Raw genomic sequence first — 144,179 nt, forward strand, 5'->3', positions numbered from 1 at the left:
CGCCCCACGCTGAACGCCTAGCGCCTATCGTTCTTCACTTGTTACTCTGTTACGCTGCCAACTTCGTACGCAAACGTCAAGTGCAATGTTTCAGCGGCCCGGGTATAATCAACCAGCTTATCACGGGCTTCGATTTGTCTCTCTTCAATGGTGGTTACCCTACCCACTTGAGTGCCACTCGTGACACCTTCTCTGCTATCGATCTCAGGCTCTCCTCCCCTGTCCTCGGGGCTTCCCTACATTGCTCATCCCATGATGGCCTTTGTGACAGTGACCACTTTCCAGTGACTCTATGTCGTGGTCCACCTGCCTTTTTATTTCTTTGTTTGTTGATTGTCGTCCTCGGTGTCGATGTACAGCGTTGCTACACTGGCTGAAAAATGGGTTGTGTGTTGTGACACTGACTACTGTAAATTATTTATCCAATAGGTGCACGTGTGTTACACAGTACTTTTATTTCACTGTTCACAACCCCCTAATAATACACAATTATAGGTGTATGGCCAGTGCACTATTGTTTAAACTTTCCATAAGCCTCATTAATAGTTTTGCCAGCGAAACTCCACATACTGCTACGATAGTTTACTGTTGAACAGCTATGAGCAGTAAGACCTAAGCACAAAGTTCAGTTATTGAAGAATAGTCAGGTATGTATGGAGCAGACACTGTCACTTTTTTTACACATGGCCTAATTGTTTAACACTTGTTCCACAGTTAATTTGAAGCATTGTTGTTCTAACCAGCACAGGTTACTCAAATGAAACTCGGATGTGGACTGACTGTCTTGTGACCAAAAATCGGGCTCTTATATATCATCGCAATAATTTGTACTGAAACCACACATTGTTTGAAGTAAAAGTAAAACTTAATTCATTAAATTAACTGAATACATCGGAAAATTGGTTCTTTTTAACAGTTTCTTCTGCTATGAGGTTTAGGCCGAATTATTTGTTTAAATCGTGAAATTAACAAATACAGCTATGTGAACAATACTTTTGCAAAACTGTTAATTACTTTGGAATTAATGAAGGGCTGATTTTGTTAACATGTTCCTGAACAGAGCCAAATAGATACTTTGCGATTACTAACATTTCGTCTTCCAAATGTTCACAATTATTACAGAATTTATATTTGTTTATATGTCAACAATAGAATTTAAGTTATGAAACAATTACTGATTTCGCCCTGTACTGAAAGATACTTATTACCAATAGTCAAAATAAATTAGGAAATCAATTACATACCTAAAACTAAACACAAAATTAGATCTGGTGTTGTATTCTTTAAAATTGAGGGTCAACCTTTTTCTTTAATGAAAATGCAGATTATATTCACATATGTTAATGATAATTAGTTAAAAGTAACAAAACGAATTTAAGGAGGCACATGACAAAACAAGAGGGGAATTAAAAATATCCGAACTTGTTTTGTTACAACTATCATTCCCCTGCTGCCGCCAGGCAGACAGGCCCTCACGTTGGCCATTCTGCAGGGCCAATTGGCCTTTAGACATGTCTGCTGTCCACTTTGACAGCTCCCTCTCGAATTCCATTGATGTAGTCGTGCAAGGCATCTCTGCTGCTCTTCTTCATGCTGCTGGCACTGCTGTCCCCCTATCCACAGGGCTCCCTCATCATCGGCTGGTACCATGGTGGACCAAGGACGTCACAGTCGCTGTTCAGGACCGCCAACGGGCACTAAAGTAATTTAAGTGACACCCCTCCAGACCAACCTCCTCACTTTTAAGCGTCTCTGAGCTAAGGCTCCTTAGCTTATTAAGCGGTGTAAAAAGAAATGTTGGGAGCAGTATGTTTCCTCCCTGAGGGGTGTATGCCTCTTTATCACAGGTTTGGTCAGAGCTCCGTAGCATTCTGGGCCACCAGCAAGTCAACTGTCCAGGGCCTGAACCTCCAAGGAACTCTGTGCACTGATCCATTGGTCCCCGCAGAACACCTTGCGATACACTTTGTGACAGCGTTGTTGTCCACTCCCTACCGTCCTACCTTTCTCCAGCAGAAACGCAGAGTTGAACAGACCCTCCTCTGTTTCATCCCACACCACATTGAGCCCTATAATGCACCTTTTGCTGAATGGGAATTGGAGCAGGCTCTTAGCTCTTCAAGAGACACAGCCACAGTGCCAGATTCCATTCACAATCAGATGTTTCAACACTTGGACGTTCTCCAGAGGCAACAGCTCCTCAGGGTCTTCAATCACATCTGGCTCATGGGTGCTTTCCTGTCACAGTGGCGAGACAGTATAGTTATCCACATCCTTAAGCTCGGAAAAAAACCAACGTCTCTAGATAGCTACCACTCCATTAGCCTTACGAATGTGCTTTGTAAACTGCTCGAAGGGGTGGTCAACTCCAGATTATGTTGGGTACTCGAATCTCGGGGCCCTTTGTCACCGTATCAGTGTGGCTTCTGGGTAGGGCGCTTTTCAACTGACCATCTACTCCTATTGGAATCAGCCATCTCACAGACTTTTACTCACTGCCGGCACCTTGTTGCAGTTTTCTTTGACCTAAATAAGGTGTATGATGTGGCTTGGTGCCATCAAATTTTAGTTACACTCCCTGACTGGGGCTTCTGTGGTCCCCTTTGGATTTTTATCCATGTTTTTATCTTATCAACTCTTCCAGGTTTGAATTGGCACTTCACTCAGCACCTCTTAGATTCAGGAGGATGGTATCCCATAGGGTTCTGTGCTAAGTGTCACACTCTTCTTCATTGCCATAAATAGGCTTGTGACCTCTGTTGGGCCTCTGGTTTCCCCGGCATCGTACGTTGACGATTTTTGCATATGATGTATCACTCACTCAGTGGCGTTTGCTGAGTGCCAGCTCCGAGACGCCATCTGACGGGCACTGCCCATGGCTTCCAGTTTACCACTCCTAAATGTGTGTTATGCATTTTTGTCGTCGACTCACAGTACACCCTGATCCAGAACTTTATTTAGACAAGCAGCTCCTTGATGTTGTAGCACAGTCTCATTTCTTGGGCCTTATTTTTTATAACAAGCTGACATGGCTGCCCCACATTTGCCACCTAAAGACTACATGCATGTGGAAGCTTAATGCTATCTGCCTCTCGGCCCACACATCTTGGGGTGCAGACCATTCCACTCTTCTCCATCTTTACTGTGCTCTGGTCTTGTCCAGACTTGATTATGATAGTTGGGTTTATGGCACAGCAGCTCTTTCCCCTTTGAAAATCCTTGACCCTGTCTATCGTTGTGGGGTGCGTCTGGCTATTGGTGCTAGTGGCACTAGTCCTGTTAATAGTCTCCTCACAGAAGCAGGGATTCCCAATATACACATCCGACAGAGCCAACTCCTTGTTTCTTATGCAGTCGCCATTTGCCAGTTCCCTGACTATCCTGTGTACCCTGTGCTCTTCGCCAGTTAGGGATCTCTCCCTTCCAACACCTGCCCGTGGGTGGGATTGCCGGTTGGCATGCGTCTCACTACCCTGTGTCGGGATCTCCACCTGCACTCATTAGACTGCACCCTGTGTCTTTCCTCCCATACCCTCCATTGGACGGTGTCTAGACCATGGATTAGGACTGATCTCTTCCAGGGTCCTAAGGTCTGTTACTTCTATGGTTTACCGGCGTCTTGTATGTGCCATCCTTGCAGAGTTCCAAGGTGCCACCATCTTTTGCACTGATGGTTCTAAGACTACTGATAAGGTGGGATATGCTTTCACATCTCCTACCAGCTTCAAGCACCATTTGTTGCCAGGTTCCTGTAGTGTATTTACAGAAGAGCTTCTAGCCTTCCTTTTTGTTTCTCATGCCTCCGTCCATAGTGTTCTAATTATTCCGACTCCATGAGCAGGCTATCGATCGATGCTACTCTCGTCACCCATTGGTCTCTCCCATCCATGACGTTTTCTCTGCCCTTGAGCGTGCCGCCTGTTCAGTCCTCTTTCTCTAGGTCCCAAGTCATGTGGGAATCCCAGGGAATGAATTGCTGACCATTTGGCTAGAGAAGCAGGTACCCACATTTCCTTTCACAATGCCAGCTGTGGATATGGGGATCTACATCAAATCTCCCTGTGCCCAACGGTGAAACGCCATCTGGAGCCCTACTGCTCATAGTAATTAACTCCGCACAATCATTGACAGCCACTAGAAAAAGGGTCACCTTCAATATAGAGCCTTGCAGGACCCCATTCTGTTGTATAAGGAGAGAGTAGGAAGCACCAACTTGAACCTGGAAAGTAGGGTCAGACAAAAAGCCTGAGACAAAAATTGAGAGTTGGCCACACACACTCCAATCATTGAGGGCAGCAAGGTTGTGGTGATGCCCCTTGCAGTCATAAGCCCCTTGTAAGTCAAAGAAGACAGCTGCAAAATTTTGACATCAGTCAAAAGCTGACCGAATAGCTGACTCCAAATTGTTAGCAGCAGAGCGGCCTTGGCAAAAACAACCCTGGGACGAAGCCAAAAGACCCCGAGGCTCAAGGTACCAGCATAGCTGTTGGCTCACCACATGTTCGAGCAACTTCAAGAGAACATTCGTGAGGGTAATTGGGCAACAATCAATGTTCATCTCAAGGGGGTGTTAACCCGATTTGCATTTGATTTAGCTAGCAGCCACAATCCCTACAGATGGGGATGGCGTTGCAACACGAAGACATGTGCCCATACCACATGCATTTGTAGCAGCATAGAAGGAGTATACAGCTTGATATTACAGTTGGCTACCAGAATGCCGACTTTGGATGTGGCAGTAGTTTCACTGGACCTTCTGTTGACTCTACACCAACAGATGTTGGAGGCCTGAAATGCGGACTGGTGCGTCCTGGTTTCTGTGAATAAGTTGCAAACGATGAAGGAGACTACAGCCACGTAGCAGTCTTCCCTTTGTGCTTCTTGCGGAGAATCTGCTGTCCTCAGTTCGCTTCGCATTGGCCACATTTGGATGACCCACAGCCACATCTTCCAATGTGAGGATCTGCCTCAGTATCAGTGTGCTGCCCTTCTCTAGGGGGCCCACATCCTACTGGATTGCCCTAATGTGGCTACCTCACGGCGATACCTTAAACTTTCTGTCTCCCTACTACTGGCACTAGCAGACGACACTAAAGTGGCTAATTTGATTTTGAATTTAACTCATGAAAGTGGGTTTTACTCCTCGCTGTAATGTAGGGCACATTAGCCTCATCAGCCTCCTGAGGGATTGGAGAGGTACCCCATCACCTGCTCTGTGGTCTGGTGTGGCTACTACCCTTCCCACATTTTTAATCTTCTCAGTCTTTTACATTTGTTATTTCTTGCCAGACTCATTGTCATTGTTCTCTGTGCTGAGATTTTATCTGTTTTCTGTAGCTAGTCTCCATGTGGTAACAGAGGGTGTGGAAGCACCGGTCAGGTGCAGAGGGTGTGTCTCTGGTTGCATATGTCCCGGGGACCTCCAGTTGCTTTGTGGGTGAGGCAACTCTCCCACCTTCACCCTTTTACACCTCTCTCACTTCGGGGCTTCTGTCTCATGACTTTCTTGATTCTCTTATACAGTGGAGTCCATTGGGATTTGTTCTGTGTCCCTCCTCTCTGGGGCTGTTCCTGGCTTGACACACACACAGAATCTTGTAGTTTGGCCCCTTTAACCCAACCATCCACCCATCCATCTCTTTTGCAAATTATTTGTTAGAAATGTGTCCAACAATGCCATTTGTGAGTTACTGGAAAATATTAATGATACAGATTATTTTAGTGAAAGTAGCAGCAGTTCAGAAAGTGACAGTGATGTTCTTGCTGGTATATTGATTGAAAATGAAGACAGGATGAAAAATACACACTACACTGAAGTGATTGCACTTGAAGCACTACAGCTGCTACCACATCCTTCTCATTACGTGCATGGACCAAAGCATATGCCACCAGTGGACTCTACTGCAGTCGAATATTTCAAATTATGTTTCACTGCTGTGTTACTTCAGCTATTTGTCACCAAGACAAATCACTCGGCTAAGTAATTTGTATTCTGTAAATATGCCCCTACTTTGTCTAGCCCATAAAAAAAATGGAAGGATGTCACAATAGCTGGTGTAAGAGGAGTTACAGCTTGCTTACTGAATATGAGATTTAACAATAGGTCTAACTTCATTTTCGTGCTGGAGACCAAACCTTGGAAATGGCATAGACGGTTTTCCATCTAAGGCATTTCCAAGGTTTGGTAAAATGTATTCTGCTCCAAAACATAATTGGTAGGTGAAACACAAGTGCAGAGTGTAACTTAGTGTGCAGGTATTATAATCATTATCTCTGTAAATTACAGTAAAATTTCAATATTTTTATGTCATTTAACTCAGAAATGTGTGTAGATTTTATGGATGTTAGTGTGCTTTCTTCAAATCAAGTGTAATTTTAATTATATGGAAACAAAATCAAATTTATACTACTTTTTAAAATATTTTATTTCACCACTTATAAACAATTCAAAGTGAAGAAATTTTACAGTCTGGGTACACCATAGTAAACCACATACTTTTGTGGGTAAGTGGTATTTTTTCTTATTTTTAAATTGAATGCACCACGATATATATGGCAGCTTAAATAAGTATAATAAAGTATGACATTGACTGCAAAAAGGTTAGTGGTTCTTAATCCGGTTGTAAATCGTTCCAGTTGTGATGAATCCTCTTTCAGTACTGTAGGTTATTTTCATTCCATTTGTTTAGAACTAGTGACTTTCATACCTGTTCCACATTCTTATCATCATAAATCATATGCAGATCACTGCTCAGCACATTTGCTCACATTTTAGCTTTACATTTCCAAGATTGTTGTTTTTTGTTTTTATGCATGGAAAATAAAATGGAATCTCTCTCTCTCTCTCTCTCTCTCTCTCTCTCTCTCTCTCTCTCTCTCTCTCTCTCTCTCTCTGTGTGTGTGTGTGTGTGTGTGTGTGTGTGTGTGTGTGTGTGTGTGTTCTCTTTCACACAGGGAGAAATTATCTTCAGTAGTGGTTGTCATATTTGTCAAATACCAACAAAAAATTCAGTTAATGTTAAGGATAGTGTAGATTTTAATTAGAAGATTTAATTTCTGCCCAGCTGTCATTATAATTTTTGAATTGTTCATAATGTTTTAGGAATATGAAGAGCAAAAGACACCAGAAGCAAAGTTTGTAAAAGAGTTAGATAGGTTTGACATGGTTCTCCAAGCTTTTGAATACGAAAAATCTGAAAAACGACCACATGGCCTACAAGACTTTTTTGATTCAACAGAAGACAAATTTAGTCATCCAAAGATGCTAACATTAGTAGATGAACTCAAAAAACAGAGATCCGTCTTTGAAACATTATATCAACAAACGGATAAATAGTGTTATTTTAGGCATTACCAAATTGTACGTACATGTATCATTTGTGAAGAATACACTAAAATAAATACATTTTAAAGCAGATGTGTAAATTTTTTTCATCTCCAAGTCTTCTCCTGTTTTGTAAAACAGTGATACTCTGCAAATTACACAATTTATTGTGGCTTTAAGATTCACAACTTTGTAATGAACTGAGTGTTATGATTGCTAGAAAAGTTTGAAATTGTTTTAATTAATGTAAAGTGCTAGGACTGCAAAAACTGTAACACATGAGAGAGGAAAAATGAATGTTTCAGTACCTAGAGGAATAATGCCAATATCAATCAGACCTAAAATGTTTCTCATCTAAAGAAGGTATGAGGTATTGTTCCATATGTAATTGTTAAAGCAAATTGTAATTCAGATATCTGTTCCAAATCCTTTCTTTTTGGAGACAAGTTTTGAGTCATCAGTTTTCTGACTGGTTTGTTGCGACTTCTCACAAATTCCTCTCCTCTGCCAAACTCTTCATCTCAGAATAATAATTGCAACCTACATTCTCAATTATTTGCTGGATGTAATCCAGTCGACATTTTCTTTTTCAGTTTTTACACTCTACGGCTCTCTCTAATACCGTAGAAGTTATTCCCTGTTCTACCACCCTGTCCCTTCTTCTTGTGAGTTTTTTCCAGATATTACATTCCTCACCGATTGTCCAGAGGACCACCTCATTCTTTACCTAATTTACAACGTTATTCTGTAGTACCATATCTCAAATGCTTTGATTCTCTTCTGTTCTCGTTTTTCCACAGTTCACATATCACTGCCGTACAATGCTCTGGTCCAAACATACTTTCTGAGAAATTTCTTCCTCAAATTAAGGGCTATGTTTGATATTAATAATCTTCTCTTGGATTTGAATGCCCGCTTTGACAGTGTTAGTCTGCTTTTTATGTCATCCTTGCTCTCTCCATCGTGAGTTATTTTGCTGCCTAGGTAGCAGAAGTCCTTAACTTTGAGTACTTTGTGATCACCAGTCCTGATATTAAGTTTCTCACTGTTCTCATTTTTGCTACTTCTAATTACTTTCGTCTTTCTTCGATTTATTCTCAATCCATATTCTGTAATCATTAGATTGTTCCTTCCATTCAGCAGATCATGGAATTCTTCTTCACTGTCAGAGGATTGCAGTGTCATCAGTGAATATTTATCATCGATATCTTTTCACCTTGAATTTAATTCCACTCTTGAATCTTTTCTTTTCATTTCCATCATCGCTTCTATTACCTGTACGGCCCTAAAGCTTACCCCTGTTTGTCTCAGAATTCCAAACTTTTTGCACCATTTGACACTGCCGAATACTTTTTTCAGGCGACGAATCCTATGATGTGTCTTTATGTTTCTGTAGCCTTTCCTCCATCATCCACAATCTCAAAACTTCCTCTCTGGTGCCTTCACCTTTCCGAAAGTCAAACTGATCGTCAAGCTAATACATCCTCATTTTTCTTTTTCATCCTGCTGTATATTATTCTTGTCAGCAGCTTGGGTGCATCAGCTGTTAAGCTGGTTGTGCAATAATTCTCACAGTTGTTGACTCTTTCAATCTGCAGAATTGTGTGAATGACGTTTTTCCGGAAGTCAAATGGTATATCACCAAACTCGTGCATTCTACACACCAGTGTGAATAGTTGTTACGTTGCAACTTCCTACATCTACATACATACTCCGCAATCCACCATACAGTGTGTGGCGGAGGGTACCCCGTACCACAACTAGCATCTTCTCTCCCTGTTACACTCCAAACAGAATGAGGGAAAAATGACTGCCTATATGCCTCTGTAAGAGCCGTAATCTCTCTTAGCTTATCTTTGTGGTCTTTCCACGAAATGTAAGTTGGCGGCAGTAAAATTGTACTGCACTCTGCCTCAAATGCTGGTTCTCTAAATTTCCTCAGTAGCGATTCACAAAAAGAATGCCTCCTTTCCCCTAGAGACTCCCACCCGAGTTTCTGAAGCATTTCCGTAACACTCGCGTGATGATCAAACCTACCAGTAACAAATCTAGGAGCCCACCACTGAATTGCTTCTAAGTCCTCCCCCAATCTGACCTGATAGGGATCCCAAACATTCGAACAGTACTCAAGAATAGGTTGTATTAGTGTTTTATAAGCAGTCTTCTTTACAGATGAACCACATCTTCCCAAAATTCTACCAATGAACCGAAGATGACTATCCGCCTTCCTCACAACTGCCATTACATGCTTGTCCCACTTCATATCGCTCTGCAGTGTTACGCCCAAATATTTAATTGATGTGACTGTGTCAAACGCTACACTACTAATGGAGTATTCAAAAATTACAGGATTCTTTTTCCTATTCATCTGCATCAATGTACATTTATCTATATTTAGAGTTACCTGCCAATCTTTACACCAGTCACAAATCCTGTCCAAGTCGTCTTGTATCCTCCTACAGTCACTCAACGACTGCACCTTCACGTACACCACAGCATCATCAGCAAACAGCCGCACATTGCTCTTCTCCCTATCCAAGGGATCGTTTATGTAGACAGAAAACAACAGCGGACCTACTACACTTCCCTGGGGCACTCCAGGTGATATCCTCACCTCTGATGAACACTCACCATCGAGGACAACATACTGGGTGCTATTACTTAAGAAGTCTTCGAGCCACCCGCATATTTGGGAACCAATCCCATATGCTCGTACCTTAGTTAGGAGTCTGCAGTGGGGCGCCGAGTCAAACACTTTCTGGAAGTCAAGGAATATGGCATCTGTCTGATACCCTTCATCCATGGCTCGCAAGATATGTGAAAAAAGGGCGAGTTGCGTTTCGCAGGAGCGATGCTTTCTAAAGCCGTGCTGATGCAGGGGCAGCAACTTCTCTGTCTCAAGGAAATTCATTATATTCAAACTGAGAATATGTTCGAGAAACCTGGAAAAAAAAAAAAAAACGATGTTATGGATATTGATCTGTAATTTTGAGGATCCGTCCTTCTACCCTTCTTATATACAGGCGTCACCTGTGCTTTTTTCCAGTCGCTTGGGCTTTACGTTGGGCAAGAGATTCACGATAAATGCAAGCTAAGTAAGGAGCCGGTACAGTAGAGTACTCTCTGTAAAACTGAATAGGAATCCCACCAGGACCTGGCGATTTATTTATTTTCAACCCATTCAGCTGCTTCACAAGCCCAGGGATGTCTATCACTATGTCCTCCATACGGGAATCTGTACGAGACTCAAATGGCGGTATGTTTGTACAATCCTCCTGCGTGAAAGATTTTTTTCAAATGCTAAATTTAAAATTTCAGCTTTCGTTTTGCTGTCTTTCGTTGCCAGGCCAGACTGATCCGTTAGTGACTGGATGGAAGCCTTTGACTCGCTTACCAATTTTACAGAAGAGCAGAATTTCCTTGGGTTTTCAGTAGGATCTTTTGCTAAGGTATGACGGTGATAGTTGTTGAATGCTTCGCACATCACTCTTTTTACAGCAGCACGAATCTCTACCAACTTTTGCCTGTCCTCATTCTCCCGATCTTTCTTGTACCGCGAGTGCAATTGCCTTTGCTTCACCAGATGATTTTATAAATTCTGACAGAATGCTCCTACCCTTCTGTCATAATTATCTTCAAAGTTCTTTTAAACTCTGATTCTAATACTGGATTCCCTATCTCCTCTGTATCAACTTCTACTACTACTACTTCTTCTATCAGGTCATCATACTCTTTTCACCTATCCGTTCTCTGCTCTACATTTCTCTGTGGAATACCCATTGTGCTCTTAATGTCACCATTTTTTTCACTTTCTTCTTCTTTTTCTTCCTTTCTCACCAAAGGTTATTGAGACACCCGCTAAACCCACTGGGCAGAACAGGTAATAGGATTGTGGAAACGGCCAAGGGTTGAAGTCAGTTTCTGCTTCTAAATGTCATTTATTGTAATTTAGAAACACTTTCATGGCTGAAGGCTAGCAATAAAATAATTCAAAAAACAACATGCAAAGTGCGATACAAAAGGCTGAGGGCCACAATTAATTTCCAAAATTTTAGAATATTTTACCATAGGCCTTTAAAGGCAGAAGGCCAACAAGAAATCTTAAAAAAATAAAAAATTGAATTAAGATAGCAATAAAATAATTTAAGACCCAAAAGGCAACTTATACAAGGTGCAACACAAATGGCAGAGGGCCACAATCAAACTTAAAAATATCAAAATATATTAGCATAATATTTAAAGACAGAAGGCCGCAATGTTTAAGCCTAAAAGATATATTTAAAAATTAATTTTGCAAAATTTTAAGAAACAAACAATAACAACAAGCTAAAAATTTAAAATAGCTGACAACAGGTAATTAAACAATGGTGGCACTCGGAAGGCCTTCATGGAGGTTGGTCTACCTTTGTTCACTTAGGTGAGACAGGTGGTGAGCCCAACTATACTTGATCCATCGGAACCCAACCAGGGAGCAGCCATGGACCGACCGACACAACTTGCTTCCCGTCAATCAGTACATGAGAACCCAAACCGGCAATGTTGCAAACGTGATAATCCACAGTGAAGTATGTATTAGCTGTCAAAAGTACACACCATGTTGGACAGCGACAATAGGTGAGGAAAGGACGCTGCCTGAAGTTACATTAGTGGCCAGGGCAGGTAACCGGAACACTAACGGCCACTAGGTAGAAAATTCCACTGGTGCACACCAAATCGTAGTTGACCCAAATAGTTAATTGCACTGCATGGCGGCTAAATCTCAGCAGTAGAACCACTCGGTGTTGCTCACCAGAAAACCTCCCCAACAGCGAACCACCACAACATGAATAGATGTGGCTTGGGTAATTGAAATCAATACTCAACTTTGACGTCCTGGGTCGGTGAACCACGAAGCTCGTAGTGATTGGACAGCTCCACACACGCTCCGACACTGCACAGAGGCTGCCAGCGGCCCCAGCCAACTGCACCACACAGAATAACTTCCCTTGTCTGCAACAACTGACCGACTGGCTGCCAGTACGCCGACAACATTTAAAACAAGTTATCAATGGAAATGACACCAACTACACATACAGTTTGACAAACACTCGCACGAAGACTTGAACAATACTCAGCAGTAATTAATCCCACACAAGGACAAATCAGGAATCGATGCGCGCACACACAGCGAGCCAAAACGCGTCGTCGACTGACCATTGATCCACCAAGACTGCGGCCCGGCTCAAGTGATGCGTGGCGGCAGTGGTTGGGCGAGCCATGTCGGGACTGCGCTCCAGACACATTTCAACTGACTGGCTGACCCGAACCCGTGGTCGAACTGCTTATCTGAACTGTCCCTCCGACAGACACCGACCGGGAAGTAATAGCAGTCGAGCACAGATACTACGAGAGTGGATGTATCGATACGCACTGCTAGTGCCGGTCACAGTGACAGTAATAATTTAAATTAACGTAATGACGTGGAAGCACGTTAGACACAGGGTGTAAAATAGCTGATGGCGGGAACACGAGCTACGCACGGCTCAGTTATCTTGACTATATATGTGGAATCAGGACTTCCAACAATAGTTTCTTTTTCAATTTATTCACATTTTTATGCAGTCACTTCACCTTGGCTTCCCTGCACTTTGCATTTATCTCATTCGTAAGTGACTTGTATTCCTGAATTTCTCTGAATATTTTTGTACTTCCTTCTTTCATCAATCAACTGCAGTTTCTCTTTATTTACCATGATTTCTTCGCAGTTACCTTCATTGTACCTATGTTCTTTCTGACTTCTGTGATTGCCCTTTATAGAGATATCCATTCCTCTTCCACTTTACCACCTACTGAGCTATTCCATATCGTAGTATCTGTAGCCTAAGAGATCTTAGTGTATCTCTTCATTCTTTAGTATGTCCCACTTCTTTGCACATTGATTCTTCCTGACTAGTGTCTTAAACTTCAGCTTATTCTTCATCACTACCAAATTGTTATCTGCTCCTGCGTACACCTTAGAAACCAGTAACCGATTTTAGAATCTATACCTGACCTTCATGTAATCTAACTGAAATCTGGACCTGTCTCCTGGCCATTTCCAAGTGTACCTCATCCTCTTGATCCTTGAACAGATTATTTGCTATTACTAGCTGAAATTTAGTGTAGAACTCAATTAGTCTCTCTCCTTCCTCGTTCTTAGTACCAAGCCCATAATCTCCTGTAACTGTTTCTTCTACTCCCCCTACAACCACATTCCAATCCCACCATGACTATTAGATTTTCATCTCCCTTTGTATACTGAATTAGGTATTCAATATCCTCATTTACTTTCTCTCTCTCTTCATCTTCGACTTGCAACGTCTTCATGGATATAACGACAAATAATATCAAGATTTAGATATATTCTTGGAATTAAAAAACATCCTACAGGAGTATGCTCAAAGGACTTAGTATATTAATAGCCACTTTTTAGTATATTCATTCTTGTATGAGATTAGTCCTCAGCAATAACTGACAACTTAGTTCAAGGGATCAATTTTAGAACTAAGAACAATCTACAAAATGAAACTTCATGGCAGATTAAAACTGTGTGCCGGACTGAGACTAGAACTGGTCCCGAGTTCGAGTCTCGGTCTGGCACACAGTTTTAATCAGCCAGGAAGTTTCATATCAGTGCACACTCGGCTGCAGAGTGAAAATCTCATTCTGTAAAATGTACAAAATCCTAGTTGTTAACCTCCAAAACATTCATATCCAGAAAGCAATGCAGCTCTCGTAATTCTAAGCATGTGAAGCTAGTTAAAACCTGAAGTTGAAAGGAGTGAGATTTTTGGGTAAATTTGAGTTTATATGAAAGGATAGGCTGGTGGGAAATTGAGGTGGTGTATTTGTTGCAGATGCCCACCGAGATAGAAATTGACACTCTATATGAGCCTATCTGTGTAATACTTACTGTCAGGGGTGGGCATAAAATTGTAATTGGATCCTCTCAGTTCACTTGTGTGTAAGGTCCTCAATCATACTGTAATCATTGGAGGTGACTATTGGATGATTAAAATCAATTAAAATAATTATAGTTTTGTAAATAGTATGAGTGATGAAATAATGGTTTCTCCAAAAATTTGTGGAACAAAAACACAAATTGGACAAAATATGCAACCACCACAAGAAAAGCATACTTGAGCATAAATCCAGACGCTAGCCAAATCTGCAGGTTGTGCTGTTGTATTTGACCACAAATGGCACCTGTGCATTGTCTCAACATGTTGCAAGTATCAGCTGTGTTCAGAACAGTGTTCTGTGTAGTTGCATTATGTAGGAGCTAAGTGAATTCCAATGCGATCAGATTGTTGATGATTGTATGGGGAGTGCTTCTGTAACCAAGGTAGCCAGAGTGTTTGCTATTTCAACAGGCACCATATCAAAGATACACACTGCATACAGGAAAAACAGAAAAACATTGCCCAGTAAATCAAAGTGTGGATGAAAGTATGTCTTGAGTGGTTTTGGCAAGACAGTCATTGAAGAAGATTGTGAGAGAAAATAAGGGGACGACAGCTGCAAACGTCGTTGCAGAACTGAATGTTGCACTCATGAACCATCAGCACCAATATAACACAAACTGAGTTCTAAAAGCTGCGAAGTGCAAGGCGGAATGGAATTCAAAAATTACTCACCATTAATGCAAATGGTTCAAATGGCTCTGAGCACTATGGGACTTAACAACTGAGGTCATCAGTCCCGTAGAACTTCGAACTATTTAAACCTAAGTAACCTAAGGACATCACACACATCCACGCCCGAGGCAGGATTTGAACCTGCAGTCATAGCAGTCGCGTGGTTCCGGACTGAAGCGCCTAGAACCGCTCGGTCACAGCGGCCGGCTTGATTCAAATGCCTGTAACAGGAAAAAGTGATGCTAAAGATGTAAATCATAGACTGTGAAGCAATGGAAGGTTGTAAAGTTGTCATTTGGTTGGATGAGTCTTGTATCACACTTTTTCCAGTTTCTGGCTGAATTTACATCCCAATAGTGAAACGTAGCAGGGGTTCAGTGATGATTTGGGTAGCCATATTGTGGTGTTTCCTGGGCACTCTTAAGATCATTTTACTGTCGAGGTTTATGTGACCATTTTGGTTGATCCCGGTCCATCCCATAGTACAGTGTTTGAGCCCCGATGTTGATGATGTGTTCCAAGACGACAGAGCTCCTGCTCACATAGCTCACATCATTCAGGACTGGTTTTGTGACTTGAGGGTGGATTGTCGCCCCTCCCCTGGCCACCATGGGCACCATATCTCAGTATCATTGAGCCTTTGTGATCTGCTTTGGAGAGAATGGTGTGCGGCTGCTATCCACCTCCCTCCTCCATCATCCTTAGCTAAACTTGCCAGTATTTAGCAGGATTAAGTTTAAGATTTCCATAAAAATCATACAGGATGTGATTTTATTCATCCTGAGATGATTGGAGGCTGTTTTCAGTGTCAAGGTGTTTCTTACATTGCATTAGTCATTGTAATGTGTTATGGTTTTGTGTCTCCATATTTTTGTCCACCTGCAGTTTGGAAATCCAATCATGACAAAAAAGATTTTGACCTGATGGTAACAAATAGATGTGATTTCCTTAAGGATGTCCACATTAAAACTGCTATCAATGACCACAGTAAATTTGTAGCAATATGATTACTGAAGTACATAGCACAGCTAAAACAAGTAGGATGATTTGTACTTTCAGTAAACTAGAGAAAGTGGCAGTCATGTCATATCCCAAACAAGCTCTCAAAAAAAAAAAAACATTTACATCTGGAGACAAGCAGTTAGAGGAACAGTGTCTCAAGTTAAAAAAAATAGTTTACCATGTACCTAGTTGAACAGTTTGTGATTAGAGGCCCCTCCATGTTGTAATCACTACAACGAAACTTCGAAAGAGACATTGACTGCTGCATAACAGGTGTAAAACAAAGCATAGGTCTACAGATAGTGATATACTGAATGAAACAGAACTGGTTGTGCAGAGGCCAATGCGCTGAAGCCTTTAATGATTACGGTAACAGAATATCATGAATGATCTCCCACAAAACCCAAAGAAATTCTGACCTGGTGTAAAAGCTGTCAGTGGCAGTGAGTTAGTGCCCAAACTGAAATTGAATATGGCAAAGCAAAAGCAGAAATGCTTAACTTTGTTTTCAAATTTTACTTTACAGGGTAATGCCCAGGAGTATATCGTAGTCCCAATTTAACTCTCATACCACTGCAAAAATTAGTGAAAGTCACATTAGTGCCAGTGGCATTGAAAAAACAGACAAAAATAATTAAAATTGAACAAAGCTGTAGGGCCCAAAGGAATCCGCATTGAGATCCTATACTGAATTTGAAGCTGATTTTGCCCCTCTTTTAACCATAAAATACCAAAGATCTTGTGAACAAAAAATTTTGCCCAGAGGTTGATAAAAAGCACAGATCACACATATCTACAGGAAGGGCAGCAGAAGTGATCCACAAAATCGTCCAGTACCTTTGACAACTATTTGTTGTAGAATCTGTAAACATATTCTGAGCTCAAACACTCTGACCAGTGTGAAAAACACTACATATAATAAATGATGTGTAATTATCTATTTAATCAAGGTGTTGCACTTTTTTAAATGGGGTATCTTATTGGTGTGTTATTGGTGCTGCTTTGCAAGTGAACAATTAAGCATCTCTTGTTTATTGCACTAGCCTTAACCGGTGTTTTTCCCTTTTTTTATTTTGTTCCCCATGCAACAAGCAAAACACGTCACGGGATGTTAAGCAATAATGTTGTCCTTCTCTTGCAGGTCTTATTTTTTGCACTTTGTATTTTCTACTTTCAGTCACGCCTTCCTGTAGCATCTTTCTGTAATTATTTTATCAACTTTCTGGAATAAACATTCCGTTAAACCCTGAGGTTGCAAAAATAAGCTGTTGCTCTGCTGGAAAGTGGTTGCAGCTTGCTTTATGTTGGAGAAGTGTTTTGAACACCACCTCCCATGGCTTCCAGAACCATAAAAAATGTACAGGAAAACTTGGGCTGTTCAAGGAAATGAGAACCAGGCCCAGGAAGAGCAATTTTAGCGAGAGGTAATCACTTCTTACAAATTCAAGTTCTCTGCAACCATCAGACCACTGCCTTTGAAGCATGAAAATCAGCTCCACCAAGTCTGAGGTGTGGATAGTAGTGAGATAACTTCCAAAGAAGACTGGAAGAAGCCAATCTTCAGTCAAGAAGACGAGTCCCAGAACTCACCAGAGAGCATCACACAGCTCAACTATATTTTGCAGATGTCGAGTACAACATGGGAGCAACTGGTGTTCACAGATGACTAACTATTTAGCCCATGATCTGATGGAAGAAAGAGGGTATGGAGACGGCCTGGGAAAGGGTATTCCCCTTGCACATTCTCATCCAGGACACCTCTTCAGAGTGTTTCTCTGGTGGTGTTGGGAGGAATCTGTATGATTGCAAGGACGGATTTGGTCTCTTACAGCACTTCTGTATGTGGAAGCATGTTGTGTCTTGTCTCCATTTATCAGTGATGTTTTTATACTAATGCATGCCCACATGCCATGAGAATTGTGCAACATATATTCGATGAAGTGAGATTCATGCTCTGGCTTGGCCTGCTCAGAGCTCTTGATTTGAATTCTGTTGATCAAGTATGGGATGAGGTGGGCAGAAGGACCTGCCAGCATTACTTGGAGACCCTACAGGAAGCCCTCGTGAAAGTATGGGAGCTGATGCATCAAGAGTATGTTACAGCATTAAGCAGGAGTATTCCTGCATGGTTTGATGTCATGACTGGTGCAAGAGGAGGTAGAACAAGCTATTGAATGTGTGAAGATAGATCTTAAGAAAACCAAAGCAAAGATGCACATACCTTCATGAGCTTCCTCAAAATGTGCTTGAAGTGTGAATCTGTTCATGTTATTTCCACATTGCTAGCATTATTTGTTTATAAAAGTCTTTTTTTTCTATTAATAGACATGTGGGACCAAATCAGAATAAATCATGAAATTGTATATTTGTACCTAATGAGGTATTTAGAACTGAATGGCCTCTTCCATGCCAACCAGCGAGGATTACGAAAACATACATCCCATGAAACCCAAGTACCACTTTTTTCACATGACATTCTGAAACCCATGGATCAAGATAGTCAGGTAGATCCATGGTTTCTTGACTTCCAAAAGGTGTTTGACTCAATACTACACGTACATTTATTATTATTGAAGGTACAATCATGGGTTAACAAGCTAGATTTGTGAACGGATCAACGATTTCTTAGTGTAGAGGACACAGCAAGTTATCTTGGATGGAGAGCCATTGACAGATGTAGAAGTAACTTCAGGAAAGTGTATTGGGGTCTTTACTGTTCATGTTGTATATTAATGCCCTTGCAGAAAGTATTAACAGTAACTTCAGGTGATGCAGTTGTCTATAATGAAACATTGACAACGTCTGCACAAATGTTCAGTTGGATCTTGATAAAATTTCAAAGTGGTACTAAGATTGACAACTTGCTTTAAATGTTCAGAAATGTAATATTGTGCATTTCACAAAACAAAACAAAAAATGTAAAATTCTATGATTACAGTATCAATGAGTCACAGTTGGAACCAGTCAGTTCATACAAATACTTGGTCAAACACTTTGTAGGGATATGAAATAGAACAATCACATAGGTTCAGTCATAGTTAAAGTCTCTTTCTTCCTCACTATGTCCAGAAAGTTTCCCCATATTTGGGGTTCTGTGTGAATTTTCTATAACTTACTACTTCCTTTTCATTTCCCATTTGGCGCCAAGAGCTCAAACATACCCATATCTTTGATGTGTGTTTTCTCTTGCCACCATTTGGTGGGTATATCTTTTTAACTGCAGATATTATATTTCCAAACATTGACTATTTTCATTTCTGAATTTTATTTGTAATGTATGAGTACTTGAAAACCTGACAGACTTCAGGGCACTAAGTCCACTCACATGGATACACACTTTCACAAAAATTTTAATTACCATCACAAGTAGGAGCGAAGAATGATTAAAACATTGGTGAACTGGAATAAAGAATCTGCGAGCCACAATACTTGAATGAACAGTCCAATAAATTAAGAGATACTTTCAGAAGAAATGGCTACTTTGATAAAGAGAGAAATAAGGTACCATACTCTAAAATATTCATAGCTTCTTGTGAAAAAGAACCATCTAAAGGGAAAGCTTTCTTCCTTATCAAAAACAAAGATTCCATCACCAGAATTGCAAGAACTGTGTTTTGTACTGACATATTGTTTAAACCAACAGTACACGTACCTTGGTATTTGAACACTGCAAAAGTGTTGGACCACAGCATAGTGCCTATATAACGAAAAGTCACCAAGGATTTAGCGTGTAGTTTTTGTTTCCCTGACATGTTCCATTTGAACATGTCACTTGGAACAGCAGATGTGTAGAAAGTTCCTTGCACATGTGGTAAAGTCCAACACGAACTACAAAAAGGAAGATTAACACAAGGCTTGAAGAATACAAGAGTAACCATCATGTGGACTACATGGTTAAATCAGCTGCAGCAGGTCATGCACTGTGAACAGAAAATAACCAAATTTGTTTCTCCAATACTTTAGGTTTATCAAGGTCCAATCATTACAAACTGGGACACACATAGTGGCCATAGAAATTCAAAAATACAAAACACAACTAAAAAATAAAAAGGAGAAGAATTGTAATTAGAAACAACAAACTCCATAGCACATTTATGCAACTTCGCAACCTTAGGACATGGTCTTGCGGTTGGTCATGTCATGAACCTGCTGTTGCATAGATTGTATAAACAGTATGGCTTGCTGAGCTTTTTTTTTAAGTCATTGACAACAAACTGAGTCTTTATAGCTACTGGTGATGTCTTCAGCATTAGGAGATGAAACATTAGGCATAAAAATGTGCCATGGACCATGTCCTGATGCCCCTACAACAAAATGCCACCAAGAATTTAGTGTGTATTTTTGTTTTTCTGACATGCTATTTAAGTTGCTCTTCAACACTTCAACTTTTTGTAATTGTCATTGATTAAGTAGGTTTTTGTGCCTTCTTAACTCAGTCTGTCATTTCAGTTTGGTATAGATTTAGCATATATGAATATGAAGTATCAATACAAATACAAAGGCTTCGTAAAGGTGCTCACTTTTAAGTACAAGCTTTACCTGATTTCCAATGATTTAGTCTTCTTGCAAAAGGCTGTCTTTATTCTACTTCACAATTATAGGATATACTGAACATCCAGTGAACCTTGAGCAAGATTACCAAAGTTTTCTCACCAACGTTGGCATATACTGAGATTGGTCTAAATCAGGCGTTTCCAACCTTTTAGCTTGTCTGGGCCACAATGGAAAAAGACATATATTTTTGGGCTGCACATAACTTAGCAATAGCAATAATCATTGAGAAAAAAAGAACAGGATGGTCCAATGTAGTTTAGTAGGAGTATCAAATTGAAAATATTCAGTTTGTTATAACTTTACATAAACTTTTTTTCTGATAGTGTGATAAATGCTCACTCCTTTGGCTGCACTGATACTTTGCTTTGGGTGGCCTGTGGGCTGTAGGTTGGACACCCATGGCCTAAATCATGTTGACTTGAGTTTATTCAAGTTCATTCATTGAGGCTCTTCCCAAATTATTTACAATGTGTTTATAAGAGATAATTGGGAGTTGCTTGTCGTGAACTCTTCAGTAATTTTACTATAGTAACACCAATCAATAAAAAGTAGCAAAGTTCCTCAAACATTGTATTGACAGTTATTAGTATTTGAAAAGCATTTTGTGATCTCTGTGGACTGATAATGAATATTTATTTGGAAGACTGAGGAGGGTAATGTTTATTACATCCATGCCACTTAAAGGACTGCATGTGCCTCAGGAGTCATGCTAAATGGTTAGCATCTCAGGTAGCTCAGTCTTTGGTGTCTGGGTATGGCTTCAGTGAAATGGGGGTGCTTGAGCTTGGGAATAATGAGTGCCAACAGTGCTCTGTAACCTTAAACTCTGAGCATCCTTCAGTCACCACCAGTGCATAAGTGGAAGGTTATGTGTCACAGGTAGTAGGGGTCTTGGCTTAACTGCTAGTATAATAAGCCTTGAACAGACTTCTAAAAAATACTCAATCTCAAGATTTGCCACACACTGATAAAATGGATGGTTGTTGAGGCATAACAGTTACTAGTGTGCAACCTGTAGGGAACCCTTTGGATTTGAATACTATAAGGCTTACCTATTGGAACGAGGTGGTGACAAAAAATTATGACTTCAGCAGGCACACAGCTAGAGGTGGAGTGGCCATGTGAATAACTTACATCAAGCAGTTGCTATAGAGGTACACATTCAATATAATATTACATTATATGACACTTATTTGCACCCAATGAAGCACTGAATGGAGAGACGTCCTCTGACCTAATTTTGCAACTCTCCCAATCATTCTTATTTGTGCAAGATTTTAATGCACAATGTGATCTACATTGGCTTGCTCCAGTGGTTGACTTGTTGAAAGCTTCATCATGTCAAAAGAGCTTTGTCTTCTAAACACTGGTAGTAGCATGCAATTTAGCACTGCAATATGGTCATTCTATACCATAGATCCCATTTTTTGCTTTCTTCCCCTTGCAGATGCACTTAGCGGAAAGCAGTAGATGACGTGCACCCTAGTGATCAAAGCCCCATCTGAATCTACATTTCAGACAGAGCAGTGGGTGAAAAGAAGTTTCTACATTCGATTCTCTCCAGAGAAAACTTGGTGCTGTACATTCAATTCACCAACTGAACTGAGTGTTGCATATTATGAACGTGATCTACCATGCAACTGATCAACTAACCCAAAGTCCTCAGCGTAACTTCAGAGGCCACAGGTCCCATGGTAGAACAATAAGTGTCACCCTGCAATCAGGACCAGGTTCATGGATTTGTGACAGTTCAAAACTTAACCATCTGCTGTGAACCTGTCAGCCTTTCAGGTCATGAGGGCAAAAGCACAAAGGACAACCAAAGAGGGCAGGAAACTTGATAAATTGTTCCACTATCTCTTCAAAAGTATGGCAAGTTGTGAGTAGAATATCTGGCAAACATGCCAGGTCACTAAAAACAACTATACTAAAGAAGGGATGTTTCCAGTTTTCACCTGGAGCCATCCATCAGACTTGCAGTGGCTGAGTACTTCAGTTTGATAACTGGCACTGAATACCAACATAGAAGTTTACACCACATCGAGCAGAGAAACAACTGTATTTTCCATTCGACAAATACTAGTAATAAAACTGTCCATTTTCCATGTGGGAGCTGGATTGTACATTGTCTGAGGCCAATGATCAAATATGGTACTGCACATTACCAAATATAAAAAATAATGCAGTGGAAAGTGTCCCACCTCTTTTCAGTAAAAATTGGATGACTGAAGACTTCCTCACCCTGTGAAGAGAAGCAATTTTGGCATGCCTTCTCAATTCAGGAAAAGATCACACCTCTTCCAGCAGATACCATAGTGTGATTCTCACTAGCTGCATAGGAAAGACATTGAAATTTATGGTCAGCTGGCATTGATCTGGGTCTTAGACCACTTAGTTGCTTTCAGTATGGGTTCAGGAGGTATTGTTCAACCCTTAACAACCTCACCCTGTTAGAGCTAGATGTGCAACAATCTTTCTTATATAGACATTGCCTCACATATATATTCCTTGACTTTGAAGGGGTCTATGACACTACTTGGATGCATAATGTCATTTGAAAGCAGGAGACGAGGCAATGGCAGAAGCAGAGCTGTGAGGATGGGTCATGAGACATGCTTGTGTAGTTCAGTCAGTGGAACACTTGCCCGCGAAAGGCTGAAGTCCCATGTTCTAGTCCTGGTCCAGAACACAGTTTTAATCTACTTAGAAGTTTCATGTCAGTGAACTCCACTGCATAGTTAAAGTTTCATTATGGTATCATTGGGTAGTTCCACAAATCGTGATTTTTATCCTTTGTTTCATTATGTGCTTTTAGATACCACATTGGTGGTGCTACATCAGAGCAATGTGAGTGGGACAATAGTGTTCATCACAGATATGTTTGGGCATGACTCTGCTGTAGCAATCAACAGCATTACATCCAAAGTCAAATCTGCCATCCAATGTTCATTGTTTGTGGATGACTGCTGTTGTCTGCTCATTCTCTAACCTCGCATAAATTACTTGTCAGTTGAAACTTCCTGGCAGATTAAAACTGTGTGCCCGACCGAGACTCGAACTCGGGACCTATGCCTTTCGCGGGCAAGTGCTCTACCATCTGAGCTACCGAAGCACGACTCACGGCCGGTACTCACAGCTTTACTTCTGCCAGTATCCGTCTCCTACCTTCCAAACTTTACAGAAGCTCTCCTGCGAAACTTGCAGAACTAGCACTCCGCAATATCCTTTCTTTCAGGAGTGCTAGTTCTGCAAGTTTCGCAGGAGAGCTTCTGTAAAGTTTGGAACGTAGGAGACGGATACTGGCAGAAGTAAAGCTGTGAGTACCGGCCGTGAGTCGTGCTTCGGTAGCTCAGATGGTAGAGCACTTGCCCGCGAAAGGCAAAGGTCCCGAGTTCGAGTCTCGGTCGGGCACACAGTTTTAATCTGCCAGGAAGTTTCATGTCAGCGCACACTCCGCTGCAGAGTGAAAATCTCATTCTGGATACTTGTCAGTTGCAAATTGATGGAGAGAGTTGGAGGAGTGGGCTAATAGTATGGGTTTAAAATTCTCTCAGGCAAATATGTGGGAGTTAACTATAATTGTTCCTGACCTTGATAGATAATTAGGTAGATGATGTTAGTCTGTTTTCATAGCACTGGTTCATCCCATTTTTCACACTGATTAGCTAGTCGTGGTACCCTGTTACAATATTTGGCTATAGTTCAGGAATAGTACTTGTATTTTGACACAGGATTTTACAAATTAACTGTCGACTGAGCCTAATGTATTTTATGCTTCTGTGTGAAAGTCTGATTGTAAAATAGTGATAAAGGGGCTGAGCGAACCAGATTCTCAGTCAATATTTTTATTTTAAAATGTAATTAAAATTTGCTGAATAACATTCATCTCAGATTATTTTAGTGGGATTGAACAACACCAATGATTCCTATTCTGTATCATTACTGGTGATGAGAAATGGTATCTTTATATTAAAATAAGGAAAGGAAAGGAATGGTTGAGCCCAAACAAAGCAGCAACTTCCCAAAAAAAGACTTGTGCATGTCCACAGAAGGTAACATTATGCACTTGGTGAAACAGCGATGGTGTGGTGTACTACGAATAGCTGTTGATCTTGTGCCCTTAGATTTCCACCTTTTTTGCTCTCTATCAAACAGTCATCATGGAACTTGAAAGACAACTCTACAGTCTCATATTGTGGTTTATAGTTGAGTTTGCCGTAGTCTTGGAGCAGTTCATGCACTGATCAGCCAGAACATTATGACCACCTATCTACAAGGGCAGTCTGAAAAGTTCTCGGGACAGAATACAAAAATAAGTACTTACATCACTGAAACTTTTTTTATTTTTCAATGTAGTCTCCTTGTAGATTGATGCACTTGGTCCAACAGTGTTCCAGAGCCTTGATCCCATCTTCAAAATGAGTTTCCTCCGGGCCTGCATAATAGTTGTCAACTCCAGCTATCAGTTCTTCATTTGAAGTGTATCTTCATCCATGAAGAAAAATTTTCAGTTTTGGGAAGAGATAGAAGACTGATGGAGCCACATCAGGTGAAGCAAGGTGGGTGTGGTAACAATTCATACCTTAGTTTATGTAATTTTGCCATGTCCATTCTCATGCATAAAGAATCGGGGCATCCATCTTGCAGATAATTTTTTCATTTCTAATTCTTCACGTAAAATGTGATATTTCCTTTCAGATGACATCCGGCATGCATGAGCAATTTCATGCACTTTCAATCAGTGATCCTCCATTACCATTTTGTGCACTTTTGCAATGATTTCAGGTCCTGCCACTGTGTGAATCATCATCTAAGATCTCCCGACACATTTAAATTTATTTGTCCATTTGGCAACAGTTGAATATGAAGGATCAGTGTCCCTCAGTGTATTCTGGAAATTGGCATGAATGTCCTTTGCTTTCATACGTTTCTTTATAAAGTACTTAATCACTGCTCGAATCTCAATTTTTTCCATCTTTGCAAATCACTACGTGGGAACAAGAAGAGAGCCATATCAGCACCACAGTTCCCTTCCAAGACCACTGATGTGGCACGTGTTTACAGGCAACAGTCCAATGAATATCACATAAACAGCTCGTTGCACTAGTGCTGACCTCTTGTGGTGATTCTGAGAACTATGCAAACCACCCTTGTAATAGCTGGTATGTCCACCTTTGGCATGGAAGCAGTGAGGCCCTGATAGGTCACTAGAGGGAGTTGGTACCACATCTGTACACACAAGTCACCTAGTTTCTGTAAATTCTGGGGAGCAGGGGGATGTGCTCTGATGCCACATTCAATCACATCCCATATCATCAACTGAAACTCACCACTGTGTTCCACAGATCACTCCATCACACTCCTGGCTTTGTGAAATTATGTATTTTCTTGTTGAAAAGTGCCACTGCTGCAGGTAACATGATCGTCATTAAGGGTTGTACGTGGTCTGCAAGCAATGTACGCTATTCCTTGGTCATCGTGGTGCCTCACACGAGCTCCACTGGGCCCATGGATGTTCACTTGAATGTTCCCCAGAGCTTACTGGAGCTGCTGTCAGCTTGTCTCCATCCCACTGTACAGGTGTCAAGGAGCTGTTTCCCTGGAAGTCAGCCGGCTGCTGTGGCTGAGCGGTTCTAGGCACTTCAGTCTGGAACCGTGCGACTGCTATGGCCACAGATTTGAATCCTGCCTTGGGCATGGATGTGTGTGATGTCCTTAGGTTAGTTAGGTTTAAGTATTTCTAAGCTCTAGGGGACAGATGACCTCAGATGTTAAGTCCCAGAGTGCTGTAAGCCATTTGAACCATTTTGAACCTGGAAGACAACGGATTTGCACCCTCCCATCAGCATGAAGAAGAAGGTATTAGGATTCATCAGACCTTGCAACACTCAGCCAATATGCCATCACCCAGCGCCAATGATCATATGCCCAAGTCGTAGATGCTGATGTCGTGGTGTTAACATTGGCACATGAATGGGTCTTCATCTGCAGAGGCCCATCATTATGAGTGTTCAGTGCACTGTGTGTTCAGACACACTTGTACTCTGCCCCATATTAAAATCTGATGTAACTTCCACTACGGTTCACTGCCTGCCCTTTTTTACTAGTCTGGCCAACCCGTAACATCTGACACCTGTACTGAAAGATGACCACCCAACCCCACGACATCTGGATGTGGTTTCACCATGTGTTGAAGACACTCACCACAGCACTCCTCACTCAGCAAGTTGTGCAGTTTCTGAAAGGCTCATGCTGAATGTCTGGGCCATCAAAATGTGCCCTCGCTCAAACTCAGGTAGATTGTGGGCCTTCCCCATTCTACACATGGGCAGCACACTCACAGACACTACATGCAATGTGCATGTGTCTGACTAGCAGCCATTCCTCACCAGGTGACGCTGCTATTGCCTGGATGGGTTTATATTGATAGTAGGTTGGTAGACATAATGTTCTGGCTGATCAGTGTTTGTAAAGCTGTTGAACAGATATCAAGGTTTTTTTTTGATAAAACTTATTGTTGGGTTTCACATTGAAATAAATAATGCATTATTGATAGACCTTGGGCTGCTGTAGTGGAACAGCATAAAAAAGGTGGAGAGACAAATGACTTCCTCACTTTATGGAGATCGACAAGCTTCTCAGAGCTGCATCAAGGAAGAATCCAGTGGCAATGATGCCTAACCAACCACAGAATTGCTGTTATATAATATAAATGTAATGGTACCATTGTGTTAGGATTATGCAGATAGAAGAAATTATTGGAGAAGTAGCCACAAGTGAAATACGAGTAACTTGGAAGAAGTTATCAATGTTTCGGATTGTGTATCAAAATTGTGCTGAATAGAACTGGAAAAAAATTACAGTAAAAGAAAATGTAACATGGTATATTTGGGTCAGACAAGAATCACATAATCTGGCACAATCCAGATAAAGGGCAAACATTAAAACCCAACTTTGGAGTAAATACACTCAGCAGATTGTAATTCACACAATTCAGAAAATAAGGAGGCAGAACTATCACACATTCAGTTTGACAACTCATCCAAGTTGCTGACCAGAATAATATATAAAAAATTGGAAATTAAAATTGTGGGTACGTTAGTCATCTAAAAGGAAAGGTGAAATTCTGCTTTATAGTGGAAGTAAGACTTTAAGAAAAAGCAAGATATTTTCATAGGGTTTTTCAAGCTAAATATATTATTCAACATTGTAAAATGGCACAAGGTGTTTGAAATCATCACAAAACTAGCTATATGCTACATGGAAAGACAGGTAAAGTACAATGTGTACAAGAACCAAGATATAAGAATAAGAGACCAAGAAAGGAGTTCTTGGATTAGAATCGGTGTAAAGCAGGCAAGCAGTCTCTCTCTCTCTTCTACTGTTCAACCTGTATATCTCAGGAAAAAAAATACAGTTCTTTGAGAAAGAAATTTCTAAGAATTATAGTGCTACCTCACAGCTTACTATAAAAGTGGACCAGAGTGCAGCAGTCAGTCATATGAAATCACAATGATGCCATCAAGGAAAGTTGACCATATTTCAGTTCATGCCGGAACATGGCACATAAACAGTCTGATATTCCTCAACTAAGGAAACAGTTGTTGGACTCCATCCATTGAAATTGCTCTGGCTTGAGGAATTGAGATGATAGGATGACTGTAGCCATGCCACCGCATCATTCACATAGAGCTGCCTGCAAGAGCTGTGTGGGAGGTCACTTCCTGACACTTATACATCATCAATAAATGTATTGGATGAGTGGGTCTGGAGTTGGATTTTTGGAGTCCATCTAATGCTGCCGCATCCTAAGCTCCTGCTCTGCACTCTAATGCACAGCTGCTGCTAACATTTGGTCCCCAACCATCACTTGCATGGTTGATAATCTTAATTATACCTACAGCCACATGGGATATTATAATCTGGTGTCAGAGGTGGCAAGAAGCATCAGGTCTGGAGCTCCTGTGGAGATCAGCAGCAGCAGTATTTGCAGCACTGTCACAGTGCAATGGATGTACTTGTGTATTGCACTTCCCTTGGTTTTTTGGCACACTCTAAATTGATTATAGAAATTAAGAAAGAATGCAGGCACTGCAGCAGAGCGGGCAGTTATGTAGTCATAATTTAACTTTTACTTAATGAGTTAGCAAGTCAGAAAGAAAGTGAGAAAGTAGAAGTTCCAGTTAGTACTGCTCCGAAAGCCTTACAGCTGGAGTGTTAATCTAGTTATCCTGTTCTCTATAATGCCTCAGGAAAATGCAATGTTTTTTGAGAATCTGCAAGTGACAACTACTTTGTGAAAATGGAATGAAGGTTGTTCATTTATCAGGTGCCATGAAAAACTGAGGGAAGCAGGCACGTTTGACAATTATGGGTAGGTTATTGGAGTGCTATCAATTCGAGAACATGAGTTGGTAGTACAGTTCTACCAAGAATAGCATTCATCTACATCTACATCTACACTCCGCAAGCCACCCAATGGTGTATAGCGGAGGCCACTTTACGCTCCACTGCCATTACCTCCCTTTTCTGTTCCAGTCACATTTACGGAAAGAACGACTGTCTGAAAGCCTCAATGCGTGCTCGAATCTCTCTAATTTTACATTTGTGATCTCCTCGGGAGGACCAGAAACGCACCCTCTTGAAACCTGGCGAGCAAGCTACACCGCGATGCAGAGCGCCTCTCTTGCAGAGTCTGCCACTTGAGTTTGCTAGACATCTCCGTAACGCTATCACGGTTACCAAATAACCCTGTGACGAAACGCGCCGCTCTTGTTTGGATCTTCTCTATCTCCTCAGTCAACCTGATCTGGTACGGATCCCACACTGATGAGCAATACTCAAGTATAGGTCGAACGAGTGTTTTGTAAGCCACCTCCTTTGTTGATGGACTACATTTTCTAAGGACTCTCCCAGTGAATCTCAGTCTGGTACCCGTCTTACCAACAATTAATTTTATATGATCATTCCATTTCAAATTGTTCTGCACGCATACTCCCAGATATTTTACAGAAGTAAGTGCTACCAGCATTTGTTCCGCTATCGTATAATCATACAATAAAGGATCCTTCTTTCTATGTATTCGCAATACATTACATTTGTCTATGTTAAGGGTCAGTTGCCACTCCCTGCACCAAGTGCCTATCCGTTGCAGATCTTCCTGCATTTTGTTACAATTTTCTAATGCTGCAACTTCTCTGTATACTACAGCATCATCCGCGAAACACCGCATGGAACTTCCGACACTAACTACTAGGTCATGTATAGATATTGTGAAAAGCAATGGTTCCAATGGTCCCATAACACTCCCCTGTGGCACGCCAGAGGTTACTTTAACTTCTATAGACGTCTCTCCATTGATAACAACATGCCATGCTGTGTTCTGTTTGCTAAAAACTCTTCAATCCAGCCACACAGCTGGTCTGATATTCCGTAGGCTCTTACTTTGTTTACCAGGTGACAGTGCGGAACTGTATTGAACGCCTTCCGGAAGTCAAGGAAAATAGCATCTACCTGGGAGCCTGTATCTAATATTTTCTGGGTCTCATGAACAAATAAAGCGAGTTGGGTCTCACACGATCGCTGTTTCCGGAATCCATGTTGATTTCTACAGAGTAGATTCTGGGTTTCCAAAAACGACATGATACGCGAGCAAAAAACATGTTCTAAAATTCTACAACAGATCAACGTCAGAGATATAGGTCTATAGTTTTGCGCATCTGCTCAACGACCCTTCTTGAAGACTGGGACTACCTGTGCTCTTTTCCAATCATTTGGAACCTTCTGTTCCTCTAGAGACTTGCGGTACACGGCTGTTAGAAGGAGGGCAAGTTCTTTCGCGTACTCTGTGTAGAATCAAATTGGTATCCCGTCAGGTCCAGTGGACTTTCCTCTGTTGAGTGATTCCAGTTGCTTTTCTATTCCTTGGACACTTATTTCGATGTCAGCCATTTTTTCGTTTGTGCGAGGATTTAGATAAGGAACTGCAGTGCGGTCTTCCTCTGTGAAACAGCTTTGGAGAAAGGTGTTTAGTATTTCAGCTTTACGCGTGTCATCCTCTGTTTCAATGCCATCATCATCCCGGAGTGTCTGGATATGCTGTTTTGAGCCACTTACTGATTTAATGTAAGACCAGAACTTCCTAGGATTTTTTGTCAAGTCGGTACATAGAATTTTACTTTTGAATTCACTGAACGCATCACGCATAGCCCTCCTTACGCTAACTTTCACATCGTTTAGCTTCTGTTTGTCTGAGAGGTTTTGGCTGCGTTTACACTTGTAGTGTCTTGAGGCAATCATGGATTACATATGGGGAGTAAATGCTAAGTTCTGTGAACTCGCAAATACGGAAGTGAGAATGACACTACTAGCCATGAAGCAGAGCAGCAAGCATTTGATGGCTTTCTGATTTGATTGCCAGCAGAGTACTGCTCTAAGTAAGGCCAGAATCCCTACAGACTTCATCATTTGCAAAGACTGAGTCTTGCTCAAAGCCTAGGAAAAGGAGGAATGTTTTTCATGTAAAGGCAAAATACTACAGTTACAGATGAATGGGACACACTCCCCACTGCAATTGCTGTAGGAGACATGGCACGCCAAACAACAGTATGGGGGACATTTCCAGAGGCAGTGTGAAATGGATGTGAATGTGAAATAGATGTGAATGGCCCACGGATTGAGGTTGTTAAGATGGAATGGTGTGTCTGGCCACTGGATAGCACTCGCAATAAATTTGACTACTACAGTGCTTGGTGGCAGTGGCAGAGTTTTGTGTGGTGGGTGAAGGGTGGGGAATCAACTGTTTCTTAGATATATATTCACATATATCAATAATTACTACTCATTTGTTGTTTGGATCTGGCAATATGGGCCTACTCAAGTACAAGACATGTGGAGTGGGTAGAAGTAAAATAAGCACTGGGCTGCACATACGCAGATCTTTAGATTACCAGGAATAGCTTCCAGGCATGGACAGAAGTACTTCCCTGTGTGAGGAGTGGTTATGACACCATTCTCAAAGTATATTTCATAGTACTATATTAGGACAGCTCATCATCTTAAGTTTCACTCTATCGACAGCAGTTACATCTAGGCACTTGGGGACCCAGCTAAACTATGAGCTTGGTTCCTTTAGCTCCCCACAAAAGATCTCAAAAAAATGGGAAGATATTCTGCATTGTTGTTGGCACCAAACTGCTAGCAAATGAATTATTTGTTGCAGACATCCTGGCAGAAAATGAGGAACTGAACACAAGGAAATGTTTTGTGCAATGAAGTACACTTTATGTGATTCCGGTTTTATGGGGCCTGGGGAGTTGACAATTCTGGTAAGGAGGAAGTAAAGCTATTCATGGCCTCATTAACAGTTGGATGTAGTAGAAGTGGACTCACATTCAACAATGGAACTGCAGCTGCTCGTTTGTTAAAATTCTAAGAGATCAGACACATTCAGGGGCAAGTGCTAAAGCAAATATACAATTCGATGAAGACCTTTGATTCCTATCAGCTGAGGAATAGGGCAAAGCCTGACACTGCACTTAAAACGAAGTGGGGGAAGGAATCAGATGGCGCAGGCTATGAAACACTCACTGACGTGGAGAATGTTGTGTTGGGCAGTGTGCTCAGCAACTGGGTGGTCCAGCTGTCTATTGTCCATAGTTTGTCAATGGCCATTCATGTAGACAGACAGCTTGTTGGTTGTCATGCCCACGTAGAATGCAGCACAGTGGCAGAATACCACTGTGGAAGGGCTGGAAAGGATAGTGGGAAGGATAGACATCCTCCCACCACTGCCTACTCCTGCCTGGCCACAAACATCACCTATCCCTTCAAGGCAGGACTATCTGCAAAAACAATCATGTGATCTACAAACTAAGTTGCAACCACTGTGCTGTGTTCTATGTGGGCATGCCAACCAACAAGCTGTCGGCGTGAATGGCCACTGACACACTATGGGCAACAGACAGCTGGACCACCCAAGTGCTGAGCACGCTATGCAACACAACGTTCTTCACTTCCAATGACTGCTTCACAGCCTTTGCCATCTGGATTCTTTCTACCAACACCAGCTTTCCTGAACTGTGCAGATGGGAACACTCCACAATATACCACTACATTCCTGTAACCTGACTGGCCTCTACCTTTGTTAATCGCTGTATTTCACCCCCCTATCCCCTTATCTGCTCCCACTCTAGCACTACACTGCCTTCTATTCTAACAATACACCCACAGAGCTTTTACTTCTCTCCCCTCCCCCCTGGCATCTAACCTCCAGACTGCACATACCTGCCCTAACCATATGCCATTACACTGCTGTCCCTCCCTGTCCCCACTCCAACCTCCTCCTTACCTCCATCGCCCAGATTGCTGCTCCTGTTATGCACAGCTTCTTGTAGTCCAGTGTGAGTTGTGTGTGTATGTGCTTTCTACTTCAGAAGAAGGCCTTTTGACCAAAAGCTCACTCTGTTTAGCAACCTTTCTGTCGTGCCTGTCTGCAACTCAACATCTCCACTATATGGTGAGTAGCAATCTATCCTTTCATAATATTGTTATTATTGCGTCACAGATTTTTCATTGTTTAAAAAAATGTAGTTTATTTCATTACCAAATTATACATTCAAAAATGTACTGATTACATGTCATTAGACATTAAGGAGCAGTTAATAGAAAGTATATACATGTCACATATTTATTCACTGTAATTGGATGAATACATGAAGATATGCTCATGTCATACACACTATACAAGAAGTGGTCTTTGGAACATTGATGATGACTGACAGCCATTCAAAATTAGACTGAAATAAATTTGCTGAATGCGAAGAACTTGGTGTCTGCTATATTAGGTACAGATGTTCTACATGTTGGTGGCATATGAAAATTCATGTCGAACTGGGACCTGGGCCCAGATTTGTCGATGTCATGAGCAGTAAGCAGGAAATCCAATTTCGAGTCCCACTACATCACAAAGTTTCATGTCATCAACAGGTAGAACATCTGTACCCAATACAGCTGACACAAAGTTATTAGCAGTCAGCAAATTTATTTCGATCTGGTTTTATTATTGTTCATGTAACTGAATGGCCAATATGTTTCTGTATTGGCATAGAAGCAACAAGGCCATAGTTGGCAAGTGTACACACACACACACACACACACACACACTCACACACTCACTCACACACTGTTGATGTGACATCGACTTTATAAAGGTAGAAGCTTCAGTAGCTAGAGAACATAAAAATTTAGATAAACATTACATAAGTGGTACTTCATATTGTCACTTCTGATTTAAATTGAAAACTATTTCAACAATTTAATAATTACATCAATACAAAGTCTGTTGGCCATCAAAGTCCAAGAACTAAAACATTTCTTTTTGCTGAGAAGCAATTTAGCTATTTCCTCCAATGTGACTTCTAAATCTTGGTTAAGTTTCACATATATTTTTATATTTAAACATGACACCTTTGTCTCCAAAGAGAAGTTAAGAGTATTTGAAGTGGGACATAGAAATGAAGCTATGATAAGGTAAATATAACCCCAGGAATGACACACCTGAAACAGAAACTATGATTCATTTACACTCTCCTGAATTCACTTTCATCTACAAAACTAGCAATCTTAAGAACACATGTTACTAGGCATCATGCAATGAATTTGTACCGTTTATGACAAAATATTCAGTACACTGAGTCAGAAAATATTGTTATTAGAGATCTGCTTTATGTTGACATGATGGAAATGCAAGATCTGATATCTGCAGCACATGAGAGTTTGGCAACATTATCTAAGATAGAGCTGTAAAACATAGGTTTGAGGAGCAAAATAATGTGAATTGTTGGATTTTTTAATATGGGAACTGTCACTCTTTAGCAAAGAAACAACTGAAAGCTATGACACCACTTGTGTGAAAATGCATTTTTTGGCCTGGTTTATGTGAAAAGTAAATAAAGGACAAGATTAAAAATGATGGACATAATTTCAGGTTACACTTGTAAGGAATTCAAACTGACCGCAATAAGCTTGTTAATGAGATACAAGATAAATTTTTTCAATTTTTTTACCTGTAATACATGAAATCACCACCAATAACTTAACAATTTATTATACTTTATATTAGATGCAATGCTGTGTTGGATCAATAATTACCACTTCTGTTTTATTAAGGTGTAAAAACGGAACAATTGTATCCAAGGGTGATAGTTCTGGTTGTCTAGAATAACTAATCTTTTTTGTTGGTAGGACAAGGACATTATACATTCACAGCAGCCATCTTTTTCCTGTCTGCAAGCCAGCTAGAGTGAATTATATCCCACGTTGAATTAATAAATTTAAAAAACATTTGGAGCATTTACGAAGAACATTATCTGCATTATTTTTTTAGCAGGATGTTTTTTCCCCCGTGACTGAGTAAACCCAATAACAACCTTTTTGAATATTAAGATACATGTGTGGCATTTTGTACATTCGTTTGCCAGTTTTTAGTCATTTAATGTGTAGTTAGGTAAATGCAAAACAAAGACGACATTAACAAATAAGTGTTTATTTCATTTGTTTTCCAAAATTAATTACAAAAATATAAATACACAGATAGTCATAAATATAAATTTCATCACAGTGTAAACAGCTTTATGTACATATTCAATGACAACAACAAAATTATTTTAAAATCTTTGTACATAATTACCACCATATTACACTCTGTCTCTTATATTTATCTGAGTGATAAAAATTTATCTCAGTGTTACATTTTTGTACCAAGAGACATAGTAGCCCTGCATGAGACACACAGAGTTTAGTTATTACATTACATTTCCACACAAGAACACCAGTGAATACACCAATACACATAAGAACCAGCAGTATTACATTTTCTCCTGTGTAAGGAAAGTAAACAGGTTTTGTTCTCTCATTCCTAAGGAGAATAAAATGTTCTCATTTTTTAAATAATGTTTGCCAATGATCATATGCTAGAAAAGTCTAGATCCAGATAAATTACAACAATATATACAGTGTACAACACTTAGATATACCTAAATCACTCATCCTCAAAATGTACATTGTGTTACAGGTCATATTAGGCTTCTGATTCCTTTGAAATAGGAACAAAATCACTGTGCTACTCGAACAAATAAAGTGTGACACATTGTATAATGAATTCTGTGGACTGTTCCACACTTAGAAGACTCCATTTGAATCTTAAAGTGAATGGTACTGGGAGAGAGGAGGGGGAGAGTGAGTGCAAAATGTGTGTAAAATAATGTATTACACAGTTAACATACCATATAAATGGAAATAATTTTTGCATAACTCTATCCTCCTTCAATAAAATTATTTTTAATCCACTTTGTAAATCTCACAAACAAAAATGCAAACTGACAAAATTCACATATTTTTTATGCAAACAAAAGCTTTGTATTAAATGGTTCTGTGTCACTGTTGTTCTGCATGAACAGACTATAATTAGTGAACTACTTTGCTGCATTTTATTTTTAATGGAGTAAAAAGATGATGCACAATGGAACCTTCTTCACACTTTAACTGTGTCTATTTGGTCTAGTCTCTGTGTACAAGTAGTGACTATGTTACAGACCTCCAAAATAATATAAAAATTGTGGGTCACTGCACGTTAGAGGGAAAATACTGTAATTCTACTTGGTAATACTGTGATCCACTCATGTGTAGTGCATCATTCATAAAATGAATACATATTTTGCTTCTAAATGATATCTTATCACTCAAGGCTAAATCAAGTGCCACATAATTACTGATTATCACATTCATTATAACTTCAATTCTTTTCATCATTCTCAACAATTTGTGGCTTGCTTATTGCTGTCCTTGTGCCACTTCAATAGTCTCCAAGCTTTTGTAGTTTTGAACCCTTACTCCAAGTGACAAAACAATATGATTCAGCATCCACAGTTGGGTCTGTAAAAGAAATAACAATAAAAAATACAAAATCACCATTTATTAAAAATAAAATGAATGGTACAGGATTAAAACCTACAACCAGCACAATATTTTGACAAGTGGTATGTAAAGCCATGCCTCAATATACATTTAACTTGAAGAGCAATCACAGCCCGACTTTGAGAAATCAGCAGCGTGCATTGAAAGTTACTTCAGTTTTGTGTCTGATAAATTAAGAAACATTAACCTGATGGCACCACATAATCATATATATATAACTACAGCATCACTACTTCTAAATGTTATGCTACTAAGACAAGTGCTCTCTCATTATCCTCACACTCTTCCGTATTAGAACAATATGGTTCATGTTAGTTTACCATTGTTAATGGTTACTAAGCTCCATGTATATGAATTGAATTACTTAAAGAAATACAGAAACAAGGCACTTTTTAAATAGCTCATCATGCCAAGCCATGTTTTGGGCTTTCACCTATCTTCATCGGAGAAATAAATTTATACATTCATCAATACAACTTTTTACCAACTGCATTCTGAATTCTGCAGCTGCCTTTAATTCTGTAATTTGTGACTCCTTTCACTGACTTTATATGCACAATGCAAACACTTTTAGGCTCAGGGAATTAGTGATCTTAATGGTAGATACTGCTCACAGGGGGGAAAAAGCCATGTATATTAATGCACATCCCTTATATTACACACACTTACTTACCATGTACCAGTGCTATGAAAATGAACAAATATATATTTAAATAATTATGAAACTTCCTGGCAGATTAAAACTGTGTGCCGGGCCGAGACTCGAAACCGGGACCTTTGCCTTTCGCGGGCAAGTGCTCTACCAACTGAGCTACCCAAGCACGACTCGTGGCCCATCCTCAGAGCTTTACTTCTGACACTGAGCTGTGAGGACAGGCCGTGAGTCGTGCTTGCGTAGCTCAGTTGCCAGAGCACTTGCCCGCGAAAGGCAAAGGTCCCGAGTTCGAGTCTCGGCCCAGCACACAGTTTTAATCTGCCAGGAAGTTTCATATCAGTGCACACTCCGCTGCAGAGTGAAAATCTCATTCTTAAATAATTTTGTTTCACTGAATGTTGGGTGAAACCACAGATGTGAAGCTAATGATATAAACTAAGGTGTAAAAATTCAAGTTCCAACACAAAAAGTGATAGATATGAAAGCTAGTTCTGTCATGTGTGACTGTGTAAGAGCTCCCAACAAAGAGAGGTGTACTGAACATTGGAGTGTACTGGGTTTGAGTTGTTTATTTGAACCACAGTAACATTCTCTGTTTAAAGAAACTATGTGGTGACGGGAACAACCAGTTCTGTATGCTCTGAAATGTGAAAAACATCATAGAGGAACTGGCACTACCACGTAATTCACTTGATTAACATGTTTTGCTATAGTATGAACAGTGCAGACCAATTTAAGTGATTAATAAGATTACAACAATTACTTTATTAAATTCCATGAAGTCATATTTGAGAAAGAGTGTTCTAACCCACTGTGAACTACTAAAAGGAATGGTCCAACTCACTGCAAAATCGGAGGATGTGTAGAACAGTGGAACCATAATATGTGATTAAGATTGCACACAGATATGTGCATGTAGGACCAGCAGCTCAGTCTTTTGTGTGACTGTACAGGTCAGTGCTATGCCCCACATAAACAGTGAAGAGCTGTCAAACCACGTGGAAATATGTGAGCAAGTGTCGGAATTACTAGTCAATGTCAAAGTGCACAATATCAACAGGAGAGTGAGTTTGAACAGGGCAGAATGATTGTCTCCAGGAAACAGGTTTTTCATTAATGGGACACTGCAGCTCCTATAGGGCATACTACTGGAACTGGAAGACAGTCCTACACATCGATGTGTGCACACAAAGTGACCACAATGTAGAATAAAAACAAAGAGTACAGTCTCATTAACAGTGTTGACTTCATAGTGGATCACTGCAAAGTGTGTGGTCATGTCTGCATTGACAGTATACACCATATGCTGACGAGTTGACTTGTGGAATTCATGCCATTATGTTGGCTCCTACTGAAAAGATAGCAACAACACCTAAGACTGCAATGAGCTTGTGAACAACAGCTCAATGCTGGTGGATGGAAAAAAAGTGTTTTCTGATGAGTCCCACTTCAACTTGTCCAACAGCGATGGCTGTGTACGTGTTACAACACTAATGTGGTGAGTGCAACTGGGCAGACTGCATTTTGAGCGGTGTAGGAGACTAATACCTAATGTGATGGTTTGGAATCCCGCTGCCTATAACGAGTGACCTTGTCTCTTACTTTGTGAAGGCAGCTGGAACAGCATCCACCAGATCAGTAGATTTTATAGCCTGATGCACTACCCCACACGCAGACAGCTTTACATGCCATATTTCAGCAGGACAAGCTCCAGCAATGTGTGGCATGTTCTTTGAAGAACAGGTACCATTGCTTTCCTGAGCTGCATGTTCACCCGACAAGTCACCCTTCGAATAAGTCTGGGTTGATCGGCAACTTGTTCCTGCCGCCACTGGTGTTGCTTTTGAACACGCCTACCAACCATGTAGCAGTGTACACTCTGGCAACTATTCCAAGCCCTCTTTGATTCCATGCCATGATATCTGGAGGCTAAGATTGTAGTACGTAATGGCTTCACACTGTACTGCAGTCTAAAGTTCACAATGCATGTATAATTCTGCAATCCTAATCATCTGTGTATTGTCATGTCCCTCTATGGAATAAATTTCATTGTAACTGCATGTCGTCTTCTTGGTGTTCCAATTTTCATACACAGTAGTGTACTTTACAGCACCTGTTTTTGAGTATGTAGTGCAGTGAAACAGTGGGAGACAACTAGGAGCAACTGTCAAGTGCTGCAGGTAGGTTTTTCCATTAGGCACCTCTCAGAACTACAACAGTAATATCTGAATGTAGTGTTGTGTCTAATGGTGAACGTAAGAACCTTCACAGTGTCCACTAGCTGGGTCTACTACAGAAAAGAAAAGTTACTGAAATAGAAACCCCATCCCCCTCCACCCCCCACCTAACCAATCACATGCAACAGAGCCAACTGAATAAAGTCAGATGAAACGAAACAAAGGTATCTGTTGCAGTATGCGTAAAAAGAGTTACACATTTCCACTTACCGTAACACCTAATGTCAGTGGCTGTCCATGAACTGTACTTCAGATAATAGCAATAAAGTCTTAGGAAGTGGCCTCGGCTGGGGGCTCAGCACTGTCAAACTTTGCCTTTCCATGTCAACATTTGTTCTGGAACACACACAGAAGATATTTCAATCACGACTGAAATATATGCATTCAAGTACATGAGATTAGAATTTAATGAAATTGGAGCATACAGCACAACAAGATACTGTCTTTTACAACACATGTAATGGTGTGCAAAACTTAAGGACAAAAATAACTTTTGCATGATACGTCATTGCCAAGAAAGATAGCTTGACCATATCTAAAAAGAATCGTTACAGTATGGTGCAAAAGACGACTGAAAGAAATATGCAATTTGACAAGCAGAAACGACATTTTTATTCAATGACAATAATTATACTGAGGCCAACACGATTCACAATAGTTCCCTGGACATTACAAATGTTGTGACAGGGAGGTGTGTGATCACCATGGATTGCAATGTATGCTCTGCAAAGTGCTCCCATGCTGGTCACAGGGTTAGTAAGGAGTTCTTGTGGTAGAGTGTTCCATTCCTCCAAAAGCATGGGTGATGACTGCTGGATGGCCATTAACGCATGTTGACACGCTGCAATCTGTTTTTCCAATACGCTCCACATGTGCACAAAGGGACTTAAATCAAGCGGAATGGGCAGGCCAGTCCATTTTCAGAATATCTTCTCATTCTAATAGCTTCTCCACTTAAGGTGTTTAATGTGGTCACACACTGTCACACATAAAAATGAAGCTTGGGCACACAAGATACACATGCAGGAACAATACAGTGTCACAATAACACCGACTGGTGACCTAATGGGTTCAAAGATATGGAAATCATTATGCTCATCCAACATTATGCCTACCCAAATTATATAGCACCTGGACCAACAAAACTATCATGCTCAACAAAGTTCCTGGGTGCGTTACTTGTTACCACATATAGTCAATATATCCAGGGTATATTGAGAATTTAATTTTTATGGATGACAATGCATGACCGCATTGACCAGCACAGGTGGAGGAGCTCTTTGAACAAAAGGATATTTGGCATAGGGACTGGCTAGCCCATTCTTTCGAACTAAATAACATCAAACACGCGTGTTATACATTGGGGAGATGTACTGCAGCACATCCACATACACCAACAACCATTCAGCGGTTGTCAAGAGTGGTGGTGGGGGAATGGAGAACCCTATCACAAGAACTATCTACCAACCTTGTAGCCAGCATGGGAGCATGTTTCAGAGCATGCTTTACTGTTTGTAATTATCACATGCCCTATTAAGAATCATGTACCACAGTTTGTAATGCCCAGAGGTCCATCATGCACTGTGGTGACTTAAGGATAATTACTGTCTTTTAATAAATGTGTCATTACTGTTTGTCTCATTGCCTAGTTCTTTCAGTTACCTTCTTTATTATACCGAAGCGTTGTCTCTATGTAGGGTCTATGTGAAAGGCATGCTCAAGAGTTCTCTGGGAATGTTTCTTTCTTTAAACAATGGAAACGCATGTTGGTAATACAGATACGTAATAACAATGGACATAAATTTCTGTGCTTTTAGTTTGTTATCTGAATTCGCATAAATGTCAACCAATGTGATGATTTAAATGCAGTATCCTCTCTCCTTTAAGTACCACATGAAGCCATTTTAGGTTATAAATTGTACCGTGGCAGAACACTAACAAATTTGTAACACATTATTTAAATCATCAACTTACAATATTACTTTTTTAATTTTACCCCTAAAATTAGTTGCAAGAACTTCATTAAATTCACTTGTGTCCAAAACTGACAAACTGGAACAAGGAAAACCAGTTTCATCTTTCCATCTTTCTTTAATTAGATATATTTAAGCACACATGTACAATACAAGATACAATGTTACATTTTATACGTCAAAGGCACATTCACTACTACAAAAAGATGGATAAATATCAAACACGAGTCTGCTACACTTCCATAAGCCTGTAAAGAATACTACCTCTTCATAATACAATGTGCAAGGATGTAGTCTGGAAGCCGGTGACAAAAAAGTGCAACTATTGTATACTACTTGGCATTTTAGTATGTTATTCCTGACGACTTAACAAAAGTGTATTACCAAAAATTTTGGATTATGGGACCCATGAGGCCCAAGCACTTTCAAATGTGTCATAAATGTGCTTTTTAGAAATACTTTATACTAGATAAAACTTTTTTTATGTATTATTCACAATATAAATTGTCCACAGAAAATGTCAGCAAGAACCCAACTGGAACTAACACTATCAGCAATATTCAAAAAGGTGTCAAAAGTGTATGTGTTGTAACTATTTTATACTCTTTGAAATCTTTATCTTCCTTTTTCTTCATTCTCAACGAATTATTATTATTATTATTATTATTATTATTATCATTGAAAAAAAATTAAATAAAATTGTCAAGTTCCAAGAGTCAGCAACACGTAAAGCAAAAATGCATGCATGTTGTACACCAAACCTAAGTTTAATTGTTTTTTCATACTAAGTATTTTATTTATAAATATTTTGATTGTTTCAAACATTTATGAATATAAAAAACATCTATTCTAAATCTAAGTTACTTTTTTTAGTATTTGCAATGCAATGTTGGTACTATTAACAACATTTGATACAATGTATATTATGTGAATAGTATACAGATTCCTGATTTTTTCTATAAAAATTTATATTGCTAAAAAGTGTTGGTATAAGGTAGTTTTCAGATTTTATATTTTACGACACGTTTGAAAGTGCATAGGCATCATATGTCCCAATTACAAACTTTTTAAATAATAGGTTTTTGTTTGTTAAGTTGTCAATGACAATAATATTAAAATACTAAGCAGTATAAAATAGTTGCATCTTTCCTGACAGGAGGCTCTCAGATTAATCCTTAAATTGCCTCCTAACAAATATGACTGATTTCTACTAAAATCTGAGCTTTTGACATGATCCACCATTACCTCGGACATGAAATAAACTGAGAGTCAAGTAAGTAACAATAACAGACAGATGTAAATGATGCAGTAGTGCTAATTGGTGCCAATGACGAAATGTTTCTGCACTTCAATTTCTAAGTCCTCTTTGTTGACTTAATCCTAAAGTTGAAGTGTACAGCTTGTGACTATTCATCAAGATACATTCACATGCACTGTGTGTGTGTGTGTGTGTGTGTGTGTGTGTGTGTGTGTGTGTGTGTGTGTTCCCTTTTCTGAAGAAAGCTTTGGCCAAAAGCTAAATATGTAACAGCCTTTTTTCGTTGTGCATGTCTGCAAGTCAATGTGTCATCTTTATGGTGGTTAGTGATCCATCCTTTCCCTTGTATTGTTAATATCTGTCAATGTTTACTCAGAACTCAAAACTCCTCGTAATAGCTGAACATCGTATACTGACAGCTTGGTTCTTCTGTCATGGACACACACTCCTGCAGTACCAACAACTCCACTGATCTACAGATCAGAACACTGATACAAACTACAAGGTGGAGCAAAGGAAACACGTTTCTTAAACGATTAGTACTCGGCAATGAATGGGGGTACTTATGTGGCACACAGCTCAGACAATGCAGTTTCAGTTGCTATGGAGCATAGATCATCATGTATTTGCAGTCGAGTGGTTCTTTAGAAACAATGATTCTGTCATCATGATTCAACAGTTTTTCTGTCAAATGTTGGACAGTGAGTTTCAGTCAAAAATTGAAACACTATACTGCAATGGGTTGCAGCATTTAGAAGTACTGCATCTGTGATGAAAAAGAAGCCACTAGCCTACCCCATTCAGTTCACACTCTAGAAAACATAGACAATGTGAGAACGGCAGTTCCTGCTAGTCCAAAATGATCTGCTAGGCGAGAAGCTGTATTGCTGGGTGTGTCACGTCATTCCCTTCTATGCATCTTACATGTAGGCTCAAGATTAAGAAAAAGTTTTGGCATAGTGGATGCTATTTTAACAGAAGATACAGATATCCCAGCATTCAGGAGTGATGAAGCCCATTTTCATCTGGATGTTTATGTTAATGTAGGGAACTGTCAATATGTGGTTCCAACAGAATGGTGCCACAGCTCACATGGCAAGAACATCCATGGAAGTGGTTCGACAAATGTTGCTTGGCCCCCACGTTTACCCGATCTGTGACTTCTTTTACTGGGCCTACTTGAAATCCGAAATCGGTATGCACAAGTCCCGCACAATCGATTACCTCAAGGTTTCCATTCATCACGAAACTGAAGCTGTGCCAAACGAAATGTTGGAGAGAGCCATGTGTAGCTTTTCGGAGAAGACCCAAATTTGTGTCCAGCAAGGAGAACATAATCTTAATGAAATTATTTTACAAACCTAATTCAGGTATGTAGATTTCGAAAGTGCAATAAAAGTACTATTACTGAATGTAAGATTAAAAAAAAAAAAAAAACAAAGCCGGTTTCTATTATTCAATAATGAAAAACATGCATTTCCTTTCGTCCATTCTGTATAATGCTCCAAACAAGCCTATCATCATTTTTACTGCCAATATCAAACAACGGAAAATCCAGGATGGCACATAAAAATATTTTGAAAAGGATAGTTGCTAATCACGACACAGTGGAGATGCTGAGTCACAGACAGGCACAATAAAAAGTGAGCTTGCTGCCAACATGGCTTTTGTCGGAAACACACACACACACACACACACACACACACACACACACACACACACACACACACAAGCAAACGTAACTCACACACACATGACCACAGTCCCTGGATGCTGAGGCCATGTGGTCATGTCCATGTTAGTTGCGTTTGCATCAGTATGTATCTGTATGTTGTCTATTTCTGATGAAGGTCTTGTTCCACAAAATTTCGGGAGAACTTCTGGATGTTTGTAACTTCCTGCCACAATATTTCGGAGCAGAGTCTTATGGCCATCTTCAGGAGATAATGCCAAAAACACACTGAGCTCTGGTATTTAAGGCCCGCCGGCACATGTGTGGTGGATTCACCTGGCATTGCACGTGTGCTAGTTGAGCGCATTTGATTCTGCGGCACCATGAGCCCTCCATGGCGCAAACTCACTGCACCGATATAAATTTGATTGTCTTCCTGGGGTTCCATCATAGAACTCCGCTGGCTATGGAGGACATCAAGTTTTTCAACGACTGGATTCCATGCCGAATTCAACTGAAAACCACTGTCTCCATTAATAAGAGACTCACTGTCAGACAGTCATATTTCCACAGATTCATGAATAAAAGGACTCCAAAAGTTAGATATATGGGCCACAATATTTGTCTCACTGTAGTCGATGACATGATCAGTGGAAATACAGTGTTCGGTGATGGCAATCTTACGAGGCTGAAGATGGCGAGTATGCTGCTGATTTTCTATGATGTGATCCTGCACAGTACATGTCGTTTGCTCTATATAAGATTTACCGCATTCACACAGAATCCTGTAAACATCTGCCTCACGCAGCTCTAAGTCATCTTTGACAGACCCCAACAGCAAAGAAATTTTTGCAGAAGGGCGAAAGATTGCTTTCACTTCATATTTTCTTAGTATTCTGCCTATTTGCCCTGAAATATTACTAATATATGGTAAATAGGCAGTCGTTTTAATGGCCTCTTCCTCTTCTTTGCTCTGTCGTTTACAGGTCTGCAGTGCTCTCTCCACTTGCTGAGATGAATACCCATTCTTCAGAAATACAATCTACAGGAGCTTCAGTTCCATTTGCAAACTATCGGTGTCAGAGATGACGTGGGCTCGGTGAATCAATGTCTTCAAACACCCATTGTTTGTGCCGGATGGTGGCAACTAGCAGCTTGCAAGTAAAGGTCTGTGTGAGTGGACTTTCTATATACTGAATGACCACGTGTGCCATCACTCTTATGTCGCACCAAGACATCTAGAAACGACAGGCAGCCCTCCTTCTCCAACTCCATAGTAAATTTCATGTTTTCGTCTACGGAGTTCAGATGATGTAGGAACTCTCGCAGATGATCCAAACTGTGAGGCCAAACTATAAAAGTATCATCAACATATCGCCAAAATACTGTTGGTTTAAAAGTGGCTGAGGCGAGTGCTCACTCCTCAAACTATTTTAAATATAAAATTCAATAGACTCTGTCTTTCATATAATGTAATACCTAACTATATACATGTAAATGTAAACAGTATGTCACCTGCAGCTCGTCATGCCAAACATAAAGCTGAAATTGAGTGGCTGAATCAAGAAATTAGAAACCTACACATTTTTTAAAAACTAATAGCCACATGTATACAAAACAACAAAGAACGTTAATTATCTTTAACATATGGAAAATAAAAGCCCACTGAGGATGCTGCAACTGCAGTGAAACATGTTTGGGTTATAAAACAAAACTGTGTTTTGCTAAAGGCGGACCCTATCCAAAAACATATATATTGTTAAAGCAAACACGGAAAAAAGGAGCTTCAATACCAAGATGATTATTTCGACGCCTTGCCAGGCATTTCCGAGCAAGCTCTACAACAAATTCCGGAACACTACAGCAAAGTTACATCAAACTATTTTAAATATAAAATTCAATAGACTCTGTCTTTCATATAATGTAATACCTAACTATATACATGTAAATGTAAACAGTATGTCACCTGCAGCTCGTCATGCCAAACATAAAGCTGAAATTGAGTGGCTGAAGCAAAAAATTAGAAACCTACACATTTTTTAAAAACTAATAGCCACATGTATACAAAACAACAAAGAACGTTAATTATCTTTAACATATGGAAAATAAAAGCTCACTGAGGATGCTGCAACTGCAGTGAAACATGTTTGGGTTATAAAACAAAACTGTGTTTTGCTAAAGGCGGACCCTATCCAAAAACATATATATTGTTAAAGCAAACACGGAAAAAAAAGAGCTTCAATACCAAGATGATTATTCCTGAAAAAGGTTGGCCACCAGGGGGAGACAAAGGATTCCCCATGGCAACACCGTCTGATTCCTCATAAAACCCATTGTTAAATAAAAAGTATGTAGAGGAGAGGCTGTGCTCAAACAGCACTGTAATGTCAGCTTCAAACCTACTGCCAATGAGATGTAGTGAGTCCGCAAGAGGTACATTTGTAAAAAGTGAAACTACATTGAAACTGACCAACAAGTCATAACTTTGCAGCTGGAATAATGTAAGTCTTGCTGTGTGTTGAGAAGAGCAACACGGCCGAAGAGAAAAATCTTGCCTATGGAGAGGGCAGCCCTCTGCAACTTGCGAGCAGACCCGGATACAGTGGTAAATAAATCGGACAAAGGTAATGCTACTGTTTCAATACTACAGGAGGACTATATTAATAAGACCTATGTTTTATTAAGCGACTCAACATATCGCAAAATTGATAAGGATACTACGACCCGTGTGGTGCGGAAAACAGCAGAACTTCTGTCTAACAGTTCTTTGCCAAAGGAGGTGATTAATAAACTGATACCAAATAGTTCAGTTCCATCTAGGCTATATGGATTGCTGAAGAACCACATGGATAATGTGCCTTTATGTCAAATTGTGAGTAATATTGGAATAGCCACCTATGACTTAACGAAGTATTTGGTGTCTTTGCTCAAGCCAATGGTAGGAAATTGTTCACATCACATAAAGAACTGCAGTGATTTCATCAGCAGACTTCAGTTATTGCAGCTGCAAAGTTATGACTTGTTGGTCAGTTTTGATGTAGTTTCACTCTTCACAAATGTACCTCTTGTGGACTCACTACATCTCAATGGCAATAGGTTTGGAGCTGACATTACAGTGCTGTTCGAGCACTCCCTCTCCTGTAATTATTTTTTGTTTAACGATAAGTTTTGTGAACAGTCAGACAGTGTCTGCCATGGGGAGTCCATTGTCTTCCCCAGTGGTCAATCTTTTTCTGGAACAATTTGAGGAGGAGTGAGCACTTGCCTCAGCCACTTTTAAACCAACAGTATTTTGGCGATATGTTGATGTTACTTTTATAGTAGAGTTCTTACAACTATGGAGTTGGAGGATGGAGGTTGCCTGCTGTTTTTAGATGTCTTAGTGTGACACAAGAACGATGGCACAAGTGGTCATTCAGTATATAGAAAGTCCACTCACACAGACCTTTACTTGCAAGCCGCTGGTTGCCAACATCTGGCTCAAATGATAGGTGTTTTGAAGACACTGGTTCACCGAGCCCACGTCATCTCTGACACTGATAGTTTGCAAACGGAACTGTTGATTGTATTTCTGAAGTGGAGAGAGCACTGCAGACCTGTAAACGGTGGAGCAAAGAAGAGGAAGAGGCCTTTAAAATGACTGCCTATTTACCATATATTGGTAATATTTCAGGGCAAATAGGCAGAATACTAAGAATATATATGAAAGCAATCTTTCTCCCTCCTGCAAAATTTTTGTTGCTGTTGGGGTCTGTCAAAGATGACCTATAGCTGCGCAAGGCAGGTGTTTACAGGATTCTGTGTGAATGCGGCAAATCTTATATAGGGTAAATAACATGTACTGTGCAGGATCGCATTGGAGAACACCAGCGGCATACTCACCTTCTTCAGCCTTGTAGGACTGCCATCACTGAATACTGTATTTCCACTGATCATGTCATGAACAACAGTGATACAAATATTGTGGCCCACATGTCTAACTGCATATTGAAGTTCTATTATTAACGAATCCATGGAAATATGACTGTCTGACAATGAGTCTCTTAATAACCGAGACAGTGGTCTTCAGTTGAATTTGGCATGGAATCCAATTGTTGAAAAACTTTGTGTCCTCCATAGCCAGCGTACTTCTATAATGGAACTGCAGGAAGACAATTTAATTGATATGAAAGCGGCGAGTTTTCAATATGCAGGGCTCGCGGCGCACCAGAATCAAACGCGCTCAAGTAGTGCATGTGATACCAAATGAATCCACCACGCACGTGCCAACGGGGCCTTAAATACCATAGCTCCGTGCATTTTCGCCAGTATCACCTGAAGATGGCCACAAGACTCTGTGCCAAAATTTTGTAGCAGGAAGTTACAACGATCCGGCAGTTCTCCTGAAATTTTGTGGAACAATATGCATGCCGAGGAAGTTTTAACTCTCATGAAGGCCTTGTTGGCTGAAAGCTCAGTTTCTGATAGTTGTTCCCACATCTATTTCATACTTGGCTCAGACTAAATGCCAATCACTGGATATTAAATAAACTAACTTTTACATGTGAACAGAACTCAACTCACTCACTTCATCTGTCAGTCTATGTTATAACAAACTTGAACAAACATAAGGAAAAGGTAAGATTGCTACTTATCGTAAAGATGACACCTTAAGTTGCTCATAGTAACAATTACAAGACACTTCTCAATGACAATTAAGGTAGCTCTGCCTGTCTGCAACTTAATGTGTCATCTTTACAGTACACAGCAATCTGTCTTTCCATTACATTGTTGGTATTCCGACCTGGAGTTTCCATTGTTTGATTACCCCAGATTTGAAGCTTGTGCAATTTTTTGTAGCACACAGTTTAAAAATTTACACACATAGTGTCCTAATACTTGCAGTCACTGTAATACAGTTTCAAATCATATGCATTTCCATGTCTAATAAAATCAATACACATGCTATTCTATGGGTTATATTTCACAGCTGTCATCAAACAGCAGTCTTCTGATAGATCACATTCTGCACATGAGCATTTGCATGGAATCTATAGGTGTTTCAAGTGATCTCCTATTGTTTCCACAATCTTAGCACAGTGCTAGATGAATTTCCAATTCAATCACATCAATTGCAGTTCAAATAGTGTGTGAATGCAGACAACTCTCATTGAGTAGCAGCAGAACTGAGGCATATTTAAAAAAAACAACAACTAATGATGTGGCAGCAGAGCCTATGAATCGTAATTACAATCTGCATAAGGTGCAAGAATGTAAGCTGAGTCACTTTATTTGCACATCTATATACTTTTCAATTGCTCCACAATACAGTGAGTGGTTTTCTCCATTATTTGCATCCACTTATGATTTTCCAGGATCACTTTAACTATGGTACACCTTTCTTCCAGTTTACCTACTACACTATTGCATTCAAACTACATGTACACAAAACCACATTAAACAACCTAATTCACTAGCCCTCTCATATTGTGCTCAGCAACTTGTCAGGCTAGTGATATTAAATGCATATATTCCTTACAAGGCAGCTATATTAGATACCTCACATCCCACTGGCCAACATATTTCTCTGGCAGTCAGTTACATAGCATTTGAATTATGGCAAATGCTGTTAAGCACTGTTACACCTACAAGGACAACTCAATATAATTACCTATTGCCTTGGAGAGAAACAATCTGTAAACGCACTGTGAAATTTAACTGATACACGTAACTGTTCTGGACCACAAATAAGAGAATTTGCCACTCTGAATTTGTTTGACACCCTCCTAATATTCTGCAGTGTCAAAGGCATTGAGGTTAGTTACGGTTTAATGCTGTTAAATGACTTCTAATGTTGTCTTGTGTTAAACTTGAAATATTCAGCAAGCATTTCAAATGAAACTTATTTCTGATTACACTATTTGTACTTATCAAAACCACAATATAAATTTCTTCACCTCTTTAACTTTGCTATCATCATCTTGGTATTACTGCACATTTACAACTGCGGTTCAGAAAAAAAAAAGAAAAAGAAAAAAAAATCTAACTGAATTTTCCAGTAACATTTACTAACAACCAAATCAGACTTTTTCTTTGAAATACACAATTTAGAACTGTTTAATCAAGTTCGACTACAATATCATTTTCTTCAAATTAATGTAATTAATTATAAACTCTCTGAATAGTTTAAGTGAAGGATCTGCCCAAAAACTAGTAAAGTCTTCATTATTTTTGTGTGCCTATCAATAACACATCATTTCTATTGTTTAGTCAGTTGTTAACTTTACTCGTACATTATTTACATTCTCCCAGAACTTTCCATACCATAATTATTATCAAAGTCTGACTTCGTAGCACACTTCTATACTTACACACATATAAAACCTGCAACATTACTGTGAATGACATCATCATCTGTAGAGGCAGCAAAGCTAACAGCAAGCAAATGATGCAACAGATTAGGTCCTGAAAGAAAGAGATTTGCAATTTTACAAGTCCAATCTTAGAACAGCATCATATAACATTTTGGAGAAGGCTCTGTATAATTCAAAGTTAATCATATTCTTACAGGAGCAGCACCTGGTCACAAAATTAAGCAAAAAATTAAATGTACTGAATGTGTCTGCAACAAGTAGCTTGTAAATAACATGTAATTAACGTTTCTATTTACTCTAGCATTTGAGTGTAATGCTGACATTTAAAACTCAATGCATTAGTATGTACAATAAATTTATTACTTTAAATTATAAAGTCTCTGGAAAAATAACTTGTGATTATTATCTAATAAACAAAGTTTTCTAGAATTCGCTTTTCTTCAGCCACACTCAAAAAGTTACAGATTCTACTGTATTTTTTAAATAGTTGATGTCAGTCTTTTTTTAGCTTTCTGTTACACAGCTGCCCCTCTTCTGTATCAAGAACTGTTAACATTTGTTTCTGTAAATAATTTACAAGAAGACCATTTACAGAATAGCAAAAGTACTTAGGTTTGAAAGGCACACACAAGAGAAAGAAAACTTGCTAGTTTTGTCAAACTAGAGTGTGCATGCGCACGAGTGACGTTACCATGGAGGTGCTGTGAAACAGTGCCATGTCCACACCACACATTTGCGCCACGCCATTTCTGTGTGAACTGCATCTTAGATCACTTAATCGGGCAGGTTAGAAAATGTTATACGGAAATGGATAGATTGAAATTAGATATCATAGGAATTAGAAAAGTATGGTTGCATGAGGAACGGGACTTCTGGTCAGGTGAATACAGGGTGGTTGTTGTTGTTGTTGTTGTGGTCTTCATTCCTGAGACTGGTTTGATGCAGCTCTCCATGCTACTGTATCCTGTGCAAGCTTCTTCATCTTCCAGTACTTACTGCAACCTACATCCTTCATCCTCCCCCCATGAACCATGGACCTTGCCGTTGGTGGGGAGGCTTGCGTGCCTCAGCGATACAGATGGCCGTACCGTAGGTGCAACCACAACGGAGGGGTATCTGTTGAGAGGCCAGACAAACGTGTGGTTCCTGAAGAGGGGCAGCAGCCTTTTCAGTAGTTGCAGGGGCAACAGTCTGGATGATTGACTGATCTGGCCTTGCAACATTAACCAAAACGGCCTTGCTGTGCTGGTACTGCGAACGGCTGAAAGCAAGGGGAAACTACAGCCGTAATTTTTCCCGAGGACATGGAGCTTTACTGTATGATTAAATGATGATGGCATCCTCTTGGGTAAAATATTCCGGAGGTAAAATAGTCCCCCATTCGGATCTCCGGGCGGGGACTACTCAGGAGGATGTCGTTATCAGGAGAAAGAAAACTGGCGTTCTACGGATCGGAGCGTGGAATGTCAGATCCCTTAATCGGGCAGGTAGGTTAGAAAATTTAAAAAGGGAAATGGATAGGTTAAAGTTAGATATAGTGGGAATTAGTGAAGTTCGGTAGCAGGAGGAACAAGACTTCTGGTCAGGTGACTACAGGGTTATAAACACAAAATCAAATAGGGGTAATGCAGGAGTAGGTTTAATAATGAATAGGAAAATAGGAATGCGGGTAAGCTACTACAAACAGCATAGTGAACGCATTATTGTGGCCAAGATAGATACGAAGCCCACACCTACTACAGTAGTAGAAGTTTATATGCCAACTAGCTCTGCAGATGATGAAGAAATTGAAGAAATGTATGATGAAATAAAAGAAATTATTCAGATAGTGAAGGGAGACGAAAATTTAATAGTAATGGGTGACTGGAATTCGAGTGTAGGAAAAGGGAGAGAAGGAAACATAGTAGGTGAATATGGATTGGGGCTAAGAAATGAAAGAGGAAGCCGCCTAGTAGAATTTTGCACAGAGCACAACTTAATCATAGCTAACACTTGGTTTAAGAATCATGAAAGAAGGTTGTATACGTGGAAGAACCCTGGAGATACCAAAAGGTATCAGATAGATTATATAATGGTAAGACAGAGATTTAGGAACCAGGTTTTAAGTTGTAAGACATTTCCAGGGGCAGATGTGGACTCCGACCACAATCTATTGGTTATGACCTGTAGATTAAAACTGAAGAAACTGCAAAAATGTGGGAAATTAAGGTGATGGGACCTGGATAAACTGAAAGAACCAGAGGTTGTACAGAGTTTCAGGAAGAGCATAAGGGAACAATTGACAGGAATAGGGGAAAGAAATACAGTAGAAGAAGAATGGGTAGCTCTGAGGGATGTAGTAGTGAAGGCAGCAGAGGATAAAGTAGGTACAAAGACGAGGGCTGCTAGAAATCCTTGGGTAACAGAAGAAATATTGAATTCAATTGATGAAAGGAGAAAATATAAAAATGCAGTAAATGAAGCAGGCAAAAAGGAATACAAACGTCTCAAAAATGAGATCGACAGGAAGTGCAAAATGGCTAAACAGGGATGGCTAGAGGACAAATGTAAGGATGTAGAAGCTTATCTCACTAGGGGTAAGATAGATACTGCCTACAGGAAAATTAAAGAGACCTTTGGAGAGAAGAGAACCACGTGTATGAATATCAAGAGCTCAGATGGCAGCCCAGTTCTAAGCAAAGAAGGGAAGGCAGAAAGGTGGAAGGAGTATATAGAAGGTTTATACAAGGGCGATGTACTTGAGGACAATATTATGGAAATGGAAGAGGATGTAGATGAAGACGAAATGGGAGATACGATACTGCGTGAAGAGTTTGACAGAGCACTGAAAGACCTGAGTCGAAACAAGGCCCCCGGAGTAGACAACATTCCTCTCTACTTCGACCATCATCAGTTATTTTACTTCCTAAATAGCAAAACTCCTTTACTACTTTAAGTGTCTCATTTCCTAATCTAATTCCCTCAGCATCACCCAATTTAATTTGACTACATTCCATTATCCTCGTTTTGCTTTTGTTAATGTTCATCTTATATCCTCCTTTCAAGACACTGTCCATTCCGTTCAACTGCACTTCCAAGTCCTTTGCCGTCTCTGACAGAATTACAATGTCATCGGCGAACCTCAAAGTTTTTACTTCGTCTCCATGAATTTTAATACCTACTCCAAATTTTTCTTTTGTTTCCTTTACTGCTTGCTCAATATACAGATTGAATAACATCGGGGAGAGGCTACAACCCTGTCTCACTCCTTTCCCAACCACTGCTTCCCTTTCATGCCCCTCGACTCTTATGACTGCCATCTGGTTTCTGTACAAATTATAAATAGCCTTTCGCTCCCTGTATCTTACCCCTGCCACCTTTAGAATTTGAAAAAGAGTATTCCAGTCAACATTGTCAAAACTTTCTCTAAGTCTACAAACGCTAGAAACGTAGGTTTGCCTTTTCTTAATCTTTCTTCTAAGATAAGTCGTAAGGTCAGTATTGCCTCACGTGTTCCAACATTTCGACGGAATCCAAACTGATCCTCTCCGAGGTCTGCATCTACCAGTTTTTCCATTCGTCTGTAAAGAATTCGCGTTAGTATTTTGCAGCCGTGGCTTATTAAACTGATAGTTCGGTAATTTTCACATCTGTCAGCACCTGCTTTCTTTGGGATTGGAATTATTATATTCTTCTTGAAGTCTGAGGGTATTTCGCCTGTCTCATACATCTTGCTCACCAGCTGGTAGAGTTTTGTCAGGACTGGTTGTCCCAAGGCTGTCAGTAGTTCTAATGGAATGCTTTACCCCTGCCACCTTCAGAATTTGAAAGAGAGTATTCCAGTTAACATTGTCAAAAGCTTTCTCTAAGTCTACAAATGCTAGAAACGTAGGTTTGCCTTTTCTTAATCTTTCTTCTAAGATCAGTTGTAGGGTTAGTATTGCCTCACGTGTTCCAACATTTCTACGGAACCCAAACTGATCCTCCCCGAGGTCCGCCACTACCAGTTTTTCCATTCGTCTGTAAAGAATTCGCGTTAGTATTTTGTACCTGTGACTTATTAAACTGATAGTTCGGTAATTTTCACATCTATCAACACCTGCTTTCTTTGGGATTGGAATTGTTATATTCTTCTTGAAGTCTGAGGGTATTTCGCCTGTCTCATACATGTTGCTCACCAGATGGTAGAGTTTTGTCATGACTGGCTCTCCCACGGCCATCAGTAGCTCTAATGGAATGTTGTCTACTCCCAGAGCCTTGTTTCGACTTAGGTCTTTCAGTGCTCTGTCAAACTCTTCACGCAGTATCTTAGCTCCCATTTCGTCTTCATCTACATCCTCTTCCATTTCCATAATATTGTCTTCAAGTATATCGCCTGTAACATTATGTGATTGTCTTATCATTTTAAATCATTCACTAACCAAGCAGTCGCTCGGCAACAGCTACAGTTAGCATATAATGTTGCGAGAATGTAAAAGGTGAATGACCTGTGACATAACTTGTTTATTGTCGAAGCGCCGTCAGAGATGCAGTGAGTTATTGACTTTGACAATCGCGGCGCGAAAAACGGACAGAAGAAGAACACTTTTACACATTTTCTCTTTTATGTATGGGATATTCTTGATGAACAGTTACTCATTCTTCTCTTGTCTCTTGTAACTTGTGTCGGATGCGCATGTCTTGCCGCCGTATTATTATTATCGTTAAAAATAATATTATTTTAGTGTAAAGTAAAAGTGCAACACTGCATAGCAGTAAATTTATTGTGCGACGTGTATGTGAAAACGTCAAAGGAATTATTGTCATTACCAGAAGAGAAGTGCCAGTCAAAACGGCATCCATGTTAAATCTTTCATTGGAGTGTAAGTTCTTCTATTAATTGGCATAAATTCAGATTTAAATGGAATTGGTGTCTGGACTATTTATTTAGTGTAGAATCTATGTCTCACTCCTTCATGAAGTTATTTAATTTTCTTTATGTTTCTGCCAAATAGAGAGTTCACGGTCACGAATTCTTTTTGAAATCGGACGGAAGTTGTATGCGGCGAAATATTTTCTCCGCGCCACATTCTACAGGTAAATGCATAATAAACTACAGTCCCTTAGGAAATTCATGTTGAGCTATCCAAAAGTAATTATATTTTGAATAGGCATTTACTGTCCTCTGCAATGCAACTTCCGACTGATCAGACGATCCAACAAGAGGCAGCTGCACACGGTCGGCGTTTGCAAATATATTTCCACCGCTGATTATAGCTGTATGTTGCAGCACAAAAGAAACATATTGTTATAATTAGCGACTACGAACGGGGACGTTTATAACGTATGTTTATGTATACACATTACATAAACATATTGTTACATGCCCTTGTATAAACCCTCTATATACTCCTTCCACCTTTCAGCCTTCCCTTCTTTGCTTAGAACTGGGTTTCCATCTGAGCTCTTGATATTCATATAAGTGGTTCTCTTCTCTCCAAAGGTCTCTTTAATTTTCTTGTAGGCAGTATCTATCTTACCACTAGTGAGATAAGCCTCTACATCCTTACATTTGTCCTCTAGCCATCCCTGCTTAGCCATTTTGCACTTCCTGTCGATCTCATTTTTGAGACGTTTGTATTCCTTTTTGCCTGCTTCACTTGCTGCATTTTTGTATTTTCTCCTTTCATCAATTAAATTCAGTATCTCTTCTGTTACCCAAGGATTTCTATTAGCCCTCATCTTTTTACCTACTTGATCGTCTGCTGCCTTCACTGCTTCATCCCTCAGAGCCACCCATTCTTCTTCTACTGTATTTCTTTCCCCCATTCCTGTCAATTGTTCCCTTATGCTCTCCCTGAAACTCTCTACAACCTCTGGTTTAGACAGTTGATCCAGGTCCCATCTCCTTAAATTAGCACCTTTTTGTAGTTTCTTCAGTTTTAATCTACAGATCGTAACCAATAGATTGTGGTCAGAGTCCACATCTGCCCCTGGAAATGTCTTACAATTTAAAACCTGGTTCCTAAATCTCTGCCTTACCATTATATAATCTATCTGATACCTTTTAGTATATCCAGGATTCTTCCATGTATACAACCTTCTTTTATGAATCTTGAACCAAGTGTTAGCTATGATTAAGTTATGCTCTGTGCAAAATTCTACCAGATGGCTTCCTCTTTCATTTCTTAGCCCCAATCCATATACACCTACTATGTTTCCTTCTCTCCCTTTTCCTACTGACGAATTCCAGTCACCCATGACTATTAAACTTTCGTCTCCATTCACTACCTGAATAATTTCTTTTATCTCATCATACATTTCTTCAATTTCTTCATCATCTGCAGAGCTAGTTGGCATATAAACTTGTACTACTGTAGTAGGCATGGGCTTTGTGTCTATCTTGCCCACAATAATGCATTCACTGTGCTGTTTGTAGTAGCTTACCCGCACTCCTATTTTTTTTATTCATTATTAAACCTACTCCTGCATTACCCCTATTTAATTTTGTATTTATAACCCTGTATTCACCTGACCAAAAGTCTTGTTCCTCCTGCCACCGAACTTCACTAATTCCTACTATATCTAACTTTAACCTATCCATTTCCCTTTTCAAATTTTCTAACCTACTGCCCGATTAAGGGATCTGACATTCCACGCTCCGATCCATAGAACGCCAGTTTTCTTTCTCCTGATAACAATGTCCTCTTGAGTAGTCCCCGCCCGGAGGTCCGAATGGGGGACTATTTTAACTTCAGAATATTTTACCCAAGAGGACGCCATCATCATTTAATCATACAGTAAAGCTCCAAGCCCTCGGAAAATTTACGGCTGTAGTTTCCCCTTGCTTTCAGCCGTTAGTACAGGAGCGAGTCTAATAATGAATAAGAAAATAGGAATGTGAGTAAGCTGCTATGAACAGCAATGAATCCATTATTGTAGTCAAGACAAACATCAAGCCAACACCCACCACAGTAGTACAGGTTTAGATGCCGTCTAGCTTCACAGATGAAGAAGAGATTGAAGAAATGAATGATGAGATAAAAGAAATTATTCATATAGTTCAGGGTGATGAAAATTTAACTGTGGTGGGGGACCAGAATATGATAATAGGGAAAGGAAGAAAAAATAGTTGGTGAACATGGACTGAGTGACAGGAATGAAAGAGGAAGCCACCTGATGAGACTTTTGCATGGAGCATAATTTAAAAATTGCTAACACTTGGCTTAAGAATCATTAAATAAGGCTGTATATGGGGAAGGGGCTTGGAGACATTGGAAGGTTTCAGAATGATTATTTAATCGTAAGATAGAGTTTTTGGAATTAAATTTTAAACTGTAAGATATTTCCAGGGGCTGATGTGGGCTCTGACCACAATTTTGTCATTGTAAACTATAGATTAAAACCAAAGAAATTTCAAAAAGGTAGGGAATTAAGGAGACAAGACCTGTATAAGTTGAAAGAGCCAGAGGTTGTACAGTTTCAAAGTGAACATTAGGCAACAGTAATGACCAACTGCAACAGGGAAAAGCATAGAGTAGGAGATGAGGGATAGCTTTGAGAGATGAAATACTTAAGGCAGCAGAGGATCATATAGGTAAACAGACAAGGTCTACAAAAAATCCTTGGATATTACAGAAATATTGAATTTAATGGATGAAAGGAGAAAATATAAAAATGCAGTAACAAGGCAAGCGATAGGAAAATGAGATTGACAGGAGGTGCATAATGGCTATGCAGGAATGACTGCAGGACAAATGCAAGGCTGAGAAGTATGTTTAACAAGGGGGAAGGCAGAAATGCCCTACTATAAAATTAGAGAGACCCGTGGAGAAAAGGGAAGTGGTATATGACTAGCTAGAGCTCATATGGAAATCAGTACTTAGTGAAGAAGGGAAAGTTGAAAGGGGGAAGGGGTATATACAGGGGCTGTACAAGGGAAATGAAGGTCATATTATAGGAAGGGAAGAGAAAACAGAAAGAGATGAGATGGGGGAGATAATACTATGAGAATAATTTGACAGAGCACTGGAATACCTGTGTGGAAAAAAGGCCACTGGAGTAGATTGCATTCTGTCAGTACTACTGATATACTTGGGAGAGCCAGACATGACAATACTATTCCACCTGGCATGCAAGATGTATGAGACATGCAAAATATCCTAAGTTTGCAAGAAGAATGCAATAATTCCAATTGCAAAGTAAGCAGCTGCTGACAGGTATGAATATTACTAAACTATCAGTTTAGTAAATCATGGCTGCATAATACTAACATAAATATTTTACAGAAGAATGGAAAAACTGGTAGAAGCTGACCTACGGGAAGATCAATTTGGATTTTGGAGAAATATAGGAACAAGTGAAGCAATACTGACTCTTCAACTTCTCTTAGAAGATAGGTTAAGGGATGGCAAATCTACATTTGTAAAATTTATAGACTTAGTGAAAGGTTTTGACGATGTTGACTGGAATACACTGTTTGAAATTCTGATGGTATCAGTGGTACAATACCAGGAGCGAAAGGTTGTTCACAACTTGTACAGACACTGGACGACAGTTATAAAAATCAAAGGGCATAAAAGGGAAGCAGTGGTCGCAAAGAGTGTGAGATAGGGGTGCAGCGTTTATCCAGTACCACATCTCAAAGTATAATGAGAAATATTAGGTTGGTGCAAAAGTTCACAGTGTTTTTGTTCTGCATGTCGGTATTCCTGTTGCTACAGATTTACCAATCGATTGTCATTTATTATTTGTGTATCTCTGCTTTTTCGTCATCAACTGATTCATCAACGACACCAATCATTCCTATCTTGTACTGATACTAGTGACAAGAAATGGTGTCTTTATGCTAACATAAGGAAAATAAAAAAAAAAGCAGTAACGCCACATACAAAGACCTGCATGTATCCACAAAAGATAATGTTATGCATCTGTTGGAATAGTGACAGTGTGGTCTACTACGAATTGCTTGCACAAGGGTAAACATCACTGCTGACATTTAATGTCAACAATTGAGACATATTGCAGACACAATCCAAGTACAACAACCAGGAAGACTGCGTGAATCGATGCTATTCCATGATAATGCCCAGCGGCATTCTGCTAGACTGACAAAAACACTAAGGTTCAATGTTAAATATAGCATGTGTTCTTTCAAATGTCTTTTTAACAAGAAGATGCAATAAATAAATAAACAAACAAACAGGTTGAATGAAAAATAACACATGGAAGGAAAATTTAAAGAAATACCTGGTGTTACTGCAACTAGCTTTGTATGGTTATCTTCTGCTTTCATTCCCAAGGGCATGCACGAATCAGGCAATGCTGGAGCTCCGATTTTATATATTTTTAGTTCACTGAATCTCACATCAAAAGAATGTGGATACAATGGAGAACGAAGTCCATAGAAGTATTCTCTGACTCTGGAATCCCTTGCTTCAGCACGTTGACTTTGACTCCTCTCAACGACCTGAGAAAAGTATGGGAATAACAGTTAGTTCTATTTAGTCTATGCTTTTATATTACGTTCATGATAGTCTTACCAGTTTTATATTATCGAAATCCTTGCACTTGTACGAGGGTCATCATGTCCCACATTTTCTTAAAAAGCCATTAACATACATACACAAACATCCATGTTTGTGCTTCACATTTGATGCTTGATCTGTGTGCTATTGAAGTTTCAAACCCCTCTGGCAGATGGCAGAGACGTAGTACAGCATCAAAATGGCGTCTACATATGACTCTCATTACAAGCAGCATGCTCTTATTGGATTCTTGTGTGCAGAAAAAGAAACAGTGGTGAACATCCATAAACGTCTGCGTGCAGTGTATGACGATGCTTCAACTGATAGTAGTACAGTTGGACATTGGGTAAAGAAAGTTACAGCCTCAGGAAATGCAGAAACAGAGCTCAGCCACACTTGGGACATCCTATCACAGCCACTGCTCCAGACATGCTGGATCATGTGGATGTCACTATTCAGGCCGATTGGCACATCACAACTCGACAATTGGGGAACACACTTTGAAGATGATGAGAGTGTTAGTCACGCAGTGAAAATATGGCTAAGCTTACAGGACAAGAGCTTTTACCAGCAGGGAATACATACTCTTCCATTGTGATGGAGGCTACATACAAAAATAGGACATGGACAGGACACATTGATTTATATTGTCATCAAATTCTGACTCTTAACAGTAAATATTCTCTGAGAAAAAAGTGCGGGGCAATACCTATTGAATGATCCTTGTAGAATGCAAGAAAGTAATAGGATTTTACACATGCATGTTTGCCAAATAGTAAATGCCAATTGTATTATCCTGCATGACACTGTATTCAGTGCTGGGGACAGCATACATACAACTCATGCCATGAAAAGTATACATTCTTAGCAGATTTCAATGGGGAAAGCCTTATGTTTTATTATGACTAATTTTCATCAATCTGAGCTAATGGTTTTAGTGATGACTATTATTATTATTAATAATAATCACTCACATCTTTGCCCTTTTCTCCCATTCCCTAAAATATCAACACGAAACTTTACAGATTTTATCGTAAATTAAACAAAGGACTCCATAAAGACATATTTTCCATGGTCACAGCATCAGAGATTTAAACTGAATTATCGCTGATAAGATTTTCGCTTATCACGTGTTTCTGAGCGATCTTTCCTATGAGGTGGGTCTGTTTTAAGGCATCAGAGTACAAAGGATGACTGCCATCATTATACGTAGGCTATTTAAGATTATATATATTACTGATAGGACGAGCACAGGCACAGTCACATTGTAGTGATAATGCAACAGAAAAAAATATATGGAAAAAACTAAACTCGTTGGGTTTATTATTTGTACTTGGCAACCTAACTGTATTCCATTACTAACCTTAAACTTATGAGTGTTTAAGGAAAATTTCCTATATTTGAAAAAAATGAGATGTTGGATGCATTGATTCCAATGGCAGGTAAAAATTTTTTATTCAAATACTATTCACTTCCATGCACCAAAAAAGAAGTACAAATGAGAGAACCTGTACTTCAGATTTACGAAGTTCAAAATTAAATCTGTATAATGAACATTCTTTTGATGTCCTATATAAAAGAAGCAACACTTATAAAAATACAATTAATAAGAATGTTTTTGTGTAAAATGTAAAATTGATTTTGCAGGCACCACACTGGTGACAGACACTTATTATGTACTAATTATTCTATTGCTTTGTTATTTGCCATCCAGTGGTTAAAATGGAAACCATCAGTAGAGAGCATAAAAGGCTAATAACTCGGCAGTCTGACCTATACAAACAGACACAACCAAATGGCCAAAGGAGAAAGAAGAACAAATTTATCAGACATTAGGAAAAAAATTCCCACTGGAAACACAAACAGCAAGCATGAGAGGAATTTGCAAATCATACTCTTAAAGAAAAAAAAAAACTAATGGGTGCAACAAAGAAACAATAGTCAACAATTTCAGCACACTGAAAAGGAGCACAAGGGGGGGGGGGGGGGGGGACAAACGAGGAAGAAGAGTGCAGACCTCGATCAATGAAGTAAAAGAAATTAAAGATCTTGTCACCAGAAGATTGCGAGCGACAGCTCTTCTATCACAACAAACGGTGTATCAGTACCCATTAGTGCGCATGTACTGCATGCAGGTACGAGTACAGAGCTGCAATTCCACACTGCAGTAAGTACTGATTTGTGCAGATTAGGTATCACTCCTCTCATTGCAAATGTGATGTTAGAGGAGAACATGATACAACACAGACAATTCAGTGCTTTTATACCTGACAAATGATCCACAACCCTATGGTTGTTATGAAGCCATTCCATGGGGTCCAACCCAAATCCTGAGCTGACATTCAGAAAATAAAGTTCATGGCTGGATCAATGGAAAAAGTTCTATGGGCCACAAAAACGCCTGATACATGTAAAACGTACAGAGTGTTTAAACAGTCTTTCTTGGCCAATTATTTGTCAAAGGATGTCCAAGAGAGATTGAAAAAGAAAGCTTTCAACCAGGAACCAGTTAACAAATGATAAGGTAGCAAACGCCTCTATACAGAAAAATATGTCAACAAGATAAAATACTGGGACGAAGCTATTACAACATGCAAGATATTGCAAATACTAAAGGAAAATTGCAAGTCGCATTATTTAAAAAAAATTGCTAAGTACACCAAACAAAGCCACTGACAAGTCAATGTATGACAGCACCTTAGTGTGAATGTGACTAGCTTCTAAAGTTACTGTATTTACTTGAATCTAAGCCACAGTCGAATCTAAACTGCAGCTGAAAAATGAGACTTGAAATCAAAGGGGGGGGGGGGGGGGGGGAATTCCCCGAATCTAAGCCGCAACTGAAATTTGAGACTCGAAATGCAAGGGGAGAGAAAAGTTTTAGACTGCACCTCCAAATTGAAACAAAGCTGGTCCATTGTAACATGAGAGACAATTTAGGTCGAATGGATGAAGATACAGTTACAGTAGTTTGGTTCAAGTAATAAGCTTAGCAGTTAAAGTTTACCTGGTAGCCATTGCTATGCGTCATGCCCTCCATCTGGATTTATATGGGTACCCTTCCTTTTTCATATCCTTTGTCTGGTTTGAATTGATTGCTTATTTTGCATTGATCTGATAAGTGCCGTTCTCTTTGTTATAGGTGTTTACGTCACTCTAAGCTTAAAATGCATTATTGTACTGTGTCATGCATTGTTTGTCGCATTCTGATAATCAGTGTTTACGACCTGTCACTACTCGCAGCACGGCTTGCTTTTGTGCGTGCTACTGCCACTTACAGTAAAAAAAAGAGGAATGTCTCATTAGCGAAACAATGGCAAGAGACTGCTATTTGTTGTTACTTACACTGCTGCTTTCTTTGATAATGATCAACAAGAACCACATAATAGACTGCGTATGATAGAAGATGTTCTGAATGAGAGTTTAGCGAAAAATTTTCTCAGTCTGAAAATGCACAGAAATTACAGTCATCTTAGATTTAAAAATCTAGTCAGTTGTCATACTTCATTTCTGACTGTATCACTATTCAACATAAGAATAATACGAACATAAACATGAAATGATAAGCATATTCCTTTGCGTTTGCTGTTGTCTCACTCTAGTTTCATAGTTTATTAGGCTGTCAGGATTTAAATGAGATAGCAGCAAACATGAAAGAATACATGGCACGATGTTTACATTCGTATTATTCTTATGGTGAAGAGAATACTGCACGTGATTCATGATTCATAAAAGTTCCTATTAGAAGCCATCTCTTGTCACAGGTAGGAAAAAATTCAGAACATAGAGTTGGCCATATTGACATACAGCCTAGATTTTTAGTGATGACTTCAAAAGCAGAATGTGTTGTTGTTGTCTTCAGTCCGTGGTCTGGTTTGATGCAGCTCTCCACGCTTTTCTATCCTGTGCAATGCAGAGTATCAACACTTATAAAATAAGAATGAGAATAACTTAGAAATTAAAGGTTGAAATTAAAAACAAAATTTTATTAGGTTTGTAATACATCTTGTAAGAAATGTTTAAAATATCAGTCATGATTCTGAATCACTATCACTCGATTCTTTGTTGCTCATTTCTTCATACAGAGCATCGGCCTCCATACAATCTAGTGCATTGGATAGCAAACATTTTTTAAATGCTTGTTGCACAATCTGATTTGGAACACACTTCCATTCATCATAAATCCACTGGCACACTTGCGACAAACTTGCGTGTTTTACAGGTCCTGTTGGTGTCAGTTGTCTGTTGCTTTTCGAAATCCAGTCTGTGTACATGCATTTAAGCTTGTTCTTAAATGGTTTATTCAAACAGATGTCAAGTGGTTGCAGAATTGACATCATCCCACCTGGAATTATCGCCAAGTGTGTTTTTCTTTCCTCTAATTTTCGTTTAACTGCAGGTGTTGTATGGCCTGCGTACGCATGTGGTACCAACAGGCTGCATAAACCAAGCAATGCGCCAGGATGACGATTCCACAAACGCATAATCCATTCCAGCACCATGTCCTCGGAAAACCACCCAGTTTCGTTTGCTCGTACAACTATAGTTTTTGGAAACAATTCCGATTTCGGTAAAGTCTTTTGCTTGAAAACTATGAATGGGGGTAATTTATGTCCATCTGCTGTGCGAGCGAGCATGATGGACATCAGCTGTTTTTCACCCCCCCTGTATAAGAACATTTACGTCTTTCTTTCCTTTGGCGTCAACCGTGTAATTTGACAACATGTTAAAATATACGGGAGTTTGGTCAGCATTTCCTATTTGAGCAAGAAGGTATTACTTTGGTAGAGCACTTGCCTGTGAAAGGCAAAGGTCCTGAGTTCGAGTCTCAGTCCAGCACACAGCTTTAATCTGCCAGGAAGTTTCATATCAGCTCACACTCCGCTGTAGAGTGAAAATTTCATTCTAAAAATAACCTACTTCAAATGATCTCCATTCTAGTAACAATTTGTCACTGACTTGATATTTCCTGACACTTCTGCAAGAACTATCATACAAAAAATGACTTGCTGTTGAGAAATCTATACTGCAGTGAATCAATTAAACTATCTATTTTTCAGTATGAAAGCATATATATGAAAAATACCAAATATGGTACTTTAATTGTGTAAATGCATAAATCAACATGGCGTCTAACCTAGGCCCTGATCCACATGACACACCACACTGCTACCACAAACATAATTTACAAAATAGTAAAAATAATATTGTATAAATACTGAAATAAATATTCTCAGTTTTACAGCCAGAAAAATGTTTACATGAGCTCATGTGCACTTGGTCTGACTCCACTTTTATTTACATATTTGTGAAACTTAAGTGATGTATTTGATGATTTTTGTATTCATAATTGCGCACTACAAAAATATGCAGTTTAATTGACACACCACATTAATGAATTCCCCAAACCAATATATTTTTGCTATGATTTCTTGCACAAAAACATCGGGCAATCTCTTGTCACCATCTAAAACCATTATCTATATTCCTAGTTAAATTATGGTCACAGCTCTATGTATATTAAGTCTGTGTTCCTCCCTCTAATTCTTGTGATAATGAACTCTATTAATGCTGACAAGACAAAGATTGTGTTACATGTATTTACAATAGCAAGTCTAAGTTGTGTACGATATTCTGAAGGGATATATATCATTTCATAATTAAATGGAAAAGCAACTTTTCACATCGTCAATTTTCTGGTATTGTGCTGTTCAAATTTAGACACTGGGTGGCAGTCTTCACAATGCAGTAAAGAACTGACGGGGTGGCAGCATAATGTCGGAGAAGCGAATTCTGAAATTAAGACAATGCTTTCTGTTGAACTTTCAACAGTTTACGGCTGCAAAACTATTTTTTCCTTAACTGACTAGTTTTAACGGGCTTACTATAATCGTTTTCTTTTTTAAAATAATTCAAATAACGTGATTTATTATGTCAGGAAATACACTATGTAATCAAAAGTATTCAAACACCCCCCAAAACATACCTTTCTCATATTAGGTGCATTGTGCTGCCAACTACTGCCAGGTACCCCTTATCAGCAACTCCGTAGTCATTAGACCTTGTGAGAGAACACAATGGGGCGCTCTACGGAACTCATGGACCTCGAACGTGGTCAGGTGACTGGGTGTCACTTGTGCCATATGTCTATGTGAGATTTCCACTCTTATACACATCCCTAGGTCACTGTTTCCAATGTGAGGGACACATCCATCACAAAAGCGCACGGGCCGATTCGTCTGTTGACTGACAGTTGAAGAGGGTCGTAACGTGTAACAAGCGAACATCTATCCAGATCATCACACAGGAATGCCAAACTACATTAAGATCCACTGCAAATACTATGACAGTTAGGCGGGAGGTGAGAAAACCTGGATTTCATGATCAAGCGATTACTCATAAGCCACACATCACTCTGGTAAATGCCAAATGACACCTTGCTTGGTGTAAGGAGCATAAACATTGGGTGATTAAACAGTGGAAAAATGTTGTGTGGAGTGACGAATCATGATACACAATGTGGCAATCCGATGCCAGGGTGTGGGTATGGCAAATGCCCGGTGAACGTCATCTGCCAGCGCGTGTAGTGCTGACAGTAAAATTCAGAGGCAGTGGTGTTATGCTGTGGTTGTGTTTTTCATGGAGGAGGCTTGCACTCATTGTTATTTTGTGAGGCACTATCACAGCACAGGCCTACATTGATGTTTTAAGTGCCTTCTTGCTTCCCACTGTTGAAGATCAATTCGGGAATGGCGATTGCATCTTTCAACACGATCGAGCACGTGTTCATAACAACCAGTGGTGAGTGGTTAGACAACAATAACATTCCTGTCATGGACTGGCCTGCACAGAGTCCTGACCTGAATCCTATAGAACACTTCGGGATGTTTTGGGATGCCAACTTCATGCCAGGCCTCACTGAGTGACATTGATTCCTCTCCTCAGTGCAGCACTCCATGAAGAATGGGGCAAGTGCTCTACCATCTGAGCTACCCAAGCACGACTCATGCCCCATCCTCTTGAGGACTTGCCCGTGAAAGGCAAAGGTCGCAAGTTTGAGTCTCGGTCTGGCACACAGTTTTAATCTGCCAGGAAGTTTCAATACTTCCGTCATTCTATACACTCATACCTTTCCTCTGTCCACTTAGGATATAATGCTTTAGGGAAATGCATCAACAGTTTCTTTAGGACTGGGGGGGGGGGGGGCAGGTGATCAGCTCATGATGTCCACACATGTTAGTTCACTCGATTACATGTACACCTTGAAGTATGTGTCCAACTTAATGAGAGTTTTTTCTACAAATCATACTTTAAAAAAGTTAAGCAACCAGAAGCCAAAGTTAAATTGCAGGTGTCAACATATGATAGTGTTGGTAGCATGTGTAGAGCATCAGAAATCACATAAACAAAGGGAGCACAAGACATATGTTCCACAGTAGTATCAATATTTCACAGATATACTATGTATTTCAATGTGATAGTCATAGTGACCTGGTCAGCCTGAACAGATACGTGAGGGTACCTGTTTCTGACAGATGATTACTAGCTATACCAAGGGAGATTAGTGTGTCACATTATGGGCTCACATTAGGAAATGATGTAAGCTAATAACATATTACTGTAGACATACTGCAAGCACATGTTCTTTCTCTCATGAAGGAATATTTCCTCCCACTCTTAGCCTCAGCAGCAGTGCATCAAGAACTGACACTTAAAGAAGACTTTCTCTGTGATTCTAAGTTAGAACCATCAGTAAGGCACAGCAGTACAAGTTGAGCATCTGTTGTATAAGCTATGTAGATTTGAACCAGTCCCATATAACAAATGCTTGAAAAAGTCTGTAGCAGAAATTCAGTACCAAGCTTAACTTCAGGGAGTAGAACCCACCTGATTCCCTAAGGCATAGATAACTTAAGTGTACTTTCCAATCTATGAGTAATTTATACCTTGTGTACTAACCAAATTAGTCTCCCCCCCCCCCTTTCCCTCTCCCTCTCTCTCTCTCTCCTGAATCCCACTACTTTGTTTGCACTGCGGACCAGAAAATCGAAACCTGGTCTTCTCAAATAACAAATGACCACTGAAGGAACACAAGATATTTAGAGATAACCAGTGCAGCTTCAGGTCAACTATCAGGCATGAGACACAGATCTGGTGGCCATGAAAGCCTCAGCACATAACATTCAGTCTCATATGCTTAGCAATTTACGCAACAAACACCCAAGTTCAGTCTTTCGACAAGAAATCAATTGTCCATGCACAGCCCAAGTATCATGGATGAAGTACCTACATGACTAGTATAAACCTCAATCTGTCATCAAAAGAATATTTGTGGAATATGTTCACATACATGTCACTGACTATGAGCCATCCTCAAATAGCCCAGATACAAAAATGTTTCTTGTATGTCAAAGGTTGCGGGTTCGAGACCCTGATAAGAATACAATTCTAATCTATTGTTACTATTAAATCTGCAATAAGACTTTGCAGATTTAAATTCATGTATCATTATGAAAGCAGTTTAGAGATGCATAACTGACAGGAACGTCGAAGAAAAACTACAAACAAAATTTTACTTGCATCGACAGAGCATCGGTAACATTAATAGCTAAGTGTCAGCACAATGCTACATAAAATAACAAAAAAAAATACTCACTCCACCACTCTTGGGAAGGAATACCACTTTTACAAATGGTGGCATGTCACGTACTAATTCATTATAAAGTCGTTCTTGATCCAGCACAATAATAATATCTACTTCAAATGCTTGGGCAACATGCGTCAGAAGTTTATAACCATCGCCTTTAACCCAACCACATGTGTTGATTATCACTCCAGAGGCATTTGCTGTGGACAGAAAGACAGCACATGTTCTAAACACTTTTTTTGGACCAAAATCGGGTTTTTCAGTAAATACATATACAGATATTGCTAGTATTAGACATAAGGTAAAGAAGTAATTTTCAAAGTAGTAGTAGTTTTTTTAAAGTAATCAGGCCTGCCACCATTCTGCCCTGGCTGTATTCAGTGTTTGCCAGGTTGGAGCTATGATGAATTAAGAAGTAGAGCTCTCTGACACATTCTTTGCAGTCACTTCTGCACATAATTTATAATTACAGAGATATAATTACAGAGATATAATTACAGATTAGATAGTATTTATTACGTGTTTTCTTTTATTCTGAGTGAATCAGAAATAGACTGTCAGAGACAGAGTCATGTATCTCTTTTGTTGTCTTTCAGAAGTCACTGCTGCACTGCTTCTTTTTCTCAAGGTGATGTGGTGGAATAGTTATGACACTGAAATAATACTTGGAAGGAGTGGAGTTGTAATTCACATCCGTACACACTGCTTCAGATGAAGACTGCGACTTGTTTTAAGAGACTAGAGTGCGTTGTTATCAGTTTCCCAATTCTCTCAGAACATTCAGGTCATAATTACAACAGAAAGAAGGAAAAAAGCAGTGTTGTTGTTCAATATCAGAGATCTAGCTGATCTGACAAATTAATGCTACTAGCCAAATTAGTACCATAAACAGTGTTGCTAAAAAAGCATGTTGATTCATGGAGGTCAAAAAGATAAGTAAATAACCAAAAAGATAATTATGTTTGGGAATGTCAGTGCAGGAGAAGGTCCAGGCTGGCCACTCTGCTCTGGCATTGTAGGGAGAGCCACTCCCTCAACATCTACTCAACACTAACATAAGGGAACATAACTTTAGCAATAATAATAATAATAATAATAATAATAATAATAATGGTTGAACTCGTAAACATGTCGCTATCAACTTATTTAACAGATGAACTCAGAATATTTAGTAGTTACAGCTGAAAGACATTGTAAAACATAGTCTACAAAAATATGTAGACGCTGAAGTAATAAAAGACGACAAAGACCAAACTTAGGCTAACAGTGCAATTCAAAGGGTATTGTAAGAATAGAGACTATTACACACTCACTATAAAACAGAATGCAGAGAAACTGATTTAGAAAACAAACAGCAACTCACTTGCCTGTAATAAGGGCAAGATGTGAATCCTACAACAATTTTCACAATCAGATCCTACTGAAAAATCTTTTAAAAAATCCTAGGATTTTGTTGTACTGCAGACACCAGACAAGAAGCAGGAATATTAAACACCATACTCAAAAATGTACCAGTCTTTGGCTACTGCATAGACTTACAAACAAATGAGAGATGTTGGCATAAACACCCCCATATATATAACAGAGGGAAACATTCCACGTGGGAAAAATATATCTAAAAACAAAGTTGATGTGACTTACCAAACAAAAGCACTGGCAGGTCGATAGAAACACAAACATACACACAAAATTCAAGCTTTCGCAACCAACGGTTGCTTCTTCAGGAAAGAGGGAAGGAGAGGGAAAGACGAAAGGATGTGGGTTTTAAGGGAAAGGGTAAGGAGTCATTCCAATCCCGGGAGCGGAAAGACATACTTTAAGGGGAAAAAAGGACAGGTATACACTCACGCACTCACACACATATCCATCCGCACATACACAGACACAAGCAGACATTTGTAAAGGCAAAGAGTTTGGACAGAGATGTCAGTCGAGGTGGAAGTACACAGGCAATGATGTTGTTGAAAGACAGGCGACAACTTGAAATTAGCGGAGGTTGAGGCCTGGCGGATAACGAGAAGAGAGGATATACTGAAGGGCAAGTTCCCATCTCCGGAGTTCTGACAGGTTGGCTTTAGTGGGAAGTATCCAGATAACACGGACGGTGTAACACTGTGCCAAGATGAGCTGGCCATGCACCAAGGCATGTTTAGCCACAGGGTGATCCTCATTACCAACAAACACTGTGCCTGTGTCCATTCATGCGAATGGACAGTTTGTTGCTTGTCATTCCCACATAGAAAGCTTCACAGTGTAGGCAGGTCAGTTGGTAAATCACGTGGGTGCTTTCACACGTGGCTCTGCCTTTGATCGTGCACACCTTCCGGGTTACAGGACTGGAGTAGGTGGTGGTGGGAGGGTGCATGGGACAGGTTTTACACCGGCGGCAGTTACAAGGGTAGGAGCCAGAGGGCAGGGAAGGTGGTTTGGGGATTTCATAGGGATGAACTAAGAGGTTACAAAGGTTAGGTGGACGACGGAAAGACACTCTTGGTGGAGTGGGGAGGATTTCGTGAAGGATGAATCTCATTTCAGAGCAGGATTTGAGGAAGTCGTATCCCTGCTGGAGAGCCACATTCAGAGTCTGATCCAGTTCCGGAAAGTATCCGGTATTGGTTCAGGGAGCAGATTCGTTTGCCACAAAGACCTAGACTGTAGGGAAGGGACCGTTGATTAGGATCATTTTTCTTCGTGGCAAAGTGTTATTTCCAGGAGAGAGTACGAGTGTAGGACAGTAAATCTTTGACGAGGGCTGTTTCGTTGAACCTGGGAGTGGGGCTGAAGGTGAGGCCTTTGGAAAGGACAGAGGTTTCGGATTGGGAGAGAGGTTCGGAGGAAAGATTAACTACTGAATTAGGGTGATGTGGTTCCAGATTGTGTTGATTGGAATTTGGAGGTTTTGGAGGGAGTGGAGCTGGAAGTGGGGGATTGAGGAGATGGGAGAGACTGGATTTGTGTGCAATGAGAGGAGGTTGACGTTTGCTAGAAAGGTTGTGAAGGGTGAGTGAGTTGCCTTTCTGGAGGTGGGAGACCAGGAGATTGGATAGTTTTTGAGGTGGACGGTGGCATGCTGTTCTAAATTGCGGTTGGCCTGTAGGAGGATGCTCTGAACAGCCGGCGTGGATGTGGGAGAGGAAAGATTGAGGACTTTTATTAAGGATAGGAGTTGACGGGTGTGTTCATCGGCTGAGTTGATGTGCAGGTGAAGGATTAGGTGGGTGAGGGCAATGGATTGTTCAGTTTACAACTGGTATAGGGACTGATGGAAAGAAGGGTTGCAGCCAGAGATGGGAACTTTAAGTATGAGGCCTTTGGCGGTAATGCCAAATGTCAGACAAGCCTGAGAAAATAAAATATGGGAGCGTAATCTGGCTAGGGCAAAGGCATGTTTGTTGAGGGAATGTAAATAAAACTTAATGGGGTCGTTGTGGGGGTGTTGTGAGGGTGACATGGTATTAGAAGGTGGAAAGTGTAACATGAGGCTGAGATGAAAATGAAAATAATAATAATAATAAAAAAAAACATTCCACATGGGAAAAATATATCTAAAAACAAAGATGATGTGAATTACCAAACGAAAGTGCTGGCAGGTATATAGACACACAAACAAACACAAACATACACACAAAATTCAAGCTTTCGCAACCAACGGTTGCTTCATCAGGAAAGAGGGAAAGATGAAAGAATGTAGGTTTTAAGGGAGAGGGTAAGGAGTCATTCCAATCCCGGTAGCGGAAAGACTTACCTTAGGGGGACAAAAGGATAGATATACACTCACGCACACACACACATATCCATCTGCACATACACAGACACAAGCAGATTATATATATATATATATATATATATATATATATATATATATATATATATATATATATGACGATGTAAATTAAACAGAAAGAAACTTCCACATGGGAAAAATATATTAAAAATAAAGATTCCAAGACTTACCAAGCGGGAAAGCGCCGGCAGACAGGCACATGAACAAAACACACAAACACACACACAGAATTACAAGCTTTCGCAACTGGCAGTTGCTTCGTCAGGAAGGAAGGAAGGAGAGGGAAAAATGAAAGGGTTTGGGTTTTAAGGGAGAGGGTAAGGAGTCATTCCAATCCCGGGAGCGGAAAGACTTCCCTTAGGGGAAAAAAAGGACAGGTGTACACTCGCGCACACACACACACACACACATATCCATCCGCACATACACAGACACAAGCAGACATATTTTTGTCTGCTTGTGTCTGTGTATGTGCGGATGGATATGTGTGTGTGTGCGCGAGTGTACACCTGTCCTTTTTTTCCCCTAAGGGAAGTCTTTCCGCTCCCGGGATTGGAATGACTCCTTACCCTCTCCCTTAAAACCCAAACCCTTTCATTTTTCCCTCTCCTTCCTTCCTTCCTGACGAAGCAACTGCCAGTTGCGAAAGCTTGTAATTCTGTGTGTGTGTTTGTGTGTTTTGTTCATGTGCCTGTCTGCCGGCGCTTTCCCGCTTGGTAAGTCTTGGAATCTTTATTTTTAATATATATATATATATATATATATATATATATATATATATATATATATATATATATATATAAAACAGAAAGAAACTTCCACATGGGAAAAATATATTAAAAACAAAGATTCCAAGACTTACCAAGCGGGAAAGCGCCGGCAGACAGGCACATGAACAAAACACACAAACACACACACAGAATTACGAGCTTTCGCAACTGGCAGTTGCTTCGTCAGGAAGGAAGGAAGGAGAGGGAAAAATGAAAGGGTGTGGGTTTTAAGGGAGAGGGTAAGGAGTCATTCCAATCCCGGGAGCGGAAAGACTTCCCTTAGGGGAAAAAAAGGACAGGTGTACACTCGCACACACACACATATCCATCCGCACATACACAGACACAAGCGTCTGCTTGTGTCTGTGTATGTGCGGATGGATATGTGTGTGTGTGTGCGCGAGTGTACACCTGTCCTTTTTTCCCCTAAGGGAAGTCTTTCCGCTCCCGGGATTGGAATGACTCCTTACCCTCTCCCTTAAAACCCACATCCTTTCGTCTTTGCCTCTCCTTCCTGAAGAAGCAACCATCGGTTGCGAAAGCTAGTAATTCTGTGTGTGTGTGTTTGTGTGTTTTGTTCATGTGCCTGCCTGCCGGCGCTTTCCCGCTTGGTAAGTCTTGGAATCTTTGTTTTTAATATATTTTTCCCATGTGGAAGTTTCTTTCTATTTTTTATATATATATATATATATATATATATTATTAAAGTAAGCAAGGCACTAGGCCCTGATGGACTTCCAGTTATATTTTAATAAACCCCTTCCAAGCTCATTGAGAATAACTTCAATAGTAAGACATCTGCAATAATGGTGAAAAATGGATGCACAGAATTATTTACCAATATTTCTGACTTCCATCTTTTGCAACTGCCAAGAGCATATTCTGAGCTCAAACTTTACAATATTCCTGGAAAAATGAAAGCTTCTCTCAAAGAAACAGATGTATTTAGAATACAACTTGCTCATCCAGACAGAACATTTTGTAAACAACAGATCCAAGTGAATAAGCAGATTTCATCTTCCTAAAACATTGTACATTGTTAACTACTAACCAAGATACAGTCATATGAAATATCTTCCCAGACATATGATTGGCTCTATGAACATTTGACTATTAGAATACAGTACATTACAAAGGACAACAAATGTTCTACAAGAAAGAAATTAAAATCAGCTGTGTCTCAAGGAGGTGAAATAAGATTTCCAATATTCTCAATATATGTAAGTGATTTATTAGCTAGCAACAGCAGCACTATAAGAACATTCACATACAATGCTGCTGTCTACAGGCAATTACCATTGTCGGGCACCCATAATAAAATGCAGAAAGACTCTGACAAAATTTCAACTTGGTGTAATGAACAACTATATTTAAATATAGATAAATGTGTGATAATGCCTACAGCAAAGAGGTAGTTGTGGGAAAATGGAATGTACCTGTTGATGAAATGGTGTATAAAATACCAATGCAACTAATTCTAAGGTAATATTCAAATGTTTAAACTCATTATCAAGTAGGCATGACAAGAGACACCAAATGAATTCAGATACATACTGCTAGGGCTGAGAGAGATCAGTATAGCCCATATAAAAAGAAAATGCTTAGGAAACGCAAACTGGAGTTCTAGCAAGTAAGATGATGCAGTTCTTGTGAAACCCTCTTGGGTAAATTTAGAAAACTTGAGCTTGAAAACCGTGCGAGCATTATGCTGCTGCGATCATATTTCCCATACAAAGATTGTGGAACAACATAAGGGTGTATACTGAGACTTACAGAGCATCCCCCCCCCTCCCCTCCCAAATAAATAAATAATCACTTAATAAAGATGGACTAGAACAGAAAATTGACAATACTGGTGTGAAGTACTCTTCATCATGCACCTTGACAATGGCATGCAAAGTGTACACATAGATGAGATGCTTCAAATCATTCCTGGTGCTTTTACCAGATGGCTGTACACACATAACTGAAGTTAATTTGCTTTAAGCACAAACGAACATGGATGTTTAACAATGATATGCTCTACTAATAGAAGCAAGTAAAATCTGTAGTGGCTGATGAGAATTAAGTGCTACATGTGTGTCAAGGGATATCAGTATGGGGTGGAGGCATGAGGATTCTTGTGCCTCCAAGGCAAAATACTGCAGAGATTGTCTCTCCCTCCTTGTCACCTTGTGAATTACATCATAATTGTCTTTCTGACAATATGTTGTTTGATTTGTGGCACACAGCAGCAGAATCCACTACAACCATCTCAACAGATGTTTACTGCTTGTATTCAGTCAAATTAGCTTATTTACTCATGATTCTAAAATACTTACACACATTATTTACAGAAGAATAGAAAAACCGATTAAAACTCACCTCAGCGAAGATCAGTATGGCTTCTGGAGAACTGTAGGAACACACAAGGCAATACTGTCCCTACAAGTTATCTTAGAAGATAAATGAAGAAAGGCAAATCTACACCTATAGCATTCACACATTTAGATAAAGTGTTTGACAAAGTTGTGAGGAAAACAATCTTTAAAATTTTGAATGTAAGAGGGATACACTACAAGGAGCAATGGTTATCTACAGATAGTGCAGAAACCATATTGCAAGTCAAAGGATATGACCGGTGGCAGTAGTTGAGAAGGGAGTGAGACAGGGTGGTAGTCTACCATCTGTGGTTTCATATCTCTTATTGCTGATTCTTGGATCAAGTACATCAAAATAAATTCATCTTGCTTCAGTTTATATCTAAATGGATAATACGTTACATTAAACTTCCCTCAGACATTCTACATTTTAAGTTCACTGGACTGGAGGATTGACCATACAATGTACACTTTCACGGCTGGTACTGATATCACTTAAAACATGGGTTATTAGACCATGGTTAATGCGTAAAACTTTCTCTTAATGTTTGCCATTTAACATCCATGACAGTTCTATCTGGCGTTCCATATGTTCATTGCACTTTCTCCAACCTTATTTATCTCATTTCATCTTATTTAATTCAACTCCACTAATCTATCTTTGAATCCTAGAGTTCAGCGATTTATTGTTTTCAAACAAAATATAGTGGAAGGAGTTGGTTTCTAAGATTTTTGTTGTAGTACATTTCTCACAGAAAGGTACTGATGCAGAAGTACCTAGGTATGTAATGTGACGTTAAACCATTTCTTGAGCTCTATCAGTTCACTAACCAGAATATTCTTTCATCCTGGCCAGAGTACCAAGTCCTCCAACAACTCTATCCAGTCTGTCGAGCCCCTTAGAGTTTGGTAAGACATGTAAACAGTGCCAAATCTCAACAGTCTCAGATTAGATCTGAGTTCCTTTTAGAATCTCAGAGGAATGGATCAACACAATCTGTCTGCATGCTGATCACATGCCAAAAGAGCCCACGAGTCTCCAGAGCCATTAAGTAATGTGTTATTCTTTGGGACACCAGTAATACATTCAGTCCAAATAAGAGCAAACTTTGTCACCATGCAGTACACACTGTGTGTTGGTTAGCAGCCCAAATCATATTTGTTCCTTATGGAGGGATCCATCACAATTGTTACCTTAATAGTACGAGAGGAAATCAAAAAGTAAAGGGACTTTTGCAATTTCTTGTCCTAGGGCTTGGTAACACTGCTAGGGGCTGAAGAACTGTCATATGAAGCAATTCAATACAACGTGCCACTCTTACTCCCACATCAGTCATCATTTAGTAGCACAGGAAGAAACATGGCAGCTCCAGCATCGATCTGCACCAAGAAGGAAATACTTTAAATCTGCATAAATTATTTGTCAAGTGACAGTGTAGTATGGTGACAGTTATTTATTACGAAGCAAGATCTACGAATGGATAAAGCACTTCAAACAGTGAAGAACTTCTCTCTGTGACAAGTACAGATCATGCAGACCATCAACGTCAACAACTGGGGACTATTTGGAAATAGATGAGGCTATGGTGATGAAAAGCAGACAAATCACAGTGGCAGAAATTGCCAATACTTTACATATCAGTCATAGTTCAATGTATTCCATCTTATACGACAGGCTAAATTTTCAGACAGTGTGTGCAAGGTGCATACCGAAAGAATTGTCACTGCAGCATACGATGCAAAGGATTGACATCTCTTGTAGACATTTGGCCCATTACCACCAGGGGAGATGGATTTTTACAGCAAACTGTTACTGTAGACAAAATGTGGGTGTTCATTACACTTCAAGAGGTGAGACGGTGAATAGTGAGAACTACTGTGGTGTTTTCTGAATCAAACTGAAGCCTGCAATCAGATCCAAACATGGAAAACTGCGAAAAGGTGTCATCCTTCAGCAAGATAACACTCACAAGATAACACTCAGCCAGATTCTACATCTACATATACATGGATACTCTGCCTTGCAGAGGGTTCATCTCTGTATTATTCTCTATTATTCCAATCTCGTATAGTGCACAGAAAAAACAAACACCTGTATCTTTCTGTACGAGCTCTGATTTCCCTTATTTTATAGTGGTGATCATTACTCCCTATGTAGGTCAGTGTCTACAAAATATTTTCGCATTCAAAGGAGAAAGTTGGTGATTGGAATTTCGTTAGAAGATTCCGTTGCAATGAAAAATGCCTTTCTTTTACCAATATCAAGCCCAAATCCTGTATCATTTCATTGACACTCTCTCCCAATACTACAAAATGTGCTGCCCTTCTTTGTACTTTTTCGAGGTACTCTGCAGTCCTATCTAGTAAGGATCCCACATCATGCAGCAGTATTCTAAAAGAGGACGGTCTAGTGTAGGCAGTCTCCTTAATAGATCTGTAACATTTTCTAAGTGTTCTGCCAATGAAACACAGTCTTTGGTTAGCCTTCCCCTCAACATTTTCTATGTATTCCTTCCAATTCATGTTGTTTGTAACTGTAATTCCTAGGCATTTAGTTGAATTTACGACCTTTGGATTTGACTGATTTATCATGTAACCTAAGTTTAACGAATTCCTTTTAGCACTCATGTGGACGACCTCACACTTTTCATTATTTAGGGTCAACAGCCAATTTTCACACCATTCAGATATCTTTTCTAAATCATTTTGTAATTTGCTTTGATCTTCTGGTGACTTAGTCGATAAATGACAGTGTCATCTGCAAACAACCTAAGATGGCTGCTCAGATTGTCTTCCAAATCATTTATCTATATAAAGAGCAGCAAAGGTCCTATAACACTACCTTGGGGAATGCCAGAAATCACTTCTGTTTTACTCTATGACTTTCTTTCAACTACTACGAACTGTGACCTATCTGCCAGGAAACCACAAATTCAGTCACGTAACTGACATGATATTCCATAGGCACACAATTTCACTACAAGCCACTTGTGTGGTACAGTGTCAAAAGCCTTCCAGAAATCCAGAAATATGGAATCAATCTGAAATGCCATGTCAATAGCATTCTACACTTCATGTGAGTAAAGAGCTAGTTGTATTTCACAAGAACGACTTTTCCTAAACCCTTGTCGACTGTGCGTCAACAGACCGTTCTCTTCAAGGTAATTCATAATGTTAGAACACAATATATGTTCCAAAATCCTGCTGAATATGGATGTTCATGATATGGGCTTGTAATTTAGTGAATTGCTCCTACTACCGTTCTTTAATATTGGTGTGACCTGTGCAAATTTCCAGTCTTTGAGTATGGATATTTCGTCAAGCAAACGGTTGTATAGGACTGTTAAGTATGGCGCTAACCCACCAGCATACTCTGAAAGGAACCTAATTGGTATACAATATGGATCAAAATATTTGGTTTTATAAAGTGGTTTAAGTTGCTTCACTACTCCGAGAATATCTCCTTCAACGTTACTCATGTTGGCAGCTGTTCTTGATTCCAATCTTGGAATATTTACTTTGTCTTCTTTTGTGAAGGCATTTTGCAAGGCTGTGTTTAGTAACTCTGCTTTGGCAGCACCGTCTTCGATAGTATCTCCATAAATATCACGCAGAGAAGGCACTGATTGTTTCTTGCCGCTAACATACTCCACATACAACAGAAACTCTTTGGATTTTCTGCCAGGTTTTGAGACAAAGTTTCTATGTGGAAACTGTCGAATTTATTTGATATAGATCTCTCAACTGCTGCCGATACTATTTCTCTGAATTCAAGCCACATCTGGTCTACATCTATACCACTAATTTGAAAGGAGTAGAGACTGTCTCTCAGGAAGGTGTTAAGTGAATTTTTATCTGCTTTTTTGAATAGGTGTACTTTTTGTTTATTTTTGGAGGATTTGAGGGTTACCCTGTGTTCATTAATCCCTGTATCAGTTTTGATGCTCATTATTAACCTAGGATTATTTGTTGCTAAGAGGACAAGTGTGTTTTCAAAACTGTTTACTATGAACTAACTGCTCGAAATAATTTTCAGAGTATGCGTTTGGCATGAATCTGGATTATGTTTTATGCGTACCTCCAGAATTAAACATGTACTTTTGCCAACATATCAAGGGTAAATTAAAGTCACCACCAACTATAATCATATGAGTTGAGTACGTGTTTGAATTCAAACTCAAGTTTTCCTTGAACCTTTCAGCAACTCTATCATCTGAACTGGGAGGTTGGTAGAAGGATCCAATCATTATTTTACTCTGGTTGCCAACAATGACCTCTGCCCATACTAACTCACAGAAACTATCTACTTAAATTTCGTTACAAAATTAACTACTTCTAATAGCAACAAACACAACCACCATGTTTAGCCTATCCTTTCAGAACACAGTTAGGTTCTTTGCAAAATTTTCGGCTGAGCTTATCTCCGGCTTTAGCCAGCTTTCAGTGCCTGTAACGATTTGAGCATAAGTGCTTTCTATTAGTGCTTGGAGCTCTGGTACTTTCCCAACAAAACTATGACAATTTACCAATGGTTCCTGTATCGACATTCTTCCTGTGTTCGACCTGCACTCTTTGTGACTGAAGCCCTTCCTGTGTTTTCTTGAGACCCTCTAACCTAAAAAACTGCCCAGTCCATGCCACACAGACCCTGCTACCCATGTAGCCAACTACTGTGTATAGTGCACACCTGACCCATTCAGCAGAACCAAAAAGCCAACTACCCTTTGGTGCAAGTCGAGAAATCTGCAGCCTACACGGTCACAGAACCATCTGAGCCTCTGATTCAGGCCCTCCACTCGGCTCTGTACCAGAGTGCCAAATGGATGGCAGAAACAATAAAGGAGTTGGGATCTGAATTGTTGGAATGCCCACCACACAACCCAAACCTGGCTCCAAGTGATTTCCATATGTTTAGACCTATGAAGGAAGTGTTCAGAGGAAGAAGGTTTGCGACCTACGTAGTAGTCACTGATACAATGTGAAATTTGTTGCAGGTCCAACCTAAAATCTTTTTTATTTTTTCAGTGGAATCAAACTTGCGAAACGTAGGTCGAAGTGTGCTGAAGAGCAGGGATGTTATGTTGAAAAATAATATATGTTTCAGTTTTATATCATTAGAATAAATATGTCTTTTCTCAAAAGTCCTTTACTTTTTAATTTCCCATCATACTAATATGCAGTTGCTTGGTGTGAATGTCTGGACTGGGCACTTGGATGTGCTCTGTTTCATCATCTCCCGTTCTTAGTAGATGTTTGCAGCTGACCAAATGCTTGCATATGTATGGAACAACTTCATAGCATATCAACACTCACTAGGCATCCAAAGAGGGCAAAAAGTGAACATTTACAAACTTTATAAGCACTTTTTTTTAAAAAATTTACGTTGAGCTGCATATTTTGAAAGAAATTCCAATATCCTGGTTTAGCAATTAAAAATTGTATTGTGTCTTGATATTGTACAATTATTTCCAACACACACTGTACTATTTACTCACCTCTTCTATTTGCCTGCATCCTCTCAGAGACAACTTCAGACAGTCTTGTAACTAGTATATTATATAAAGTCAGATTTGCAGCTGGACCACAGTGACCGAAGTGGTAGACCAGTGGGGCTTGCTGCGAGAAACCTTCTTCAACTGATGCTGGTCTTTCCACAAGAAGAGCACCTAAAAATAATTAAATGTAGAATAACAAGAAATACCGCTTATCCTACTTTAATTACAGGTGTGTCTATTTTTCACAATGTTCATATATAGTGCAAACTAATTACATTTTGAGTACATTAAGTGGAAGTTGCAGTACCTGTAAGGTTAACAGCATCTACAATCTACAACATAGTTTGCTAAAAAAAGGAGAATATAAACTAAATGGTATGCAGCTAGTAGCCCGGACATAATGTGGTTTTCGAAATGCTATATGCTTTAGAGTGGATTTGCAGTATTTCTCCTTATGTATGTTCTGAAGCAACTACTACTAAATAATTTATATTATTAAGTTCATCTTCAGTTATGGTCATTTGATAATGATCCCAACCAGGATTCAAAACCAGCTGCGTTGACAGGACGACGACTAGCGTTCAGTATCCCATAGAAACAAGGTAATTCCAGATGGAGTACCAGCATTGGTCAGACAAGGGTAAGTAATGAAATCTGCAATGGCCTTTTCAAAGAAATGAGCCTTCCACATCAGTCAGTTTAATGCGTTCACAGAAAGTCTTAACCTGGGTGGTGATCTTAAATCTGTTCTTTACCAACATGAAGGCAGTGCCTTAACCACTGCTCCATCATGCTCAGTAGTGCGAACTCTTGTTACATAGTGGCGAACTCTTGTTACATAGTGATGTGGAGTCTTGTAGGAACACGGTACAACAACAGTTTCGTAAGTCTTATAGTACCATGTTCAAATTCACGATTTTGTTGAGAAAGAAATGAAATATCAATTCCTAATTTAATGGCAGAAATATTACGGAGCAACATGGTACATGGAATTGGTTGTCATTCATCACTTAATTATTATGACATCTTGCCATGTATAAATTGCAATTTTAAAATGTGCCTTTTATGCAATTAAGTTCTACATTCACACCTTCCATTAGAATCAAAAAGTGAAATACAGATTCAACAGAAATAAATGGCTTCCTGGATATCTGAAGGCTTCTCATGCTATGTTTTGACAGACTGTAAAATGTGCATTCTGCATTCTCCTGATTAATGAATGCCTTCTACCTGCACTTGTGACAACATTTGGCAACATGCCAGCCCTTATTTTGTGGTCACTAGTAATTTCACTATTTTTGTTTGCAAATTAGCAGTTTTGCTTATAGTTTATGCCTGTCCCTTGCATTATAAATCATTATTTGTACATGTTAATAATTTTCATGTAATTTATGTTCTGTGCTGTCACACTTGTACATTTTATCTTTCAACTAACTGAGAAATCCGATGCCGTCCGGGTATTTATTTATTCCAACCTCCTATTAGTCTATCTCCTCCTCCCTCTTCTATCTGTTCACCTCTATCCTCCCCTCCAGCCCATTTTGGAGGGCAGAAGGGAGTCAGTGAGCAAAAGTTTGTAAAGGTTTGAAATTATGTATTACGTATTATATATCATTTGTTGCAAGTTGCTAAGTGCACTCATTGACAAATACTGAGTAAATATAGCCCGTGCATTTGCATGTGGCGTGTTACACTTATTTTCCCTGCCACCCCTTAGAGAGGTAGGTGGTTCTTACACCAAACAGTACTACTTTCCACATAGAAAGAGATATGTGTGGCAGTTTGGTTGAGACTGATCCAGTAATTTATGAGATGTTGAACACACATACATTTTTATAATATACAGTGATTCACAAAGCTGAAATAATGACATAATATTTCTTGTACTTGACTGAACGCTTGACAATGACCAGCATTTTTATATTGTATATTTAGGCACTTGCTTTTCTGTGGAGCCATGCTTCCTCTATATATGTTTTTTTTTTTTATGAACATTTATGTCCTATCAAGCCAATTACCAGACCTAGTTCAGTGAGACAAGAATACAGAACACCAAACTGACATGTAGTGCTATGGCACATAGTGGATCAGGATGTCCAGCGTAGCTTGCAGCTGCATTTTCTACCGTCTGACAAGTGTCCTCTAGAGGCTATCAATGACCTGTGGACGCCCTGTTCGGGCTAAGTCCTTCAGCCTAGAATGTTCGACACTTCATCAATCAGATTTAACCACTAACACAATGGCGTGGAGACAGAATCATTATACACAAGACATCTGCCCACACAGAATGGTGCAGGCTCACTACAAGTCCCTGTACTGCCAAGCCACATATGTCCCACATATGTCACAGTTTATTCTGCACGGCTTGGCTAGCATGCAATGGTTTTTTCATGGATCTCTGAAACCCATGACTTATGAACAAGTGCGTGGAACATTAAAAAAATTCATAAGACCAACATGGGGCTTAACACGTTTGATAGCATTATGCATAAATAATGTTAAGGTGTAAAGTCAGCACTAGGATGTCAATCAGGAACGACAGAGAAGAGACAGCTGTGACAAGAGGTAAGCCAATCGTATGCTGAGCAACCTCCCTACAGGACAACAAAGTGACAGCAGCAGCCCCCAGGTGAAGAGGACATAAGCATCGTCCCCGACTGGTGGCAGCCTACTTTGATAGCAGCTTCAACGTTAGCCACATTGTTAGCTGATGCATCGTAGCCTCTTCATCTACTCTACATAGCTCAGTTAGAGATGAGTAGTCACTGCAATGACTGATTATGTTGTATGTCGTCCTTTGTTTGTGACACATCTGTGTAATATCAAAGTTAAGTATTTGTAATTGTCCATTTATAATAAAACTCATTAATGTAAGTTGTTTGATTGATTGTCTAGCGAACCAAGTATGAAGGATTCCTAAACACAACAACATGGCAACAAGGTGAATGAATAACATGGCGAGGAAGATGTCCGAATAACATAGCGACAACCCGCTAAGTTTGAACCCCGAGCCGCCAGCTGCAACTAATTGTCTCTATTTTGTTTTGTCGTGGGCTTGTGTGTTTTGCTGGTGTCTTAATTCTACCTTGTCTTTTATTTGCAGGGGTGTGTTTACATGTTTTAACAGTGTCTCTTGCAGTGTTTTTTTCCTATTCAGTGTTTTCAGGTGGGCATTGCAGAAATTTTCTTTGCTTGTGTGCTTATTTTTATTTCTTGCATTGTATGTTTATTGCATTTGCCTATTCCAAAATGAGCAACCCACATCTCCCATCTGCTGCTCAGATGCTCCAGCTGCAAGCGATAGATACAACGCAACTAACACAGATGTTTCAGCAGCAGTCTGCACATTCTAAGCATGGTGCATCAGTTACTGGCCAACAAAGCGACCAACACAGTGTACCCTACCAACCAACATGCTGCAACTGTAGCTCCCAGTTTAATGAAAATGAAGAGGAATGGCTCGAGTGGTTGCAACAGTATGAAGCCCACATCATTTCTCACAAAGTATCAGGTACTGTGAAACTACATTACTTTTTGTCAACGGTAGGAAGTGCAGTCTTTCGCCTCATTCAGAAACTGTTCCCTAGGGCCACTGACTGAACTTTCCTATGATCAGGTTGAAGGTTCTCTCACTAACTACTATGACCAAAAATGAATGTGGTGGCAGCTAGGTACCAATTCTTTCATTGCAAGAAAAGGTCAGGACAAACTTATCGCAAGTGGATAACACATTTGCAGGGTATGAAGAGGAAATGCAAATTCAAATGAGCTTGTGGTACTTTATATACAGATGTTATGTTGTGTGATGCGATAATGTACAATGTAACTGATGTCGCACTTAGAGAACGGATTCTGAAACAGCCAGATCCACCATATCATCATGTAGTGCAAATTCTAGATCAGTATGATTCAGGTGCCGTAGTGGCCGATAAATTTGAGCAGCCACCATTTGTCGCACTGAGTCGTCCCTTGCTCACGACCAGCAGGCAGCGACAGCATGCAGGCGCCTTGCCACGTTAACAGTTCTCTAAACAGGTGGCCCCATCAGTGAACAGAATTAAGTCATGCCCTTGGTGCTATTCAAGGCACAAATGCTGAGATTGCCTGCCCAGACAAGCATAGGGTGACGCTTGTGGCAAGAATGGTTACGTACAATCTGTATGTTGGCAACGGAACAAACATAAGAATTCAGCCCACTCATAAAAATCTAATCACAAGGACCATATAATACATGCAGTGTATTCAAAGCCTGCAGCAGGCAATAGCAAAACTAGCAAGCAAACAGTTTCTTCAGTGCTGTGCCAGTCCAACATACCGTACATACTCGAATCTAAGCCGCCCGTGAAAAATGAGACTCGAAATCAAGGGAAAAAAAATTTCCCAAATCTAAGCTGCACCTGAAATTTGAGACTCAAAATTTAAGGGGAGAGAAAAGTTTTAGACTGCAGCTCTATATCGAAACAAAGTTGGTCCATTGTAACATGATTCACAATTGAGGTCGAATGGATGAAGATACAGCTACAGTAGTTTGGTTCGAGTCGTAAGCTTAACTGTTAAGCTTTACCAAGCAGCCATTGCTATGTGTCAGACACTCTGTCTGTATTTATACGGGGAATCCTTCCTTTATCAAGTGCTTCGTCTGGTTTGAATCGATTGCTTATTTTGCTTTGATCTGATAAATGCCGTTCTCTTTTTTATAGGTGTTTATGTCACTCTAAATTGAAAATGCATTATTGTACTGTGTTATGCATTGTTTGTCCCACTCTGATAATGAGTGTTTACGACGTGTCACCGCTCGCGGCATGGGTTGCTTTTGTGCGCGCTACCACGGCTTACAACAAAAACAAGAGAGGAATTGTCTCATAAGCGAAACAATGGTGAGAGACTGCTATTTGTTGTTACGTACACTGCAGCTTTCTTCGATAATGGTCAACAAGAACCAAATGCTGCGCATGATAGAAGATGTTCTGAACAAAAGCTGGGCAAAAATTTTTCTCTGTTTAAAAATCTTTGCAGATGCCTCTTTAGTACATTACATTCTGCACATAAATTAGATTCATCTTACATTTAAAAATCTAGTCAGTTGCCGTGCTTCGTTTCTGACTGAATCACTATTCAGCATAAGAATAATACGAATATACAGGGTGTTTCAAAAATGACCGGTGTATTTGAAACGGCAATAAAAACTAAACAAGCAGCGATAGAAATACACCATTTGTTGCAATATGCTTGGGACAACAGCACATTTTCAGGCGGACAAACTTTCGAAATTACAGTAGTTACAATTTTCAACAACAGATGGCACTGCAAGTGGTGTGAAAGATATAGAAGACAACGCAGTCTGTGCGTGCGCCATTCTGTACGTCGTCTTTCTGCTGTAAGCGTGTGCTGTTCACAACATGCAAGTGTGCTGTGGACAACATGGTTTATTCCTTAGAACAGAGGATTTTTCTGGTGTTGGAATTCCACCGCCTAGAACACAGTGTTGTTGCAACAAGACAAAGTTTTCAACGGAGGTTTAATGTAACCAAAGGACCGAAAAGCAATACAATAAAGGATCAGTTTGAAAAATTTCAACGGACTGGGAACGTGACAGATGAACGTGGTGGAAAGGTAGGGCGACAGCGTACGGCAACCACAGAGGGCAGCGCGCAGCTAGTGCAGCAGGTGATCCAACAGCGGCCTCGGGTTTCCGTTCGCCGTGTTGCAGCTGCGGTCCAAATGACGCCAACGTCCAAGTATCGTCTCATGCGCCAGAGTTTACACCTCTACCCATACAAAATTCAAATGCGGCAACCCCTCAGCGCCGCTACCATTGCTGCACGAGAGACTTTCGCTAACGATATAGTGCACAGGATTGATGACGGCGATATGTATGTGGGCAGCATTTGGTTTACTGACGAAGCTTATTTTTACCTGGACGGCTTTGTCAATAAACAGAACTGGCGCATATGGGGAACCGAAAAGCCCCATGTTGCAGTCCCATCGTCCCTGCACCCTCAAAAAGTACTGGTCTGGGCCGCCATTTCTTCCAAAGGAATCATTGGCCCATTTTTCAGATCCGAAACGATTACTGCATCACGCTATCTGGACATTCTTCATGAATTTGTGGCGGTACAAACTGCCTTAGACGACACTGCGAACACCTCGTGGTTTATGCAAGATGGTGCCGACGTCTTGAATTTCCTGAATGAATATTTTGATGATCGTGTGATTGCTTTGGGCTATCCGAAACATACAGGAGGCGGCGTGGATTGGCCCCTATTTGCCAGACATGAACCCCTGTGACTTCTTTTTGTGGGGACACTTGAAAGACCAGGTGTACTGCCAGAATTCAGAAACAATTGAACAGTTGAAGCAGTACATCTCATCTGCATGTGAAGCCATTCTGCCAGACACATTGTCAAAAGTTTCGGGTAATTTCATTCAGAGACTACGTCATATTATTGCTACGCATGATGGAAATGTGGAAAATATCGTACTATAGAGTTTCCCAGACCGCAGCGCCATCTGTTGTTGACAATTGTAACTACTGTAATTTCAAAAGTTTGTCTGTCTGAAAATGTACTGTTGTCCCAAGCATAGTGCCACAAACAGTGTATTTCTATCGCTGCTCATTTAGTTTGTATTGCCGTTTCAAATATACCGGTCATTTTTGAAACACCCTGTAAACATGACATGATATGTACGGTATATTCTTCCGCATTTGCTGTTGTCTCACTCTATTTTCGTAGTTTATTAGGCAGACAGGATTTAAATGAGTAGCAGCAAACACGATAGAATACAAGGCATAATGTTTACATCCTTCTACCTTTTCTTTTAATTTATTTACTGACGCAGAGGTCTTGGCGCCAGTATTTATCTTAATGCGTGCAAAGCATGCCTGTGTAGCGCTACGTATATTCGACGGCAGAAGATAGTTGTAGTGGCACCTACCAACATTTTTCAGAACTTCCCCCTACTTTTAACTCCATTCTAAGCCACAGGCGGTTTTTTGAATTACAAAAACCGGAAAAAAAGTGTGGCTTAGATTCGAGTGCATATGGTATGTTTCGTTCATTTGCAACTTAATGGGAAACGTGTGAAATTTCAGGTGGACATGGGTGCCTCTGTTACACTGCTGAATCTTAACACACAAACAGTTTGGATCCCCACCCATCTAAAACTAGCACACACCTCACCGCTTGTAATGGACAATCACGCAATTGTGAGAACATATTTGGCCTTGATTCATTTGATTTCTTTGGCTTTCACATTCAGGACAATATGCTATCAGTGACTGCATTCAATGCCAATTACAGTGTAGCTCACTTGCTGAAAGAATTCCCTGAACTCTCTTCTGAAGGTTTAGGCAAAGCTAAAATTTTTCTGCACATATTACTATGAAAGACAATGCTCAGTCAAAATTTTGCCGGGCCAGAACTGATCCCATAGCATTACGGGACAATGTGGCTACTGAACTTACAGAATTGCAAGATAGTGGAGTTATTGTACCCATACAAGTTAGTCAATGGGCAAGTCCACTGGTTTTGTTCCCTTAACCTTCAGGCCGTATTCGCCTCTCTGTTGACTTTAAGTCTATAGTCAACCCACAAACTGTGATTGATACTTATCCATTGCCACACACAGAGGATCTCATGGAAAGATTAGGTGCTGGTTGCTACTTTCCAAAAATTGATTTGCATGATGCATATCTTCAAATACCATTAGATGGCAAATCTTAAACCAATTGTGTTGTGAACACTCATTTGAGGTTGTTTAAATATTTGCATTTGCCTTTTGGCAATTCTTCCGCACCTGCCATTTTCCAACGGTATTTGGAACAGCTGACTGCTCAAGTACCAAACTGTTCAAATTATTTGGATGATATTGTCGTAGGAGGTCGTACACCTGAAGAAAAAATTGCAAATTTGCATGCTTTGTTTCATGTTTTATCTGATGTAGGACTAAAGTATCTTGGTCATGTCATAAACAGTCAAGGTGTACCTCCACTTCAGTCACATTTGTTTGGCAAATGTGACCTGCCAGTTCCTTGCAATGTCACAGAATTGCAGTCAGTCTTATGCATCGCTTGCATTGCAGGAACATCCCCTTTGTTTGGACAGATGAGTGCCAAGAAGCTTTTCAAAAACTTAGAGAGACAATGGCTATCATGTAAGGCGTCACGAAATTCTACCACTGTTTGTATGGCAGAAAGTTCTACTTAGTAACGAATCACAAGCCATTGTAGTCCTTGTTTCATCCAATGATGCCAGTTCCTGTATGAACTGCCTAAAAATTGCAAAGATGGGCTTTGTTGTTGTCTCAATACCAGTATGGGATTGAGCATCATCCAACAGCTCAACAAGGTAATGCGGACATACTTTCACATCTTCCGATTGGCCTTGATACAGACTTTGATGCTTCTGCTGCATCTTGTTGTCACATCGATGCTCAGTAATCTGAATTGATTCAATACTTTCTTCTGAACCAAAGGAAGATTGTACAGGCCACAGAAGCTGATTCAGATTTGAACATTCTGCTAAAATACATTTGTACATATTGGCCTCACTCATTGCACAGCATAACAAACTCAGTAGAGTGCTGAGGCTTTGCATGTCCACATAGCCTCGCTGTACAAAAAGATGTGACCCCTGTTCAAAATATCAGTGGACAGCCATGTGTGTTGATACCAAAAGCTTTGCAAAAAGAAGTGTTACAGATACTTCACCAAGGACACTGGTGGATTGTTTGTACGATACAGTCAGCGCATTGCCACTGTACTTGGCAGGATACAGACACCCAAATAGAACAGATTTCACAGTGTCACGCATATGTGGAAAATCGGGTGGCTCTGCCACAAAAATTATCTACTCTGTCTAATTCGCAATCACCATAGGAACATGTGCACATAGACTTTGTGGGACCTTTTTGGAGCATTCTTTGGTTGATTGTGGTAGATTCCTATAGCAAATTTCCTTTTGCTGTGCCAATGAACAAGACATCATCGTGTAGCACAGTCAGGCATTGTCATCTAATTTTTGCCTCTAAGGTTTCCTGAAGTCATAGTGTCGGACAACGGCCCACAGTTCACACCAACTGAATTTGAAACATTATGCAAACGCAATGGCATACAGTATCTAACTAGTGCATTGTACCATCCACAGTCAAACGGCAAAGCGGAACGTTTTGTCAGAATCTTCAAGCAACAGATGGTCAAACTTCACACACCAGGCATCAAGCATTGCAACTGTTTGTTTCTTGCCTTCTATTGTTTGCATTCATGAGATGGACCATCGCAAGTGGAATTACTTCATGGCCGCCACCATCGGACACTGTTCCACCAGCTTCACTCTCCTCAGCATCCAGTGTTGATGGAAGGCCACAAGTATCGCTTCATGCTGCACGATATTGTGTTATTCAGGGTTTCTAGCGGCAGCAGACAGTGGGTGTGAGGCAAGATCCTTCGTTAATTTGCCGCATTCATGATTCTCATTTCAGGCCCAGATGGATTGCAGTGCCAATACCACAATCAAATTTGCCACTGTCACCTGCACAGTGATCCTTCTGCATCTCTTTCCCCAGATTCATGAACACGAGAACAGTGCTGCCACAGCAGCCGCCAGATGGTGTCATCACGACACTGCGGGACGACCCTGTGGAGACGGAGCTTGTGCCTCCTCTAGTCCTACTGATAGAGCTGGACCTGCCCACGCCGCAGCAGGCATGACCTGAGGTCTGACGTCCCATGCAGCCACAGCTTCCGGTCCATCAGAGCATCCATGCTTGTGCCTCCCCCCCCCCCCTCTCCTTGGTGCCATGCTCCATTACAACAACGGTCTGTCGCTTTGGGAGGGGGAGGAATGTAAAAGCATAAAGTCAGCACCGGCATGCCAGTCGAGAACGACAGAGAAGAGAGAGCTGTGAGAAGAGGTCAGCCAATCCCACACTAACCGGCCTCTCTCCAGACAGCAGGTGAAGAGGACATAAGTGCCGCACCCCGACTAGTGGCTGCCCACTTTGATAGCAGCTTCAATGCTAGGCACTTCTTTCGCCGACACATCGTAGCCTCTTCATTAGAATCTCTACACAGCTCATTCAGAGATACACAGTCACTGCAAAGGCTGATTATTTTGTATGTTGACCTTTGCTTGTGACACATCTGTGTAACATCAAAGTTAAGTATTTGTAATTGTCTATTTATAACAAGTCATTAATACAAGTTGTCTGATTGATTATCTTGCAAACTGGGTATGCACGATTCCTAGACACAACAAATAACATACTTTTAGCATTCCGCCTATGTCAAACACACATTTGGAAGATAACTTCTGGCTTTCTTAGCATGATTTATGATTTTAATTTCTAGAATACATTTTGTAAACAACTCCAGTCAAGTTACACAGTTTACATATGAACTGGGCTTCACACAAAGCTTTGTACTTACAATCCACTTGCATTCACTTCTACCTTCACAATAATCACAGAATATGCTCTAAACATTTTTAAGTTATTTCCTACAAAACCCACAGTGCCTTCTCTGGTTTAAGTAGTTTCCTTGCATGGCACACTGTAGTTGTAACCAAAACAATGAGCTTGCATTTAATACATCATAACACAACCAAGAAAAATTTATCGCCCTCACATCAATTCAAGGAAACTATAGTTGCCAACTAGGACCTGGAACTGTAAAGAGGTAAGTGTAGTAACATTTCAAACAGATTTTACCTATACTTCCAGGCACAGATATCTGTCCCTGGCCAATGTCAAGGTCCACAAATACAGGCCTTCTGCCCATTCGAACAGCATAATTAAGAAGCAAACGACAAAGTGTTGACTTTCCAACATCAGTAGGTCCAACTATCATAGTGATGGGTCCTCGGGTATTTTCTTCTGCTGCTTTTTCTCTCAGTTTTTCTAGGCACGCATGGGCATTTAGATACATTATCTAAACAGAGAGAAAAAACAGAATAATTAGACAGAATCAAACAATGGAAAAATCTAGGATGGAATAATGACATTATTATGAAAAGGACAGATCGCAACTCACAATATAGCCAGACTGGCCTCAGCAGCCAGAGACACTGGTCATATGTGTGGCCGCTGTGTAAGCGTAGCAGAGATGTTGAGTTGCAGACAGGCACAACAAAAAGACTACTAAACATGTAAGCTTAAATGATGTAACTTACCAAACGAAAGCGTTGGCATGTTGATAGACACACAAACAATGTATATGTGCGGATGGATATGTGTGAGTGTGCAAGTGTATACCTGTCCTTTTTTCCCCCAAGGTACGTCTTTCCGCTCCCGGGATTTGAATGACTCCTTACCCTCTCCCTTAAAACCCACATCCTTTTGTCTTTCCCTCTCCTTTTCCCTTTCCTGATGAAGCAACCATTGGTTTTGAAAGCTTGAATTTTGTGTGTGCATTTGTGTTTGTTTGTGTGTCTATCAACATGCCAACGCTTTTGTTTGGTAAGTTACATCATCTTTGCTTTTAGATAAATTTTTCCTACATGGAATGTTTCCCTCTATTATATATATATTTTCATAATGCAATAATTAGACTAAGAAATACTTACAAAATGTAATGTGTTCGAAATGTAAACAGTACTACTTTCCACATGTTGGCTCCCAATAACAACATGACCATGGCTTCGTTAGTATTACATGATCCAGAAGTAGCATGGTCTATGTAGTTCTTACATTAGACATTTTATTGCATCCATGATGTATAGTTATCAAAACATTTTGAAATTAACTTGCCTTCTATTTTCATTTTATTTTAATCCCATAAACTGTAACTGCACCAATTCTGCCTGAAATACCTTGATTCTTCACACAGTTTCCTCCGAAAATTTCTGGCAGACACCCCTAATGTAACACAAGAATTTGACTTTTGCGCAAAAATAAGGTGAACATGTAAACTATCGATTACTTGAATGTCAGATTAGGCTACAGAGAAAAGAGTTTGAGGCTGCTTCCTCCAATACCGTGAACACACTCAAATCTTGCAAAGGACATAAATTTGCTTCTGGCAAAATTTACTGCAGGCATATACTACAAAGCTGGCTTTGGATTATTACAGGGTTATTTCATGTGAACAGATTATACAGGGCGTTACAAAAAGGTACGGCCACACTTTCAGGAAACATTCCTCACACACAAATAAAGAAAAGATGTTATGTGGACATGTGTCCAGAAACGCTATAATTTCAATGTTAGGGCTCATTTTAGTTTCGTCAGTATGTACTGTACTTCCTCGATTCACCGCCAGTTGGCCCAATTGAAAGAAGGTAATGTTGACTTCGGTGCTTGTGTTGACATGCGACTCATTGCTCTACCGTTCTAGCATCAAGCACATAAGTACGTAGCATCAACAGGTTAGTGTTTATAACGAACGTGGTTTTGCAGCCAGTGCAATGTTTACAAATGCGGAGTTGGCAGATGCCCATTTGATGTATGGATTAGCACGGGGCAATAGCCGTGGCGCGGTACATTTGTATCGAGACAGATTTCCAGAACGAAGGTGTCCCGACAGGAAGACGTCCAAAGCAATTGATCGGCATCTTAGGGAGCATGGAACATTCCAGCCTATGACTCGCGGCTGGGGAAGACCTAGAATGACGAGGACACCTGCAATGGACGAGGCATTTCTTAGTGCAGTTGACTATAACCCTAATGTCAGCATCAGAGAAGTTGCTGCTGTACAAGGTAACGTTGACCACGTCACTGTATGGAGAGTTCTATGTGAGAACCAATTGTTTCCATACCATGTACAGCGTGTGCAGGCAGTATTAGCAGCTGATTGGCCTCCACGGGTACACTTCTGCGAATGGTTTATCCAACAATGTGTCAATCCTCATTTCAGTGCAAATGTTCTCTTTACGGATGAGGCTTCATTCCAATGTGATCAAATTTTAAATTTTCACAATCACGTCATCAACAGAGATTTTCTGTGAACGTTTGGGCAGGCATTGTTGGTGATGTCTTGATTGGGGCCCCTGTTCCTCCACCTACGTTCAATGGAGCACATTATCATGGTTTCATATGGGATACTCTACCTGTGCTGCTAGAACATGCGCCTTTACAAGTACGACACAACATGTGGTTCATGCACGATGGAGCTCCTGCACATTTCAGTTGAAGTGTTCATACGCTTCTCAACAACAGATTTGGTGACCGATGGATTGGTAGAGGCGGACCAATTCCATGGCCTCCACGCCCTCCTGACCTCAACCCTCTTGACTTTCATTTATGGGGGCATTTGAAAGCTCTTGTCTACGCAACCCCGGTACCAAATGTAGAGACTCTTCGTGCTCGTATTGTGGATGGCTGTGATGCAATACGCCATTCTCCAGTGCTGCATCAGTGCGTCAGGGATTCCATGCGATGGAGGGTGGATGCATGTAGCCTTGCTAACGGAGGACATTTTGAACATTTCCTGTAACAAAGTGTTTGAAGTCACGCTGGTACGTTGTGTTGCTGTGTGTTTCCATTCCATGATTAATGTGATTTGAAGAGAAGTAATAAAATGAGCTCTAACATGGAAAGTAAGCATTTCCGGACACATGTCCAAATAACATATTTTCTTTCTTTGTGTGTGAGGAATGTTTCCTGAAAGTTTGGCCGTACCTTTTTGTAACACCCTGTATATAAAAGCCAATTAGATGACATTAATTATCAAACATACACTATTTATTTTTTACAAATAACTTACAACAGGAGTTTCCTTTGCAATGTAGCTCACATCAACTTTGCCTCTCAGCTCCACAACACAGCCTTTCCAAGTAAAGACAGCAACTTTTGCTCCAGTGGTGAAAGTATACGCCTTTCCCTTTACAAGTTCAGTACCAAAAATTTCAGCAACACCATTTTTCAGCTGTGGACATAAATTTATTGCGTTTTAATTGAAATACTTTGACATAAGATTTTAAAAGAATACTGAAGAGACCATGAACACTGTTAAGCTAACAAAGAAATACAGCCAATTAATAACTTAACGTCCTGTAAGAACAAAGAGCATCCTGAGGTATAAATTCAACTGCAGCCCATAGTAACGTAGTGGTTTTGCCATTCTTTATATCATTAAGAGCAGCAATCCCCCCCCCCCCCCCCGAATCTCATGTTCAAACGCTACCTTCTATTGAAACAGAAGTGACAGCTAGATCGTGTGATAAGTAATGCAGGTATTGGTAATTAAGTCTTCCTCACCCATCATCAGATTATCAGGTGAGATGAGCACCATCCTTTGCATCATGTCCAGTATCCTCTGTGTCAGTATTTGATGCGCAAAATGGCAGTCTTAGGCGATCAACAGAAATCATAGTTGGAGAGACCAATGGCAAGGAGAGGTCCCCAGTGGTGCAAATCAACTTTTTGCAACCACATATATGGTGGCGTAGGTTAACGATCCAAGTATCACATCCTGAATCCATACACCCAGGTGGGCCATTGTTTATGAGGAAAAAAAAAAAAAAACACCCTGTTTCTATAGAGGATTAAATTAATACCACACTTTCAACTACTGCCATAGTGTAATGGGCAATGTAACAAACTGGAAAACAGAAGATGGCAGTAACGAATCTTGTCACATTCCTATAATTTCTATTTTTTTTAAATTCTATTTTCATTCAATTATTTGCTTCAAATTTTCTAATTCTTTGCCAAGTCATTTCTATCATTGTATTAAGTTCCTTGTTTGTTCTCTTTCCTCCATTGGGCTCAAAATCATTGATGGATTTGCTGTTACCAATCACCTATCAGTTCTTTTTAGCTTCTTTTTTGCATCGGAGTGAATGACTTCAGGGTGAGATACCTGGGTTCTTAACCTACACCACCATATAGATGGTTGCAAAAAGTTGACTGCAACACTAGGGACCTCTCCTTGTGAGACCAACTTTAAATGTCTTTTTGACCAAGAAATGTATGTTGTAGAGCACGCAGTGGATGCAAAGGCTTGTACCCTGTGCCTCACCTGGCAGATCTATTCACATGTGCAAAGTACAACAAATATGAAAAGGTCATTAGTATGATATTATCTTGAGGCGGATTGACTGAAGCTGGCAAATGTGTGAATGTAACTGTGGAATGAAGCATCAGGCATAGATGAGCGTAATTCACCAGCTGACTCAATTGGTCAGCCACTAACCAGTTGTGCCCCTGTACCATTAAACTTTTCCGTGATAGTCGCATGTGGACCCAATAGTAGAATGGATAATTTGTGGCACTGGACACAGAGTTGAATGGCACTGTAAACATTCAATTAAACCTTTTCTGATAGACAGAAATCTGTGGTTGAATAAGCTTCATGCTTAACAAAACAAAGTGACTTGAATATACCTGACTTCAGCAAAGTGTCTCGGTCAGACAGGCACTCCGAAATGAGCAATCCATCTACAAGGAAATGGGATGGCAATCGTTTTAGCCGTAGTAAAGAGGACCACTGTTTCTAGCTCAACCATTTCTGAATATAATGAATTTTTATGGGAAGATTCTACCATGTTTTGGTTGGATTTGTACAAAGTTCCAGCACAATATCTACTTTAGTTTAATTTTTACAGCCTCTCATAGCTTACACCACCCAGGCACCTTGCCAAACTTTGATAACTTTTACGAAAAGTGCTCTTAACTTACAAGTACCTGGTTGTGTATACTTAAACTTTTTTTTTACTTAATAGGAATATATTATTGATCAGGTTTTTAAAACATCTAGTGGCTACTGTACTACTCCAAAAATGATAGCTCATTCATTGTGCAACTGGGAGAGCTCATTTTTAACAAGCCAAAAATCATTATTTTATGGACTGATTCAGTCAAGGATTCCCAATACAACACCATGCTGTCTTCTTGTGCTTTTTGTATAACAGTGTCTGCCCTCCTCTTTCAAAATGTATGCAGCTGCAAATCTGATGAAACAGTTTTGGGTACCAAATTTTACATTTCTTTGGGGAGGACTATATCTCAACTGCATGCTTTTTTAGCTTGATACAACCAGAAATAATATTTCTTAGGTTTCAGAAGCTATCTACTTTAATTTTGGACCCATGCCAGCTTATGCCTGAAAAGACTGAAAAGTTTTCCAAATTCACCACTGAAATTTGTTTCACAATTTTGAAACATTATGGAAAACATTGCCAAATGTTTTTACACCATCACTGGAGGAACATACATATTCTCTGAACTATCAGTTCCTCAGTGGCATTGATCTTGTGATCAGCTTACTCTGAGAAAGTTCTGTGACTGAACCAGTTTGAGTGTTCTGTGAAATGAACCATGAAGTGCCTGATGCTTCTTTCTTCAGCGACTGAGGTGGTAATGAGTGTCATATGACTTCACCAGTTTATAATGGTGAAAGTCAGCTTAAGCCCTTGAAAGAAATGTCACAGTTGGAATAGAGCTAGTTCTAGATACAGAAAATTTCCAGTGATTGTGTGTACAGCAGCATTATCAGCATAGTGTAAACACACACAGGCAACAAATTTGGTTAAGTCATGACTAAAGCTGACGAATGGCACCAAACGTTTAAAATGATGCAAAATGTGTGTCCTATCAATATTGTATAAGTCATCATTTTCTCCAAATCCTCCTGACACATCGTACCTTGTTACCTTTGAGTTAAAGTCACTAAATAAGGAATCATCTGTAACGCTCAGCCAAGGCAAGTTTGTTCTACTAACATGCTTACTGCAGTGAAATATCACTATATCTCAATAATCTTAACCATTCACACTTCCTGCATTCCCAAATTAACCAACCAGCAACTCTGTTGCACTGAATGTTGATGTGCAATGTATGTATAGGTCCAGATTTCTTGTAGGCGATTTCAATTTTAAGAAGTAAAAGAACTTTAACTAAATGTTGTGGCTAACCGATTCATATTCAGTTTTCCAACTGAAACCTGTTGGGAGGCCTGCAGTTCATTGTATCTGCTACTCTATTCGTAGTAACAAAGTGTTAACAGGAAATTTAATCCAGGACTCCTGTAGCACAGAATACAGAGGAACTACAAGTATTTCCGGTGACCATTTGTAAATACACAATGAAATAATGAGTAATGTTGATGCAGGTAAAACGTAAGTGTTCAAACTTATGACTGTACAATTAGGTTTCTGCTGCCCTATCAAAACATCAATTGAAGAAAATATAAAAACTGCTTCACGATGTAAAGTGACAGTAACAAAAACTTATAAGCTTAGTATAGTCTACAACGGAATAATAAACCATACAAAACACACAACATACCTCCAAGTTCACTTTCTCGTTCTTGCTTTCGACCTCGAATCTCAGTTCGCAGTCTGGGTCTAACTTAAATTCTTGTGTTGGTACCTCACTCATTTCGATTTTTTCCGGCGTCGGATCAAATAATTAACTACTTCCAGAAGAGTATCATGCAACACACCAGAAAATCACAAAAGTGTTAACTTTTGCTTGTACACACTTGATTCTAAGACTTAAACATAAACTGCAAAGTACAAACAAGAACAAGCTGTGACACAACCAAAGATACTTGTGGTCTTGAACCAGCGCTAAAGATAATCATCAAAAGACAGACATAACTCGCATTCCGTCGACTCGAAATGGAAATTTCAGGCCGATTCACAGCAGATATAAACGGAATTGAACTGACTGACACTTCACGTCGCCGTTAAATGGTGATGGATTCACGCTAGATGAATCGTCAACACGACACCAATTCGTTTAGCCGAGTGCGGGACGATGAGAGTATGACATCAGAATTGAGGAGCTAAGAACGATAAAGTTTATTAATGGCCCAAGCAAACTTCATAACAATTATTCTTAATCAGTGTAATATAGTAAATCGGTGAGAAGGGAAACAACATTTTTATCTGTATGTAATGGAATACACAGAGCTTGTCTACCTTATCCACAATTTTTCCTTGAATGGCAAATAACGTACTTTTCAACAGACTTTACTTTTTTCACTTAATAAAAGATTATTTAATGGAAATGTATGTCCTTATTTATACACAGTACAGGAGTCAGTCCAGTTCTGTTATTGTAAAACCTAAACATTTTCGCTTTCAAATATCTGATCTCACTTACGGAAGACCATTCAATGGAAAATATATCCAAGTCGTCACGGAACATTTGTTACTTTAGGTTATATTAGATTAGATCTGTTTTACGTGCCTATTCGTCCACAGTGAGGAGTTCCTGTCGGATTTGGAATATGTTAGAAAACAAGAACTCTCAATAAATGTTTACAAAATAAGAGCAGATAGCTAATGTGCCTTCCACAGATCCGAAATAGAAAATACGCTTGAGCATATTTGCATTTAAAAGATATAAAACTTGTAATCAAATATTAAATGATCAGTACACTGAGGGGCACATGATAATTCTTAGGCTGTTGTCGCCACACATAATCAAATAAAAAGGAAGAAAACAGTTATATCACTTACTTACAATGGTCGCTTTACTGCTCAGAATTTGTACAGAAGTCAGATTCTACGCAATATTAGCATTATGTGATATTATTAATAACATAAACACATTAGTCTGGTCTGTTTAGAAATTCGCCAACACAGTAGAAGGAGTTGGCCACCAGCAAACCCTTTAGACTCTTCTGTAGCTGAACATTATTGTTAGTTAAACTTTTATGGATGCTGACATGTTATTGAGAATGTCTATTGCTGGATAGTGGACAACTTTCTGAACTAAAATAAATGACTTTATATCTTTGAGGAAGTTTTTCTTATTTCTAGTATTGATTCCATGGACTGAACTATGGATTAAAAATAAGATATATTTCTAATGATAAATGTAAGTAAGAAAAAAATATATTGGGAAGAAATCATATGCAGGACATTCTCGAGTTCACAGCACAAATAATTCATACTGCACATTTTTGGGTTCAGAAAACTTTAGCTTGGCTTGACGAGTTAGCCCAGAAAATAGCCTGTATGACATTACAGAATGAAAGGAAGCATAGTACACTCGCTTTTCATTTTTATATCAACTATATCTGGTAACTCAGGAGAAACAAAACTGGCGTTCTGCAGATCGAAGTGTGGAATGTCAGATCTCTTAAACGGGTGGGTAGGGTAGAAAATTTAAAAAGGAAATGGATAAATTAAAGTTAGATGTAGTGGGAGTTAGTAAAGTTTGGTGGCAGGAAGAACAACACTTCTGGTCAGGTGAATACAGGATTATAAATACAAAATGAAATAGAGGTAATGCTGGAGTAAGTTTAATAATGAAAAAAAAGTAGGAGGTGCAGTAAGCTACTCTGAATAGCATAGTGAACGCATTATTGTAGCCAAGATAAACATGAAGCCCACACCTACCACAGTAGTACAAGTATATATGCCAACTAGCTCTGCAGATGACGAAGAGATGGAACAAATGTATTTTGAGATAAAATAAATTATTCAGATAGTTAAGGGAGGCGAACATTTAATAGTCATGGGGGACTGGAATTCGATACTAGGAGAAGGAGGAGAAGAGAAAGTAGTAGGTGAATATGGAATGGGGGTAAGGAATGAAACAGGAAGCTGTCTGGTAGAATTTTGCACAGAGCATAACTTAATCATAGCTAACACTTGGTTCAAGAATCATGAAAGACTGTTATACAAGTGGATGACGCCCGTGGACACTGGACGATTTCAGATACAATATATAATGGGAAGACAGAGATTTAGGAACCAGGTTTTAAATTGTAAGACATTTCCAGGGGCAGATGTGGACTCTGACCACAATCTATTGGTTATGACCTGTGGATTAAAACTAAAGAAACTGCAAAAAGGCCGGAATTTAGAAGATGGGACCTGTATAAAGTGAATGAACCAGAGGTTGTAGAGAGTTTCAGAGAGAGCATTAGGGAACGATTGACAAGAATGGCAGAAAGAAATTTGGGTAGAAGAAGAATGGGTAGCTTTGGGAGACGAAGTAGTGAAGGCAACAGAGGATCAAATAGGTAGAATGACAAGGGCTAGTAGAAATTCTTGGGTAACAGAAGAGATATTGAATTTAATAGATGGAAGGAGAAAATATAAAAATGCAGCAAATGAACCAGGCAAAACGGAATACAAACATTTCAAAAACAAGATCGACATGAAGTGCAAAATGGCTAAGCAGGGATGGCTAGAGGATAAATGTAAGGATGTAGAGGCATATATCATTAGGAGTAAGATAGATACTGCCCACAGGAAAATTAAAGAGACCTTTAGAGAAAAGAGAACGACTTGTATGAATATCAAGAGCGCAGATGAAAAACCAGTACTAAGCAAAGAAGCGAAACCGAAAGGTGGAAGGAGTATATAGATCTACACAAGGGTGATGTTCTTGAGGGTAATATTATGGGGATGGAAGAGGATGTAGATGAAGACGATACCGTGTGCAGAGTTTGACAGAGCACTGAAAGACCTAAGTCGTAACAAGACTCTGGGAGTAGACAACATTCCATTAGAACTACTGATAGCCTTGGGAGAGCCAGTCATGATAAAACTCTACCATCTAGTGAACAACATATAGGAGACAGGCGAAGTACCCTCAGACTGCAAGAAGAATATAATAATTCCCAATACCAAAGAAAGTAGTTGTTGACAGGTATCAAAATTACTGAACTAGCAAATTAATAAGTCACAGCTGCAAAATACTAACACTAATTCTTTACAGACGAATGGAAAGACTGGTAGAATCCGACCTCAAGGAAGATCAGTTTGTATTCCACAGAAATGTTGGAACATGTCAGGCAATACTGACCCTACAACTTATTGTAGAAGATAGATTAAGGAAAGACAAACCTACATTTCTGGCATTTGTAGACTTAGAGAAAGCTTCTGACAATGTTGACTGGAATACTGTCTTTCAAATCCTGTAGGTGGCAGGGGCCAAATACTAGGAGTGAAAGGCTATTTACAATTTGTACAGAAACCAAATGGCATTTATAGGAGTCGAGGGGCATGAAACGGAAGCAGTGGTTGGGAAGGGAGTGAGACAGGTTTGTAAGTCTATCTGTGATTATGTTCAATCTATATACTGAGCAAGCAGTAAAGCAAACAAAAGAAAAATTTGGAGTGGGAATTAAAATCCACAGATAAGAAATAAAAACTTTGAAGTTTGCTGATGACACTGTAATGACACTGTATTCTGTCAGAGATAGCAAAGTACCAGGAAGAGCACCAAAGCGAAATGGACAGTGTCTTGAAAAGAGTATATAAGATAAATGTTAACAAAAGCAAAACGAGAATAATGGAATGTTGTCGAATTAAATCAGATGGTGCTGAGGGAATTAGGTTAGTAAATGAGACAATTAAAGTAGTAGATGATTTTTGCTTTTCGGAAGCAAAATAACTGATGATGGTCCAAGTTGAGAGGATATAAAATGTAGACTAGCAATGGCAAGGAAAGCGTTTCTGAAGAAGAGAATAGATTTAAGTGTCAGGAAGTCTTTTTGGGAAGTATTTGTATGGAGTGTAGCCATGTATGGAAGTGAAACATGGACGATAAATAGTTTGGACAAGAAGAGAATAGAAGCTTTCGAAATGTGGTGCTACAGAAGAATGTTGAAAATTAAATGGGCAGATCATATAATTAATGAGGAGGTACTGAGTAGAATTGGGGAGAAGATGAATTTGTGGCATAACGCGACTAGAGGAAGTGAAGGTTTGCTAGGACATGCTCTGAGGCAACAAGGGATCACAAGTTTACTCGTAGTATTGGAGGGCAGTGTGGAGAGTAAAAATCTTAGAGGGAGACCAAGAGATGGATACACTAAGCAGATTCAGAATGATGTAGGTTGCAGTAGGTACATTACGATGAAGCAGCTTGCACAGGATAGCTTGGAGAGCTGCATCAAAGCAGACTAGCTCAGTGGTGGAAAATATAGTCCAAGGTTAAGCAGCAATGTGACCTGACTGTATATTGTTAGCGGAAACAGCAGCGGCAGCTCCGGCGTGGTACACGCGTTACCGGGTACACGGACGCTTCTGCCCCTGTGTCCACTAGGTACTGTATTTTCGCGTTGCGTTCTGCGGCAAAAAGCAGACATGCGTTACCGGTATGAGTAGCTGTTGCTGCTACGTTTTCAGCTTCATATTTCCACTTTCATGGTGGTGTACACTTTCGCGTGTGGTTGACGAATTTCTTGTGGTACCGGCGCAAGTTTTGTGCCGGTGGCGAGTGGTTACGACTTCTTGACAACCGGTGGCGCGGTCACCGACGTGTGTGCGCCGTTTATAATGCGGCTACTTGCTTGGTAAGCACAGCTAATTGCGACTGGAGCTGTGCTGATGTCACTGCAGACGTATTCTCTTGCCGTGATATCAGTGTCGACACGTTAGTTGCGGAATACATCTCGACGATCCTGTCTGCTGTTTGAACTAGTGCATTTCAACCCACGCGCACACAGTCAGCATTTTTTGAGTGTCAGAGGGTAACCGGGACAGCCTAATACTGCGGAGCACGTCGTCGCTCACTGTATTGCTTGCCAGTGTGCGCAAACGGCGTATAAGTTGTGACGGGGTTCGATCGCCTGGCTCCTCAGCCCGTAAAAGCTTCTCTAGTCGCTTCGCTTCCGATTGTGACGGGTGTGTCACTAGCACTAGGTGTGTCACTAGCCGACGTATACCGTTCGGCGTCGGGTGGTGCAGCAAGGATATCTTGCACCTCAGCGGCTAAGTCTTCTTTTAGTACTGCTACTACATAAAAAATGGTTCAAATGGCTCTGAGCACTATGGGACTTAACATCTGAGGTCATCAGTCACCTACAACTTTTTTTTTGGTCATCAGTCTACTGACTGGTTTGATGCGGCCCGCCACGAATTCCTTTCCTGTGCTAACCTCTTCCTCTCAGAGTAGCACTTGCAACCTACGTCCTCAATTATTTGCTTGACGTATTCCAATCTCTGTCTCCTCTACACTTTTTGCCCTCTACAGCTCCCTCTAGTACCATGGAAGTCATTCCATCATGTCTTAGCAGATGTCCTATCATCCTGTCCCTTCTCCATATCAGTGTTTTCCACATATTCCTTTCCTCTCGGATTCAGCGTAGAAACTCCTCATTCCTTACCGTATCAGTCCACCTAATTTTCAACATTCGTCTATAGCACCACATCTCAAATGCTTCGATTCTCTTCTGTTCCGGTTTTCCCACAGTCCATGTTTCACTACCATACAATGCTGTACTCCAGACGTACATCGTCAGAAATTTCTTCCTCAAATTAAGGCCGGTATTTGATGTTAGTAGACTTCTCTTGGCCAGAAATGCCTTTTTTGCCATAGCGAGTCTGCTTTTGATGTCCTCCTTGCTCCGTCCGTCATTGGTTATTTTACTGCCTAGGTAGCAGAATTCCTTAACTTCATTGACTTCGTGACCATCCACCGTGATGTTAAGTTTCTCGCTGTTCTCATTTCTACTACTTCTCATTACCTTCGTCTTTCTCCGATTTACTCTCAAACCATACTGTGTACTCATTAGACTGTTCATTCCGTTCAGCAGATCATTTAATTCTTCTTCACTTTCACTCAGGATAGCAATGTCATCAGCGAATCGTATCATTGATATCCTTTCACCTTGTATTTTAATTCCACTCCTGACCCTTCATTTTATTTCCATCATTGCTTTCTCGAAGTACAGATTGAAGAGTAGGGGCGAAAGGCTACAGCCTTGTCTTACATCCTTCTTAATACGAGCACTTCGTTCTTGATTGTCCACTCTTATTATTCCCTCTTGGTTGTTGTACATATTGTATATGACCCGTCTCTCCCTATAGCTTACCCCTACTTTTTTCAGAATCTCGAACAGCTTGCACCATTTTATATTGTCGAACGCTTTTTCCAGGTCGACAAATCCTATGAACGTGTCTTGATTTTTCTTTGCCTTGCTTCCATTATTAGCCGTACGTCAGAATTGCCTCTCTCGTGCCTTTACTTTTCCTAAAGCCAAACTGATCGTCACCTAGCGCATTATCAATTTTCTTTTCCATTCTTCTCTATATTATTCTTGTAAGTAGCTTCGATGCGTGAGCTGTTAATCTGATTGTGCGATAATTCTCGCACTTGTCAGCTCTTGCCGTCTTCGGAATTGTGTGGATGATGATTTTCCGAAAGTCAGATGGTATGTCGGCAGACTCATATATTCTACACACCAACGTGAATAGTCGTTTTGTTGCCACTTCCCCTAATGATTTTAGAAATTCTGATGGAATGTTATCTATCCCTTCTGTCTTATATGGCCGTAAGTCCTCCAAAGCTCTTTTAAATTCCGATTCTAATACTGGATCCCCAATCTCTTCTAAATCGACTCCTGTTTCTTCTTCTATCACATCAGACAAATCTTCACCCTCATAGAGGCTTTCAATGTATTCTTTCCACCTATCTGCTCTCTCCTCTGCATTTGACAGTGGAATTCCCGTTGCACTCTTAATGTTACCACCGTTGCTTTTAATGTCACCAAAGGTTGTTTTGACTTTCCTGTATGCTGAGTCTGTCCTTCCGACGACCATATCTTTTTCGATGTCTTCACATTTTTCCTGCAGCCATTTCGTCTTAGCTTCCCTGCACTTCCTATTTATTTCATTCCTCAGCGACTTGTATTTCTGTATTCCTGATTTTTCCGGAACATGTTTGTACTTCCTCCTTTCATCAATCAACTGAAGTATTTCTTCTGTTACCCAAGGTTTCTTCGCAGCTACCTTCTTTGTACCTATGTTTTCCTTCCCAACTTCTGTGATGGCCCTTTTTAGAGATGTCCATTCCTCTTCAACTGTGCTGCCTACTGCGCTATTCCTTATTTCTGTATCTATAGCCTTAGAGAACTTCAAACGTATCTCGTCATTCCTTAGAACTTCCGTATCCCACTTCTTTGCGTATTGATTCTTCCTGGCTAATGTCTTGAACTTCAGCCTACTCTTCATCACTACTATATTGTGATCTGAGTCTATATCTGCTCCTGGGTACGCCTTACCATCCAGTATCTGATTTCGGAATCTCTGTCTGACCATGATGTAATCTAATTGAAATTTTCCCGTATCTCCCGGCCTTTTCCAAGTATACCTTCTCCTCTCGTGATTCTTGGACAGGGTATTCGCTATTACTAGTTGAAACATGTTACAGAACTCAATTAGTCTTTCTCCTCTTTCGTTCCTTGTCCCAAGCCCATATTCTCCTGTAACGTTTTCTTCTACTCCTTCCCCTACAACTGCATTCCAGTCGCCCATGACTATTAGATTTTCGTCCCCCTTTACATACTGCATTACCCTTTCAATATCCTCATACACTTTCTCTATCTGTTCATCTTCAGCTTGCGACGTCGGCATGTATACCTGAACTATCGTTGTCGGTGTTGGTCTGCTGTCGATTCTGATTAGAACAACCCGGTCACTGAACTGTTCACAGTGACACACCCTCTGCCCTACCTTCCTATTCATAACGAATCCTACACCTGTTATACCATTTTCTGCTGCTGTTGATATTACCCGATACTCATCTGACTAGAAACCCTTGTCTTCCTTCCACTTCACTTCACTGACCCCTACTATATCAACATTGAGCCTTTGCATTTCCCTTTTCAGATTTTCTAGTTTCCCTACTACGTTCAAGCTTCTGACATTCCACGCCCCGACTCGTAGAACATTATCCTTTCGTTGATTATTCAATCTTTTTTTCATGGTAACCTCCCCCTTGGCAGTCCCCTCCCGGAGATCCGAATGGGGGAGTATTCCGGAATCTTTTGCCAATGGAGAGATCATCATGACACTTCTTCAACTACAGGCCACATGTCCTGTGGATACACGTTACGTGTCTTTAATGCAGTGGTTTCCATGTCGTTGATCATTGCTGATTCTTCCGCCTTTAGGGGCAATTTCCCACCCCTAGGACAAGAGAGTGCCCTGAACCTCTATCCGCTCTTCTTTGAGAAGGCCGTTGGCAGAATGAGGCTGACTTCTTATGCCGGAAGTCTTCGGCCGTCAATGCTGATTATTTATCAAAATTTAGGAAGCGGCAGGGATCGAACCCGGGGCCGAAGACGTTTTGATTGTGAGTCAAAGACGCTACCCCTGGAGCACGGATCTTAGAACTACTTAAACGTAACTAACCTGAGGACATCACACACATCCATGCTCAGCCACCGCGGCCGGCTACGACCACATAGGTATGATTCAGCTGATATCTGCTTTTCAGCTGTGCAAACCCAGTGTTATAACGGGTTGTGCTCCCAGAGCGGTGGGGGTTTAATTGAGGAGTGTGATGGACTATGGGCGTAATTGGATTTACGCCCTTTTTCCTTCATATTTGAACTACCCTCCCTGAATATTTCAGCTCGATAACTTTGGTATAGGCTAAGCAATCGTCCCAAGAAGGAGTGGATGATAGGCAGTTGTCACCTTGTTTATTGCGTATAGGTTATTTTATCGAATCTGAGATGCGTTACGTGTCAACTTTTGCGATATAACGAGTGAAGTGAGTGGTAGTGAGTCAAAAAATTACGTTACAGGCAAAAAGAAGAAAAGAAACATGGGGAAAGTTGAACGACATTCAAGAGCTGTTGCGCTTTCTTCCTGATACCGTAAAAGGCTGGTATGAAAACTTATAGACAGAGTGTAAACAGTCAAGAAGCTACTGATCCTGAACAGGAACATAAACCATAATGGCCATGCACATATATTTTTTGTTAATGTACAGTTTAACTTGATAATAAAATAAATAAAGCAAATTTCAACTCAGTTTTCATATTTTGTAGAGGTATCATTGTTTGATGGAAAAAGGGCATAAACCATTCATCATATTTTGGATAATATATCGCAAATGGAAGAAATATCTTCAATTGTAAGGAATGATTTTGTATGTTCAAAGTATGGTCGAAGACAGAATTATTACATCATTGAAATACAGCTGTTTTTCAATAAGATATAAACATGCAAATCTTCAACTCACTTTTACCGGAAATGCACTCTCCGGACTTACGCCCATATTCCATAATTGCAACCCTATTAACAGTGTTGCTCGTAGCTGGCTCTGTGGTGACTGGCTGATCGTCCATTTTCGTGCGAGAACGAGCATGTCGCGGCTGACGCGGAAGTATTGAACGTTCATGTTACGATGCGCCGCGGAACGCCGAAGCCGACGCGGTTGTATTGTGTTATCGTCAGCGTCACACAATATGTAGTATCTATTAGAATTGAACATTTATTTCCACATAAAACACGTGTACACAACGTAGTTTACAAGCGTGGACGGCTTAACAGCGAGTGTAAATAGTGGCATGGAATTGTCTATATCTCTAACGTCAAAGAGTAATTATAATGACAAATACTAATGACACGGAATATTTATGAACTACTGTACACACGAGTTTGCGGGGACAGAATGAGATGCTCCATATTGCCACAAATTCCTTAAAATGTTACGAAAAAGGAAAAATACAAAGAAAGCAGGTACATTAGCAGAATGTACCTTATGCGCTTCAATCTAGAAGTAAATAGCGTAAGTTCTGGGATAATATGCTCATATCATATTTGTTTATTACTTTGGTTAGTCTCAATTTTCCTTACTTGTCATGTAATGTGTTTGTTCACTTGTATAAAGGAGGGAGGGGATTGATGGTGCATCCCTTTCTCTCGTGTGGTATGCCGAGATGCTGACTAGAAAACTTTTTCTGAGCATAGCGCTATTACACTGTTGCTGAGGAAGTATGACACGGTATCAACCGCTATACAATGGAATTTTATTTGCTAGACAATCAGATATTCTACTAATGAGTCAAAGCCGCGCGGGATTAGCCGAGCGGTCTAGGGCGCTGCAGTCATGGACTGTGCGGCTGGTCCCGAAGCGGTAGTACCGAAGCACATGCAAAATGTTTGTGGACGTAAAATCCGTTATGAGCTTAAAATTAGTTTTGCGTATTTCATTGCCACACAAGTAAACTATTGAAATTTCACTGAACCATGAAAGTTATCTTCATGTGGCTGACATACCCAGCTGTATCAGGAAAAATAAGGAAAGTATCGTAAAATACTCCTATCGGTGTACAAATATACTCTTGGTAAAAAGACTCTCTGTGCGGTTGATCTCGGCGGAGGTTCGAGTCCTCCCCCGGGCATGGGTGTGTGTGTGTTTATCCTTAGGATAATTCAGGTTAAGTAGTGTGTAAGCTTAGGGACTGATGACCTTAGCAGTTAAGTCCCATAAGATTTCACACACTAATTTTTTAATAGTCACAGACGGACAGTCGCCTTTACATTTAACATTTGCAAGAAGGAATGACGTACGAAGACTGCAAGATAGGCTTACAGCTTTACGAAAGGAAGTAGAAAAAGGTGTATTATTGGAAGATATGCTGAACTAGTATCAGGAATTAAGACTCCCGTGTGAGAAACTGAGGATTCAGATGCAGCAGATCAAGGAAATTGTACAACAAATGTAAATACGTAAAACACGTGGTTGGTTAGATGCGGAAGGGATACTATTAAAAACTGTGTTTTGAACAGTCGATAATGAGGATATCAAGAATTTGAACAGCACAATCGAAAATGTAAAAGAGTTATCAGAAGATAACAAAAGGAAAAGTAGATGGCACAAAACACGTATAGGGCCCAAGAGGCAAGGAATCCTCATTGTTACTAAAACAATACGAAACTATAGAATTAGAACAATATGCCCATAACACCAGGAATGTCTTAAATTTATTAGTTTCTAGACAGAGGGGTGCTCATGTCGTAATGTCTGCAGCACATTTCAGAGATTGTATTAGAGAAAGTGTTGTTATTTATCCAACAAAGGTGTTACAGACGAACCACAAAGCATGTGATTTACAATTGTTTTTGGGGAAAATGGAAGAAAGAGAGTACGAGGAAAAAGTCTTAGTACCTCAGACAAAATTTCAAAAAAGTGTGAGATAGCAGGAAGACTATTTCATCTCGCAGCTATTATAACAGGCCCAATAACGCTTAACGTATCACGACCAATGTCGTATCGGCCTAAGGAAACGGCATACATCTTATCCAGTCAAAATCTAACTTTTGTTAACGATACCTCAGATTCAGATTTGCTATAATCAATAAACCGATTAATAACTTCAGAAAAAGGACAAATTTGAGTCAATCATAATTTTGTTTCAGTATTTATTTCTGCAACTTAATTTTGTATTTAGCGTAATATAACTCGTTCAAATGAGGCAACTAGACACCAGATACATTCAGAGTGGTAATAAGAAAATAAAGGAGGAAACGAAAATAACGAGACGGCCGGAGTGGCCGAGCGGTTCTAGGCGCTACAGTCTGGAATCGCGCGATCGCTACGGTCGCAGGTTCGAATCCTGCCTCGGGAATGGATGTGCGTGATGTCCTTAGGTTAGTTAGGTTTAAGTAGTTCTAAGTTGTAGGGGACTGACGACCTCAGAAGTTAAGTTCCATAGTGGTCAGAGCCATTTGAACCATTTGAAAATAACGCAATTAACAAGGAAAATATGACAAGTGGATTAATTAAACTAACTAAGATTCAAGACTTTGGTTTCGAAGCAACACACGAAACAGTTGTAAACTTATGTTTTTAAATATCAGGCAGATATCGACTAAGTAGTAATAAGTAAAGCAGGGATAATTCGGGCCGAATGTTTTAAAGAGGAGGGATATGTTATGGCACAAAATAGTAAGGTGTTGAAAATTAAAAAAAACACTTAAAAACTAATTTACACTGCTGCAAGAAAAGTGTGGTCACGCCTGAGATAGAGACAGAAAAGGAAATCAGCGAAATGTCGCAAGCGGATCAGGCCTCAGCGCGTTACAACACCTCACCGAGAAAGAGAGAGGACGAACTCAGCAGAAAATAGTACGGGTCAGAAACCCAACCGAAACGTGACACGCATATCGTACGAAATGTCGAAAAAAACCATACCTATTTCAAAAGAACCCGTGTCAGAGCAGTTAAGAGCCTGTTAAGCGAATATATCAGAATAAAAAGGACACATGTGGCTATTACGGAACGAGTATCGCATCATAGCCTCACGTTACCTCCCTTTATACGTTCGAGCTCTGCAGCTCTCAAAGAGATCGAAGGCGTTCACAGTAACAGCACTCGATTCCATGATTACGATACTGTAGCGTATCTATATCTTAGATACTCCTGAACAGTGTATAGACCACCCGAAGATGTACTTAAGACGACGGTCTTCGCCTCGTGAACTTCAAACTGTTCGCCGCTTACCATTGCTGATGCAGAAGCTGACTGTCTTCCAACAGCACCACATCACGGAGTGCTGGCAGCACCCAACGTCAGCGCAGAAACCGGCAGCAGGGCATCGTCGGGTCCACGTTCCTGTTCAACACTTAGGTGCCTCTGTGTGCTGAAACCTACCTGGCCGGCAGGAAGGAGATCGACCGACCACATAACTTCTGACAACAACACATCACTGATGGGTCAACATAGAATTCGGGGCGGGATCGAGCACACTTCAGCACCTAGTATGAGACCATCTGTGCTGGATTATAGCCACACCGGCAGTGTGCCGCTTTTTGTGAGGTCACTCAATCTTCGCCTGGGTCTGCAGACGAGGAGCTGACGCGGCAGTCATCAACGTGCAGTCACGTGAGGCTTCGGCTACAAGGCCAGTGTGGAACAAGACGATTGTAAACATGGTTCATAAATAACTGAACTTTGTCTTACTAGTGTCAGAGATGCTTCACAGGTACCTAACTGCTATCCTGACTTCATGGCGAAATGTCTCTACTTGGCCCCTCTGTAACACACAGCTCTCCCAGGTATTGTTGGGTTTCTCGAACTTGGAACTGCTACTAATCGGCCGAGTAGCTCCACAGTTGACCTCAAGAGGCTGAGTGCACCCCGTATCAGTTTCCCTACCCCCACCCGAGTAAAACTGCCCTGTCCTTTGGGGTTCTCCGTATGCCAGCCAGCCACATTTACCACTGAGATACAGAATTAAGAGGAGTTACATAACACAGGATAACACTGATTCTGCGGCATGGGATTTATTAATCAGGTTCAGATAATTTTGGTTTACTGAATACGAAAATAATATTATTGTTGGATTGATTCTACTTTATGAGAGAAAGGCAGTCTGCTTATATTGGAAATCAAAATATAAAAAGAGGAGAATCTTTTTTAAAACGTTTATTTTAAAGTTATGAGATAATTCCAAACAAAGTACTGTAAATGATACATATAATAACAAAATTGCCGGGCGATGTGACCGAGCGGTTGTAGGCGCTTAAGTCTGGAACCGCGCGACCGCTACGGTCGCAGGTTCGAATCCTGCCTCGGGCATGGATGTGTGTGATGACCTTAGGTTAGTTAGCTTTAAGTAGTTCTAAGTTCTAGGGGACTGATGACCTCAGATGTTAAGTCCCATAGTGCTCAGACCCATTTGAGCCATTTGAACCAATAACAAAACTAATCATAACAAAAAATATCAATAAGAATTAAGAAAAACTTTTTGTATGAGATGTTTTTCGGTGGTTTTCGTCTGGACAGTCTCTCTGAAAGCTGCAGCAGTAGTCTGCTAACATATGGTGATCCCAACGGCCTTGATATTTTTCCTGCACAGTCTTGATGTCTTTGTTCTTCGCTATAATCGTCCAAGCTGTCAGGAAATTTATCTAAATGACTGTGCAAAATATTCAATTTAACACTCATAGTAGCTCCTAGTTTTTGGAAATTCTAGAGCATTTTGTCTACTATTTCGGAATATTTTTCAGCTTTGTGATTCCCCAAAAATTTTGACAACTGATACAAAGCTGTCCACGCTCCCAGTTCAACTTGAGTCATGTGGTTTGGGAAACCATCGTTGTTTATAAGAGTACGGATTTATGGCCCATCAAAAATTTCTGCTTTTAACTTTTCTACCCTGAGATTGGGAAATGATTGACAAATATATCTGAAGCAATCGCCATTCCTAACTAAAGCTTTAACAAACTTTATAAGCCTAAGTTTAATAGGTAATAGTGGAAGATGTTATCTTTTCCTATTGTCAGGTTCATACTCGGCGACCAGTCTTTCTGCTACAGTGTTCATTTTTCGCACGACTGTCCCACAGACAAAGAAAACAGGGATATTTAGTGTATCCACTTTTCTGACCCAAAATTCACCATTTTTAAATCTACACACACTGGCCATTGATGTTGATGAAATGAAATTGTCTCCAAAACATTTTTTTGTTGTTGTGGTCTTCAGTCCTGAGATTGGTTTGATGCATCTCTCCATGCTACTCTATCCTGTGTAAGCTGCTTCATCTCCCAGTACCTACTGCAACCTACATCCCTCTGCATCTGTTTAGTTTATTCATCTCTTGGTTTCCCTCTAGGATTTTTACCCTCCACGCTGCCCTCCAATACTAAACTGGTGATCCCTCGATGTCTCAGAACATGTCCCACCAACCGATCACTTCTTCTAGTCAAGTTGTGCCACAAACTTCTCTTCTCCCAAATCCTATTCAATACCTCCTCATTAGTTATATGATCTACCCATCTAATCTTCAGCATTCTTCTGTAGCACCACATTTTGAAAGCTTCTATTCTCTTCTTGTCCAAACTAATTATCGTCCATGTTTCACTTCCATACATGGCTACACTCCATACAAATACTTTCAGAAATGACTTCCTGACACTTAAATCTATACTTGATGTTAACAAATTTCTCTTCTTCAGAAAAGCTTTCCTTGCCATTGCCAGTCTACATTTTATATCCTCTCTACTTTGACCATCATCAGTTATTTTGCTCCCCAAATAGCAAAACCCCTTTACTACTTTAAGCATCTCATTTCCTAATCTAATTCCCTCAGCATCACCCGACTTAATTCGACTACATTTCATTATCCTCGTTTTGATTTTGTTGATGTTCATCTTATATCCTCCTTTCAAGACACTGTCCATTCCGTTCAACTGCTCTTCCAAGTCCTTCGCTGTCTCTGACTGAATTACAATATCATCGGCGAACCTAAAAGTTTTTATTTCTTCCACATGGATTTTAATACCTACTCCGAATTTTTCTTTTGTTTCCTTCAGTTCTTGCTCAATATACAGACTGAATAACATGGGGGAGAGGCTACAACCCTGTCTCACTCCCTTCCCAACCACTGCTTCCCTTTCATGTCCCTCGACTCTTATAACTGCCATCTGGTTTCTGTACAAATTGTAAATAGCTTTTCGCTCCCTGTATTTAACCCTTGCCACCTTCAGACAAATTTAACGTTTTGATATCCTTCCTTAAGAGTAGTTGAATGAGCTATCGGGATCGAAGCTAATTTATTTCTGTTATGCAATAATATAAAATTAAAACTTTTTTGAGCTATCTAGGAAATGTCGCCAGTCTTTTGGATGGTATACTGGAAGATCCATTAAGTTTAAAAGCCCAGAAATATCACTAAAGTTTACAATATCATCCGTCTCGTTAAAATATGGAAGAATGTTGCGTTCTCTAATTCGGTAGGATATTCTTGGTACGCCAGGCTGAAGGTGATGTTTTTCTTTTAGTCCTGACGCAAGAAGCTCAGCTGATTTCTTAGATAAATTTAAACCTGGAATCAAGTTGGTTAGCTCGCGCTGAGAAAAGCCTTCCAGTGTAGGACTGCATTCTCAGAATTCACTTTCACTATTGCTTTTACTCTGACCGCCTAACATTCCGACGTCACCACGGTAATCGCCTGATAAGGAAGTAAATACCAGTATTCACAAATCTTCAATATGCGAGATTGGTGGCTTAGGGGATTGTACGTTTGGGTAAACCCAAATGCCCTTTTTGTATCATTTGGTACCTTTTACATTCACAGCACAAAAGTAACAATCATCGAGGTGATTTCTTGGCTCTGTCCATGTCATCGGTGTTTCAAACGGAAGCCCCTTTCGTCCTCCGTGACTCCAATATCGAAGTAACTCCACGCAATTTTTACAAACGTCATGTGGGTCCCAACAATTAACTTGTTGTCCAAGTTATTATCCAAAATATGTCCGATAGCTTTGTTTTACAAAATCATTTATATTCCGTCGTTGCTTTTCTTGACAATATTTACTACATATACAATAGAAATGGACGGGGTTATTAACACAAGACTACCTTGAAGAACTTATTCTTTCTCTGTCTAAAACGCCCCAACAGGACAGTTGAATAAAGCAACTAACACAATATCACGTTTGCTGATTAATTGTAACTAATGAGTAACGGAAGAAGCTTACCTGCACAAAATAATGACTAAATGGCAAGTAGCAAAAGCAAATCTGTGAAATGGCTGATAGTCACAGTGCTATCCGTGAGAAGCAGAGATAGTTAACGTAGTTTGCCAAATGTGTATGAGGTGCCGTCTGTCGGATTGCCAAGAAAAAGGCACTAGACCAATTGAGTCACAGGCTATATTGAGTACAGTTGCCTTACTACGAAAAAGACACATTAATAAGGGTAAATAATTAAAAAACGTGTATTGTTTGTAGAATGGTTTATCATGAGAACCAGAGCCTATTCAAAGAAAATAATTTATAGGCTAAGTACTTCATCATCGTATGTATCTAAATAGACTCCGTAAACTTATTACGCAGAAAATTTTTGGTTTGTTTTCCTGTGTAATTTATAGTGACCGAAGATAAGGGTGTCAAATTGTAGTAATAAGCTAATTGGGTAATAAATTATTGGTGATATACGTTACTATGCTTCAACCTGTAGGACAACAACATTTCTGAATATCCTACCATTTTTACGTTACCCAGTTGACTTAGGGGCGTGGGGAAGGAAAGAGGAGACAACAGCTTGATATTTCACAAATTTTTTACGTCAAGATTAAAAAATTACACTTGCGTAAATATATCTTAAGAGCATGTGTGCATGATTTGGTGTCAAAGCCGAGCGAAGTCACTGTTTAAAGTGGTCCTACAGCTAAGTGAGTGTTTGGTTTATATTAGAGCCTTAAATCAGACTTTCATGAACATAACAGTGATGTCAGTTTTAATATTTGGGCTGTTGTCCAAGGAAGTGGTTTGGAGGTCCGGGAATCATGCTGGCTGAGTTCGTGTGCCCAATCAATAGGACAAAGCTCATTTGAATTTGCCACCATTTTTAAGTCAGAGTTTTGGCTTACAAAAGTGGATAAGTCTGGAGGGGAAGGGGTTTGGGGGCAGGTGGGAGGAGGGAAGGGGAGAGGTAGGACTGACATTGAATGTGACGCGTGTCTTTGTTTACATAAAGAGATCTACACCTACACTTATACTCCGCAAGCCATCCAACGGTGTGTGGCAGAGGGCACTTTACGTGCCACTGTCATTACCTCTCTTTCCTCTTCCAGTCTCGTATGGTTCACGGGAAGAACGACTGTCTGAAAGCCTCCGTGCGCGCTCTAATCTCTCTAGTTTTACATTCGTGATCTCCTCGGGAGGTAAAAGTAGGGGGAAGCAATATATTCGATACCTCATCCAGAAACGCACCCTTTCGAAACCTGGCGAGCAAGCTGCACCGCGATGCAGAGCGTCTCTCTTGCAGAGTTTGCCACTTAAGTTTGTTAAACATCTCCGTAACACTATCACGGTTGCCAAATAACCCTGTGACGAAACGCGTCGCTTTTCTTTTGATCTTCTCTATCTCCTCCGTCAACACTATCTGGTACGGATCCCACACTGATGAGCAATACTCAAGTATAGGTCGAACGCGTGTTTTGTAAGCCACCTCCTTTGTTGATGGACTACATTTTCTGAGGACTCTCCCAATGAATCTCAACCTGGTACCCGCCTTACCAACAATTAATTTTATATGATCATTCCACTTCAAATCGTTCCGCACGCATACTCCCAGATATTTTACAGACGTAACTGCTACCAGTGTTTGTTCCGCTATCATATAATCATACAATAAAGGATCCTTCTTTCTATCTATTCGCAATACATTACATTTGTCTACGTTAAGGGTCAGTTAACACTCCCGCACCAAGTGCCTATCCGCTGCAGATCTTCCTGCATTTCGCAAAGGCAAAGACCGTGCCACAAAAAACTAAAGGTTGTTTAACAGTAATCTAAACATTCATGGTGGTGTCTGATTGTACTATATCGTGTCTCCCAACCACTTTCGCGCAACGACGCTCTGAGCGTGTTTTTTAGGGAACTAGTTTGAACCTGGGACCTGTTGCTGGTAAGGAGACGCCAGACCACACATGACATGTAGAATCCAGAAGAGTTCAGTGAGACTAGCGATGATATAACCAAATACTAAATGATCTCAGCGTCAGCTCCACTGCACTCCCTGTAAAAGAATCTTAATACTAACTAAATTTAGTGGAAAGGGTTCAAGGCTTTCCTATTTTTAGTTAGCTGGTAAAATAACGTCGAAAAAGAAGTTAAGTTTACCATTGGAAATTTATTCTATTCACAAAACATCGTTTATAAATTGCGCTATTGATAAAAGGAAATGTTTTAATACAGGATGGTAAAAACCAACTGCGTTCAACAAAAATGTGAACGATATTCCCTAAATGGGTTTCCAAGTTCTACAATCGATCGAAGGATGACCTATGCCATATCACATCTATAATCTAGGTTTAAATTAAGTTTCACAAAAGAGAAAACTATCAAAATGGTCTACAGTGACACTCAATTATCTTTAATTACTTATCTAACTTGTCGTAAATTACAGTGTTTGATGTGGCTTCTCAATAACTATATAAAAGAAAAATCATCGCGTTTCAGATCTGTTCTTCAAGTGGCAAATGTGAACACCATGAGTTTTAATTAACGATCGACACTAGTATTACGCAAAAAAGGGGGTGTAACAGATGAGACTTCTGCAGTTCTGAGTGAAGCCTTATGCGCTCAAAAATGTGGCATTGCGTGCGTTCATTACATTGTCGGTGTTTAGGCAGCTTCAGGGCGGCAGCGGCCGGCGCAGCAGCCATCCAGCTCGCCGTCCCGGAACCAACTCTCCTTCTCCTTACTACAATTTACCGAAGTTAGCTTAAAAAAGCTATCTGGCTGTGTTTTCATCTGACCAATCAGGGTCTCAATGTTAACCTTACGCTCCGCCTACAAAAATTCTGTCTATCCAATGGGAAACGTTATACTTTTCGTGGTGGGGCAATGTTTTTAAAGTTTGCAACGTAACAGAGACGCTAAAAAGTCTCACGCTAAAACCTGCAGCTAGTGTGGTCCTTTTAGCGTTATCGTGAGATCTATACTGCTCTTCTGGAGGGCTCTATCTTTTAACATGGGCTGGGGAGTGATCCTAATGTAACAGACACGCGAAAAAGTCTCACGCTAAAACTTGCGGGTGGTAGTGGCCCTTTTTGTGTTATCGTAAGATCTATACTGCTTTTCTGCAGGGCTCTAGCTTTTAACATGGGCTGGGGGTTGTCCTTGACATACCTGAGACGCGAAAAAGCCTGACGCTAAAACGTGCGGGTTGTATAGTTGTACAGGTAGGCTCGCAGCGTGGGTGCCCAGCCCCTCTCTTTCCTAGCTTAACACGGTTCTGCTCTCGGCTTCTGTCCTCTTTTCTCCCCTCGGAACTGCGTCTGCCTCACCGTGGGGAGGTACGACATGCATTTAGGCATTCTTGTGTTAGTCTGTGGCATTCCATTTGCTCACTCGTTACTTGTATTACTTTGGTTAATTTAATGCCACTATTTATTCGGAGCTATGTGACATACTACTGGATTTGCTTATCATGTCAGGGTTTTCATGTAAGGTGTTGGATTTGCCTGACACCTTACAGTAACATAATTTGCTCTCTTTGTGACGTGCTCATCGGTAACTTACAAAAATCCAAATGACCTGCCCACCTTACAACTTTAGGTGAATTACATTATTGGAAACGGATCAGTAACTTTAATTTTGCTGGGCCTATCCCCCTTGGTATGTAGCAGATGACTGGGTTATAGGAAACAGACAAGGCACACACACCGTGCAGATTACCTACGTCCTGCCGCCACTTAGAGGAATAAACAGTACAGAAGGATTCATGGCGTCGTCGCGAAGCATGAGAGAACATTTTGCATTCTGTGTCTAACTAACTTTCTTCCCCATCACTAGAGAGAGGGAGAAAAAAATGAGAGATAGAGAGAGAGAGAGAGAGAGAGAGAGAGAGAGAGAGAGAGGGAGGGAGGGAGGGAGGGATGGGGAAAGAGATGAATCTCCTAAAAGTTGCACCGCAAATATTGCAGCAATGGAAATTGCTATTGATGTGCGCTTTTCACGAAGTGGATTGGTAGTCAGGGCCTCGTACTGTTAGCCATCCAACAGCTTATATACTTTTTAAATGGAAAAATGTTTATTGACGTCAGCAAACTAAAAGTAGGGTAAATTAGAATGTCATTGGTGTCTGTTGCAATATTCTAGTACGAGTCGTTTAAGATATATAGTTTTTTGAAGAGTTCCCATTGTAACATTACAGGACATATTGGGACATATTGAAGTATTCGATACTGTAGACTTTTAGGGGATGTCGATACAGATATGCAAAATGTAAAGGGAAACTTTGGTGATGTTTAAATATTGTACTGTGTCAATATTAGGACATTTTGCACAGAAAGAACAAAAATAGAATTAATGTAAATATATATTAGTGTTAGTAACCAATTTTCATTCAATTTTGTAATTATATTTCATTTTCTAAAAGAAAGACTCACTGTTTGTTGTAGCTCTGATTAATTGTATAAATTATCAGTTTTGAGCTAAATTATTTCTTATAATATGGACAAGATACTTTTAAAAACTCACCAGCTAAAGAGAAAGTCTGTAAATGAACGTTTAATGCACACTTCTGGAACTTTCTATGGAGAAATTCTATATTATGATCGCAAAAATACGAAAACTTGTGAAAACTGTTTCATAACCTAATTTCGAAAGACGATTTGTATCAAGAAATATTGCTAAAAAGATTTATTTACGTTTTGAAACACGATTTAAATCATTTTACATATAAATAGTTGTTCTACATCACTCAAGAAATATCCAGAATAAAATGTCAAGATATTTTTGGAAACATCGGTACAAATCTGGTGAAGGTTATCCAGTAGCTGGTAGAAAAATGTTATAAAATCTATTTGGAAATTATGCTTGTAAGAATTTATATGTACTGATCCTTTTACTTACTTTAATCTGTACTAAAATTCTGTAATGTCTAATTTAGTTTTAAGTCGTGAATTGCTATCGTATTGTAAACAAAACATTGTCAAAGTCTCTCATTGTTTGGAAAGATATTAATACACCTAGGAGTTGTCAGTTGCCAGTTGGGATATGCAGTGCGGTTAGTTCTGAGAGTCAGTTGTTGAGTCTGTGAAGTCTGTCAGTTCTGATTGTAAATAAACGTCTGTAATGAAGAATTACTTGTTGTCGTCAATATGAACTCAAGACCTTTTGCACGAAGCAGACACCTCCTAATGCAACGTTTTAATTTGGTTGAGGAAGCTGGGATCGCTATAAGTGCAAACAAATTGAAGTGGAACGTTTTAATTTGGTGTTGAGGAGCTGAAATGTTATAATTTGGTGGAGGAGCTGGGATGTTATACCATACAGGAACTTCTACAGTTCCTGTGACAGCACACACTAAAGAACAACACAAGTGCATACAGTAGTTATGTGTGTTCTGACTAGTAACGAGACAATTGATCATCAGAGGTTGTGTTCAAACTGACTACCGGTGACGGCAATACACGCTTCCAATCGGTTATGGAAATACTGCTGCACACGAGCTAGCATTTCAGAGGAGATGTCCGAATAGGCAACAATATTACGTAGTTGCATATCATCGGATGTAGTTTGCTTTCGGCTTTCCCCACAGAAAAAAGTCTACAGACGTTAAATTCGGGGAACGGGCCGGCCAAGGTACAGGTTCTCTGCATCCAGTCCAACGATTTGGAATCAAATTTTGAAGACATGCTGTAGTATTTCGCGCGCTATTGGTTGGGCAGCTATCATGTAGGTACCATAGGTTCGTCCTAATCTGCAGAGAAACATCTTATAGCGTCCGTGGAAGATGGTCTGTTAGGAGGTTGCGACACTTAGGGACGTTCAGTGTTCCGTCTGTGATAAACGAGCCTATGAGCTGAAGGTTCACTAACTCACACGACACATTTACACTCCATGGACGCTGACGTTCCACCTGACGAAGCCAACGGGGATTGTCAAAAGACCAGTAATGCATGTTTCGGCGGTTTACATGCCTATGATTGGTAAATGTGACTTCATAGTTAAACAAGATACATCTGGAGTATCTTGTCTTAATGCGCACGTACAGAAGTTAACACGATTCTCATAATCTCTTCCATGCAGTTCTTGACGGACAGATGTGATGTGGATGGAAAGTATGTTGATGGAGAATGTGTAGGTCCCTTGCTGGGTCATGCTACTTCCTCGTACGATTGCGCGGAAGCTTACCTGCGGATGAACTGCAACAGCAGGAAGAACATTAATTTCATCCTCTCCTGTTTGTTTCCTTCTGTTACACTGTCTAGGTGTTACGTAACCATTTTCACGTAACTGGTTGAAGAGGAAAATAAATAATTGCTCAGATAGTTGACGTGTATTGGGGTATCTTACCGCATGCACCGTACAAGAACAAATTGCGTTCTTCCTACGCTCTCCATATAACATGAGCATGTCGACTTTTTCTGCATTGCTAAATCCCATCGACCACTCACGACCTACTGTTTGCACTGCCACACACTAACTGACTAGCAAGTCGCTTTGCACTCAAGAAACACACAAGCACACAGTAACCAAACATAACAACGTCATACCTAGCAACTACGCTGGTTGAATGGCACAAACAACTGTCGGTGTGGAATCTTTGAAAACACGGTAACTCGTAAACGACTCGCTCTAGAACCTCTTTCTTCTTTTTTTTCTTTCTTAAAATCTTATGGGACTTAACTGCTAAGGTCATCAGTCCCTGAGCTTACACACTACTTAACCTAAATTATCCTAAGGACAAACACACACACCCGTGCCCGAGGGAGGACTCGAACCTCCGCCGGGACCAGCTCTAGAACCCAGCGACAAATAGAACTGACATTCTAATTACCCTAGTTTTAGATTGCTAATGTCAATATGCATTGTTCCATTTTAAAAAAAAGTGTACGTTTCCACAAAAAATTCACTTTCTGAGTATTATTACAATCTGCTTATTGCCCAACAATACGAGTCCTTGACTAACAATCCCTTCTGTGCACATCAAGAGCACTTTCCATTCACGCAATATGATGTGTATGTGTGTCGAACCACAGCTAAAGATTAATTCATATTCTGCCTTCATGTGGTGAGTTCGATGTTGAAGGAGGCGTATCTTCATGTAACAAGGCACTTAAACAGCGAAAAATTTAGCTGTGTCATACAATTTTAAGAGAAAACCAAAGGTTAGGATCTTGACGTCTCATTTATGTAACAGTCTTTTGATACACACTACAGTCTCATTTCGAAAAGGCTTGAGAAAGGCATCAGCTGCGGCCATTTTAAGAAATCACTCTTTCCCTGCGACAGGTACATCCTTATCCTGGGCTGCTCATCTTGTGGAGAAGTCCACACTCGACTTGTAGAAAGCGGGCGCGGTGCTAGTATCACGTTGATCCGCCTCAATACGCTCCAGGTAAGTCGTCTGTGCTGCTACTTTCAGTCAAACGCCCCGTACATACGACATCTATGTCAACATTGTCAGCGCGGTTCTAGGCGCTACAGTCTGGAATCGCGCGACCCCTACGGTCGCAGGTTCGAATACTGCCTCGGGCATGGATATGTGTGATGTCCTTAGGTTAGTTAGGTTTAAGTAGTTCTAAGTTCTAGGGGACTGATGACCTCAGTAGTCAAATCCCATAGTGCTCGGAGCCATTTGGACCATTTGGACCACATTGTCGGTTGTACCAGAAGAAGGGAGGAAGGTTGACAGCAAACAAATTGGAGATGCAGCACTAAACCAGCAGGACAAGGATGTGGATGATCATGCCGTAGCCCTTGTAACAGGAAGTATTCTGGCATTTTGCTCGCGGAAAATGTAAATATACGTGACGACCGGTTCAGGACTGGAACCCAATTCTAATTCTTAATTATTGCGTCAGCTCCCTCGTTAGTGATTCAAACAGAGTTTCAAAAGAAAGATACAACTGTCGCATGGCTAAAGAAAAGAAGATTCTAGCAAACAGCCAAAACCTGGTAACATAAGACGTACTGTACTGTCGCAGTAGACAGTTCTTTATGAATTGGATGCAAGTGCTGGCTTTCCACTGATGTCGTAAATGACTAGTTTGGAAAACCATGTGCTTTACAGTGAGACATGCTGCTGTAATACTCAGTGAATCTCTTGTTGAATGAGATTCTTGCAGCTTGGTCTTGCCCCTTTAGGCGCTGTACTCCAAACACGACATTCTCCCATCTCGTGTGTTCCTGGCCGCTACTACGGTATCTGTCGAGGACTAGCCATGTCCACAAACAGTTGTTTCTATCAACCACTTTGTGGCATGACGCTTTCTCCATACTTCCGATATGGAGTTTGCCTCTATGAAGAAAGCCGTTACTCTATACTAATCCCGTTACTCATAGTTGTCGATCCTTACCAAAATACAAATACATACTAAAAATTTTCTTTCATGTTTAGTTATTATGGAACGATCTGTAGAGTTCTCTTCGTTTGTAAAAACATTCGTAAAATTGTACATAATTATATTTATTCTAATCGACTAAACTAGAAGTCATCGGGAGTGCTCCCAGGCACCCTATCAAAACTGAAAACTATGGATTCAACACTAATGTCGATCGCTTGTGATTAATTTCAGATGTCACCACATTTTCATTCCCAATCCCATCCCTACGGCCGTTGTGTGTGTCTCATGGACACAATATTTTTTTCATATATTAAATCAAATGCGTATCAAGATTTATTGGATTTGCTGCATGCTTTCCAGAGTTCTATTATACGCAAGCGTCCTTTCACCTATCGTACTTCATTCCATATACTAAGTTGTATGTGTCATGTATGTGCCACGTTTGGTTCGAGCTCTGTAGTGTGCGGGTATGACTTCAGAAAAAAGACGGTTGCACAAGTAAGTGTAAAAGTGATAATGAATTCTGGATGGTCCAAGGTACACAAATTGTTATTTTGTTTTATCACCCAAACATGTTACACCACAGCTGTGAAACCATCAGTGTTTTTTTTATTAATTTCCTCAAATACATAAATACATGTTATTTTTAGGGCAAGGAATATGACGCATCAGATTTTGTTGTCATTTACATTGTATGTACCCTTTACCTTTGGTTTTATATTGTGTGTGTCATGTGGCTGCCAACCAAAATCAGCCACAGGTCTAAATCTGAAAGGCATGTCATCTGCGAATACTAGAGATTTAAAATTTTAGAAAGCTTTTTGTAACTAGAGTAAGGAGCGATCGATATAAAATGCAAAAAATCAAATGAAAAGGTCTCGATCGCGTTTTCAGATTTTTTTCGTTAGCAACCGGTCTCGGCCCTTTCGTCAGATCTTCTTCAGGCTTTTCCCAGCCACTATGACTGCTGGTGGCGGCAGACGGAGCGATATCCGTAGAAGCAAAGATGTCACTTACTTTTTATTTGATTTTTAAACATGAGGGAACATTGGATCTTTTATTTATAATCCAATCCTTAAAATGTATGTTGTGGTATAATTCATGGCGTATGCCCTTTTTTGGCGTTACTGTTATAGTATTTTGCTAGTTCTCAGTTATGACAAGTTTGTTTTTTACTGAACGTGTTTTTATGTAGTTGAGCTGAGCATCTGGACATTGGTAAAAGTTTTGCGAATATTAGTTGTTGTTGTTGTTGTTGTCTTCAGTCCTGGGACTGGTTTGATGCAGCTCTCCATGCTACTCTATCCTGTGCAAGCTGCTTCATCTCCCAGTACCTACTGCAACCTACATCCTTCTGAATCTGCTTAGTGTACTCATCTCTCGGTCTCCCTCTACGATTTTTACCCTCCACGCTGCCCTCCAATGCTAAATTTGTGATCCCTTGATGCCTCAAAACATGTCCTACCAACCGATCCCTTCTTCTAGTCAAGTTGTGCCACAAACTTCTCTTCTCCCCAATCCTATTCAATACCTCCTCATTAGTTACGTGATCTATCCACCTTATCTTCAGTATTCTTCTGTAGCACCACATTTCGAAAGCTTCTATTCTCTTCTTGTCCAAACTAGTTATCGTCCATGTTTCACTTCCATACATGGCTACACTCCAAACAAATACTTTCAGAAACGACTTCCTGACACATAAATCTATATTCGATGTTAACAAATTTCTCTTCTTCAGAAACGCTTTCCTTGCCATTGCCAGTCTACATTTTATATCCTCTCTACTTCGACCCTCATCAGTTATTTTACTTCCTAAATAGCAAAACTCCTTTACTACTTTAAGTGTCTCATTTCCTAATCTAATTCCCTCAGCATCACCAGATTTAATTTGACTACATTCCATTATCCTCGTTTTGCTTTTGTTAATGTTCATCTTATATCCTCCTTTCAAGACACCGTCCATTCCGTTCAACTGCTCTTCCAAGTCCTTTGCCGTCTCTGACAGAATTACAATGTCATCGGCGAACCTCAAAGTTTTTACTTCGTCTCCATGAATTTTAATACCTACTCCAAATTTTTCTTTTGTTTCCTTTACTGCTTGCTCAATATACAGATTGAATAACATCGGGGAGAGGCTACAACCCTGTCTCACTCCTTTCCCAACCACTGCTTCCCTTTCATGCCCCTCGACTCTTATTACTGCCATCTGGTTTCTGTACAAATTATAAATAGCCTTTCGCTCCCTGTATTTTACCCCTGCCACCTTTAGAATTTGAAAAAGAGTATTCCAGTCAACATTGTCAAAAGCTTTCTCTAAGTCTACAAATGCTAGAAACGTAGGTTTGCCTTTTCTTAATCTTTCTTCTAAGATAAGTCGTAAGGTCAGTATTGCCTCACGTGTTCCAACATTTCGACGGAATCCAAACTGATCCTCCCCGAGGTCTGCATCTACCAGTTTTTCCATTCGTCTGTAAAGAATTCGCGTTAGTATTTTGCAGCTGTGACTTATTAAACTGATAGTTCGGTAATTTTCACATCTGTCAGCACCTGCTTTCTTTGGGATTGGAATTATTATATTCTTCTTGAAGTCTGAGGGTATTTCGCCTGTCTCATACATCTTGCTCACCAGCTGGTAGAGTTTTGTCAGGACTGGTTGTCCCAAGGCCGTCAGTAGTTCTAATGGAATGTTGTCTACTCCGGGGGCCTTGTTTCGACTCAGGTCTTTCAGTGCTCTGTCAAACTCTTCACGCAGTATCGTATCTCCCATTTCGTCTTCATCTACATCCTCTTCTATTTCCATAATATTGTCCTCAAGTACATCGCCCTTGTATAAACCTTCTATATACTCCTTCCACCTTTCTGCCTTCCCTTCTTTGCTTAGAACTGGGCTGCCATCTGAGCTCTTGATATTCATACACGTGGTTCTCTTCTCTCCAAAGGTCTCTTTAATTTTCCTGTAGGCAGTATCTGTCTTACCCCTAGTGAGATAAGCCTCTACATCCTTACATTTGTCCTCTAGCCATCCCTGTTTAGCCATTTTGCACTTCCTGTCGATCTTATTTTTGAGACGTTTGTATTCCTTTTTGCCTGCTTCATTTACTGCATTTTTATATTTTCTCCTTTCATCAATTAAATTCAATATTTCTTCTGTTACCCAAGGATTTCTAGCAGCCCTCGTCTTTGTACCTACTTTATCCTCTGCTGCCTTCACTACTACATCCCTCAGAGCTACCCATTCTTCTTCTACTGTATTTCTTTCCCCTATTCCTGTCAATTGTTCCCTTATGCTCTCTCTGAAACTCTGTACAACCTCTGGTTCTTTCAGTTTATCCAGGTCCCATCTCCTTAATTTCCCACATTTTTGCAGTTTCTTCAGTTTTAATCTACAGGTCATAACCAATAGATTGTGGTCAGAGTCCACATCTGCCCCTGGAAATGTCTTACAACTTAAAACCTGGTTCCTAAATCTCTGTCTTACCATTATATAATCTATCTGATACCTTTTAGTATCTCCAGGATTCTTCCACGTATACAACCTTCTTTCATGATTCTTATACCAAGTGTTAGCTATGATTAAGTTGTGCTCTGTGCAAAATTCTACTAGGCGGCTTCCTCTTTCATTTCTTAGCCCCAATCCATATTCACCTACTATGTTTCCTTCTCTCCCTTTTCCTACACTCGAATTCCAGTCACCCATGACTATTAAATTTTCGTCTCCCTTCACTATCTGAATAATTTCTTTTATTTCATCGTACATTTCTTCAATTTCTTCATCATCTGCAGAGCTAGTTGGCATATAAACTTGTACTACTGTAGTAGGTGTGGGCTTCGTATCTATCTTGGCCACAATAATGCGTTCACTATGCTGTTTGTAGTAGCTTACCCGCATTCCTATTTTCCTATTCATTATTAAACCTACTCCTGCATTTATCTACATCTACATCTACATCTACATGACTACTCTGCAATTCACATTTAAGTGCTTGGCAGAGGGTTCATCGAACCACAATCATACTATCTCTCTACTATTCCACTCCCGAACAGCGAGCGGGAAAAACGAACACCTAAACCTTTCTGTTCGAGCTCTGATTTCTCTTATTTTATTTTGATGATCATACCTACCTATGAAGGTTGGGCTCAACAAAATATTTTCGCATTCGGAAGAGAAAGTTGGTGACTGAAATTTCGTAAAAAGCTCTCGCCGCGACGAAAAACGTCTATGCTGTAATGACTTCCATCCCAACTCGTGTATCATATCTGCCACACTCTCTCCCCTATAACGCGATAATACAAAACGAGCTGCCCTTCTTTGCACCCTCTCGATGTCCTCCGTCAATCCCACCTGGTAAGGATCCCACACTGCGCAGCAATATTCTAACAGAGGACGAACGAGTGTAGTGTAAGCTGTCTCTTTAGTGGACTTGTTGCATCTTCTAAGTGTCGTGCCAATGAAACGCAACCTTTGGCTCGCCTTCCCGACAATATTATCTATGTGGTCCTTCCAACTGAAGTTGTTCGTAATTTTAACACCCAGGTACTTAGTTGAATTGACAGCCTTGAGAATTGTACTATTTATCGAGTAATCGAATTCCAACGGATTTCTTTTGGAACTCATGTGGATCATCTCACACTTTTCGTTATTTAGCGTCAACTGCCACCTGACACACCATACAGCAATCTTTTCTAAATCGCTTTGCAGCTGATACTGGTCTTCGGATGACCTTACTAGACGGTAAATTACAGCATCCGCCGTTACTCTATACTAATCCCGTTACTCATAGTTGTCGATCCTTACCAAAATACAAATACATACTAAAAATTTTCTTTCATGTTTAGTTATTATGGAACGATCTGTAGAGTTCTCTTCGTTTGTAAAAACATTCGTAAAATTGTACATAATTATATTTATTCTAATCGACTAAACTAGAAGTCATCGGGAGTGCTCCCAGGCACCCTATCAAAACTGAAAACTATGGATTCAACACTAATGTCGATCGCTTGTGATTAATTTCAGATGTCACCACATTTTCATTCCCAATCCCATCCCTACGGCCGTTGTGTGTGTCTCATGGACACAATATTTTTTTCATATATTAAATCAAATGCGTATCAAGATTTATTGGATTTGCTGCATGCTTTCCAGAGTTCTATTATACGCAAGCGTCCTTTCACCTATCGTACTTCATTCCATATACTAAGTTGTATGTGTCATGTATGTGCCACGTTTGGTTCGAGCTCTGTAGTGTGCGGGTATGACTTCAGAAAAAAGACGGTTGCACAAGTAAGTGTAAAAGTGATAATGAATTCTGGATGGTCCAAGGTACACAAATTGTTATTTTGTTTTATCACCCAAACATGTTACACCACAGCTGTGAAACCATCAGTGTTTTTTTTATTAATTTCCTCAAATACATAAATACATGTTATTTTTAGGGCAAGGAATATGACGCATCAGATTTTGTTGTCATTTACATTGTATGTACCCTTTACCTTTGGTTTTATATTGTGTGTGTCATGTGGCTGCCAACCAAAATCAGCCACAGGTCTAAATCTGAAAGGCATGTCATCTGCGAATACTAGAGATTTAAAATTTTAGAAAGCTTTTTGTAACTAGAGTAAGGAGCGATCGATATAAAATGCAAAAAATCAAATGAAAAGGTCTCGATCGCGTTTTCAGATTTTTTTCGTTAGCAACCGGTCTCGGCCCTTTCGTCAGATCTTCTTCAGGCTTTTCCCAGCCACTATGACTGCTGGTGGCGGCAGACGGAGCGATATCCGTAGAAGCAAAGATGTCACTTACTTTTTATTTGATTTTTAAACATGAGGGAACATTGGATCTTTTATTTATAATCCAATCCTTAAAATGTATGTTGTGGTATAATTCATGGCGTATGCCCTTTTTTGGCGTTACTGTTATAGTATTTTGCTAGTTCTCAGTTATGACAAGTTTGTTTTTTACTGAACGTGTTTTTATGTAGTTGAGCTGAGCATCTGGACATTGGTAAAAGTTTTGCGAATATTAGTTGTTGTTGTTGTTGTTGTCTTCAGTCCTGGGACTGGTTTGATGCAGCTCTCCATGCTACTCTATCCTGTGCAAGCTGCTTCATCTCCCAGTACCTACTGCAACCTACATCCTTCTGAATCTGCTTAGTGTACTCATCTCTCGGTCTCCCTCTACGATTTTTACCCTCCACGCTGCCCTCCAATGCTAAATTTGTGATCCCTTGATGCCTCAAAACATGTCCTACCAACCGATCCCTTCTTCTAGTCAAGTTGTGCCACAAACTTCTCTTCTCCCCAATCCTATTCAATACCTCCTCATTAGTTACGTGATCTATCCACCTTATCTTCAGTATTCTTCTGTAGCACCACATTTCGAAAGCTTCTATTCTCTTCTTGTCCAAACTAGTTATCGTCCATGTTTCACTTCCATACATGGCTACACTCCAAACAAATACTTTCAGAAACGACTTCCTGACACATAAATCTATATTCGATGTTAACAAATTTCTCTTCTTCAGAAACGCTTTCCTTGCCATTGCCAGTCTACATTTTATATCCTCTCTACTTCGACCCTCATCAGTTATTTTACTTCCTAAATAGCAAAACTCCTTTACTACTTTAAGTGTCTCATTTCCTAATCTAATTCCCTCAGCATCACCAGATTTAATTTGACTACATTCCATTATCCTCGTTTTGCTTTTGTTAATGTTCATCTTATATCCTCCTTTCAAGACACCGTCCATTCCGTTCAACTGCTCTTCCAAGTCCTTTGCCGTCTCTGACAGAATTACAATGTCATCGGCGAACCTCAAAGTTTTTACTTCGTCTCCATGAATTTTAATACCTACTCCAAATTTTTCTTTTGTTTCCTTTACTGCTTGCTCAATATACAGATTGAATAACATCGGGGAGAGGCTACAACCCTGTCTCACTCCTTTCCCAACCACTGCTTCCCTTTCATGCCCCTCGACTCTTATTACTGCCATCTGGTTTCTGTACAAATTATAAATAGCCTTTCGCTCCCTGTATTTTACCCCTGCCACCTTTAGAATTTGAAAAAGAGTATTCCAGTCAACATTGTCAAAAGCTTTCTCTAAGTCTACAAATGCTAGAAACGTAGGTTTGCCTTTTCTTAATCTTTCTTCTAAGATAAGTCGTAAGGTCAGTATTGCCTCACGTGTTCCAACATTTCGACGGAATCCAAACTGATCCTCCCCGAGGTCTGCATCTACCAGTTTTTCCATTCGTCTGTAAAGAATTCGCGTTAGTATTTTGCAGCTGTGACTTATTAAACTGATAGTTCGGTAATTTTCACATCTGTCAGCACCTGCTTTCTTTGGGATTGGAATTATTATATTCTTCTTGAAGTCTGAGGGTATTTCGCCTGTCTCATACATCTTGCTCACCAGCTGGTAGAGTTTTGTCAGGACTGGTTGTCCCAAGGCCGTCAGTAGTTCTAATGGAATGTTGTCTACTCCGGGGGCCTTGTTTCGACTCAGGTCTTTCAGTGCTCTGTCAAACTCTTCACGCAGTATCGTATCTCCCATTTCGTCTTCATCTACATCCTCTTCTATTTCCATAATATTGTCCTCAAGTACATCGCCCTTGTATAAACCTTCTATATACTCCTTCCACCTTTCTGCCTTCCCTTCTTTGCTTAGAACTGGGCTGCCATCTGAGCTCTTGATATTCATACACGTGGTTCTCTTCTCTCCAAAGGTCTCTTTAATTTTCCTGTAGGCAGTATCTGTCTTACCCCTAGTGAGATAAGCCTCTACATCCTTACATTTGTCCTCTAGCCATCCCTGTTTAGCCATTTTGCACTTCCTGTCGATCTTATTTTTGAGACGTTTGTATTCCTTTTTGCCTGCTTCATTTACTGCATTTTTATATTTTCTCCTTTCATCAATTAAATTCAATATTTCTTCTGTTACCCAAGGATTTCTAGCAGCCCTCGTCTTTGTACCTACTTTATCCTCTGCTGCCTTCACTACTACATCCCTCAGAGCTACCCATTCTTCTTCTACTGTATTTCTTTCCCCTATTCCTGTCAATTGTTCCCTTATGCTCTCTCTGAAACTCTGTACAACCTCTGGTTCTTTCAGTTTATCCAGGTCCCATCTCCTTAATTTCCCACATTTTTGCAGTTTCTTCAGTTTTAATCTACAGGTCATAACCAATAGATTGTGGTCAGAGTCCACATCTGCCCCTGGAAATGTCTTACAACTTAAAACCTGGTTCCTAAATCTCTGTCTTACCATTATATAATCTATCTGATACCTTTTAGTATCTCCAGGATTCTTCCACGTATACAACCTTCTTTCATGATTCTTATACCAAGTGTTAGCTATGATTAAGTTGTGCTCTGTGCAAAATTCTACTAGGCGGCTTCCTCTTTCATTTCTTAGCCCCAATCCATATTCACCTACTATGTTTCCTTCTCTCCCTTTTCCTACACTCGAATTCCAGTCACCCATGACTATTAAATTTTCGTCTCCCTTCACTATCTGAATAATTTCTTTTATTTCATCGTACATTTCTTCAATTTCTTCATCATCTGCAGAGCTAGTTGGCATATAAACTTGTACTACTGTAGTAGGTGTGGGCTTCGTATCTATCTTGGCCACAATAATGCGTTCACTATGCTGTTTGTAGTAGCTTACCCGCATTCCTATTTTCCTATTCATTATTAAACCTACTCCTGCATTCATCTACATCTACATCTACATCTACATGACTACTCTGCAATTCACATTTAAGTGCTTGGCAGAGGGTTCATCGAACCACAATCATACTATCTCTCTACTATTCCACTCCCGAACAGCGAGCGGGAAAAACGAACACCTAAACCTTTCTGTTCGAGCTCTGATTTCTCTTATTTTATTTTGATGATCATACCTACCTATGAAGGTTGGGCTCAACAAAATATTTTCGCATTCGGAAGAGAAAGTTGGTGACTGAAATTTCGTAAAAAGCTCTCGCCGCGACGAAAAACGTCTATGCTGTAATGACTTCCATCCCAACTCGTGTATCATATCTGCCACACTCTCTCCCCTATAACGCGATAATACAAAACGAGCTGCCCTTCTTTGCACCCTCTCGATGTCCTCCGTCAATCCCACCTGGTAAGGATCCCACACTGCGCAGCAATATTCTAACAGAGGACGAACGAGTGTAGTGTAAGCTGTCTCTTTAGTGGACTTGTTGCATCTTCTAAGTGTCGTGCCAATGAAACGCAACCTTTGGCTCGCCTTCCCGACAATATTATCTATGTGGTCCTTCCAACTGAAGTTGTTCGTAATTTTAACACCCAGGTACTTAGTTGAATTGACAGCCTTGAGAATTGTACTATTTATCGAGTAATCGAATTCCAACGGATTTCTTTTGGAACTCATGTGGATCATCTCACACTTTTCGTTATTTAGCGTCAACTGCCACCTGACACACCATACAGCAATCTTTTCTAAATCGCTTTGCAGCTGATACTGGTCTTCGGATGACCTTACTAGACGGTAAATTACAGCATCCGCCGTTACTCTATACTAATCCCGTTACTCATAGTTGTCGATCCTTACCAAAATACAAATACATACTAAAAATTTTCTTTCATGTTTAGTTATTATGGAACGATCTGTAGAGTTCTCTTCGTTTGTAAAAACATTCGTAAAATTGTACATAATTATATTTATTCTAATCGACTAAACTAGAAGTCATCGGGAGTGCTCCCAGGCACCCTATCAAAACTGAAAACTATGGATTCAACACTAATGTCGATCGCTTGTGATTAATTTCAGATGTCACCACATTTTCATTCCCAATCCCATCCCTACGGCCGTTGTGTGTGTCTCATGGACACAATATTTTTTTCATATATTAAATCAAATGCGTATCAAGATTTATTGGATTTGCTGCATGCTTTCCAGAGTTCTATTATACGCAAGCGTCCTTTCACCTATCGTACTTCATTCCATATACTAAGTTGTATGTGTCATGTATGTGCCACGTTTGGTTCGAGCTCTGTAGTGTGCGGGTATGACTTCAGAAAAAAGACGGTTGCACAAGTAAGTGTAAAAGTGATAATGAATTCTGGATGGTCCAAGGTACACAAATTGTTATTTTGTTTTATCACCCAAACATGTTACACCACAGCTGTGAAACCATCAGTGTTTTTTTTATTAATTTCCTCAAATACATAAATACATGTTATTTTTAGGGCAAGGAATATGACGCATCAGATTTTGTTGTCATTTACATTGTATGTACCCTTTACCTTTGGTTTTATATTGTGTGTGTCATGTGGCTGCCAACCAAAATCAGCCACAGGTCTAAATCTGAAAGGCATGTCATCTGCGAATACTAGAGATTTAAAATTTTAGAAAGCTTTTTGTAACTAGAGTAAGGAGCGATCGATATAAAATGCAAAAAATCAAATGAAAAGGTCTCGATCGCGTTTTCAGATTTTTTTCGTTAGCAACCGGTCTCGGCCCTTTCGTCAGATCTTCTTCAGGCTTTTCCCAGCCACTATGACTGCTGGTGGCGGCAGACGGAGCGATATCCGTAGAAGCAAAGATGTCACTTACTTTTTATTTGATTTTTAAACATGAGGGAACATTGGATCTTTTATTTATAATCCAATCCTTAAAATGTATGTTGTGGTATAATTCATGGCGTATGCCCTTTTTTGGCGTTACTGTTATAGTATTTTGCTAGTTCTCAGTTATGACAAGTTTGTTTTTTACTGAACGTGTTTTTATGTAGTTGAGCTGAGCATCTGGACATTGGTAAAAGTTTTGCGAATATTAGTTGTTGTTGTTGTTGTTGTCTTCAGTCCTGGGACTGGTTTGATGCAGCTCTCCATGCTACTCTATCCTGTGCAAGCTGCTTCATCTCCCAGTACCTACTGCAACCTACATCCTTCTGAATCTGCTTAGTGTACTCATCTCTCGGTCTCCCTCTACGATTTTTACCCTCCACGCTGCCCTCCAATGCTAAATTTGTGATCCCTTGATGCCTCAAAACATGTCCTACCAACCGATCCCTTCTTCTAGTCAAGTTGTGCCACAAACTTCTCTTCTCCCCAATCCTATTCAATACCTCCTCATTAGTTACGTGATCTATCCACCTTATCTTCAGTATTCTTCTGTAGCACCACATTTCGAAAGCTTCTATTCTCTTCTTGTCCAAACTAGTTATCGTCCATGTTTCACTTCCATACATGGCTACACTCCAAACAAATACTTTCAGAAACGACTTCCTGACACATAAATCTATATTCGATGTTAACAAATTTCTCTTCTTCAGAAACGCTTTCCTTGCCATTGCCAGTCTACATTTTATATCCTCTCTACTTCGACCCTCATCAGTTATTTTACTTCCTAAATAGCAAAACTCCTTTACTACTTTAAGTGTCTCATTTCCTAATCTAATTCCCTCAGCATCACCAGATTTAATTTGACTACATTCCATTATCCTCGTTTTGCTTTTGTTAATGTTCATCTTATATCCTCCTTTCAAGACACCGTCCATTCCGTTCAACTGCTCTTCCAAGTCCTTTGCCGTCTCTGACAGAATTACAATGTCATCGGCGAACCTCAAAGTTTTTACTTCGTCTCCATGAATTTTAATACCTACTCCAAATTTTTCTTTTGTTTCCTTTACTGCTTGCTCAATATACAGATTGAATAACATCGGGGAGAGGCTACAACCCTGTCTCACTCCTTTCCCAACCACTGCTTCCCTTTCATGCCCCTCGACTCTTATTACTGCCATCTGGTTTCTGTACAAATTATAAATAGCCTTTCGCTCCCTGTATTTTACCCCTGCCACCTTTAGAATTTGAAAAAGAGTATTCCAGTCAACATTGTCAAAAGCTTTCTCTAAGTCTACAAATGCTAGAAACGTAGGTTTGCCTTTTCTTAATCTTTCTTCTAAGATAAGTCGTAAGGTCAGTATTGCCTCACGTGTTCCAACATTTCGACGGAATCCAAACTGATCCTCCCCGAGGTCTGCATCTACCAGTTTTTCCATTCGTCTGTAAAGAATTCGCGTTAGTATTTTGCAGCTGTGACTTATTAAACTGATAGTTCGGTAATTTTCACATCTGTCAGCACCTGCTTTCTTTGGGATTGGAATTATTATATTCTTCTTGAAGTCTGAGGGTATTTCGCCTGTCTCATACATCTTGCTCACCAGCTGGTAGAGTTTTGTCAGGACTGGTTGTCCCAAGGCCGTCAGTAGTTCTAATGGAATGTTGTCTACTCCGGGGGCCTTGTTTCGACTCAGGTCTTTCAGTGCTCTGTCAAACTCTTCACGCAGTATCGTATCTCCCATTTCGTCTTCATCTACATCCTCTTCTATTTCCATAATATTGTCCTCAAGTACATCGCCCTTGTATAAACCTTCTATATACTCCTTCCACCTTTCTGCCTTCCCTTCTTTGCTTAGAACTGGGCTGCCATCTGAGCTCTTGATATTCATACACGTGGTTCTCTTCTCTCCAAAGGTCTCTTTAATTTTCCTGTAGGCAGTATCTGTCTTACCCCTAGTGAGATAAGCCTCTACATCCTTACATTTGTCCTCTAGCCATCCCTGTTTAGCCATTTTGCACTTCCTGTCGATCTTATTTTTGAGACGTTTGTATTCCTTTTTGCCTGCTTCATTTACTGCATTTTTATATTTTCTCCTTTCATCAATTAAATTCAATATTTCTTCTGTTACCCAAGGATTTCTAGCAGCCCTCGTCTTTGTACCTACTTTATCCTCTGCTGCCTTCACTACTACATCCCTCAGAGCTACCCATTCTTCTTCTACTGTATTTCTTTCCCCTATTCCTGTCAATTGTTCCCTTATGCTCTCTCTGAAACTCTGTACAACCTCTGGTTCTTTCAGTTTATCCAGGTCCCATCTCCTTAATTTCCCACATTTTTGCAGTTTCTTCAGTTTTAATCTACAGGTCATAACCAATAGATTGTGGTCAGAGTCCACATCTGCCCCTGGAAATGTCTTACAACTTAAAACCTGGTTCCTAAATCTCTGTCTTACCATTATATAATCTATCTGATACCTTTTAGTATCTCCAGGATTCTTCCACGTATACAACCTTCTTTCATGATTCTTATACCAAGTGTTAGCTATGATTAAGTTGTGCTCTGTGCAAAATTCTACTAGGCGGCTTCCTCTTTCATTTCTTAGCCCCAATCCATATTCACCTACTATGTTTCCTTCTCTCCCTTTTCCTACACTCGAATTCCAGTCACCCATGACTATTAAATTTTCGTCTCCCTTCACTATCTGAATAATTTCTTTTATTTCATCGTACATTTCTTCAATTTCTTCATCATCTGCAGAGCTAGTTGGCATATAAACTTGTACTACTGTAGTAGGTGTGGGCTTCGTATCTATCTTGGCCACAATAATGCGTTCACTATGCTGTTTGTAGTAGCTTACCCGCATTCCTATTTTCCTATTCATTATTAAACCTACTCCTGCATTCATCTACATCTACATCTACATCTACATGACTACTCTGCAATTCACATTTAAGTGCTTGGCAGAGGGTTCATCGAACCACAATCATACTATCTCTCTACTATTCCACTCCCGAACAGCGAGCGGGAAAAACGAACACCTAAACCTTTCTGTTCGAGCTCTGATTTCTCTTATTTTATTTTGATGATCATACCTACCTATGAAGGTTGGGCTCAACAAAATATTTTCGCATTCGGAAGAGAAAGTTGGTGACTGAAATTTCGTAAAAAGCTCTCGCCGCGACGAAAAACGTCTATGCTGTAATGACTTCCATCCCAACTCGTGTATCATATCTGCCACACTCTCTCCCCTATAACGCGATAATACAAAACGAGCTGCCCTTCTTTGCACCCTCTCGATGTCCTCCGTCAATCCCACCTGGTAAGGATCCCACACTGCGCAGCAATATTCTAACAGAGGACGAACGAGTGTAGTGTAAGCTGTCTCTTTAGTGGACTTGTTGCATCTTCTAAGTGTCGTGCCAATGAAACGCAACCTTTGGCTCGCCTTCCCGACAATATTATCTATGTGGTCCTTCCAACTGAAGTTGTTCGTAATTTTAACACCCAGGTACTTAGTTGAATTGACAGCCTTGAGAATTGTACTATTTATCGAGTAATCGAATTCCAACGGATTTCTTTTGGAACTCATGTGGATCATCTCACACTTTTCGTTATTTAGCGTCAACTGCCACCTGACACACCATACAGCAATCTTTTCTAAATCGCTTTGCAGCTGATACTGGTCTTCGGATGACCTTACTAGACGGTAAATTACAGCATCATCTGCGAACAACCTAAGAGAACTGCTCAGATTGTCACCCAGGTCATTTATATAGATCAGGAACAGTAGAGGTCCCAGGACGCTTCCCTGGGGAACACCTGATATCACTTCAGTTTTACTCGATGATTTGCCGTCTATTACTACGAACTGCGACCTTCCTGACAGGAAATCACGAATCCAGTCGCACAACTGAGACGATACCCCATAGCTCCGCAGCTTGATTAGAAGTCGCTTGTGAGGAACGGTGTCAAAAGCTTTCCGGAAATCTAGAAATACGGAATCAACTTGAGATCCCCTGTCGATAGCGGCCCCTATTTGATTTTGTGTTTATAACCCTGTAGTCACCTGACCAGAAGTCTTGTTCCTCCTGCCACCGAACTTCACTAATTCCCACTATATCTAACTTTAACCTATCCATTTCCCTTATTAAATTTTCTAACCTACCTGCCCGATTAAGGGATCTGACATTCCACGCTCCGATCCGTAGAACGCCAGTTTTCTTTCTCCTGATAACGACATCCTCCTGAGTAGTCCCCGCCTGGAGATCCGAATGGGGGACTATTTTACCTCCGGAATATTTTACCCAAGAGGATGCCATCATCATTTAATCATACAGTAAAGCTGCATGTCCTCGGGAAAAATTACGGCTGTAGTTTCCCCTTGCTTTCAGCCGTTCGCAGTACCAGCACAGCCAGGCCGTTTTGGTTAATGTTGCAAGGCCAGATCAGTCAATCATCCAGACTGTTGCCCCTGCAACTACTGAAAAGGCTGCTGCCCCTCTTCAGGAACCACACGTTTGTCTGGCCTCTCAACAGATACCCCTCCGTTGTGGTTGCACCTACGGTACGGCCATCTGTATCGCTGAGGCACGCAAGCCTCCCCACCAACGGCAAGGTCCATGGTTCATGGGGGGAGGGAATATTAGTTATGGGGGACTATTTCGTTTAGTTTGTTATTCATGGATTATGATTCGTATTTTGAGAGTGTGTATCCGCGTTTTCTCCTGCTCTTTTGTAAATACTGCGTCCCGTTATGTTTCTGTGGCTTGGACACACATTTCACTGCACAGATTTACGTCTTTGATGCGCTCCCAACTGTCGTTTGTTTTAGTGTGACGTCCGAGAACTTTGAATTTGTTCCGTTTATTTCTGTGTGTGTTTCATTTTGTATTGTTTCACAGAACACACACAACAATACCACAACACAATGTTCCAGCTACAACCACACAACAGAGAACACACAAGTCACAGAAAATGACGAAACCACAGAGAAGTTAAAAAAATGACAATAGAATAACACACAATGAGAAAACACAATGAGACACAATGAGAAAAGAAGGTACGAGTATAAAAATCGCATACAAAACAAACACTCTGCAAAAAAGATTAAGAATACCTAACACCCCTAACACCACCACAGATAAATTCAACATAGCGGGTATATACCAGCTAACCTGCGAAATCTGTGATTCAGTACACATCGGACAGACTCATAGGCCACGCGGGGTAGCCGCGCGGTGTAGGGCGTTTTGTCACGGTTCGCGTGGCTCCCTCCGTCGGAGGTTCGAGTCCTCCCTCGGGCATGGGTGTGTGTGTGTTGTCCTTAGCGTAAGTTAGTGTAAGTTAGATTAATTACTGTGTAAGCCTAGGGACCGACGACGTCAGCAGTTTGGTCCCATAGTCCTTACCACAAATTTCCAATTTTCCGGACACCTAGAAATTCACGATGAGATCCTCGCAAGGGAAACTCCACATCGCACTTTCCTCAGATTTTGTGCTAATACAGCTCAGTGGATAGCTCGTCAAAAACTGAACACAGATCAAGCATGAAAACAGTAAAAAGGTGTGCTGAACTGTGAAAAAAAAGCAAACTAGAAACAGTAAACGGTCCAAGAACAATAGGTTCATTGAACAGCGGCATAACAGAGCAACGGTGTCGTGGGTAAGTGGTACTGGTGTTGAACTTCCAGGCGGTCCAGGGGTGTTCTAAACTCCCTCGTACCCCTGGTTTTTGCCATAGCATTATGAACTGCCAATCAGTATACTGAAATGTTTGTTCTCTTTCTGTAATCTTGCCAGTTGTCATACTATGCATTGGTTATAGAATATGTGTCATGAGATAAGAATAAGTTACCGTCGCAAGTAACTGTGATGAATAATGAGAGCAGGCGAGATACCACATAGAAAATGTGAAATGAAAACAACAAATAAACGCGTGTGAACTATGTTACAGCAAAGGAATTCAAGAGTCAAGACTTTCAAAACGGAAGGCAACTTTAAAAACATTGAAAGCATATATTTCGACAGAGCTCAGAGAAACTGTGTGATTGTGAAACTGTCGCGTTCATTTGTTGTAGCATATGTGACAAACTATTACGTTTTCATCATTTTCTTGGGAGTGACCACATTCACGTTCGTACGAACACCAATGTCGGGCAAGGAGGCGTATGTAACTCACTTACCACTCGTACACGTTAAGAGCGTCGATAAGAGATTTCTATCATATGACACACGTGCTGTGACTAATGCCGTGTATGACACACCAGGCGTGTTTTCGTGGATGATTCGGTTGACTTGTCGCCTTGTCATCAAACATTTGCGGTTCCATTTCAAAAGCCACTTTCCTTTCGGCTGCTAACAGAGTAGTTGTGCAGAATCAACTGTCGTTATAGGTCTCTACCCTACCCCTCGCTGTTGCAAATGGACATTACACCATGACACAGACAGAAATTTGAATAACGAGAATAACGGAAAAAAGGGCACGAGGAGTTTTTGAACAGGGTCGAATCCCGAGGCCTGGCCACGAAACCTCCCCCTTCCCGCCACCTGCTGCACCCTCACATTGCTCACATTATTTTTACTTATTTATTTAATTCACTTTTTTGTTCACATCTATATACAGAGGAAAAACAAGTTAAAATAAGTCCACCACAGCTAGGAACTAGCAAAGTACCACAATGGCAAGGCCAAAAAAGGGCATATGCCACGAATTTTAGCAGAACATAAATTTTTAAAATAGATAATAAATAAAAAATTCAGTGCTGACGATTTTCTAACATTCCTCATGTTTGCAGATGACATTGTATAGTCTACTAATTTAACCTGTCTGATTTTGGTTGGCAGCCACAAATACTTACAACGTAAAATCAAACGTAAAATGTACATAAAATTTAAATGACAACAAACTCTGATATATTATATTCCTTAACCTAAAAATAGCCTATGTGTGTGTATTTGAAGAAAGTAATAAAAATCATTGAAGGTGCCACAACAGTGGTGAAACATGTTTGCATGATAAAACAGAACTCTAATTTGTGTACCCGCAAAAAGACGGACCCATTCTTAGTTCATTATTATATTTCCTCAAGCACGGGAACAGAGCTCGAAACTTCAGTATGAAAGTGTGTAAGTGGTATGTTTGATTATCGAAAAAAATAAGTGTGCGCTTTAAGGTGAGGAAGGAAGTACAGTATCGAAAGAAATGGAAACATGTTTAGATAATTTCTAGTGGTAATGACCGATAAGCAAATATAAGTAATAAATTAACCAATAAGGGGAACAGGAAAGAAAGCAGGTAGGTTTGATATTGCTATATAAAAGATAATTTTATAATGTAGATAAACTAAATGCTGGAAACTTGAATTCAATTAAAAAGAAACAAAGGTTGTAAGGAACAATAATTTTCGGAAGCAACAGTTATATGAGCAAAGCTCGAATATAAACTACTTCTGGAAAACAGGAGATCTAGTACTCAAAAGTAATAAGTTGGTTGGTTGGTTTGTGAGATTAAAGGGACCAGACTGCTATGGTCATCGGTCCCTTAGTAATAAGTAATCCAGACATAAAAGAGATTACACAAACAATAGTTAAGTTTTATGGAAAGCCGTACAGCGATGAAAATTAGGTTCATGGGTATATAAATATGAATAGACTGGGAATATAGATCTTGTAGAGAAATTCAGTTTAATATTGAATTATGAGAGATTCCGGTTGTCCTAGGACCAACAGAACTGCATCAGATACAGAGAAACTGATAGGGATGGAAAATCCTCTTTCTCAAATTACGAAAGAAGGAAAGTTATGATCCAACGTCCCGTCGACGAAGAGGTCATATGACACACAGCACAAGTTCCGGAGAACGATTGGCTGGGGAACAGGCGGTGCCATTTCCAGCGTTCGCTTTAAGTGATTTAGGGAAATCATGGAAAACTTAACTCTGAGTTACCGTAGATGTGCCCAGTAGCATCTTACATCTGTGCGCTTCGCTCGCTCAATTTATTATACTGTAAGAATAATGCACTAATACACAATTATCTATAGCCTGTATTCGGAAAAAATATTGTCTCAAAGATGTACCGTTGTTCCAGTACAATTGAGTTGAATAATTATACCATTTTCCACACATTTTCTCTTGTTGAGGGTGATCTGATTAGCGAGAAGATGTGAGATCGTAGTTTTGAAAAAAAAGTGAAAATCTGCTTCTCGACATCTGCAGCGTTGCCTAACACCGTGCTTTTTGTGGCTTTAATTCTGTGGTACATCGGGCCTGCAGCAGACACGGCATTGGCCCACTAGCATTAAGAACTCTTACAGAGACACGTCCGGTGCATTCTTGGGCTCTTTGTTTGTTCCTCCACGGCGGGTGGAATGCCAGAGTGATACACACGCTGTGCACACGCGTGAGTATTCCCAGGTGCATTTTTCAACCAACATGCTGCTAAGAATACTTTGGAACAAACGGATAGCTGAAGCCACGTGCGTAGTCCGAAACTGAGAAACTGGAAGGCACGCAGCTATCAGACAATTCTGACATCGGCCGCACTGGGTTTAAGCAGAACTTCGCTAACATACTACATGCAGAATTCCAATATAATGAGTTGTGTGTACTTTCTTTTATTTGACAAATATGTATCACTATTATACGTTACGTAGTTTCAGCACCTTAGTTAGCTGCAACTGTGGACATTACTAATTGCTGTTTTAAGGGGACTCGGAACGTCTTATACCTCCAATGTTAAATGTAAGGAACATTTTCTTATAAACTATTAACACCAGACTGATGAAACTTTTACAGTATAATATTACATATATTCAATACCATGTATCATATGGATTTTAATTTATTAGTGTTTTTTAGGAAGATATTAATTATTTTGTTACTGAAAATAATTGACACATTTTTTGGCATAGTATCTTTGAAATAAAATATGTTATCAATTATGTATCACAAAAAGGCTAAGATACAAGGTGTATATTGGCACTGTTTACATTACTTTAAAATTTTAAGTCTTTATCTCTAATAGTTTATCAGGAAATGTTCCTTGTATGGAAAGAAAGTGAACTCGTGGAAAACGAGTATCAACGTTTCACTAATATTTTAGTGCAGTTCAGCACCATAAGAGGGGTTTTGACTGTCACTGGACATCTTCTCATCTTTTCACACTTTTCATTCTTTGTCTGGCTTGCCTCTCACACTCCTGTTCTTTCCTTTGAGCATCCCGTTTCCTCTCATTGTCTATCGACATCATTGCACTCACCATGTACTTTCCGGGCATCACATCCAACTTCTGCAGCACATTGCACTTTATAATGTTACCTTTATTGTACGTAGCAATGGCATCATATACTCCAAAACAAAGAGTATGAATTTCCACAAACACATTTTTTGGGATTCTGGTCCAAATTACATTATTCACACTTTCATTTTGATTTTGTGTACGTCCATGGAGACATTTCTTCAAAAGTTCAGTTGCAGAAAGATCTCTGAGATGACAGTTTCTGGTAGACTGTGATGATGCTTGTATACACGTTCAGATCCCTGATATTTGTTGTACTTGCACCAGGAATTTGGTCCCTGTGGGCATAGTCCATGTAGTGGTTCCTCGTCAGTCGACAAAGTGTGGTAGTAAAGTTCCATTATAGCCTTTTCCATTGCATCAACACTGTGCGTATTTTGTCTTATTGCCAGTCCATAGTCTCTCTGCAATCTGTTGATTACCTCGTCTGTCAATCTTTTAGCTCCACCCAAGGGTTTCCCATCACTAAGTACTTGGCCTTTCATTGTGGTCTTCAGTCGACGCAGCCTTGTTCCCATACATTTCTGAACGTGACCTATGCACTCCTGGTTAGTAATGGTAACATCATTTCCATAAGGTTTCAGCTCAGATACAGCAGCAAAAGACTTCGAATCACCATCATCCAGGACATTGTACCA

General features: G+C 40.0%; 2 protein-coding genes across 3 annotated transcripts in view; one reads left to right on the top strand and one right to left on the bottom strand.

The window, feature by feature from the left end:
• LOC126362190 (5'-deoxynucleotidase HDDC2-like) overlaps window positions 1–7,415 on the top strand; it is a 15,472-nt gene extending 8,057 nt beyond the window's left edge. For both annotated transcript variants that reach the window (XM_050007859.1, XM_050007858.1), the window contains exon 4: window positions 7,103–7,415. In XM_050007859.1, the coding sequence (XP_049863816.1) occupies window positions 7,103–7,336 (234 nt within the window). In that variant the 3' untranslated portion in view covers window positions 7,337–7,415. The remainder of the gene's footprint in view (window positions 1–7,102) is intronic.
• Window positions 7,416–35,060: 27,645 nt separating this feature from the next.
• LOC126362216 (protein CLP1 homolog) lies at window positions 35,061–98,829 on the bottom strand. Its single transcript, XM_050007860.1, has 9 exons — window positions 98,423–98,829; window positions 94,899–95,060; window positions 91,907–92,126; window positions 81,200–81,370; window positions 68,800–68,990; window positions 59,866–60,085; window positions 50,656–50,749; window positions 39,613–39,738; window positions 35,061–36,468 (listed from the first exon to the last, which is right to left on the bottom strand). The coding sequence occupies exons 1-8, from the start codon at window positions 98,513–98,515 to the stop codon at window positions 39,627–39,629; spliced, it is 1,263 nt and encodes a 420-aa protein (XP_049863817.1). The 5' UTR covers window positions 98,516–98,829; the 3' UTR covers window positions 35,061–36,468; window positions 39,613–39,626.
• Between the last annotated feature and the right edge of the window lie 45,350 nt (window positions 98,830–144,179).

The sequence above is a fragment of the Schistocerca gregaria genome, chromosome 1 (genome assembly GCF_023897955.1).
Source record: "Schistocerca gregaria isolate iqSchGreg1 chromosome 1, iqSchGreg1.2, whole genome shotgun sequence".
NCBI lineage: Eukaryota > Metazoa > Arthropoda > Insecta > Orthoptera > Acrididae > Schistocerca > Schistocerca gregaria.

Coding starts and splice junctions, on each gene's coding strand:
- LOC126362216 (XM_050007860.1), bottom strand. CDS start 98,515: ATGAGTGAGGTACCAACACAAGAATTTAAGTTAGACCCAGACTGCGAA. Junction 81,371..91,906: donor ATCTGTGCCTGGAAGTATAG/GTAAAATCTGTT, acceptor AATTATTTTTAG/GTGCTCTTCTTGTGGAAAGA. Junction 39,739..50,655: donor GTTGCAGGTTTTATATGTGT/GTAAGTATAGAA, acceptor TGTGTGTTCCAG/AACAAATGTTGACATGGAAA.